Source organism: Coregonus lavaretus (genome assembly GCF_964263955.1).
Source record: "Coregonus lavaretus genome assembly, contig: HAP1_SCAFFOLD_874, whole genome shotgun sequence".
Classification (NCBI taxonomy): Eukaryota; Metazoa; Chordata; class Actinopteri; order Salmoniformes; family Salmonidae; genus Coregonus; species Coregonus lavaretus.
In genome coordinates this window covers 87,180-213,007 of record NW_028157590.1, presented here as the reverse complement: position 1 = coordinate 213,007, position 125,828 = coordinate 87,180, and the positions used below count along the sequence as shown (strand labels likewise).

General features: G+C 44.4%; 5 protein-coding genes, 1 long non-coding RNA gene and 1 pseudogene across 8 annotated transcripts; 4 read left to right on the top strand and 3 right to left on the bottom strand.

Annotated features, from left to right (window-relative positions):
• Positions 1-19,976: 19,976 nt before the first annotated feature.
• Positions 19,977-23,239, bottom strand: LOC311125225. Its single transcript, XR_014612853.1, has 3 exons — positions 23,062-23,239; positions 22,287-22,430; positions 19,977-20,264 (listed from the first exon to the last, which is right to left on the bottom strand). It is a non-coding gene; the product is annotated as an uncharacterized lncRNA (long non-coding RNA).
• Positions 23,240-23,615: 376 nt separating this feature from the next.
• On the top strand, positions 23,616-29,139 carry LOC311125228 (putative RNA-binding protein Luc7-like 1). The gene is made up of 9 exons (XM_084199282.1): positions 23,616-24,186; positions 24,651-24,745; positions 25,484-25,582; positions 25,852-25,962; positions 26,222-26,365; positions 26,701-26,877; positions 27,031-27,224; positions 27,335-27,523; positions 27,853-29,139. Exons 1-9 carry the CDS (start codon positions 24,126-24,128, stop codon positions 28,157-28,159), a joined length of 1,377 nt encoding a protein of 458 aa, XP_084055408.1. The 5' UTR covers positions 23,616-24,125; the 3' UTR covers positions 28,160-29,139.
• A 580-nt stretch (positions 29,140-29,719) lies between these two features.
• On the top strand, positions 29,720-32,359 carry LOC311125233 (centromere protein M-like). The gene is made up of 6 exons (XM_084199285.1): positions 29,720-29,879; positions 30,115-30,194; positions 30,404-30,502; positions 30,618-30,697; positions 30,841-30,932; positions 31,146-32,359. Exons 1-6 carry the CDS (start codon positions 29,823-29,825, stop codon positions 31,293-31,295), a joined length of 558 nt encoding a protein of 185 aa, XP_084055411.1. The 5' UTR covers positions 29,720-29,822; the 3' UTR covers positions 31,296-32,359.
• Positions 32,360-34,908: 2,549 nt separating this feature from the next.
• Positions 34,909-39,355, bottom strand: LOC311125231 (myoglobin-like; annotated as a pseudogene). Its single transcript has 4 exons — positions 39,351-39,355; positions 37,776-37,861; positions 35,611-35,830; positions 34,909-35,382 (listed from the first exon to the last, which is right to left on the bottom strand). The product of its transcript is annotated as a myoglobin-like (transcript).
• Positions 39,356-41,050: 1,695 nt separating this feature from the next.
• Positions 41,051-45,525, bottom strand: LOC311125229 (myoglobin-like). The gene is made up of 4 exons (XM_084199283.1): positions 45,483-45,525; positions 43,908-43,993; positions 41,752-41,971; positions 41,051-41,524 (listed from the first exon to the last, which is right to left on the bottom strand). Exons 2-4 carry the CDS (start codon positions 43,988-43,990, stop codon positions 41,384-41,386), a joined length of 444 nt encoding a protein of 147 aa, XP_084055409.1. The 5' UTR covers positions 43,991-43,993; positions 45,483-45,525; the 3' UTR covers positions 41,051-41,383.
• A 2,211-nt stretch (positions 45,526-47,736) lies between these two features.
• LOC311125230 (serine hydrolase-like protein) lies at positions 47,737-52,147 on the top strand. Its single transcript, XM_084199284.1, has 12 exons — positions 47,737-47,970; positions 48,173-48,316; positions 48,545-48,658; positions 49,151-49,192; positions 49,306-49,325; positions 49,447-49,521; positions 49,625-49,734; positions 49,858-49,937; positions 50,081-50,115; positions 50,226-50,302; positions 50,458-50,545; positions 51,151-52,147. Exons 1-12 carry the CDS (start codon positions 47,913-47,915, stop codon positions 51,289-51,291), a joined length of 984 nt encoding a protein of 327 aa, XP_084055410.1. The 5' UTR covers positions 47,737-47,912; the 3' UTR covers positions 51,292-52,147.
• Positions 52,148-57,610: 5,463 nt separating this feature from the next.
• Positions 57,611-74,689, top strand: LOC311125226 (neuronal-specific septin-3-like). Of its 2 annotated transcripts, XM_084199277.1 has the most exons (11): positions 57,611-57,708; positions 61,525-61,788; positions 62,138-62,266; positions 63,095-63,176; positions 65,152-65,289; positions 66,001-66,118; positions 71,638-71,733; positions 72,142-72,238; positions 72,440-72,491; positions 72,676-72,758; positions 73,163-74,689. In XM_084199277.1, exons 2-11 carry the CDS (start codon positions 61,527-61,529, stop codon positions 73,168-73,170), a joined length of 1,065 nt encoding a protein of 354 aa, XP_084055403.1. In that variant the 5' UTR covers positions 57,611-57,708; positions 61,525-61,526; the 3' UTR covers positions 73,171-74,689. The 2 variants fall into 2 exon arrangements, with proteins under 2 accessions (XP_084055403.1, XP_084055402.1); XM_084199276.1 differs by having other exon boundaries at positions 72,676-74,689.
• The last annotated feature ends 51,139 nt before the right edge of the window (positions 74,690-125,828 follow it).

Genomic DNA, 125,828 nt, shown 5'->3' with positions numbered 1-125,828 from the left:
CCCAGCTCTGTGGAGTGTACGGCTTAAAGTGGTCCTATGGACAGATACTCCAATCTCCGCTGTGGAGCTTTGCAGCTCCTTCAGGGTTATCTTTGGTCTCTTTGTTGCCTCTCTGATTAATGACCTCCTTGCCTGGTCTGTGAGTTTTGGTGGGCGGCCCTCTCTTGGCAGGTTTATTGTGGTGCCATATTATTTCCATTTTTTAATAATGGATTTAATGGTGCTTCGTGGGATGTTCAAAGTTTCAGATATTTTTTTATAACCCAACCCTGATCTGTACTTCTCCACAACTTTGTCCCTGACCTGTTTGGAGAGCTCCTTGGTCTTCATGGTGCCGCTTGCTTGGTGGTGCCCCTTGCTTAGTGGTGTTGCAGACTCTGGGGCCTTTCAGAACAGGTGTATATATACTGATATCATGTGGCACTTAGATTGCACACATGTGGACTTTATTTAACTAATTATGTGACTTCTGAAGGTAATTAGTTGCACCAGATCTTATTTAGGGGCTTCAGAGAAAAGGGGGTGAATACATATGCACGCACCACTTTTCCATTATTTATTGTTTAGAATATTTTGAAACAAGTAATTTTTTTCATTTCACTTCACCAATTTGGACTATTTTGTGTATGTCCATTACATGAAATCCAAATAAAAATCAATTTAAATTACAGGTTGTAATGTAACAAAATAGGAAAAACGCCAAGGGGGATGAATACTTTTGCAAGGCACTGTATATGGAAGTAGTTTAGTGCCCCAACAATTGGTTAAATATGGGTAGAAAATAATAATATATACTTTCCTGATCTTTCTTAAATCTCTCAGATATAGGACATACACTTTAAAACAAATTTATTTTAGATTTGTTTTTCTATCTTTTTTTACACTTATCTATTATTCAATGCATTTCTATGGGCTAATAGCAGTAAGGCCAAATTCAATGTTTGATTAAATCATTTTTTAAATATATATTTTGTTTATACCTAAAGGGGTACTAACATTCAAAATTAAATAGCTAAATGATCCATGGTATGACCATCTTAAAACAAAACAATCCCACCCCCCCAGACTCTTAAGGAAGTTGATGCTTGAAATGTAATTTAGGAGAATGAAATGCTCTATGAAAGCTTTTATACAGTACTTACAATATTGTATTTTGATGATCTGGTTCTATTTTGCCCTTGCGTGTGACTTGTATGAGTCATTCTACTACCAAAGATATGCATATTTAAGAACGTTTAATCACTAAGATACATCCATTAAAATACAGTCTATTTACATTTATAGAAGTCAGTCATGCCAACTTCAAGTTGGTGGGATGCTGAACTTTACTTAGGCGATCATATTTCCATGGTTACTAAATCTCTTCTCACCATGGCAACTGTCGCCTGAGCAACAGAGTGTAGCTATGCAACTAGGACGCTCAGTGGAAAAAGGATTTGGGCAGAAATAACTCCCTGCAACATTTTCTTGCCAAACATGCTATTATTAATATCCTGAGGGTGACATTTCATTTGAAAGATTTTTAGGGGTTAACTTTTCAAAACTACAATTTCTGAGAGTGCAATTAATCATACACAACTTTGGGTATAGCTAATCTGAGCTTGAATTGAGACTATTCCACACAGTGATAAATTGGCCCTGTTACAGGATCCGGAGCAGTGAGCGTTCGCTTCACCTATTTAAACATACAGTACATCTATAAATACACAGCCTTTATAGTCTACAGTCTACGCTGAGCATGCAGCGTGCATGACAAGTGACAGTATATGATCCACTGAGAGACTGTGGGAATAGTCTGTCTTTGTAAATGTGTGTGCATGTGTGCCTGTGTGTGCTACCTGGCCTTCCAGTAAGATCCTGATGACACTGCTGGCCCCCTCTGCTGGCTTCTCTGGACAGTGCTGGCCCCCTCTGCTGGCTTCTCTGGACAGTGCTGGCCCCCTCTGCTGGCTTCTCTGGACAGTGCTGGCCCCCTCTGCTGTCTTCTCTGGACAGTGCTGGCCCCCTCTGCTGTCTTCTCTGGACAGTGCTATCCCCCTCTGCTGGCTTCTCTGGACAGTGCTGTCCCCCTCTGCTGGCTTCTCTGGACAGTGCTGTCCCCCTCTGCTGGCTTCTCTGGACAGTGCTGTCCCCCTCTGCTGGCTTCTCTGGACAGTGCTGTCCCCCTCTGCTGGCTTCTCTGGACTGCTGTCCCCAGTGGACGAGATCACCTGAAATAGGCCTAATAATATAATATACTGTATATCTATGGAAACAGCTTTGTTTTCAGCATAGTACAGCCGATATTCTATTCTATACACACACAAAGGGCCCCTAGACAGGTTACATATGGGAGGCTAGACACTGTAAATACTCCTTTCTGTTTCCTCAGGTAGGTAGTGACATAGATACTCTAATAGCCTACCTGCCCTGGAACATAAAGGACCCACCTGGCATTTTGAGGAGAAATACGTCCAATGGTTTCGACTCATTTCGTACCATGTTTTTTTTTTCAGTACGGTATACAATTTAAACTGGTTTATTTTTCATCTGTTAACCTTGTGTTTGAATATACTTTAATGGCAACTCAAGATTCAACATGTATTTATTGTTCCCCAGTAGATGGCCACTCTGTGGTCCAGTCTATGTCTGTCCTACCATGCAGTGCCTGTTCTAGTAAACAGTGTTTTACAGGTGACCGCTCGTGCTTGTCTGTAACCCTCAGAGCAGCCATCTGTAAAACAGGCTCACCACATGACATCTGTCCAGTGGAGCCAGTTGCATATTTCACTCTCTAAAGCTGATGACATCTGATACACACCTTTGGGGCCAATGGGCCATGTTGGCTCCAATGAGAGTCAATTGATATTTAACATGACAAAAGACAGAGCCACAATGGCAGTTATACCCACGCCAGTTTCACCCAGACCTGGATGAGTTCTGAGAGTATGAAGGATATGACCTGTGCTGGTTACTTTGCAGATACAAATGAACTTGGAGTTAACAGTCAAAAGGTATTTAAAAATTATAGAAATACCTTTAAAGTGTTTTTAATATTATAATCCAAATAAAATAAAATATATTGGTCACATACACATGGTTAGCAGATGTTATTGCGAGTGTAGCAAAATGCTTGTGCTTCTAGTTCTGACAGTGCAGTAATATCTAGCAAGTAATATCTAACAGTTCTACAACAAATATCTAATACACACAAATCTAAGTAAAGGAATGGAATAAGAATATATAAATATATAGATGAGCAAAGTCATTGTCAGAGCGGCATAGGCTAAGATGCAATAGATAGTATAGAATACAGTATATACAGTTGAAGTCGGAAGTTTACATACACTTAGGTTGGAGTCATTAAAACTCGTTTTTCAACCACTCCACAAATTTCTTGTTAACAAACTATAGTTTTGGCAAGTCGGTTAGGACATCTACTTTGTGCATGACACAAGTAATTTGTCCAACAATTGTTTACAGACAGATTATTTCACTTATAATTCACTGTATCACAATTCCAGTGGGTCAGAAGTTTACATACACTAAGTTGACTGTGCCTTTAAACAGCTTGGAAAATTCCAGAAAATGTTGTCATGGCTTTAGGAGCTTCTGATAGGCTAATTGACATAATTTGAGTCAATTGGAGGTGTACCTGTGGATGTATTTCAAAGCCTACCTTCAAACTCAGCGCTTCTTTGCTTTACATCATGGGGAAATCAAAAGCAATCAGCCAAGACCTCAGAAAAAGAATTGTAGACCTCCACAAGTATGGTTCATCCTTGGGAGCAATTTCCAAACGCCTGAAGGTACCACGTTCATCTGTACAAACAATAGTATGCAAGTATAAACACCATGGGACCACGGAGGCATCATACTGCTCAGGAAGGAAACACGTTCTGTCTCCTAGAGATGAACGTACTTTTGTGCGAAAAGTGCAAATCAATCCCAGAACAACAGCAAAGGACCTTGTGAAGATGCTGGAGGAAACAGGTACAAAAGTATCTATATCCACAGCAAAACGAGTCCTATATCGACATAACCTGAAAGGCCGCTCAGCAAGGAAGAAGCCACTGCTCCAAAACCACCATAAAAAAGCCAGACTATGGTTTGCAACTGCACATGGGGACAAAGATCGTACTTTTTGGAGAAATGTCCTCTGGTCTGATGAAACAAAAATATAACTGTTTGGCCATAATGACCACCGTTATGTTTGGAGGAAAAAGGGTGTGGGTTGCAAGCCGAAGAACACCATCCCAACCGTGAAGCACGGGGGTGGCAGCATCATGCTGTGGGGGTGCTTTGCTCCAGTAGGGACTGGTGCACTTCACAAAAGAAATGGCATCATGAGGAAGGAAAATTATGTGGATGTATTGAAGCAACATCTCAAGACATCAGTCAGGAAGTTAAAGCTTGGTTGCAAATGGGTCTTCCAAATGGACAATGACCCCAAGCATACTTCCAAAGTTCTGTGTGAACTGGCCATCACAAAGCCCTGACCTCAATCCTATAGAACATTTGTGGGCAGAACTGAAAAAGCATGTGCAAGCAAGGAGGCCTACAAACCTGACTCAGTTACACCAGCTCTGTCAGGAGGAATGGGCCAAAATTCACCCAACTTATTGTGGGAAGCTTGTGGAAGGCTACCCGAAACGTTTGACCCAAGTTAAACAATTTAAAGGCAATGCTACCAAATACTAATTGAGTGTATGTAAACTTCTGACCCACTGGGAATGTGATGAAAGAAAAAAAAGCTGAAATAAATCATTCTCTCTACTATTATTCTGACATTTTACATTCTTAAAATAAAGTGGTGATCCTAACTGACCTAAGACAGGGAATTTTTACTAGGATTAAATGTCAGGAATTGTGAAAAACTGAGTTTAAATGTATTTGGCTAAGGTGTATGTAAACTTCCGACTTCATCTGTACATATGAGATGGGTAATACAAGATATGTAAACATTATTAAAGTGGCATTATTAAAGTGACTAGTGTTCCATTTATTAAAGTGGCCAGTGATTTTAAAGTCTGTATGTAGGCAGCAGCGCCTCTGTGTTAGTGATGGCTGTTTAACAGTCTGATGGCCTTGAGATAGAAGCTGTTTTTCAGTCTCTCGGTCCCAGCTTTGATGCACCTGTACTGACCTCACCTTCTGGATGATAGCGGGGTGAACAGGCAGTGGCTCGGGTGGTAGTTGTCTTTGATTATCTTTTTGGCCTTCCTGTGACATCGGGTGCTGTAGGTGTCCTGGAGGGCAGGTAGTAAGACCTGCATGACAAAGACAGATTATACTTTTAAGGCTTTGTGTTTCTTTCATTAACAAAATGGCGGTGGGTTACTGTGTTATGGTTACAGTATTGTGTGTCAAACTATTTTTGGACAGAGCTGTAAAGGTATAGCCTACCATCAGCAATGGTTTCTGTTTCACTCAGTCACTGTCTTAGGTAAGTGTTGCTTCACCTCAAGGAACCCAGAGGATGTTGTTTGGCCACAACCAAGAGATGAAGTTACCTACTACCTGAAGCATTTCGTTGAATTCCATTACAGTGTAAAGACCGCTACAGGTCAATGCATGAAATTACTGATATGGCCCATATTCTACTTCAGAATGCAATTCTAAAGATGTAAGATCTTAATTTGATCAGTTAGTAATTTCCACTTTTAAATGTCAGACTTCATTTGCCCTAAGGAAAAATGAATCAACCCCTACAAAATGTTCATTAATTATAATTCACATAATAATTCACATTTCCTGTTGCTGGAGGATTATTTTCCTGCTGTAGCAAACTGGCTCAAATTAAGTTCCTATGTCTGTATAGTGTTGCTCTTGACATACTGCATTACTATGAGCCATCTATACAGTATATGGTTTGATTAGTTATTCCACCTCTAATCAGAATGCACCATCTTTGTGCAGGTGGATTTTGTAATAGTGCATCATTGCACTGGGCCGTACCATCAGAGTAAAATAGGGGTGCTCTCCTGATCTGAGGATCCATCATGCCTCTCTATGCTGACAACTATTACTGCCACCAGTTCCAACCCAACACCTTTGACCCCTTCTGCTGTGGTTCCTGCCTACGCCCGGGACACATGCACGTGAACACTACCTCACAGGTGTGCCAGGTAGGAGGGGCTAGTGTTGAGGGAAATGGACGATGGACGGCTAATGACTGTTAAAGTGTAATTGGGTTTGGAAAACGTCTGGATTATTACCTTTGCTGTACAGTAAGTTGCGGTATACGTTTGAAACACTTCCAAAATCTTTCATTTGATCTTCCCAAGTGGCAGTATGAGGAGTAACCAGTTCTGAAAGAAACAAAGGCACATATTAAACAACATGATGATGCAATGAACACAAATAAAGCCACCAAGTGAGGTAATTATAACATAAGATATACTGTAGGTGAAATGAGGACTGACAAACACACAGGTTGGCGTTTCATTATATTATGATTCTATCATTAATTAATGAAAAGCTCATTTGCATCCCTTGGGGGAAAGATAGTAATCTAATCTGCTCACATAACACATTGCACACAAGCACACACACACAAGCACACACAGAACACACACACAAGCACACGTACACACACAACACACACACAAGCACACACACGCACCCACACCCACAACACCAGCCCACTTAACTGAACTCTAAGGATGGACCTGTACCAGAAATACACTTCTACTAATTTTACTGTCATTTGAATAATCCTTTCATTTCAAAATAACAGAATATACCAGATAGAAATACGTGCCTGCTCACAACACAACATAGAGATCAAAAGTCAAAAGAAAAGAAAGAGGTGACTTTTGTGCGTTGTAGGGAGGGCAAGAACTGAAAGAGGGATCAATATAGGGTTGAGAAGTGGATGGGTGCATTCTGGTAGTGGAAGAGCAACAGACCAATGAAATAATGATGAGCAAGGCCAGGGAGAGGCAAGGTTGTGTTACCGTCGTCCGCGCAGGCCTAATGTATTAGCTCAGGTAGATAAGGTGAAGAGAGGAGAGGAAGATGGGGGAGGCGAGAGAGGGGGAGGAGACAGAGGGGGGGGGGGGGGGGGGGACAGAGGGGGAGGAGAGAAGTTGCTGTTGCCACTTGACGTCTTAACAGCAGATTTGTAAAGGGACGTCCAAGGAAGCTCTGCAAGCAGGTGTAGTAAGAAGTTTGCATTTTGTTTTAGATGTGATGAGTTATACGGAAAGTTTGCTTATTTTCATTTGTGCCACAGGCAGACATTTTGTCTTAAGTTTGTTTACTTTACTTGTTGGTGCTTTCTCACATGTTTGTTGAATTGACATAGAGAGTGATTGCAACTCATTCATTTAATGAATCTTTAAGCATTGTAATGACTGTCTTACCACAGAGATACCTGTAGATAAAGTATCTATCTATAGTGTAAACACTGCAGCATGTTTGAATTTGTTTGATTTGCCTCCAACTGTATTTTCATACGTGTTGCTATGTAACTTTCTGAAAACACAACAGAATTACATACTTTGTGTACCAAGCCTTAAAAGTGACTTTTACACATTTTAGATGGCCTGCTGAATTGACAAAGCCATTGACCAGTTTGACATTCTCTGAATTATTAACGATTGGTCGAAATGTGTCTCGTTCCATGAATCAGGACAACCATCACTTCCTGTCTGAGGTGGCCAGCTACAGTGATGTCACCAGGAGCGTCTGGACCTATCAGGAGAGCCTAACTCACACTCCTAGCCCTGACTGGGAACTCAATATCTGTGACTCTGACACGGTACACAGGTGAGTGTGAGTGTCATTGGCAGGTGACTTTGGTAACATTACATTAAGGTATACTTAATACCCTCTTAAGGATCGGACCCTTTTTTTCAATTTTTGCCTAAAATGACATACCCAAATCTAACTGCCTGTAGCTCAGGACCTGACGCAAGGATATGCATATTCTTCATACCATTTGAAAGGAAACATTTTGACGTTTGTGGAAATGTGAAATTAATGTAGGAGAATATAACACATTAGATCTGGTAAAATATTTGTTTATCATCTTTGAAATGCAAGAGAAAGGCTAAAAAAGTATGAAAAAAAATAATAATGTATGCACTCACTAACTGTAAGTCGCTCTGGATAAGAGTGTCTGCTAAATGACTAAAAATGTAAACGTAAAGGCCACAATATAATGTTGCAGTTTAGGCGCAATTTAGATTTTGGCCACTAGATGGCAGCAGTGTGTGTGTAAAGTTTCAGATTGATCCAGTGAAGCGTTGCAATACTGGACTATTTTGTATCAAGTCTGCCCAAATGTGCCGAATTGGTCAATTGATACATTTTCAAATACATAACTATAGAGTACATACAAAAATGATATGGTAATACATTTTTGTAATACAAAATGTAAGTTTTACACACTCCCAGGAATGTCATAGATGATGGCTCATTAGCTTATACACTAACTTTCACACATCTAGATGGCCGGGCGGGGTGGGTGTGGAGCCAGAGACAGCAAGGCTTCAAACTGTAGAACCCAGTGCCCTACATTTGAATATAAAAATGGATTTTATCAAACAAAACTATGCTACATTTTATCTCTGGGACCTCAGGATGACAAATCTGAGCAAGATAACTAAATGTAAGTACATTATTTACCTTCAGAGGTGAATATATCAAACCAGTTGCCGTGAAGTTTTTTGTTGCTATCAAACAATAGCATGGTATTTTTTCACTGTAATAGCTACTGTAAATTGGACAGTGCAGTTAGATTAACAATAATTTAAGCTTTCTGCCCATATAAGACATGTCTATGTCCTGGAAAGTTTGCTGTTACTTACAACAATCATGCTAATCACATTAGCGCACGTTAGCTCAACCGTCCTGTATACGGGACACCGATCCCGTAGAGGTTAAAGTGATTTATAAAACTTTAATAAACAGTTATAAAACATTATATTTGAAGGAAATTCTACAATCAGGTAGTGATTTCTCATAAACTAGTTCTACAGTACATTGTGCCAAACTCATAGAGTGTGTACCCTTACCAATGTCCCTCATGCCCTTCCTTTATACCTCCACCCAGCAGTCAGGAGGACCAGTGGGACTTCCTACCAGACCCAGGGAGGAGTGGCTCTAGCAACCCAGCAGGGTGCTGTGTGACCGGGCCAGAGATGACCCGGGTGGACCCGTCTCCCCACAGACCACCACACAGCTCCCTGATGGAGGAGAAGAGAGGCCGGGAGAGTTTCAGGCGACCCTCAGGTCTGACCAGGTCACAGTATTACAGACAGACATTTTGTCTGTGACTGCTGCTACAATTTTCATTCAATTCAATTTCAATTCAAAATTTTATTGTCAATTTTCAGTTAAACATTTAAATGTGTCTTTGCTTTCCATTTGAGCTCAATCTACCATGCCATGTCCCAACTCCTCACGCCCAGGATCAAGAGGAGAGAGTGGCTACTTCTCTCCAGACAGGAAAGCCTTATTTGACGGTGGTCCCCAGGCTCAGGTGGAGGGTGTATCCAAACGACCTTACCGGCACTATGAGAGGGGCCATCCGCTCCCCAGCAACCACAGCCCAGAACCCAAAGCCTCCATCCCCTACCGGAACGTGAATCTCGGAATTCCATCCCAAAGGAGAAGCGATGAAACGTTCCAGCAGGAGACCTGGAGGAGCGAGTCTCCGCAGAGGTACACCTATCATTCCAACTTCAGACGTGGTGGCACTGATTCTCAAGACCAGTCTCCTAGCCCTCGCTCCCCATGCCCAAATTGGTATAAACTGGCTGACTCTCGATCTGCGTCCTCCCAACGTAGAAGCTCCCATTCCAAAAGTCACACTCCTTCTCACGCTCCGTCTCACGCTCCATCTCGCTCCTCGTCTCGCCATCAGTCAGGACGGTCCAGTCCCTCTCACAGACGAGGGTCTGTCATGTCTCGCCACCCCTCCCCGTCCCAAAACACGGCCTCCTACAAACACACTGACTCCTCCCCTGTAAGTAATGGTAAAACAGAGCATTACGCCAATGGGAATGACCAAGAGTCAAGAGAGTCAAGGGAGTCAAGAGAGTCAAGAGAGCTAAGAGAGTCAAGAGGGTCAAGGGAGTCAAGGGAGTCAAGAGAGCCAAGAGAGCTAAGAGAGTCAAGAGGGTCAAGAGAGTCAAGAGAGCCAAGAGGGTCAAGGGAGTCAAGAGGGTCAAGACGTCCCTCCCACAGCTCAAACAGTCACAGTTTGGACTCTGAAAAACTCTACAAAAATCTTGACTCCATCTCTCGATGTGACTCTTCAGCCTTGCAGCCAAACTCCTACGAAGGGTCTCGAAGCCCCCGGCCCAGAACAGATAAAAACCCTTCTCCAACCACTCGCAGTCGTGATAGTCGTGAATGCTCTCCCCCTAGAAGTGGCTATGGTACACACAGCCATTCACCCCAAAGAGAAACCAAGCATAGCGACACCAGACCTGACACAACACAGAGCTACTCAAGGAGACCAGAGAGGGTCGCTAGAGAGGAACGGACAGAGATGCACCCCCCTAAAACCAACCCCAGCCCCCCTCAAGGCTCCTGGTGTGGCTCCTCCCACTCCCTACTAAGCTCTGCCCTCTCTTGTAGCTCCTCCCCACCACGACTAGGCATCGACTCCCAGCTGCTTGCCAATTCGTTGAAACCCCACGCTGCGACCGTGGAAACGAATGATAGGCCAATCAGTGATAGGAGCAAGAGTCCTCTAAGGCGGGGCCTGGAGTACCTGTTGACCCGAGAGGAGCCCAAGAGAACCGCCTCAGTGGACTCCCAGGGGATGACCATAGAGGACTACGTCATTCTGGCTGACATCCCCAGACTGGACCTGGGGTCAGAGGGAGAGGGGGGAGAGGTGGTACTGGGCCAGAGGAGGAGGACCCAGAGCCCCAGCCCACGTAGAGACCAGAGGCACAGGACACCCAGGTGAGTGGGGAGACTGGAGAGGAGACAAGAGGGACATTATAGAGAGAGAGAGGGAGGAGGGAGAAAAGAGAGAAGCGAGAGAAGAGAGGACAGGGAGGAAATGAGCAATCATGGTGGTGGCGTTATAATTAGAAGAAGGGCATTTCTGGAAGTTTTGGAGGGCAGAGGAAGTATGATAAATGACTATGCCTATTGTAAGGGCCTACTGCATGTACAGCATATTGTAAGGGCCTACCGCATGTACAGCATATTGTAAGGGCCTACTGCATGTACAGCATATTTTAAGGGCCTACTGCATGTACAGCATATTGTAAGGGCCTACCGCATGTACAGCATATTGTAAGGGCCTACCGCATGTACAGCATATTGTAAGGGTCTACCACATGTACAGCATATTGTAAGGGCCTACCGCATGTACAGCATATTGTAAGGGCCTACCGCATGTACAGCATATTGTAAGGGCCTACCGCATGTACAGCATATTGTAAGGGCCTACCGCATGTACAGCATATTGTAAGGGCCTTCCGCATGTACAGCATATTGTAAGGGCCTACCGCATGTACAGCATATTGTAAGGGCCTACCGCATGTACAGCATATTGTAAGGGCCTACCGCATGTACAGCATATTGTAAGGGCCTACCGCATGTACAGCATATTGTAAGGGCCTACTGCATGTACAGCATATTGTAAGGGCCTACCGCATGTACAGCATATTGTAAGGGCCTACCGCATGTACAGCATATTGTAAGGGCCTACTGCATGTACAGCATATTGTAAGGGCCTACCGCATGTACAGCATATTGTAAGGGCCTACCGCATGTACAGCATATTGTAAGGGCCTACTGCATGTACAGCATATTGTAAGGGCCTACCGCATGTACAGCATATTGTAAGGGCCTACCGCATGTACAGCATATTGTAAGGGCCTACTGCATGTACAGCATATTGTAAGGGCCTACTGCATGTACAGCATATTGGGTCAGGATTTTCTCTCATTGTCTCTATTTCTCAAACTCTTCCTCTCTTTTAGGTATGCAGAGGAATCTGATAGCTACAGTACGAGGGTTGGGTCTGATGAGAGAGGGAGGGGCAGAGAGAGGGGGAGAGACAGGAGGGAGAAAGAGAGGGAGAAATATCGCGACTCAGAGGACGGACGACTGTCCCGAACCCAGTCCACAACTGCGCTTCAGCCACAGGTAATACTCTTGTTACCTTTGAGTACTTTAAAACAGTCACTCATACTGTATCATAAGTACCATCATATAATGATTATTCATATAATCAATTTGTTACAGAATTCAGATAATCAAACTGCAAAGGGCCTCAGATCTTCTAAACCGCGGGAGAGAGTTCTACCTGAAAATACCCAAACACAGTCTGACCAAAAGGGCTGGATGTCAAAACTGGATGAATATGGGGGGGTAACGTTGCAAATGACACACATGGCCATGTGTTATAACAAACTTGCACAATTAGAGGAAAACATCATTCAAAACAATAGCAGTGTTTTGAATATTTTGAAGTGTCACTGGTTTGACTGAGTCTGTTTGGCTTGTGTTTCTAACAGTGGAGGAGATACTGGTTTGTGATGAGGGATGCTGCACTGAGTTTCTACATGGACTCTGAGGCTGAGGAGGTGACGCCATTTCCTATATATGCAATATTAGTTCCCCAATTATATTTATATCCATATAAGTATTTTTTTGTCTGTATCACACCAGTTCCTCCATGTCTGTTGTAGTCAGATGACCTGGATGGAGAGATAGACCTGACGTCCTGTGTGAACGTCCAAGACTTTGACGTGGAGAAGAACTATGGATTCCAGATACATGTATGTACTTCCTGGTTTTTCTCTCATCGAACATGTTGCTACTACTACTACTACTACTACTACTACCACTACTACTACTACTACCACTAGTACTACTGCTACTGCTTCTACTGCAACTACTACTACTACTGCTGCTGTTACTACTATTACTACTGCTACTACTAGTACTACTACTACTACTACTACTACTACTGCTACTACTACTACTGTTGCTACTACTACTACCACTAGTACTACTGCTACTGCTTCTACTGCAACTACTACTACTACTGCTGCTGTTACTACTATTACTACTGCTACTACTAGTACTACTACTACTACTACTACTACTGCTACTACTACTACTGTTGCTACTACTACTACCACTAGTACTACTGCTACTGCTTCTACTGCAACTACTACTACTACTGCTGCTGTTACTACTATTACTACTGCTACTACTAGTACTACTACTACTACTACTACTACTACCACTACTACTACTACTACCACTACTACTACTACTACTGCTACTGCTTCTACTGCAACTACTATTACTACTGCTGCTGTTACTACTATTACTACTGCTACTACTAGTACTACTACTACTACTACTGCTACTACTACTACTGTTGCTACTACTACTACCACTAGTACTACTGCTACTGCTTCTACTGCAACTACTACTACTACTGCTGCTGTTACTACTATTACTACTGCTACTACTAGTACTACTACTACTACTACTACTACTACTACTACTACTACTACTGCTACTACTACTACTGTTGCTACTACTACTACTACCACTATCACTACCACTACCACTACTACTGCTACTACTACTACTACTGTTTCTACAACTACTACTGCTACTACTACTACTACTGTTGCTAATACTACTACTACTACTACCACTAGGACTACCACTCCCACTGCTACTACTACCACTACCACTACCACTACCACTACTACTACTGCTGCTGCTGTTACTACTACTACTGCTACTACTACTACTACTACTACTACTACTACTACTACTACTACTACTACTACTGTTGCTACTACTACTACTACCACTATCACTACCACTACTACTACTACTGCTACTACTACTACTGTTGCTACTACTACTACTACTACTACTACTACTACTACTACTACTACTACTACTACTGTTGCTACTACTACTACTACCACTACTACTACTAGTCTTGGGCTGCAACCCTTGTCCATCCTTAAATAGTGCACTACTTTTGACCAGGGCCCATAAAGTAGTGCAATATATAGCGATTAGGGTGTCATTTTGGATGCAGACTTGGTGTCTGTATGCTTTAGTTCCTTCCTGTTTGTAACCCCTCAGACGTGGCTTTTCTCTGTTCTTTATCTCTTGATCTCAACCAGACAAAGAAGGCAGTGTTCACTCTTTCAGCCTCGACCTCCAGGATCAGGAGGAACTGGGTTAATGTGCTGAGACAGACTATCCAACCCAGACACTCCCCAGACATCACACCGTTAGTATTTCTATTCACTGTGTCTGAAATGGCACTGTGTTGGAAATGGCACTGTGTTGGAAATGGCACACTGTCTGAAATGGCATACCATTAATTATGTCGTAAAGTAATTATGTGCATTTCTGTTGTGATCTTAGGCCACACCAGTCTAAGTGCAGGACTTTGTCTGTGTCTGAAATGGCACCCTATTCCCTATGTACTGCACTACTTTGGATCAAAGCTCCTATTAGCCCTGGTCCAAAGTAATGCACATTACAGGGAGTAGAATAGGGTACCATTTCAGACGCAGACAAAGTCCTGAACTTAGACTGGTGTGGCCTAAGATCACAACAGAAATGCACATAATTACTTTAGGACATAATTCATGGAATTGGAGGCAACAAGAAGACAATTAGACAAATGTAATAATATACAAGAGTAAAAAATGTGACTATGTAGCTATATCTGAAACACTTTTCCCATGGTCCCCATTTTTATATCACAGACGGTCAGACAGTGAAAGAGAAAACGGTCACTCTCGGCCTGTGTCGTCTCGCCAGCCTCCCTCTATGCTCACCTGTGAAGACTCCGACCCTCGAACCACTAACTCCACCTCCAACCCTCGTCAAATGGACTCTGTGGCCCCGGATCTAAATGACACCTCGCCCAATATGTCATCAGACAGTCAGAGAGAGGCAGGGGAGGGCTCGGACAGAGAGCAAGCAAAGCGATTGGAGGAGAGGAACAGATGGTTTGAGGGAGGGATCCCCTTCAGAGAGATGGGCAACAGATGGGACTCTCTGGAGCTGAAGAAAGGCAGCGTACCTGTACCTGACACTCACACCATGGACGCGGACGTCAACAATAAGTGGGTGGAGTTCGAGAGTTTATCATTCAGGGTGATGAGCGCGCTGTCTCTGATTGGTGCACAGACTAATCAGACCAATCAGACGATTCCCAATCAGACGATTCCCAATCAGACGACCAGTGCAACGGCCCTACAGAGGGAGGTAGTGTGAGAATAATTTTCCACTCTAAATCCTAAATGTAAAACAGTTATTTGTTCATTTGAGCGTTTAACATTTAATAATTATAACGTTTAGCATCGTCTTGTAAAGGTATCATAGAAACAGAGAGGATGTTTTCAATATACATAATGAATAATGTAGGGAATCTTTCCTCACCCTCCTCACATCTCTCTCTCTCTCTCTCTTTCTGTCTCACTCTTCCACTTTCTTCTCCCCTCTTTCACACAATTTTCTCTCACTCTCTTCCTCTCTCCGCTCTCCGCTCTCTCTTTCTTTCTATTGCTCCCCTATCTTCCTCCCCTCTCTATCCCACTCTTTATCCCCCTCCTCTCCCCCTCCTCTCCCTCTCTCTCAGGCGCTATCACTCAGGCAGCAGGTGGAGTGTCTGCGTAAGGAGCGTGTGGAGATGGGGATGGAGGTGGACAGTCCGTGTGGCCCTTGGGCCCCCTGTGGCCAGCGTCTGGAGGCCATGGAGGCGACCCACCGCAGGGCCCTGATGGAGCTCCAGGAGAGCCATGTCAGGGAGGTCGGAGAGCTGCAGAGACAGAGAGACAGACTGCTGCAGGAGGAGAGCCAGTCCACGGCACAAGGTGGGAAGGAGAGACCTGTTGGGGATAGTGTTTAATATCATGTTGAGTGTTAAATGAATAATGACACTTTTTCTAGGGACAATGTCACAAAGCAACTTTTCTTGTGGAACAGATTACCTACCCTCCTGTGTCCTGTCTTTCCCCTCTTCACTTCAACGTTTTCTTTTTTCCTTGTCATGTTATGCCACTCCTGTGCTCTGTAGCGGTTGAGGCCCTGAAGGAGGCTCACAAGGAGGAGCTGGAGAGGGAGGTGGAGAAGGCCAGGGGGATGGCTGGAGGGGGTGGCCATATGGATACTACGTACAGAGGACAGACGTGAGATCCATTCTCTTTAGCCAGACATCAAAGTCACCAAAAGTGAAGAGAAAGTTTTCTCTAATGGGATAACTATCCACCCTGTGCTTGTGCATCAGTGTGCTTGTGCATCCATGCATCCGTACGGGCATACCCACATGTTTTCTTGGTTCTCTACAGACCCCAGGCTGATGCCCTCCACAGTGAGTTGGACGTTCTGTCAGAGAGATATTCCCAGAAGTGCCTGGAGCTGAACCGGGCCGAGCAGAGCGGAGGAGACAGAGAAACAGAGCTGAGCCGGAAGGACAGAGAGATGGAACAGCTCCGCAGAGAGAACCAGGTCAGAGTGCAGAGAGAAGAAGGAGAGAGAGAGAGAGAGAGAGAGAGAGAGAGAGAGAGAGAGAGAGAGCAAGCCGAGTCTGTCATGAGAGACTAATTAACAACAAATGAATTATCTAATTCATTCTCTAATTAACAATTTAAGCAATGTACCATACTGTCACACAGTGCAATAGTAATAAGTATTTTTATTTCATCTTCATGATTGTCTCAGGAACTGCAGGCTCGTCTGACTGAGGAGATCAGCTGCATGCGCCACTTCATCACAGGTCAAAGGTCAGGAAACGTCTCCCCTGGCAACTGTGAGCGCAGTCCCTCGGAATTGGAAGTAAGAATAAAGTTTTACATTCTGAGTAGTTGTATTGGAAGCTGAACTGGATACAAGTACATGTTGCATTTGAGTATTTGTTATTTAAATGCCTTCTTCTGTGTATTTGAGTATTTTCAAATATACAGCCCAAAACAAATATTTGTATTTTAGTATTTGAATGGTTATTTGTAAAAACCAAATAGACAACCAAATTGTATTTGAAAATATTTTCAGATACATATTTCAAATACCTGGGTTAAATGCATTATTCATGGGAGTGTATTTGAGTATTTTCAAATACATTCCAATATTCAACTACTTGATTTTTCTAATAAAGATGATCTGAATACTTATTTTGAAATGTATTGGAAAGTAATTGAAATACCTGAAATAGTATTTGAAACCAGGACTGATTGGAAGCAAGGATGAAAAAGAGAAGAGACGCTTACATCTAAGTTGCTCTATTGATTGGTGTGTAGATTAGTGTCGGCCATTGGTGATTGGTCACGTTGTAATGTTGTCCTCCAGATTCTGCCATCTATTGGCCGGACCAGATTAATTCAGAATACTGAAAACATCACCTCAATGACTTGCTGCTGGGGTCCTAAAAAGAACCATGTAGAACACCTAGTCCTGGTCATCAGTGACATCAGTGCACTATTCGTTCATTGACACAATACTGATGAAGGAATTGTGGAATGATATCAATATAGATGAGTATTGTATCACTAAAATGACAAAAAATACTAAACTGATGTATCCGTGTTGCCCTCCAGATGCTGCTACGAGCAAAGGAGATTGAGGCTGAGTACCTACAAAAAGAGATTGGCTGTCTAAGGAATGAACTGCAGTCTCTAACTAAGGTACCGCTGGTATATTCTGTATCCACATGATTAACCCTTACAAAATCCTGATAACACACCACACAGTGGGGAAAAAAAGTATTTAGTCAGCCACCAATTGTGCAAGTTCTCCCACTTAAAAAGATGAGAGAGGCCTGTAATTTTCATCATAGGTACACGTCAACTATGACAGACAAAATGAGAAAAAACATTCCAGAAAATCACATTGTAGGATTTCTAATGAAATTATTTGCAAATTATGGTGGAAAATAAGTATTTGGTCAATAACAAAAGTTTCTCAATACTTTGTTATATACCCTTTGTTGGCAATGACACAGGTCAAACGTTTTCTGTAAGTCTTCACAAGGTTTTCACACACTGTTGCTGGTATTTTGGCCCATTCCTCCATGCAGATCTCCTCTAGAGCAGTGATGTTTTGGGGCTGTCGCTGGGCAACACGGACTTTCAACTCCCTCCAAAGATTTTCTATGGGGTTGAGATCTGGAGACTGGCTAGGCCACTCCAGGACCTTGAAATGCTTCTTACGAAGCCACTCCTTCGTTGCCCGGGCGGTGTGTTTGGGATCATTGTCATGCTGAAAGACTCAGCCACGTTTCATCTTCAATGCCCTTGCTGATGGAAGTAGGTTTTCACTCAAAATCTCACGATACATGGCCCCATTCATTCTTTCCTTTACACGGATCAGTCGTCCTGGTCCCTTAGTAGAAAAACAGCCCCAAAGCACGATGTTTCCACCCACATGCTTCACAGTAGGTATGGTGTTCTTTGGATGCAACTCAGCATTCTTTGTCCTCCAAACACGACGAGTTGAGTTTTTACCAAAAAGTTCTATTTTGGTTTCACCTGACCATATCACATTCTCCCAATCCTCTTCTGGATCATCCAAAAGCACTCTAGCAAACTTCAGACGGGCCTGGACATGTCCTGGCTTAAGCAGGGGGACACGTCTGGCACTGCAGGATTTGAGTCCCTGGCGGCGTAGTGTGTTGCTGATGGTAGGCTTTGTTACTTTGGTCCCAGCTCTCTGCAGGTCATTCACTAGGTCCCCCCGTGTGGTTCTGGGATTTTTGCTCACCGTTCTTGTGATCATTTTGACCCCACGGGGTGAGATCTTGCGTGGAGCCAAGATCGAGGGAGATTTTCAGTGGTCTTGTATGTCTTCCATTTCCTAATAATTGCTCCCACAGTTGATTTCTTCAAACCAAGCTGCTTACCTATTGCAGATTCAGTCTTCCCAGCCTGGTGCAGGTCTACAATTTTGTTTCTGGTGTCCTTTGGCAGCTCTTTGGTCTTGGCCATAGTGGAGTTTGGAGTGTGACTGTTTGAGGTTGTGGACAGGTGTCTTTTATACTGATAACAAGTTCAAACAGGTGCCATTAATACAGGTAACGAGTGGAGGACAGAGGAGCCTCTTAAAGAAGAAGTTACAGGTCTGTGAGAGCCAGAAATCTTGCTTGTTTGTAGGTGACCAAATACTTATTTTCCACCATAATTTGCAAATAAATGCATTAAAAATCCTACAATGTGATTTTCTGGATGTTTCTCTCTCAATTTGTCTGTCATAGTTGACGTGTACCTATGATGAAAATTACAGGCATCTCTCATCTTTTTAAGTGGGAGAACTTGCACAATTGGTGGCTGACTAAATACTTTTTTCCCCCACTGTAAACACAAATATTAATCTTCAGTAAAATCTCCCTCTTATTGTCTTGTCCTAAGGTACTTGCATGTGCCGTTTCTGCTGTTCCACTCCAGACCAACCATTCAAACAACATGTGCTTACATATACTCACACACATAACAGAATATGGATAAGAAACCTCACTCTACTGGTCTCCTCTGTGTTGGTCTATGACCCCCCCCTCTAGGAGAAGCAGAGTTTGTGTGACCGCTACAAGGAGGTGTATGTGGAGCTGATTGGGATGAAAGGTCGCAGTGAGCTGGATATCAGGGACCTCAGGGAGCACCTCCGACTGGCTAACGCAGCACTGCAGGAAGGGGGAAAGGACACCTGAGACTAGCCAACACAGCGCTGCAGGAAGGGGGAAGACACTCCTGAGACTGGCCAACACAGGAAGGGGGAAGAGATAACAGAGTTGGTGGATGGATAGTTGGATACCTGCTGTGAAGAACCAAGAAGCCATACAATAGCACAATGTTGGTTCTTCGTTATGGCTGGCTGTGGTTAGCCTGGAATTCTCCAAACTGATATGCTCAGTGGTGAAATAGAGCACATCAATCTGGATTCCAGGCTAGGCTGTGGTTGGAGTTATAAGACCAAAGAAAGCATGTTTTATAGAATGTCCCTGTCAATCACGAAAATAACACCAAAGAACATACATCAACAGGTGTGTTTTTTTTTTTTACACACGTAGACTTTTTATTGTGTAAATAATAAGACACATGCAAGCAAGAGTGAAGTCTGACTGTGCTGTGACCTCCCAATGATATAAAATAATATGTAGTAATCCATGGCAAGGAGGTGAAAGTGGGACTAAAAGGGAAGAGAGAGAGAGAGAAAAGGCGATGGAGAGGTGCATCATGATATGAGGTCAAAGGCGATCTTTTCCTGTAGGGGGGCATCTCTCTCTCCTTCCTCATATTGGCATGCCATCATTATTGCAAAGCACCCTGGGAAGGAATGGAAATGAAAGCAATGTCAATGGTCATTCATTTTCACAGTTGTTAGTATTTTTCTCTTCATTCTCTTTTAGATAATCATTGTTACTATTTCAACATGTTCCAACATGACTGTTTGGATTAGGTACATACCATTATGTACAGTGAGCGAAAAAAGTATTTGATCCCCTGCTGATTTTGTACGTTTGCCCACTGACAAAGAAATGATCAGTCTATAATTTTAATGGTAGGTTTATTTGAACAGTGAGAGACAGAATAACAACAACAGAAATCAAGAAAAACACATAAAAAATGTTATTAATTGATTTGCATTTTAATGAGTGAAATAAGTATTTGACCCCCTCTCAATCAGAAAGATTTCTGGCTCCCAGGTGTCTTTTATACAGGTAACGAGCCTAGATTAGGAGCACACTCTTAAAGGGAGTGCTCCTAATCTCAACTTGTTACCTGTATAAAATATACCTGTCCACAGAAGCAATCAATCAATCAGATTCCAAACTCTCCACCATGGCCAAGACCAAAGAGCTCTCCAAGAATGTCTTGGACAAGATTGTAGACCTACACAAGGCTGGAATGGGCTACAAGACCATCGCCAAGCAGCTTGGTGAGAAGGTGACAACAGTTGGTGCAATTATTCGCAAAATGGAAGAAACACAAAAGAACTGTCAATCTCCCTCGGCCTGGGGCTCCATGCAAGATCTCACCTCGTGGAGTTGCAATGATCATGAGAACAGTGAGGAATCAGCCCAGAACTACACAGGAGGATCTTGTCAATGATCTCAAGGCAGCTGGGACCATAGTCACCAAGAAAACAATTGGTAACACACTACGCCGTGAAGGACTGAAATCCTGCAGCACCCGCAAGGTCCCCCTGCTCAAGAAAGCACATATACATGCCCATCTGAAGTTTGCCATTGAACATCTGAATGATTCAGAGGAGAACTGGGTGAAAGTGTTGTGGTCAGATGAGACCAAAATCGAGCTCTTTGGCATCAACTCAACTCGCCATGTTTGGAGGAGGAGGAATGCTGCCTATGACCCCAAGAACACCATCCCCACCGTCAAACATGGAGGTGGAAACATTATGCTTTGGGGGTGTTTTTCTGCTAAGGGGACAGGACAACTTCGCCGCATCAAAGGGACGATGGACGGGGCCATGTACCATCAAATCTTGGGTGAGAACCTCCTTCCCTCAGCCAGGGCATTGAAAACGGGTCGTGGATGGGTATTCCAGCATGACAATGACCCAAAACACACAGCCAAAGCAACAAAGGAGTGGCTCAAGAAGCAGCACATTAAGGTCCTGGAGTGGCCTAGCCAGTCTCCAGACCTTAATCCCATAGAAAATCTGTGGAGGGAGCTGAAGGTTCGAGTTGCCAAACGTCAGCCTCGAAACCTTAATGACTTGGAGAAGATCTGCAAAGAGGAGTGGGACAAAATCCCTCCTGAGATGTGTGCAAACCTGGTGGCCAACTACAAGAAACATCTGACCTCTGTGATTGCCAATAAGGGTTTTGCCACCAAGTACTAAGTAATGTTTTGCAGAGGGGTCAAATACTTATTTCCCTCATAAAAATGCAAATAAATTTATAACATTTTTGACATGCGTTTTTCTGGATTTTGTTGTTGTTATTCTGTCTCTCACTGTTCAAATAAACCTACCGTTAAAATTATAGACTGATCATTTCTTTGTCAGTGGGCAAACGTACAAAATCTGCAGGGGATCAAATACTTTTTTCCCTCACTGTAAATAACAATATGTTGCATGCATGCACTCTAAACTGCTGTTAGGGACAAATGTATATGAAAGAGATGCTTTATTGTAGGTTAGCCTGTGTGTGTCACCCTGGGACTAGTAATGATATTAGCCTTTTACACATCAATAGCTGTATCAATACATCTATTTTCGTCACTGACCTAGGTTCAGTCGTCATCCCTGACCTAGGTTCAGTCGTCATCCCTGACCTAGGTTCAGTCGTCATCCCTGACCTAGGTTCAGTCGTCATCACTGACCTTGGTTCAGTCGTCATCGTCATCATCCTCTGGGACGAAGATGTCATGCTCCTCAAGTAGAGCCGCAAAGTTCTTGCTGATCAGAGTTCCCACGTACAGGAAGGGAATCACTACAGCGGTCATGCGGATAAGACCGAAGGATATCTGGGTGATAGGGGGGGAAAGAAAGAAATTCAGAATATCTACAATCTGAAACAGGTTCCTACATTAATTAACATTGCTAATATCATACAGGAAGATGACCACATCAAGCAACATGCACAGTATACAGTTCAAAGCCTCAGATAAGACAACATGGGATTTTTCAGAATGCAGAATTCCTCATCAATTAACTTGATTCACATAATAAATGCAGATGCTCTGGGGCCATACTCATAATTGAATACATTATGGATATGAAATGTTTTATTTCCCACAAACAGGCTAATTCAATTGATATGGACTTTGACCTAAAAATGGACACTCCAATACCCCATGGTATCTGTAGTTGTGTTAATATGTTACACTGGATGAGAAGCCAATGTGTAAGCCAATGCCTTATTACATAAAATGGTTACATGAGCTTTTTAATATAATTTTTCGACGAAAGGTGGCTAAAATAATGACTAATTACTTCCGTATCAAACACACACAAGCTCATTGGCTCCCACAGTTGTCTCTCCAAATTCCTTAAGCTGTGATTGGCAAAGACTGCTGTCAATCTGCTCCAAGAGTCAGGAACCGCCCACATTATGTGTAGGGTTACCAACAGGCTTAGCCACGCATGAAAACTCACTTTATCCGGCTTTGGTTGAACACCGCCATTTGCTGTTGATACCGCATTTCGACATTGGTTCAGTCTCGTTGTGTTAGACGGTTTCAAGACGGTGTTACGGCTTACTACCCCCGTATTCCTCGATACGAGGTTCCGAGAGAGCCACAGGACAGCTGTCGCCATTTTTCCAGTTTGGGGTGGGGTGGGCGGGACGGCATTGTTTATGGGTGGGTTCGGGGCGTAAGTCTATCCGCATTTTATGACAACATCAAAGATCAAACAACATAACATGAATAAATACATGTAATGCACAATGTATGAACAGTCAAATATAGAATAGATAATTCCAGACTTGTTTTATTTATTTACACACTAGCCTATCAGGTTTATGTGCATTCATATGTGTGTACGTTATCTGAAGACAGAGCGATCAAAATGACGTCACAACCGCCATATAAAATCCACAGAAGAAGAAATAGAAGCAAATGACGTTATGTGCCATTCAGCCAACCAGCGCGCGAGGACTGCAGCATTTTGTGCTATTCAGCCAACCAGCACGCGAGGACTGCAGCATTTCCTTCGAGGCAGAGCGCGCTCGGAAAGAGGAGGAAGTCGAAAAATATAGGACACCGAATTAATAAATACGTTAGAATATGAGGAATATGTCAATGAGATTTACAGTCTAACAAGGGACAGTGGTTGGTCTCACAACTACCTAAAAACCTTCGGGTTTACCTCAATAATCCGAATTTGAAATTACACCACCCGCTACTCAGCATAACTGTCCCCTCGCCATACTTCGAGTTGAAAGACGAACGGGGACGAGATAAATTTCGGAATAGGTTTAGCTACCTAATATTTACATTGTAAATTGGTATTACAAACTTGATAACTATAAACGTTAAGGTGGTGGAAGGTCTCAAGAAAAGGTTTTAGCGAGCTAGTTTGTTTCAAATATTCGTCACGAGAACTTGAGATTCTCTGAGAAAAGTTGTTCGACGTCCACGAGCCGTCAGAGGCCTGTGGTCGAGGCTGCATGCAGCAGACACCATCGGCGTGTAGTGTCGGTGACATAAACAACAAACATGTCGGCCCAAGCGCAAATGCGAGCAATGTTGGACCAGTTGATGGGCACAAGTAGAGATGGTGAGTAAACGACAAGCTACATTGTTTCAGAGGAAATGTTTCTAACTAGTTTTTATCATGCTAGCTGACGTTAGCTAGCTAAGCTACCTTAGCCTGGGGACCAATGGCTGAACGCTAACGCCAGCTAGCTACTTGTTGTGTTCACAGTAAAGTAAACACAAGGAACATTCCGTTTCATACCTTGTCACATTGTTGACGTGTGCTAGCTGGGATATTGCTGGCCCACGAGATGCTATCACTGACTGGCTGCAGGTAACGTTGGACAGATAGCTAGATGTACTGTAGCAAGCTAAGCTAGTTTTTGTTTCAGGAATGAATGATCCACATGGGCATCCGCACCCACCGTAATCAGAATTTTGGATAATAAAGGTGTCTGGTATGCACACAGCTATTGTTTCTTGAGATTTACATGACTTTGCTCAGCTCACCAACTCTCTCCCCTTGTCTGATTTATTTTCGTGTAGGGGACTCCATGCGCCAGAGAATCAAATTTACAGATGAGCGGGTCTGCAAGAGTCATTTGCTGGACTCCTGTCCTCACGACATTCTCTCCGGCACTGTGAGTACATGACATATTACTTAGTCCAGGGGATCTCAAACTTTTTTGGGGCGCGACCCTATTTTTATAAATATAAAAATTCCCCGACCCCATCATGTGGAAGAAAGTGACATAATCAACGGCCAATGTAAACTTTTTAAATTGGTGCTTAGACAGTCTATTACAAATCAGTACTTTTGACAGTATTTAAATATGAAGAAAGTATGGTTCGAAGTATTGGGAAGTTCAGAAAATCATCAGGCAATCATTTTGTATGATCTTCTGTGTAGAAAAGAACATCATCATTGATTATCTTTTTCCCCCAGTCTGATTTAGTGCCTGGGCTTGTCCACTCTGTTCTAATGTGTCCTGCCATTGTAGAGGGAAACAGAGGAAGCATACGTGTTCCTGAGAGTCTTATCTTTCAGTGATGGGATCATAATATTTTGTAGCTCAAACGGTTCTAAAGATGGAGCAACATTTGTAGGAAGAAAACAGAAACCGCTCTGTAACCCTGGTTATATGAACCAAGCCCGATTTGTATTTATTTCATTTCGGAGTTCTCTCACTACCCCATTTTCAAATCAGGTGACCCCACATGGGGTCGCGACCCCTAGTTTGGGAAACGCTGTCTGAGTCACAATGGTCTTGTGTAGTAGCGATATAGAACACAATGTAAATTGCTCTCCTGGGTACAGGACTTGTAGGTACATCTTTGAGTGATTGATGTAATTGATGTTTCTTGTTGTTGTCGTACAGAGAATGGACCTGGGAGAGTGTGTGAAGGTCCACGACCTGGCCCTCAGGGCTGACTTCGAGATCGCCTCCAAACAACAGGAGTACTTCTTTGAGCTTGACGTGAGTTACGTTGGAATGTCATGTACCTAGTATACATGTTTAGCACACATACGCGCACACACACATTTTGTTTCCTCTGCATGCAAGCTCCATGTGATCTGTTGATCAATGGATTGTCTCTTTCTTTCTCTCTCTTTCTCTCTTTTTCGCTCCCTCTTTTTCTTTCCTTCTGTTTTATGTCTTGTACACACAAGCTCCATGTGATATCTATTTTTCCTCTCAGATCTGGCGATGTTTAACCCTCTCCTCGTCATCCCCTCTCACCGCAGGCTGCTGAGCACCTTCAGTCGTTCATCGCTGACTGTGACCGCAGGACTGAGCTAGCTAAGAAGAGACTGGCTGAGACGCAGGATGAGATCAGCGCTGAGGTCGCCGCCAAGGTGACCGACCCCTGTTCTTTGTCTTACTTAGATAGTTCCCCACATGGTCATTAGGTGAATTAACACTTTATAGTTGGAATTCGATTCCATGGTATGTGTTGTTTTTCTAGATGAATGTAGCTGACATTTCAAAAAATGACATTTCAACCATGTATAAGAAACTAATTAATAATAATATAAATAATGTGATTGCCTGTCACTTTGTTGCTCTGGTTGTCACCGTGTCATAATTCTAACACTTTCTCTCTGGAATCAACAGGCTGAGCGGGTCCACGAGCTGAACGAGGAGATCGGTAAGCTGCTGGCCCGGGCGGAGCAGCTGGGGGGCGAGGGGAATGTGGAAGAGGCACAGGAGGTCCTGGAGAAGGTGGAGAAGACTCGCGCAATGAAGAAAGAGGCAGAGGTCAGTGGACAGGGGGTCAAGGAGATACCCGACATGTGGTCACAACCAATCATAGCAGCTCTGATTTGTACTGGGATTAAATAAAGATTAACAACTAGTTTTTTGTTGAAATATACAAACCTGTTTCAGCAAAGCCTCTTAGATGTTTTTAACAGACAGGTATATGAGGAATTTCATGTGTGCAACTCAAAATATATCAAAACAGTCAGTCATCAGTCATTTGAAGGTGTGTCCTAATATTAACATTAGTCATCAACACAGCAGCATACTCACTAAGAACTGTGCGGTGTGTCCTAGTTCTAAAATCAGTCTGGTGTACTGTTGCTTTCTCCCAGGACGTATACAGAAACTCGATGCCGGCGTCCAGCTTCCAGCAGCAGAAGCTCCGGGTGTGCGAGGTGTGCTCCGCCTACCTAGGTCTCCATGACAACGACCGCCGCCTGGCCGACCACTTCGGAGGTAAACTGCATCTGGGATTCATTGAGATCCGGGAGAAGCTGGAAAAGCTACGGGTGAGACACACACAACATAACAGTAGTCAGAACCTAGTAGGATATCACTAGTTATGTAGACGTTTACATTGCTTTTCAGGAAGTGTAAACCTGAGCTGTCTGAGTACAGTTGTTGCTATGGATTACATGTTGTTGTTGTTTTTCCTGCTACAGAAAGCAGTTGTGGAGAAGCAAGAAGGAATGCGAATGAGAAGAAGGGAGGAGCGTGAAAAGGAGGAAGAGAGAGCGAAGGAGTGGGAGCTGGAGCGAGAACGAGAGAGGGAAAAGGAGCGAGAGCGTGAAACCGAACGTGTACGGGAGAGGGAGAGAGAAAGAGAAAGAGAGAGGGGAGAGAGAGAACGCCGGAGGTGATCTAAATCTGACTTGTTCCCATCTTCAGTTCAGACATCAAACAAATGCTTTGAAATGCTCATTCTCTTGTATTTTAACAATCCACTTTTATGTCTTTTTTTTACAGGTCAAGATCAAGAAGCGGTGAACGATACCGGGAGGGAGGCAGCTCATCCTCCCATCGCTCGAGACGACACCGCTCCTCTCGCCCCCGGGAGGAGGGAGGAGGAGAGCGGGACAGGGAAAGGGAACGTAAGCATAGACACAAGGACAGGCATCGCTCGAGCTCCCACTCTCACAGGAGCAAGAGGAAGAGGTGAGGCCTGAGCAGACAGACAGGAACACTGACTTGATACTTAGAAAATGGCACATAGCCATTATGTCACACTAAAATCAGGCGGCAACTAGAAGAAAACTGAATGAAACGGGGAGGTACTACTAACCTTTATTTTACCTTTATTTTACCAGGTTACCTGAACAACAACAAACAGTGTTTTCTTTTTCTGTGGCAAAATGTTTTGCTACGCTGTGCCCTAATGAACACGACCCAGCTCTTTCCCAACAGATTGTTTGGGTTGATTTTGTTTGTCTGTCATCAGGTGCTTGATCTTTGTACCAATGCCTGATCTGTTTCCTTCTACCCAGGTCTTCCAGGGACAGATCCTCACACACCCGAGACCGAGAACCCCGCTCCCCGTCTCAGCGCTCTCCGTCTGGCCGTTCACCCTCAGGGCGCTCCCCGTCCCAGGAGAGATGGAGGGAGAGCGGAGGAGAGGGACCACCCCGCTCCCGGGAGCAAGACGACAGGCCCGAGCCCATGACCAGGGAAGACAGGGAGAGGTCCACCTCTCCAGAGATGATGGCCAGGGGGAGAGAAAGAGAGAGATCTCTGTCGCTAGAGAGGGATAGACGTTCCAGCTCAGACGGAGAGAGGGAGTCGGGGGAGATATGATATAGAGGGGGACATCCGAGGTCATGTTAGAGCAGAGGGGGGTTTAGAAAGATGGAGCAACAGCCAGTTCTAATGGGCTCCTTACCCCTTCACCTCAGCCATAACTCTTAGATGTTTGCAGATCTAGAAGATGGAAGCAATATGGTGGAAGTGGAAGCTACACTGCTTATACCTATCCAGACCTTTCAGATCAGCAATCATCGAAGGTTTAGGGCTAGGTGGGAGGGAGTGAATTGGGACTGGCTGGGAGGGTGTGTGTGAGTATGTGTGTTCATTCATGTTGAAGTGGGACATATAAATTGGGAGGGGGGGCGGCGAGGACAAATTGGGACAAGGAAATCAGGATAAGAGGTCAGGATGGGAAGAAGTAGCATGCGAAGATAGTTGGTGGGGCTTTCAATTGGGATGAATGGGAAAGACCTTGAACGAAAGGAAGGAAGTTGGCCTGGGAGCAACACTTTATTTCATGTAATAATTGGGACGGGGGTAGTAGAGGAGAGAGATGGAAGTTCTGCCCATTTAAACCTTATTTTATTTTAGAAATGCTGTTCTGTTTTTTACCATCATTATGATCTACAATGTTGATGCTGTTGTCGTTTTCTGGGTTCCAACAGGGATCCAAAGATCGGTTTCACATGGAGGAGCGTGTATAGCGTGTATAACTTAGATTTATACACAAACATAAAAAATACAGTGACGAACAACCACATCCTTTGAAAGATAAAGAGTACCACTTAAGACTCTTCGCACTGATACGGACATGTAGAATTCAATATGATTGACAACGTACACAAGCATTTTACATACTGTTACTTTACTGGTATTCAGCAGAAACCCATGAACAGACACACACACTTCAGCAGAAACCCATGAGCAGACACACACAGTCCTTTTGCTGTGAGACAAGGTGGATGTTTTGGGGAATCTACCTTGCTGTGCCATCTACTACAAAGTTAATAAAAGTCCTGCTTCCATTGTGACTCATGTTTCCTGTCCATTCTTAATGTTTGAATCCTTAGTTGAAACAACAAAGCGCCTGTGTTTTGGTAAAAAGCTTAGGGATGGGCCTGGAGAAATGTAACCTCTCAAATTAATAGACAGTGCTATGGATGCAAGGACTGACGATCCATGATATAAACAGTTATAGTGTTAACAATTTTTTGAGGTTATACAGTGTTTACATTTTGTTATAAACATTGGAGTATAACACGCTTATACTTGGGTTCTGATGGGGTATGACAGTTGAACTAAGCTCATGAGGCATTTATAAGTTAAATTCAAGAATCAATGGGTATATATTCATTTCTAAGTCCAAAAATTGATGTAGCAACTATGGTTTCTAGCTTTAATGTAGTGTTTATCAAAGACGTCGAAGTTATTGTGCAAAGTGGAGGTAGCAGCAGGATTATATTTATATAGTTACACTTTTTAGACAATAGATGGCAGTCATGCTCCTTTGAAGAAAATGGCAGCAGAAGAAGAATTGAAGACGTCATGAAGTTTAACGGAAGTTTGAAATTACGCGCCACAAAAGTCATGGCTGAAAATTATTTTCTTCAACCATAACATTGGAGATGTCTATGAAGTGTCGCTAGTTAGCGACTGCATTGTTGAACGCTTTTTAACACAATTTTACTTCTCTTTTTTGCATGTTGGATGTAAAATGTCTTTACTCAAACCATTTAGTAAACTTCCTGGACTAAACACAGCCAACATACTGGTAAGTGGTCCTGTAAGTAACGTTAGCCCTAGGTAGCTAGCTAGCAAATTTAACAATTAATTACCAACGATTCTTATCACTAAACCAATTGTGACATTACTGCTATCCAGATTATTGATACATTTACATGCACAGAATTCAATATTTGTATCTATGTTTAGTTAGTTAGCTGATACATCATAATAACACCACTAACTCACCCGTTGTTACTCAATGAATGTGTTTCTTGTTTCAGCTGGTAGAGAATGAAGAGCAATTTCAGCAGAAGTTAGCTGACACTGTTGTGCTTCATGAGAAGAATGTCAACGTCACTGTGTAAGTACTGAATTGAGTTCCCAACTAGCGAGCTAGGTAGGGGTCTTGACTAGATGGTATACAGCTACGGACAGAAGTAACTTTTCGTAGCGGGTTAGGGTTAGCTAAAATGCTCTCCTAACCTGCTACGAAAAGTAACTCGACAGAAGTAGCTGTATACCATCTAGTCACAACCGTCTAACATTGTCATCTTCTTCTTTCTGTACCAGAAGGTTGGCTAGAAGCCTCCCACTACCCATGGAAAACGAGGAGTCTCGGCCGCGGATAGATCTGGTGGTTTTCATCATTCACCTAACCTCAGAGCTCAGGTACATTCACATACAGACAATAGGGACCATCCATAGGGAGATGGACCCCATGACTGATGTGACTTTACTGGCCTCTTCTTCCAGTGGTAATGCTACTGCTTTTCTCTCTCCTCAGCTTCCAGTCAGCAGAGACCTCCCTCAAGTATTTAGACCCAGGTTACTTCCTGGGCAAAGTCTGCTTCCTGGTTACCAATGGTAAGGAAATGGACTCGCCTGTCTATCCTTCTCCGTTATACATCTTTCATCAACACTTATCACATTCTATCATCCTCTCATTATGTTTAAAGAGTGCTATCTTCCTCTGTGTGTCTGTGGTGTGTCTGTGTCTCCTCCTCCAGCTCGTAATGCATCAGTGCCCCCTGAGCGACTGGTCTCTGTGAGGAAGCTGGCTGCATCCCTCCACTGCCCCTTACTGTGTGCAGAGGATCAGGTATAAGTCAATGCATAGACGTGATTGATAGGTAAAACACTATATTAGTTTATATTTAGTCTATTTCATGAAACCTGTGTTATGAATAGACTGACAGGTAATACAAACTCATATTATCTTTTAGAAGTGTGTCATTCTGTTATTTTATGAAGCTTTTGTTGTTTTTTTCCATTCTTATTTATTTCCTCTAATTTCCTTTTTTTCTCCACTCAGACGACAGAGGGGGTGACCACGGCAGCACACCGTTTACTGGCCATTCTCAAGGTAGCGGCCGGTCTTGTCCCCATGGCAACTGGTCTCTACCTGTCCACCTTCACCCGCTGCACTGTGCCCTCTGACATTGATCAGCAGAACTTTGAGTGATCTTTGACCTTTAACCCAGTCCAGAACATCACCACCTGGACCAGCCAAGACTGGTTGACCAGGTACTTACATGGACTGTTACTTGTGCTCAATAGCTATTGCGGTCTCTAAAACAGATAAATGTAAGAGGTTTATATAGAGTGGACTGCGTGTCATATTGTTTTAATTTTGTTTGTACATACAGTATGTTTACCATGCACATAGTACCTTTTTAAATACATATTTTCTTGTTTTGTTCACATTGTAAGCTTTTAGCCATTTACAAATATATCTGCTTTGATCTAATTTGTGAAGAAAGTGTCTGGTATCTTTGTAAATACATTTGAGATTACACACTAACCTTACTTTTTAGAATGTCACTTGTTGCTGTGTCAATATACTGACACTAGGTGGAGTGCCTGCAGCCTGACGAAAGACATTGGTTCAATGCCTCGAAAGTGCTTTCTGGCTGCGCTATAGAAACTTGTGATGAAATTGAACCATGCAATTGATATCCCCTTATCTTTCATTATGTAGTGTTTCTTTGACCTATGTGAGAAATAAACGGCTTAGCTAGTAGATACAATCTTAAAGATGCGTTATAAAGGTTTTGTATAATTTCAGCCAGTAGTTTTGAAAGTAGTGCTCACAAGCCGAAACGGGTCCATGAAAATTGTGCACCATTGTGTATAACGTCAACCATTTCGTATGCAAAATAAATATAACATATTTTGTACAATGTTACACATTTGTAAGTGCTTAAGATCTTGTTAAACCTCTTTAATTGTGAACCAGCTGTTTGAAGACTCGGACCTCCTCACTCCGACCCGTCTCCCTCCTCCCACCTGTTTCCTCTATCCCTAAACTCCAAGTTCACACCCCCTCCATGTTCACAACAGGTATTTTGATAACCCTTGGTTGAAGATCTCCAGTGTGCTATCCCACTGGACAAAGATGTCAGTTCAACATCATTTGATTGAGTTTTCAACTAACATGAATTAAATGTGAAATAAACACATTTGAACCATGTCATTGGATTTAGGTTGAAAGTTGGGTAAAAAAAAATAAACATTCCCAAAATCCCTTTACAGTGAAGACTTTTATTGCAAATCCAATACGTTTTCCACATTGATTCAACGTCATCAAATTTATTTTGTTGTATTGGAAACAACCAGTTGGTGCCTAGTGGGATATACAACCTCCCCTCATCGTTTCCTCCCTTTCGTCTCTTCAGGTGTCTGTCCATCTCGTTGGTGTGTCTTCCTCTTGCTCTTTACCCCAGTTCTCTACTGCTCCTAAGGGTGATTGAGTGTGTATGTTGTGTCGTGACTGCTTCAAGCATCTTGATGACCTGTGTCGACCATTGTTGGCTCTAGAGACTGAGTGACCTGTTGCCAAATATTTTCTGCAATGTAGAACATGACAAAATTAATACTGCATTTCAAAAGGGTTTTGCATTCTGCCATCTCAAATGGCGATGTCTGCACAGTGAAACACACACAGTCTGCCACATGTAGACATACACACACACACTGTCACACTGCTAAATGATTCAGTATGTAATAAGTATCTGGGTGGTGAGGTGACCACTGACAGAGGCTCAGGGGGAGACACTAGGATGCACACGTATCCTCCTCTCTGATCAGGGCTTGGCAAAAGAATAACCTGCACCCCTGGCTGTCGCCATGTGAACCATAATCTGTTATCCATAAAAAGTGTTGATGGATACATTTTGTGGAATGTTCAGAAAAACTATAGGTTGGGATCTGCTTGAGACTTGGTCCTGGTTAGAAAATATTGGGGACAAAAACAGGTTTGGGATCCACTGTGTTAATGCTGATTAAAGAGGTTTCCTGTTTCCTCACTGATAGATACTGCTGTTGGACCCCATGAGAGGTTTCCTGTTTCCTCACTGATAGATACTGCTGTTGGACACCATAAGACCCAACACTGGGAGGACAAGGGAGCCTGGACACCTAGGCTAGTGGTCAGTCATGTGCACTATGTTTGAAAAATAAAATTATATTTGGCACATCAATCAGTTTGTAGGTGGATATTGAATTCACCATAACCTAAAGTGGCTAAGATGGGGGAGCACCTGAGCCCAATGGATGCTTTACTGCGTGATAGTTACAGAATGAGTAGCCTATAAAATGACTCACACGTCTCCCGTGGGTTTTTCCATATTGCTTACTCTTGACTAATGCCCCTGGCCTGGGGTAAACCGGTCCGGTGGTCTGGTCGGTGGAGACCGGCTGTCCTTGGCAACGGGTCAGCAGAAAGAAAGAGATATTGACGGATAAAGAGAGATAAAGACAGGCGGGTCACACCAGATGAGAGGGTGTCACAGTGTCTGTTGTCACGTCTGCAGTGCAGTGACCGACACACAGCCACCCTATTAATAGTCATTCCTTCAGCAGGGCAATTAACCACAGCTTTGGCAATCAGCTCAATACCAGCCAGCCAGCCAGGCTAATGCCAAAACACCACTTTTCATTTGACTGGAGACAATGGAAAAGTTTGAAAGGAAGTTTTCCATTACAATTTTGCTCCCAGGCAAATGTCAATTTTAATTTATACTGTAGATTCAAGCAACATCACAAAGTAAGAAATGTCTGAATCCAGAATTAAGCATAATATGTTTGAATACAACTTTGATTTATTGCACTAGTACGCTTAACTCTTCCGTGTATTGTAGTCATTCAAGATATCCGCATTGAGCTTATTGAAACAATTAATTTCATTCACTAGTGCGGTTTAACCAATCAGGGGCACTCTAGACATGCACTTCCTGTGAGGAATGCACTGGGCAATCTCCATGGCGTCACCATGGCGCCCAAGCTAACGGGCACAGTCTGGTCTGGTCTGAGAGGGGGTGATCTGAACACAGACAGCCCCGCCTGAGATGCTGCTCTGTGGAGAGAGTCACGTCCACACTGACCGATAAGACCGCAGGAATGGGAAAGGGAGAGGACAGAGCCAAAATAAACAGGGTGGTGGGGATTAGTGTGTATGTGCCTGCTGGTGAGTGTGTGTGTATGTGTGTTAAGTGATCATGCTATAGGTAGTAGCACTTAGGTGTGTTGAGAGAGTGCAAGAGAGATCATGCACGTGTTTTAGTCAAAGGGGGAGGGAGGAGAGGAGTGGGTGGGGATAGATCGCTGACTGACCGCTTGCTGACCTGCACTGGAGCACAACAGAAACCGGACAGTCATCCAAGATAGAGGGCAGGAGAGGTGAATAGACCCCCCGCCAATTGTGTGCAAGAGAGAGTGAGGATTTGAGCCAGTCTAGAGGCAATAAACAGGTTTGTCACAGAGCAAGAGCGGATGAGTAACTTCAACCCTTCGTCCTTGCTTCAGTCCTAACCAGACACCACATTAAAGAACTCATATCTAAATCTAATTATTTTAATTTGTTGTCCTTTTTGTCTGTATACCACAATTCAGCTTTTAGCTGTTAATGTGTACAAGATCAAATCAAGCTTACTATATAGAATGGGAATGAGAAGAAACTAATCTCATCTCCCTAATAACTCATATCCACCCCCTCAGAAAATACATCTGTCCATGTCACTGGGTGATGAATGTTTGAAATTAACCAAAGAAAATATATAGAAAAGGCAGAACAGACATTTTAAGCACTTATTTGCAGCTGATAGAACGTTTATTGGTTTAGTGCAATGAGAAACAGTTACCATTCAGTAAGCAAACTACATTGAAATGGCAGATTAAGGCAATATACTGTACAGAGAGAAATGCAGAATTTTCACAAAAGCTTTGCCCCATACACCTCCTGTACTTTCAGCAAGTCACAAGCAAACCAGCACTTAGAATGTACTGTATATAAACTAGTAACCACTCTGCTTCACGTGTAAGCTCCCAGTAAATGTCTCCAGTTGTTGTCCTTTCCGTGTGACCTCTTGTGACCCCTGGCGTGGGGGTCGTAGGTCGTTGAGGTAAACCGTTTAGCCAGCGAAGCCCAGCTCCTTGTAGGTGACGTCGATGTCAGCTATGACCACGCCCATCACCTTCCTCAGCGCTTCCTGCCCTGCCCCGTCCAGCCCTGCATTCTCACCCATCACCTTGCAGATGATCTCGGTGATGAGCTGGTGAGAAGCAAGAGAGATGATAATGTTTAATTTCATACTGAATAAAAGCACTTTATGAAGTATATTTTTCACTCAGCATTTTAGTAAACTAAGAATGACAGTGTCATGGTAAAACTGGAGTGAATGCAACAATTAAATGTATTTACATTTATGAATAGAGGAGAAAAAAACTGCTAGATTCAGATAAAGAGAGAAGGGAGGGAGACTGGAATCATCCACCCTCACCTTGAAGTTGTTGAGGGCGATCTTGTGCTACTTGGCGTGGGTGGTTGCCAGGGGTTTGAGGATGGCAGCGTGGTCACCTTTAGCCTTCAGCAGCTCTCCCAGCTTCTTAAGCACGGTGGCCCCGTGGGCAGCTACCGCCGCGTTCCCGGACAGGTCCCCCGCTGCGATGCCTGCGAACCTAGGGAACAACGTCAGGGTGTCTGGGTGCTCTGTGAACAGACTAGAGGCAAGGAGAGACAGAGAGGGAAAGAGAGAGATTTGTAAGGAGAGTTCTGTGAGCCTCTACAGTACAGAACATTTTAAATCATTCCTGATTGCCAATGTGTAGATATAGCATTAACCTACACTACCGGTCAAAAGTTTTACAACACCTACTCATTCAAGAGTTTTTCTTTATTTTTACTATTTGCTACATTGTAGAATAATAGTGAAGACATCACAACTATGAAATAACACATATGGAAACATGTAGTAACCAAAAAAGTGTTCAACAAATCAAAATGTATTTTATATTTGAGATTCTTCAAATAGCCACCCTTTGCCTTGATGACAGCTTTGCACACTCTTGGCATTCTCTCAACCAGCTTCATGAGGTAGTCACCTGGAATGCATTTCAATGTAACAGGTGTCCCTTCTTAAAAGTTAATTTGTTGTGTTGTGTTGTTAATCAGTTGTGTTGTGACAAGGTAGGGGGGGGGTATACAGAAGATAGCCCTATTTGGTAAAAGACCAAGTCCATATTATGGCAAGAACAGCTCAAATAAGCAAAGAGAAATGACAGTCCATCATTACTTTAAGACACGAAGGTCAGTCAATACGGAACATTTCAAGAACTTTGAAAGTTTCTTCAAGTGCAGTCGCAAAAACCATCAAGCGCTATGATGAAACTGGCTCTCATGAGGACCTCCACAGGAATGGAAGACCCAGAGTTACCTCTGTTACAGCATCAATTGTTCAGAGGAGACTGTGAATCAGGCCTTCATGGTCGAATTACTGCAAAGAAACCACTATTAAGAAGAAGAGACTTGCTTGGGCCAAGATACACGAGCAATGGACATTCGACCGGTGGAAATTTGTCCTTTGGTCTGGAGTACAAATTTGAGATTTTTGGTTCCAACCGCCGTGTCTTTGTGAGACGTGGTGTGGGTGAACAGATGATCTCTGCATGTGTATTTCCCACCGTAAAGCATGGAGGAGGAGGTGTTATGGTGTGGAGGTGCTTTGCTGGTGACACTGTCCGTGATTTATTTCGAATTCAAGGCACACTTAACCAGCATGGCTACCACAGCATTCTGCAGCGATACGCCATCCCATCTGGTTTGGGATTAGTGGGACTATCATTTGTTTTTCAACAGGACAATGACCCAACACACCTCCAGGCTGTGCAAGGGCTATTTTACCAAGAAGGAGAGTGATGGAGTGCTGCATCAGATGACCTGGCCTCCACAATCCCCCGACCTCAACCAAATTGAGATGGTTTGGGATGAGTCGGACCGCAGAGTGAAGGAAAAGCAGCCAACAAGTGCTCAGTATATGTGGGAACTCCTTCAAGACTGTTGGAAAAGCATTCCAGGTGAAGCTGGATGAGAGAATGCCAAGAGTGTGCAAAGCTGTCATCAAGGCAAAGGGTGGCTATTTGAAGAATCTGAAATCTCAAATATATTTTGATTTGTTGAACACTTTTTTGGTTACTACATGATTCCATATGTGTTATTTAAAATAAATAAATAAATAAATATGCCATTTAGCAGACGCTTTTATCCAAAGCGACTTACAGTCATGCGTGCATACATTTTTGTGTATGGGTGGTCCCGGGGATCGAACCCACTACCTTGGCGTTACAAGCGCCGTACTCTAGCAGCTGAGCTACATAGTTGTGATGTCTTCACTATTATTCTACAATGTAGAAAATAGTAAAAAATTAAGAAAAACCCTTCTAAAACCTTTGACCAGTAGTGTATTTCTTAGCATTACATTCAACACAACAGTCTGCAGTCTAGCAGTTTATGGCCAGAACCATTCTCCAGTCCATCTCTTAGCCAACTCAGTGAAGTCTGGCTCCGGTCCATAGCGTTCCCTGCATTTTGCAGTTGTGTCTCAGCAACAGCAAGCAAAACGTAACGCCCTGGACCAGAGCTAAGTACAGTCCAATATTGTCCACTGACCGGCTCAGAACCAGTCCTCCGTGTGTGTTGTAGTCAGCCTCCACTGGCCCCCAGCAATTCAGAACCATGTCAAAGTCAGCCATGATCTGAGGAAGACAGAGAAGGAGACTGAGGAGTTACATGACATACATTTACATTTACATTTACGTCATTTAGCAGACGCTCTTATCCAGAGCGACTTACAAATTGGTGCATTCACCTTATAGCCAGTGGGATAACAGTACAAATCAGGACTGGGGTCTTAAATAACAATTCTATTTTCAAGGATTTTTCAATAAACTGAGGAGTAGAAGCTATTTATTCCCAAAGTTTTTCCTTTTTTTAAATTTGAAATTCTAATTTGCCTTCAATTCGAATTGACCCCAGCCCTGTTACAAATGCTTACAGTAGGAAAGCTAGTATTTTCTGTGCCAAGCAATCAGAGTGGGTTAGTAATAGACAGAACCAATGAAGCAGCCAAGAAGACAGGGAATTATATGGTTTTAATTTACATCATAATACTAATTCAGTAATACATTAATCTAATCTAACATATGGCAAGTCTACTCAGCAAAACGCTATAGAAACGTTCAGCCATAAAGCCTAGTTAGAGAGTCACTAGTAGTGGGGATAGGAATTGCATGCTATAGAAACAACAGGATACATTACATTAGCTTGGTTTGTTTACTGGGTTCGATAATACACGGCATGCAACTCTGATACATTGAACATGCCAATACTGTAATAAAATATTAAATCCAGATGTTTTTATCTATTAAATGTTATCTTTTCAACGGCAACAATGTAGTAACTATGTAGTAACTAATCCCAAGGTCCTTTCCCCATAGCTTTTCATTGACCTTGTCCTCATAGGATTCTATACCCACAGGTCAAAAATGGTCAGTCCACACATAGACATCAGCCATAAAATACAGCCCCATCAGCTCCTCCACACAGTCTTTACGAGCTAATCACCCGTCTACTCTGAACAAGATAGCTTGATATAGAGGCAGCAGACTGATAGATTGACTTGTTCTCTCAGGATGTATATCCATCCCAGCATCAGTGCACCATAAGTCCACCTGTTGTTGCGTTGTCTTTGCATAGCCTCTAGACCAGGGCTATTCAACTCTTACCCTACGAGGTCCGGAGCCTGCTGGTTTTCTGTTCTACCGGATAATGAATTGCACCCACCTGGTGTCCCAGGTCTAAATCAGTCCCTGATTAGAGGGGAACAATGAACAAATGCAGTGGAACTGGCTTCGAGGTCCAGATTGTAGTTTGAGAGCTCTAGACTATGGGCCTTCTGTGAGCATGTATGTGTTGGATTCTCTTCGAAAACACTGACAGTCAAACTGAAGATGACATAATTAGATGTCATACAGTTCAGATTGTTGACTGAAATTCATTTTGGGTTACAACAGCAGCTCACCCAAACTCTCACTCATGATTATAATACTGTAATTTGCTTTTTCAGCCTCAACACTAACCCTAACGCTAGGTCAAAACTTTAAAGATTCTGGTTTTGAAAATGAATAAACAGTTGATCCCAAAAATGTATTTCTAAAGCATGACATAGAAGCATCGATACTGTACCAGTAAAGCAGGTAAATGTCCCGTGTGAATATTTCAAACTCCGAAATACTTTATAGTCAAACCATACCTTTTATACCCCCTCCTCCCTCATCCAAGGCCAATCATCAATCTACTCTCTCTCTTGATGTTTACTCCACCTCTAACTCTCTTCAGCCCACCCTCCCCGTTAGGATGCTTTACTGCGTGATAGTTACAGAATGAGTAGCCTATAAAATGACTCACGTCTCCCGTGGGTTTTTCCATATTGCTTACTCTTGACTAATGCGCCTGGCCTGGGGTCAACCGGTCCGGTGGTCTGGTCGGTGGAGACCGGCTGTCCTTGGCAACGGGTCAGCAGAAAGAAAGAGATATTGACGGATAAAGAGAGATAAAGACAGGCGGGTCACACCAGATGAGAGGGTGTCACAGTGTCTGTTGTCACGTCTGCAGTGCAGTGACCGACACACAGCCACCCAATTAATAGTCATTCCTTCAGCAGGGCAATTAACCACAGCTTTGGCAATCAGCTCAATACCAGCCAGCCAGCCAGGCTAATGCCAAAACACCACTTTTCATTTGACTGGAGACAATGGAAAAGTTTGAAAGGAAGTTTTCCATTACAATTTTGCTCCCAGGCAAATGTCAATTTTAATTTATACTGTAGATTCAAGCAATATCACAAAGTAAGAAATGTCTGAATCCAGAATTAAGCATAATATGTTTGAATACAACTTTGATTTCTTGCACTAGTACGCTTAACTCTTCCGTGTATTGTAGTCATTTAAGATATCCGCATTGAGCTTATTGAAACAATTAATTTCATTCACTAGTGCGGTTTAACCAATCAGGGGCACTCTAGACATGCACTTCCTGTGAGGAATGCACTGGGCAATCTCCATGGCGTCACCATGGCGCCCAAGCTAACGGGCACAGTCTGGTCTGGTCTGAGAGGGGGTGATCTGAACACAGACAGCCCCGCCTGAGATGCTGCTCTGTGGAGAGAGTCACGTCCAAACTGACCGATAAGACCGCAGGAATGGGAAAGGGAGAGGACAGAGCCAAAATAAACAGGGTGGTGGGGATTAGTGTGTATGTGCCTGCTGGTGAGTGTGTGTGTATGTGTGTTAAGTGATCATGCTATAGGTAGTAGCACTTAGGTGTGTTGAGAGAGTGCAAGAGAGATCATGCACGTGTTTTAGTCAAAGGGGGAGGGAGGAGAGGAGTGGGTGGGGATAGATCGCTGACTGACCGCTTGCTGACCTGCACTGGAGCACAACAGAAACCGGACAGTCATCCAAGATAGAGGGCAGGAGAGGTGACTACCAGAATAGACCCCCCGCCAATTGTGTGCAAGAGAGAGTGAGGATTTGAGCCAGTCTAGAGGCAATAAACAGGTTTGTCACAGAGCAAGAGCAGATGAGTAACTTCAACCCTTCGTCCTTGCTTCAGTCCTAACCAGACACCACATTAACGAACTCATATCTAAATCTAATTATTTTAATTTGTTGTCCTTTGTGTCTGTATACCACAATTCAGCTTTTAGCTGTTAATGTGTACAAGATCAAATCAAGCTTACTATATAGAATGGGAATGAGAAGAAACTAATCTCATCTCCCTAATAACTCATATCCACCCCCTCAGAAAATACATCTGTCCATGTCACTGGGTGATGAATGTTTGAAATTAACCAAAGAAAATATATAGAAAAGGCAGAACAGACATTTTAAGCACTTATTTGCAGCTGATAGAACGTTTATTGGTTTAGTGCAATGAGAAACAGTTACCATTCAGTAAGCAAACTACATTGAAATGGCAGATTAAGGCAATATACTGTACAGAGAGAAATGCAGAATTTTCACAAAAGCTTTGCCCCATACACCTCCTGTACTTTCAGCAAGTCACAAGCAAACCAGCACTTAGAATGTACTGTATATAAACTAGTAACCACTCTGCTTCACGTGTAAGCTCCCAGTAAATGTCTCCAGTTGTTGTCCTTTCCGTGTGACCTCTTGTGACCCCTGGCGTGGGGGTCGTAGGTCGTTGAGGTAAACCGTTTAGCCAGCGAAGCCCAGCTCCTTGTAGGTGACGTCGATGTCAGCTATGACCACGCCCATCACCTTCCTCAGCGCTTCCTGCCCTGCCCCGTCCAGCCCTGCCTTCTCACCCATCACCTTGCAGATGATCTCGGTGATGAGCTGGTGAGAAGCAAGAGAGATGATAATGTTTAATTTCATACTGAATAAAAGCACTTTATGAAGTATATTTTTCACTCAGCATTTTAGTAAACTAAGAATGACAGTGTCATGGTAAAACTGGAGTGAATGCAACAATTAAATGTATTTACATTTATGAATAGAGGAGAAAAAACTGCTAGATTCAGATAAAGAGAGAAGGGAGGGAGACTGGAATCATCCACCCTCACCTTGAAGTTGTTGAGGGCGATCTTGTGCTGCTTGGCGTGGGTGGTTGCCAGGGGTTTGAGGATGGCAGCGTGGTCACCTTTAGCCTTCAGCAGCTCTCCCAGCTTCTTAAGCACGGTGGCCCCGTGGGCAGCTACCGCCGCGTTCCCGGACAGGTCCCCCGCTGCGATGCCTGCGAACTTAGGGAACAACGTCAGGGTGTCTGGGTGCTCTGTGAACAGACTAGAGGCAAGGAGAGACAGAGAGGGAAAGAGAGAGATTTGTAAGGAGAGTTCTGTGAGCCTCTACAGTACAGAACATTTTAAATCATTCCTGATTGCCAATGTGTAGATATAGCATTAACCTACACTACCGGTCAAAAGTTTTACAACACCTACTCATTCAAGAGTTTTTCTTTATTTTTACTATTTGCTACATTGTAGAATAATAGTGAAGACATCACAACTATGAAATAACACATATGGAAACATGTAGTAACCAAAAAAGTGTTCAACAAATCAAAATGTATTTTATATTTGAGATTCTTCAAATAGCCACCCTTTGCCTTGATGACAGCTTTGCACACTCTTGGCATTCTCTCAACCAGCTTCATGAGGTAGTCACCTGGAATGCATTTCAATGTAACAGGTTAAAAGTTAATTTGTTGTGTTGTGTTGTTAATCAGTTGTGTTGTGACAAGGTGGGGGGGGGGTATACAGAAGATAGCCCTATTTGGTAAAAGACCAAGTCCATATTATGGCAAGAACAGCTCAAATAAGCAAAGAGAAATGACAGTCCATCATTACTTTAAGACACGAAGGTCAGTCAATACGGAACATTTCAAGAACTTTGAAAGTTTCTTCAAGTGCAGTCGCAAAAACCATCAAGCGCTATGATGAAACTGGCTCTCATGAGGACCTCCACAGGAATGGAAGACCCAGAGTTACCTCTGTTACAGCATCAATTGTTCAGAGGAGACTGTGAATCAGGCCTTCATGGTCGAATTACTGCAAAGAAACCACTATTAAGAAGAAGAGACTTGCTTGGGCCAAGATACACGAGCAATGGACATTCGACCGGTGGAAATTTGTCCTTTGGTCTGGAGTACAAATTTGAGATTTTTGGTTCCAACCGCCGTGTCTTTGTGAGACGTGGTGTGGGTGAACAGATGATCTCTGCATGTGTATTTCCCACCGTAAAGCATGGAGGAGGAGGTGTTATGGTGTGGAGGTGCTTTGCTGGTGACACTGTCCGTGATTTATTTCGAATTCAAGGCACACTTAACCAGCATGGCTACCACAGCATTCTGCAGCGATACGCCATCCCATCTGGTTTGGGATTAGTGGGACTATCATTTGTTTTTCAACAGGACAATGACCCAACACACCTCCAGGCTGTGCAAGGGCTATTTTACCAAGAAGGAGAGTGATGGAGTGCTGCATCAGATGACCTGGCCTCCACAATCCCCCGACCTCAACCAAATTGAGATGGTTTGGGATGAGTCGGACCGCAGAGTGAAGGAAAAGCAGCCAACAAGTGCTCAGTATATGTGGGAACTCCTTCAAGACTGTTGGAAAAGCATTCCAGGTGAAGCTGGATGAGAGAATGCCAAGAGTGTGCAAAGCTGTCATCAAGGCAAAGGGTGGCTATTTGAAGAATCTGAAATCTCAAATATATTTTGATTTGTTGAACACTTTTTTGGTTACTACATGATTCCATATGTGTTATTTAAAATAAATAAATAAATAAATATGCCATTTAGCAGACGCTTTTATCCAAAGCGACTTACAGTCATGCGTGCATACATTTTTGTGTATGGGTGGTCCCGGGGATCGAACCCACTACCTTGGCGTTACAAGCGCCGTACTCTAGCAGCTGAGCTACATAGTTGTGATGTCTTCACTATTATTCTACAATGTAGAAAATAGTAAAAAATTAAGAAAAACCCTTCTAAAACCTTTGACCAGTAGTGTATTTCTTAGCATTACATTCAACAAAACAGTCTACAGTCTAGCAGTTTATGGCCAGAACCATTCTCCAGTCCATCTCTTAGCCAACTCAGTGAAGTCTGGCTCCGGTCCATAGCGTTCCCTGCATTTTGCAGTTGTGTCTCAGCAACAGCAAGCAAAACGTAACGCCCTGGACCAGAGCTAAGTACAGTCCAATATTGTCCACTGACCGGCTCAGAACCAGTCCTCCGTGTGTGTTGTAGTCAGCCTCCACTGGCTCCCAGCAATTCAGAACCATGTCAAAGTCAGCCATGATCTGAGGAAGACAGAGAAGGAGACTGAGGAGTTACATGACATACATTTACATTTACATTTACGTCATTTAGCAGACGCTCTTATCCAGAGCGACTTACAAATTGGTGCATTCACCTTATAGCCAGTGGGATAACAGTACAAATCAGGACTGGGGTCTTAAATAACAATTCTATTTTCAAGGATTTTTCAATAAACTGAGGAGTAGAAGCTATTTATTCCCAAAGTTTTTCCTTTTTTTAAATTTTAAATTCTAATTTGCCTTCAATTCGAATTGACCCCAGCCCTGTTACAAATGCTTACAGTAGGAAAGCTAGTATTTTCTGTGCCAAGCAATCAGAGTGGGTTAGTAATAGACAGAACCAATGAAGCAGCCAAGAAGACAGGGAATTATATGGTTTTAATTTACATCATAATACTAATTCAGTAATACATTAATCTAATCTAACATATGGCAAGTCTACTCAGCAAAACGCTATAGAAACGTTCAGCCATAAAGCCTAGTTAGAGAGTCACTAGTAGTGGGGATAGGAATTGCATGCTATAGAAACAACAGGATACATTACATTAGCTTGGTTTGTTTACTGGGTTCGATAATACACGGCATGCAACACTGATACATTGAACATGCCAATACTGTAATAAAATATTAAATCCAGATGTTTTTATCTATTAAATGTTATCTTTTCAACGGCAACAATGTAGTAACTATGTAGTAACTAATCCCAAGGTCCTTTCCCCATAGCTTTTCATTGACCTTGTCCTCATAGGATTCTATACCCACAGGTCAAAAATGGTCAGTCCACACATAGACATCAGCCATAAAATACAGCCCCATCAGCTCCTCCACACAGTCTTTACGAGCTAATCACCCGTCTACTCTGAACAAGATAGCTTGATATAGAGGCAGCAGACTGATAGATTGACTTGTTCTCTCAGGATGTATATCCATCCCAGCATCAGTGCACCATAAGTCCACCTGTTGTTGCGTTGTCTTTGCATAGCCTCTAGACCAGGGCTATTCAACTCTTACCCTACGAGGTCCGGAGCCTGCTGCTTTTCTGTTCTACCGGATAATGAATTGCACCCACCTGGTGTCCCAGGTCTAACTCAGTCCCTGATTAGAGGGGAACAATGAACAAATGCAGTGGAACTGGCTTCGAGGTCCAGATTGTAGTTTGAGAGCTCTAGACTATGGGCCTTCTGTGTGCATGTATGTGTTGGATTCTCTTCGAAAACACTGACAGTCAAACTGAAGATGACATAATTAGATGTCATACAGTTCAGATTGTTGACTGAAATTCATTTTGGGTTACAACAGCAGCTCACCCAAACTCTCACTCATGATTATAATACTGTAATTTGCTTTTTCAGCCTCAACACTAACCCTAACGCTAGGTCAAAACTTTAAAGATTCTGGTTTTGAAAATGAATAAACAGTTGATCCCAAAAATGTATTTCTAAAGCATGACATAGAAGCATCGATACTGTACCAGTAAAGCAGGCAAATGTCCCGTGTGAATATTTCAAACTCCGAAATACTTTATAGTCAAACCATCCCCAAACCATACCTTTTATACCCCCTCCTCCCTCATCCAAGGCCAATCATCAATCTACTCTCTCTCTTGATGTTTACTCCACCTCTAACTCTCTTCAGCCCACCCTCCCCGTTAGGATACCAAACTATGATACCATACCAGTTAGATTCCTTTCTGTCCCTCACTGCATTGTGCATTCTATTGTCTCATAGTTCTTAAGAAAAGAAGGTGCCAAAATCAAGATTTCCAATGGTCTATCTAATTCTTTCCAAAGTTGGTAAGGTAATGCTGTATTGCTACAGTTCTTCAGAACTCTATACCGTTTACAGGCTTGGCTCAGTATGACCATTTAATAACATGCATGAATCTCTCATTAGTTAATATGTGTAAGAAATGCCATTTGACTCAATCTTATGACCTTTAGTATACGACAATAGCAGTGGTGTGACGACGACAGCATGGCTCTTTTTTTTGACCTACTCATCATTTCGAACAGGGCGAAAGAGCATCATGTCCATTACAAATACATTATTGGCATGGTCAAAGACAAATGCTGCCAAAAGTCAGCAAATGAGAAAAACAGTTGTTACACTGCAATGACAGAAACACCCCTCGGCTCCAACAGAGGTGACAGAGGTGACATGGTCAACTTTTGAACCTAAGGCCAAACAGGACCGTGACTCTCATATATGTCCATGAATAAGCTATACAGTATCACAATCTATCTTCCTTCCTCTCTCTCTCTTTCATTTATCTCACACCTCTGTCTCTTTTTGCCATTATCCCCAGCACACTCTTTCTCCTCTCCTATCTTTCTCTCTCTTCAGTCAACATGTAGCTTTATAAATAACTGCTGGCAGCAGCCAGGACCACCAGACAGTTTTGCCAGAGCATTTAAGCATGGATATGTTTAGGCCCTAGCCATTTTCACTCCTTTACTGGGGTTCAAGTACAGGTCAAGTTTAAACCCTGCCGGTTTGGGATATAACCGATTGATGGTATTCTCTACTTTTGAAACACTCTACTTTTGACACATTTCAAAGGGATACATCGAATAACACATGTTTGCTAATACATTGTGGAAAATGTTTGTCATGATAGTTTTGTCTGCTATATCTAGTGTTGCTCGGTTGTCCAGAGACACCCAAATATAGATTTTGGTAAGGGGAGAAAAACTAATCCATCTCTGGCCTCTTTGATCATAATTAAAGGGATAGTTGCTAGCTGTTCCTGTAGACTTCCAGTTATTGCGCTGACGCTAGTTAGCATTACCTTGCGAAATTACCTCTAACTTCCTTCATACTGGACACAGAGACATAAAAATAGTATGCACCAGTTTATCTGACTCCAGGGAAGTAGATACGGGGCTTCATTGCCAAAGTCTCAAACTATCCCTTTAAGGTAATGGCTATCTTGATTGACAAAAGAGGTCTGTCTGGTGACTGATAGAGCTTCGAGAAAATATTATATTTTCTAGAGCAGCCAATATCGCAGACCTCTGTGTTATGTTTTCAGCCTCTGGAATAATTCCTTCCATGTATATAAACAATGCCTCACATATTATGCATACACTGACATTGACATTAATTGTAAAATCAAGACCACTTGAAGTTGCATATCTGGTTGCTCTGAGAGCAGTGTGCAGCGCTCTCAAACTATTGTAGGCGTTGGGTTTTACCATATCGACTCTCTGCCCCCTGGTGAATTTTTGCAGACACAACAGCATCCACTTTGTCTGTTTAATATGCCTTGTAGTCCATCTCTAGAATGTTTAGAAGGCTGGAATTTCCTCACAAGTTTTGAAAATGATTTTTGTTTTTCATGCCAATAGGCTAAACGTCATGAAATGTTTGGAACAGACAAATTCTGCAACAAACTCCAGGCCAATGCCTTGAGCTATACTCAGATGAAAAAAAAATATTAATTATATTGGGGAAAATGACACGTTGGTCGTAGTCTTGACCTTTTGTTTGGTTTATTGCTAGAATGATATCATTCTGGATGCTTTGTGACCGCACCTTGTCTTCTTGTGAACGCCTTGTGTTCTCCCGCCCCGTTCTCCTCACAAAATATGTGATTGGACAATGGCTCACATAGGATTGGCGCGTGCTCTTGTCAGTCATTTAACCGGCCACTAGATGTCCAATATTATTCACTAAAAGTGGAGACGCGTTCACGTTTCATTCGTCAAAATAACATGTGTCACTTCACCCGGAAGTAATGGAGAAGCGTTTCAAAGGTTACATTAGCGTGAATAGAGTTGTTGTTATTTCGTAACTAACGTTTTATTAATGCATTTATGATATATTTAATATATCGACGTTGTGGACGTATAGTGCTTATGTTTAGCTAACAACCCGACTTTGCAGTTGGTCTTTCAGAATAATGCAAACTTTGAAAGGGGTCAGACACTTGATGACATCAGCTACCATGAAACAAACAGGTAAGAATGAATCCTTTCTTGATCATCAGAACTTATGGGAGCTCTCTTGACATTAACTTAGTGAACTCATTAGTGTGTTGTGTGTGTGTGTTCTTGTTTGTTTGTTTGTTGAGCTTCTTATAACACTTCCTCATGCACTATTACTGATTGTTGTGCCATGTTATATGCTTAGTAATGTGTCTTAACAGTAATTGCCCTTCAGTGTCAGAGTTCAATATGCCAGTACCGTGGGGAGAGATGAGGGGCAAGGTCTGGGGTCCTGACCGTGGTCGTCCAATACTCTGCCTGCACGGCTGGGCAGACAACTGTGGCACTTTCAACACTCTCATTCCACTGCTGCCCAAAGGTACGTAGGCTGTCTGACTGCTAGATCAGCACAGATAATTATACAATAGATACATGAGAGCTTGTCATTGGAAATGGAAGGACATTCAGTTGCATAGTTGTTCAGTACGGAGTGAGTCAGGCTCTTACATACCCTCTCTCTCTCTCTCTCTCTCTCTCTCTCTCTCTCTCTCTCTCTCTCACACACTCTCTCTCACACTCACACTCACACTCACACACACACACTCAGAGTGGAAGTATGTAGCTGTGGATATGGCAGGCCATGGCCTCTCCTCCCATAGACCTCCTGGAGTCTTCTACAGCTTTCCTGCTTATGTGGCCGACATACGGCGAGTCATTGGAGGTAATAATAATAATTGAAATTAATTTAGTGGATGCATATATTTGTCCTATTTCACACATGCACAAGTGTGTATTAATACAAATGTGTGAATTGGAAATGTGTTTTTTGCAAATCCCACTCTCTCTGAGACACCCTCGGAGAATGGGGTCACGGCCAGGGTCTGCCTGGAAGCGACCCTGGAGCGATTAGGGTTAAGTGCCTTGCTCAAGGGCACATCAACAGATTTTTCACCTTGTAGGCTCGAACTACCGGCCTTTCGGTTACTGGCCCAATGTTCAAACCGCTACCTGCTGGTTAGAGTGTATTCAGACCAATGTGACCTTTGCCCCAGTAAGAGCTGAAAAGCAATGATTGAAAGTAAAGTGAAGTTAGACACAGCTATATGAGGTTTCTTCATTCTTTCTGTCCTAGGTAGGTGTGATTAGGTATAAAAGTATGAAGCCAAATTTAGCAGATTATCTATCGATTTAATCCATTGAAATGTGTTTGCAGCTCTCCAATGGAAGAGATTTTCTATTATCGGACACAGTATGGGTGAGTGACTGTTCATGTTCATGTTAATCTCTCTTCCACTCGTTGTGTTCAGATCAGACATTGTTGTTTTCCTGTTTGTACAGACATCTGATCATGTGCTCTCCATTTTACAGGTGGCAATGTAGCTGGAATTGTAAGCATAAAAAAAACAAAAAACACGTCAATGGTGTTTCATATCTCTGTGTGTCTTCGCAATTGACAATATCCAGAGACAGTATCTGTGTATGTAACCATGTCCTGTTGTCTTTGTCCAGTTCAGTGCTCTGTATCCAGAGATGGTGGAGTCAGTGGTTCTCCTGGACTCCTATGGATTCATACCCACAGACTCGGTACTGAAACACCAACCACTCTTTGATCATTTTCTCCTTGGAACTGTTCAGAACATCCACATTTATAATGTCTCTCTCTCTAACATTGGGTCTCTTACCCTAGAAAGAATTGCATACGGTGATAAGACAGGGATTTGAAGAAATGCTCCAGTTTGAGAAGAAGAAAGATGAGATGAAAGAGAAGGTTTACACCTATGAGAACGCATTGATGAGGTAAGACCACACTTCCTTGTTTTACAATGACACTTCTGTTATGTTGGGCTGTCTGGCCATAATCTCTCTGCTATGATAATCCTAGTCAATGCGTCACTCTTTTGATGTGTTAATCACTTCCAGACTTTTGGCAGCAAACCCCTCTCTCTCGAAGCAGTCTGCACACATTCTTCTAGAACGAGGACTCGCTCAGGTTGAAGGAGGTAAAATTATCATTTTTTTCACTCTCTCTCTCTTATTGTCTTTTTTTCTAATTTCACTTTGTTTCTCTCTTTCTTGTCATCTTTCGTACTCATATCATTGTAATATAATAGTAATACTAACACTTTCTATTTTGCTTTCATAGGGGTTGTGTTCACCCGAGACTTTCGAATCAATCTGGTAAGACTCATCTTTTTGTGTTAATAGTCCTCATAAAAAAGACACACTAGTTGATTTGTATCTTTTCTGTTTATAGGAAGGCTAATGTGTTTTGTTTCTGTTTGTTTCAGAAAAACGTTGTGCGTGTCAGCCTGGAGCAGAGTCTAGAGTTGCAGTCCAGGATACAGGCCAGAGTTCTAGTAGTACTGTAAGACACACTCCCATCATTACACTATTTCACAATTATTACCTGATTATTACACAGTTTCTGTTGTATGTTACACTTTACCATACTATACCGTCAATCACTATTCTTTACTGTTAATATGTTTTACTTAAAGATCTGTCTAATTCTCCTGATAGGGCGGAGGAGGGGTTTGAGAAGATGTTTTCTGAACCAGAACAGAAGACATTTACCTCGACGCTACTTCAAGGGTATAAAGACCAAAGCGTGAGTATACTTACTTATACAGCTGCATTTACAAAGAAACAATGGTCTACTCACATTTAAATCGTGGACACTAATGTCACTTTTATGGTTGCTACTGAAACATTGAAGCAGAATATTGGTCCTTATGTTGTTACTACAATCATATTGTTCTCTGCTCCTTGCAGCTACAGTACTGTATAGATGAGAACTAAGCAGAGACAGTGGTAAAAGCTCAGCATCACAGAGAGGCAGTAAGAATAGTTTTAGCTGCAAACACTGACCTACATACTGGCACTCAGATTGGTCAAATGCAGGGTTTTTGGGAAGGAATAGTTTATATTTATTTGTTTTCTTTCTCTCTCTCGCTCTCTCTCTCCCCTCCCCCTCTCTCTCTCCCCATCCCTCTCTGTCTCTCTCTGTCTCTCTCCCTCCCACTCTCTCACGCCTCTCTCTGTCTTGCTCTCTCTCTGTCTCTCTGTCTCTCTGTCTGTCTCTCTCTCTCTCTCTCTCTCTCTCTCTCTCTCTCTCTCTGTCTCTGTCTCTGTCTCTGTCTCTGTCTCTGTCTCTGTCTCTGTCTGTCTCTCTCTCTCTCTCTCTCTCTCTCTCTCTCTCTCTCTGTCTCTCAGGGCATGGTGGTTAACGTACCTGGTGATCATCATGTCCACCTGAACACCCCTGAGACTGTGGCCCAAATCGTCACTGACTTCCTCCAGGAAGAAGCTCCTTCACACAGCACTGCAGAGGATACACAGGCAGCCAAGTTATAACCCTCCGCCCCTCCCCCCACTGTGTTAGTTATTATTTAGAACTCTCAAATACATGCAGTGGGCCTGTAGCCTTCCTGGTGCCATTCATCCATTCATAATATGAGCAATATTAAAGGTAGACTCAGCGATTTGATGGAGATGCAGAAAGTAAACAGCATAGTGGGTACATTTCCGCAACAACTCCTTGTGAACCTGTGAAGTGAACTGTGTGTGACTGTGTGAGAGCGAAATCTTGTATCCCGCTCATCTCAATATCTGCGGTGCTGCTCGTGGCAACGTCATTCCGCTGAGTCTACCTATAATATGAGACTGGATTAGTTTACAAACCTGTAGACACACAATAAATTGCTACTTGTGCAAATAGACAACTGTTGCATAAACAGATTGAAAGACTTTGAAACCCTACTATTTATTATATTGCGCTGTATCTAAAACACATCAATACTTTTAAACTGTAGTCTAGCTAGAATACTTTATGTTTACCTGTTGCTGTATGTCATGTCTTTTTAGATTTGGGCTGTTTAGAACTGGGATGTTTTCTCCCAACTGATGACCTGGTGATGCCTTACAGTCCCTTGCTACTGGTCAGAACCAATTGAAATGCATTCATATTTTTATAAATGACACATTTTATAAAACCTAATTGTATAGGGTTTGTGTTCACACCAATCAGATGCAGACCTACATGTCCACTTCCTGGATGTGGCCCAATAAGAAGTGAATTAGAGGTTGATCTATCAAGCTTATCTTTCCTTCATATGGTCCTAGAGCTGAATAACAATCATTCAACTAATTGGACAAAAGGCTGCTTCCTTGTACAGTTTGACAATAAATAGGTCATCCTTCCTGCTCTTCAGTCTTATTTTAGTCATTGTCTCAGATAAAAAAAATGGTCTCAGACATCAAGAGAAAAAAACATAAGCATATTGCTTCCGCCTGAGTGACTGATATGAAGGAGAACATTGCCCTCGTCCTCTGTGATCGTTTGTGCGTTAAATTAAGTGGAATCGATTTCACGCAGAGGGGAGGCGGAGGATGGAAGAGGCGATCGGAGACATCTGAAGGGCCCTGGCCCAAAAAAGCACCATAATAACCGTTATATAACCCCCCCCCCCCCCCCCCCCACTCACGCCTCCACCCATCACTAGGGTTGTTGTCATAGCAACACCCCCCTCCTCCCCTCCCTTTGAATGTGACGTCAGAACCCAGAGCAGTATGATGAACCCGCATGCAGCTTTGCTCTCTGTCATCTGTACAGAGAGATCACCTGGGATTTGACTGTACCATGCAGCTGACGGCGGTGCTGCATTAGATCAATACATCATCTGATTAGTGACTCCACTGCTCCTCCATTTTACATAACCACCATATTCAGAGGAAGGCAGGCACAGCAGAGACTACAGGTATGTGCCGAAACCTGCTAGCTACTGTGGGATGCTATTTTTTGTCATGATCATGTGCAGTTACTCTAGCAGCTAATGTGTGCAATCTGTTACAGTGGACATCATCTATTGGTACAGTAAAGGAATGCCAGTAGATGGCAAAGCATGTTCGAGTATTTGGATGGCAATAGCCTGCCACGACTAATAGACCTCAACACAGATAGAGCTGCACCATGTGTAGAATAAGTAGATTGTGTTAGGTATTTCATCATCAGCTCACAATTTAATGTCTCCCTTCTTACTCATGTACCGCTCCCTAACAGTACCATGTCCTGGATGTTCCTGGACTGGTTCGTCCCTGTCTACCTGCTGGTGTCGGTCCTGGTGCTGGCCGGCTTCGGAGCCTGTCTCTACTTCCTCGAGCCAGGGCTTCAGGACGCACACAAGTGGAGCAACAAGACTGTGAAGCACCATCCGCTGGTGGTCAGCTTGAACAGCAAAGACGAAGATAGCAATGCCCTCATATGATATTACCAAACATACACTAAAGGAAGGACAGAGCCTGGCCATATGGAGTGGGACTGGGACTGGAGGCCTGCAGGATGGTAGACAGAGACAGACACCTCCTGAGAAGTTGGAGACATGAGAGACCTGACTGGGCAGAAACAGCATTGAGATGGGAAACAAAAATGAGGTCATTTGAACAAATTGATAGTTCCTGTTATCATGTTCATATTTGTGCCATTTCATGATTGAGCCAATTTTTGCATATATTTTATAACCAGACAATCACTACATTTATCATAATGTTTATATATCTTAGTGCATTTTAAGCTGATTAATAAAGTGCAATAAATTACTAAATGTTGAAACCACAAAATCAGTGTTCTGAAAATGCCAATATGGCAGCTGCTATCAAGATGTCTCTTGTTTGGAAGTATTTGTAAAGGTGAAACTGTAAATTGCTTTCAGTAATGATATCAGTTATGTGCCAAATAGATTGATGATTAGGTTGTTCAAGATGCCAAAATAATCCATTCAGAGGTCGATCCTAAGAAAACATTTTTATTTTATTCTCATTACACTGTCCGTTTTTACTGAAGGATGCTGAAGAATGTGTACGTATGTGTACGTATCATTGTGTATGTATCATTGTGCACTGTTGACCATATTACCATCATTATGTATTCATAAGAAATAACCAAATAAATGGTTTTATCACCACTTGATTACCCAGTGTTATGCACTGATTCTCAGCTCTGAAAAAAGAAAAACAGTAGTTTATGCACAGACACATTTATGTTTCCCATAGACAACCCAAATGAGGAGGGAGGGAGTGGGTGGGTGAAACAGTGCAGCTTTAGATGAGAGGAATGGGAAGAATGTCCCTTTGGTACCCACGACTTCTAGCTGTTCTCCCTGACACACTCTCTCTCTCTCTCTCTCTCTCTCTCTCTCTCTCTCTCTCTCTCTCTCTCTCTCTCTCTCTCTCTCTCTCTCTCTCTATCTCTCTCCATCTCTATCTCTATCTCTATCTCTCTCGCTCTCTCTCTCTCTCTCTCTCTCTCTCTCTCTCTCTCTCTCTCTCTCTCTCTCTCTCTCTCTCTCTCTCTCTCTCTCTCTCTCACTCTCTCTCTTTCACTCTCTCTCTTTCACTGTCTTTCCCTGTCTCTCTCTCTCTCTCTCTCTCTCTCTCTCTCTCTCTCTCTCTCTCTTTCACTGTCTCTCCCTCTCTCTCTCTCTCTCTCTCTCTCTCTCTCTCTCTCTCTCTCTCTCTCTCTCTCTCTCTCTCTCTCTGTCTCTCCCTGCCTCTTACTCGCTCTGTCTTTCACTCCATGTGAACAACACAGATAGAGCCTATCACATACACTCAGGTCAGTGCTTGTTTAATTGTATACTCTCATCTTTATATTCATTTTTAGTTGATCAGGCTTGGAGTCTTCTGTAATGCAACGTAATGCAGATGACTATTTGAGTAGGCATACGTCACTAAGTTTTTTGCTATGCTTTTTACATGCAAGTTATGTTTCTTACAGACTTAAATATAAATAAATATGTAAACATTTAAGAAAAAAACACCTAAATTAACCTAAAATGTTATTGTCTCCCATTAACCTTCTTGCACTCCCTACTCATCAAACCTGCCAGGCTTTACAGATATTCATAATTTCTCTTTGCAGTGGGTTTTGCTAACCAACTTGCACCCTTGCTGCCTCAGCTACCCATGTCCTACAAACAACCCCAGAAACACCTACTAGTCCCATCGCCCCTTCCTCTCCGGCTCTCTCCTGTTGTCACGAAGAAACCCATCCAGATCTCCTCCTTTGACGGCCAGGGCCTCCATCTTCCCACAGAGAGGACCCTTGGCGACAGAACCACAACACTTCCTATTCTAAAGCTCAAACCAAGTGTCTCTCCGACACTTCCTGCTCCGAAGGTCAGGCTAGGCCCCTCCACGACCCCTCCTACTCCAAAGCCTATTTGGAAAGTTCCTATTCCAAATCCTAGCATCTCTCCAAAAGTTCCTATTCCAAATCATAGTGTTTCTCCACCACTTATCATTACAAAGCCAAACCTCTCTCCAAACCTTTTCATCCCAAAGATCCGGCTTGGCCCATCTCCAACGCTGTTCTGTCAGACAATGCCATTGGAGAGTCAAGGCACAAAACAGACCTCCCCTGTAGTCAAAGGAAGACGGACCCGGTCAATTCCTATCTCTAGAACTAAATGTCAGGCTGAGCATCGTAACCAGTGTTCCCCTGAACCAGCGACCCATGACATACTTGACCAAGAGGTTCTGATGGACTTTGTAACACGTTCTGGGTTGATGAAACCTGTACCAACGTCTTATTCTAGAGGTGTAGGCACACCGCCTGATACGTACACCCATTCCTCTCCTCAATCTCAGCATTCAGGGGTCTACAGGACAAAAGGCATGAAGTCTCAGGACCCGCACTTGTTGCAGGCCAGGCTAGGACTAAGGAAAACAGGAATGATAACAAAATCCAGCCCTGGGTTTCTTCTAGGTAAGGATAAAATTTCCAAGCCAAAAGTTGCTGACACAATATCTGAATCTGAACAAAGACCAAATGACCTGGTGACCCCATCAGGTACTGCTCTGTCAGGAGGCATGGCAGCCAGACAAAATGTTGTCTCAAGGAGGAAAGTCCCAACTATTATTGAGAATGATACTCAATCAATTCATTTTCAGTTTAACTCAACGTGGGGTGGACAGGGTTCCCAATGTAGCCTTGCTTCACCAAAAACATTCAAAAACATTGGACATCTTCAGAAGGGATTTCAGTCTCAGGCTGCCAGCGTATATGCTGGTCGACTATCTTTCAGTCAAAAGGAATACTGTGAAAGTGCTTCTCCTCCCATGCCTCCCAAGACACCATCTTGGAAAGAACACCTTCTAAGTCGATCAACATCTGCAGCAGTTACAGAACTCAAAAGAAGCAGCTATGACATCAACCCTTGGGCAAAGAAGGGAGCAACATTCATAAAGGACTTTACCACCAAAGAGTCTCATCTGGAAGAGTCTACAAAGACAATCTCAGATGCTGCATCTCAACCTTTAGTACAAGCCAGCCCTAGTAGAAAATACAACAACCTCCAAAGACCCAAATTCTGGACTAGACTTCAGTGTCGAAGTCTACCGACCGATACACAAACCATTGAGAGGAAACGGAATCAATCTATTCAGTCAAATAGCAGCATTTTGATGGGTAGATGTCTTTTAGAAGTCAATCAGAAACAGGAAGCCCTTCAGTCTGGGGTGAAAAGGTCAAACAGCGACAACACCCAGACATGTCTGATGGTACCGCTGACACAGGGGGCCTCCCTCACACCCTCTACCCTGCCAGAGCCCCCTGAGAGGTCAACTATTAAACATGGACAGGGCTTGGATTTGGACCATTGCCAAAATATCAATAGTGGTCCAGTTACAGAATCCACCAAACCCAATCCAGATGAATGTGTGCTGCACAGTGGAACCGTTCCCAAAATGTTCAGCCAATCACAGAAACCTAATTTACATCCTGGCCAATCGGCTTCACGAATGGTGAAGAGCAACGACAGCAATCACAAAGGAGTCAAAGGACTTAGGCCAGTTCATCTAGAACCCACCCGCACATGTCCACCTCCACCACCTGACCATGAGAGGCCCACCAAAAACCCACCAGAATATTCCTCAGAAGAATGGACTGTGCACTGGCTCCTGTCTATGGAGCGCAACCAGCAGCACAAAACATCACAGGTTGGCCCAGATTCAACAGAGGTCGCTGAACAACCATCCCAACCCCAGAGCCAGGGCATAGACTGCTACAGACCAGGAGAGATGGATATCTCACCATCACATGAATTGGATCACCCTCTTTCAAGCATGACATCTGTTGATGAAGAGGCAGAGCAATTACATGATGACATCACCATGCCTCCTCAAGTGTATTTGTCAATGGGTGAGTAATGAGAAAAAGTTTTCAATGAAGTCCATGCACTTGATAGTGTAAACAAATATTTGGTGCCTGTATCTCCTGACATATCAATATCGGATTTGTTGGTTATAACTTCTCTTTATTCAGACTTAACATATTACTCTGAAAGTCAGGGAGAGAGAGAGAGAGAGAGAGAGAGAGAGAGAGAGAGAGAGAGAGAGAGAGAGAGAGAGAGAGAGAGAGAGAGAGAGAGAGAGAGAGAGAGAGAGAGAGAGAGAGAGAGAGAGAGAGAGAGAGAGAGAGAGAGAGAGAGAGAGAGAGAGAGAGAGAGAGAGAGAGAGAGAGAGAGAGAGAGAGAGAGAGAGAGAGCACTGGAGGGAATTTGAGACATGGCTCCTTATCAGAAGAGTAACAGACATGCAAAAAAATTGTGATAAAACCAAGTTTGGGGGAACTGTGGGGTTAAGAGAGTGACACATGACACAACGCAAAAAGTCTGCACACCATGTAGACTAGAGAGAACAAACAAAACTCATACAACATGAACACAAAAGACAGCAGTGCGAGAACATAGGAGCAAACAACAAAACGCCATATATGTGAGTATGGTACTATTTGACCATTGGATGCAAATGCTTCTCCTTTCAATGTTGTGGTGTGCTGTGGCTGATTCAATGCATTTTGAAATATGGAATGTTGTAGTTAGGCCCAGTTACATGTAACCTGATTACCAAAAAAACAGTAACGTTACCAGCAAAAATATTGTAATCAGATTACAGATGCTTTTGAAAAACTAGATGATTACTTCTTGGATTACTTTTAAATTCAGAAAGGATGTTTGCGGGGGAAAAAACCATTATGACACTTTTCTGTTTTCTAAATGACATTCAATTCAGCATTGAAAAAGGCGCAAGTTTAGGTTTGTTTCACCTGAGAGAGTCTGACCACAAGTCAGAGACCAATATGATGACACACCAAATGCATTTGATTGATCCTTTTAGCTTCTTCTAATGCCTCTTAAGGGGAATAGGCTAATTCAAAAGTAACTGAAAGTAATCAGATTACGTTATTGAGTTTGGGTAATCCAAAAGTTATGTTACTGATTACAATTTTGGGCAGGTAACTAGTTACTGTAATTCATTACATTTAGAAAGTAATCTACCCAACCCTGGTTATGCCTACAGTGAATTATACAATACCAATGACATTGTGTTTCGGTTGTTGCATTATTTGTTGGTGTCCTCTTGACTCTCAGTTAACATTTACACAGTGAACTATGCTTTGTAGTTTACGCACAATCACTTGATATTTTTTTAATCATTCATGTATACAGTCTTGCCATTAAGCATTTAATGAGAATTTTCTCTCATTGCTTTAAATGACCAAAATGCAATTGAAAGAAATGATGAAACATGAGACATGACTAACCTCGATAAATAGGCGACATGGATCAATATATTTTTCATTATGATTTTTTATAGATTGTTATCCATTACAGTTTCGTCCAATCAAATACTCTGATTGATTGTGCAAAAATGACCAAAGATACTCAGGTGATGCCAAAAAGGTTCCCTAGAGGTAAACTTCTGTTTGAGCATGCGTTCTGCATCATCTCTCTCCTCTTGTCGCCTTGGTAACGAAAAGGAGGGCTCTCGACTAAAGAGAGAGAGAGAGGTGGAGAGCGACCGAGGTAAGCGACGGAGGGAAAGAGGCGCTCAGACAAATCACATTTTCCTACATCGCTTATCTGCCTCCCTGTGTTGGACATCCGTCGTTTGTTCTTGAGCATTGTGTTGAAAGACTAGTCGAAATTCCACCGGCTGTCGCGGCACAAAACTATTTGGCAATTGAATCTATAAACAGGAATCGGTAAGTCGCGTAGCTATCAACATCTCAGCAGACGGATGCGGATAGCTAGCATAGCTAACGTTAGCTAGCTAAATTAGTATAATTTATCCAGCATGGATGGAGCCGGGACAATTGGGTTGGTTAAACAGGTTTTGGGATGTAGATAATCAGCTGCTATCGTGTGGCTTGTGAGGTTAAACATTGACCGGGGTTATTGTTCAGGATATGTTTGATCAAGCTAGCGAAATGTGGATTGATCTGGCTAGCCCTCAGTCAGACGGTAGAAATGACGTTAAAACGTAAAATATCCTCCCTCAGCTTGCGGAGCACAGGGGGTAATATGGCCCTAACTGTCGCCATCTGAAATCACACAAAGATATAATGTGGATGTGTGTGGATGCTCTCACATCATCATTGTAGTCTATCTTTGATGGGATGACAGACCACACATTCAGCAGAGAATTTAGATTTAAATTGAGATATGATTATTGACAAAAAATAGATGTTATATCAGGTGAAATGACTTAGTAGAGAGGCCAAATATCTATTTTTGCATTATTTTGTGCAGATCTAGCTATCATTTGTGATACCACTCCAGATTTTGAGCAGGCTTTGCATAATCTATCAGAAGCCTATTTGATGTTGTGTATTCCTGTTTGATGTGTAGACTATGTGTGTGTGTGTCTGTGTCTGTGTTGTGTGTGTGTGTGTGTGTGCAAGACAGAGACAGCAAGCGACAGAGTATGATTAATCATTGATGCTCTAAATTCAGCTGATGGCCTCTGCTTTTCTGACCTGTGATCTATGTCAAGCTTATGGATGATCTTGTACTCATACACAAAAGCAGCTAAATTTGTATGCCCTGGAGTGACCTAAACTCAAATTATACACACATTGTGCATACATAGCCATATGTCTGTTATCATCACCATCTGTTGTGCAGTAGTGCACTATTTACTGTGGTAAACCAGTCTACTATAGGTATCATTCTCTTTACAGTGCCTTCAGAAATGAGCTATACCCCTTGATTTATTCCACATGTTGTTGTGTTACAGCCTGAATTCAAAATGGATTAAATATTTGAACAAAATCTCACTAATTTACACACAATACCCCATACTGACAAAGTGAAAACATGTTTTTCAAAATTTTTGCAAATGTATTGAAAATGAAATAAATACATATCTCATTTACATAAGTATTCACACCCCTGTGTGAGTGTTAGAATCACCTTTGGCAGTGATTACATCTGTGAGTCTTTCTGGGTAAATCTAAGTGCTTTGCACACCTGGATTTCACAATATTTGCACATTATTCGTAAAAAAACATTATTATAGCTCTGTCAAGTTGGTTGTTGATCATTGCTAGACAGCCATTTTCATGTCTTGCCATAGATTTTCAAGCCAATTTAAGTCAAAACTAACTAGGCCACTCAGGAACATTCAATGTCGTCTTGGTAAGCAACTCCAGTGTATATTTGTGTTTTAGGTTATTGTCCTGCTGGAAGGTGAATTTGTCTCCCAGTGTCTGTTGGAAAGCAGACTGAACCAGGTTTTCCTCTAGGATTTTGCCTGTGCTTAGCTCTATTCTGTTTCTTCTATCCTAAAAAACTCCCTAGTCCTTGTAGATGACAAGCATACTGATAACATGATGCAGCCACCACCATGTTTGAAAATATGAAGAGTTGTACTCAGTGATGTGTTGTGTTGGATTTGCCCCAAACATAACAATTTGTATTCAGGAGATAAAGTTCATTTCTTTGCCACATTTTTAGCAGTTTTACTTTAGTGCCTTATTGCAGGATGCACGTTTTGGAATATTTGTATTCTGTACAGGCTTCCTTCTTTTCACTCTAATTTAGGTTAGTATTGTGGAGTAATTGTTGATCCATCCTCAGTTTTCTCCTATCACAGCCATTAAACTCTGTCACCATTGGCCTCATGGTGAAATCCCTGAGCGGTTTCCTTCCTGTCTGGCAACTGAGTTAGAAAGGATGCCTGTATCTTTGTAGTGACTGGGTGCATTAATGCACCATCCAAAGTGTAATTAATAACTTAATCATGCTCAAAGGGATATTCAATGTCTGTCCTTTGCGAGGCATTGGAAAACCTCCCTGGTCTTTATGGTTGAATCTGTGTTTGAAATTCACTGCTTGACTGAGGCACCTTACAGATAATTGTATGTGTAATGTAGGGTACAGAGATTAGTTGGTAATTTCATTCAAATTAATGTTAAACACTATTATTATACACAGAGTGAGTCCATGCAACTTATTGTGTGACTTGTTAAGCACATTTGTACTCCTGAACTTATTTAGGCTTGCCATAACAAGAGGGTTGATTAATTATTGACTCAAGACAATTCAGCTTTTCATTTTTAATACATTTGTAAAAATGTCTAAAAACATAATTCCACTTTGACATTATGGGGTATTGTGTGTAGGCCAGTGACACAAAATCTCAATTGAATCAATTTTAAATTCAGGCTGTAACACAACAATATGTGGAAAAAGTCAAAGGGTGGGAATAATTTCTGAAGGCCTAATAAAAGCATATTTTACCCTCCAGACATGTCAGAGTCCATTGTTCCCCCTGAAGTGAGACCCAAACCTGCTGTCCCTGCCAAGCCCCCTCATGTGTCAGCACCATCCCCCACAGCACCCCATGGACCATCAGGGCTAGGAGGCGGGGTCGGGGTTGATCGAGTTCCAGGGTCGGGTCACTCGGGCGGTGGATCCACGTTGCTGGGATACATTGGGATTGACACCATCATCGAGCAGATGAGGAAGAAGACCATGAAGGCTGGTTTCGACTTCAATATTATGATAGTGGGTAAGTAAGGAAGGACAACATCTTCTGTCTGTGTCTGTTATGATTGATGTATTTAGTGTCTTTCTGAAGAGTACGTGAACCCATGGTGTGCTAGCAAACACAGAGACATGAAACATGAAATGAAGTCGTGCCTCTCCCTTGTTCTGTCTCTCTTCCTCAACAACATCATGCCTCAAACCATTCTCTCTCTCTCTCTCTCTCTCTCTCTCTCTCTCTCTCTCTCTCTCTCTCTCTCTCTCTCTCTCTCTCTCTCTCTCTCTCTCTCTCTCTCTCTCTCTCTCTCTCTCTCTCTCTCTCTCTCTCGCTCTCTCTCTCTCTCTCTCTCTCTCTCTCTCTCTCTCTCTCTCAGGTCACAGCGGGCTGGGGAAGTCAACACTGGTGAACACGCTGTTCAAGTCCCAGGTCAGCAGGTGGAGCTCAGGATGGGGCGGCGAGCATAAGATCCCCAAGACAGTGGAGATCAAGGCTGTGTCCCACGGTGAGAGAGACATTTCCTCTAAGCTCTATGTGTATGTGTGAGCAAGAGAGAGAGAGGGATAGAGTGTGTGTGTGTATGTGTATGTGTGTGTGAGCAAGAGAGAGAGGGATAGAGTGTGTGTGTGTGTGTGTGAGCAAGAGAGATAGGGATAGAGTGTGTGTGTGCGTGCGTGAGAGTGTGTGTCTGTGAATAGGTGTTTATCTTCTACTGTTGAGGTTTGATTAGAGCTGTCATTTGCTTGGTCCGGTTGTTTGGTTAGCTTTCAGAGGCCAATTCATGTTATAATGGTGGCATTTATAACCATACACTAACATATAGTGTCCTAGCCTAAGTTGTGTTGACTGCAGGGGCTGCAGTTTTGCACTGCCATTCGTAGCGCCACGGGCATAGAAAGACCTGACAGAATATGCCCTGAGGTGTCTTAGACTGGCACAGCTGGCACGTGAAGCCCACCTGGCATCCCAGACAGACACAGAGGCAGAGAAGAGCTTCTGTCTTTTTCTGTCTGGCTAAAAACACTGTACTGCTAGCTTTATTTCTGCATCGGTGCACATTTGTCATTCTCACTGACAATCAAAGCAAAATCCCCTTCTATGAGTCAGGGAAAAACGTACATATCCTTTATTGACTGCTTTCTTGCATGTTTTACTTTTTGTCACCTGATTTTGGCAAACGTACTTACAGTATGAATGTTGCAATTGAATGTTGCAATTGAATGTTGTAATTGAATGTTGCAATTGAATGTTGCAATTGAATGTTGCAATTGAATGTTGCAATTGAATGTTGTAATTGAATGTTGCAATTGAATGTTGTAATTGAATGTTGCAGTGATCGAGGAGGGTGGAGTGAAGATGAAGTTGACAGTAATCGACACACCAGGTTTTGGTGATCAGATCAACAATGAAAACTGGTGAGTATGTAGGAAAAATTGTCAGAGCCTGTATCATTATTGGGCGCTTACACAGTCTATTTTTAGTTTGGGGTTAGTTGCAATTAGTTAAGCACAAACCATGTATATGATTCAGATAGAAATAGAACTGCCACACTAGAACATATTTTTACATACAGTACATTCTCCTTATCGACATTTACATTTTAGTCATTTAGCTGACGCTCTTATCCAGAGCGACTTACAGTAGTGAGTGCACACATTATTTAATTTCTTCCCCTACTAGTCCCCCGTGGGAATCGAACCCACAACCCTGGCGTTGCAACCGCCATGCTCTACCAACTGAGCTACACGAGACTAAACAGCACCAAAACAATTACTTTTTACGTTAATTTGACAAAAGCTGTATCCCTTCTAGCCACTAACAGCTGTGTTGCTTTCTGGCCGCTGCTGCTACCAGGACTCAGGGGTAAAGGGAACATAGTAAATGTAAATCTGGGACACTCCAATTAATATGATATGTTACATTTTGTATGGGATGTATGAATTTGTGGACGTCGATCATCCATTTAGTATGATATGTTACGAATAACAATTAGTATGATATGTTACGAATTGCAATTCGTACATTGTTGGAAATTTGCTAAACGTATATGTTACAAATTCCAATTTGCTTTCGCTAACGTTAGCTAGGTGGCTAGGTTAGGGCAGAGAAAGAGGCCAAGCGAGAGGAATAACTCGGGCCAAAATCTGTCTTCTTTTTGTTTTTTTCACTCACCAAGCGAGGAGTTGTATGTATGGAGGTCAAAGAGTGTCGAATTTGGTCAACAAAAAATGTAATGGTTTATTTGCTCGAACATAAGTTATGTAATGCTTAGGTTGTTATGCGTCTATTGATATATGTAGGACACGTGACATCCCTGTCTTGGGTCAGTTAGGATCACCACTTTATTTTAAGAATGTGAAATGTCAGAATAATAGTAGAGAGCATGATTTATTTCAGCTTTTATTTCTTTCATCACATTCCCAGTGGGTCAGAAGTTTACATACCCTCAATTAGTATTTGGTAGCATTGCCTTTAAATTGTTTAACCTGGGTCAAATGTTTTGGGTAGCCTTCCACAAGCTTCCCACACTAAGTTGGGTGAATTTTGGCCCATTCCTCCTGGCAGAGCTGGTGTAACTGAGTCAGGTTTGTAGGCCTCCTTGCTCACACACGCTTTTTCAGTTCTGCCCACAAATGTTCTATAGGATTGAGGTCAGGGCTTTGTGATGGCCACTCCAATGCCTTGACTTTGTTGTCCTAAAGCCATTTTGCCACAACTTTGGAAGTATGCTTGGGGTCATTGTCCATTTGGAAGACCCATTTGCGACCAAGCTTTAACTTCCTGACTGATGTCTTGAGATGTTGCTTCAATATATCCACATCATTTTCCTTCCTCATGATGCCATCTATTTTGTGAAATGCACCAGTCCCTCCTGCAGCAAAGCACCCCCACAGCATGATGCTGCCACCACCGTGCTTCACGGTTGGGATGGTGTTCTTTGGCTTGCAAGTGTCCCCCTTTTTCCTCCAAACATAACGATGGTCATTATGGCCAAACAGTTCTATTTTTGTTTCATCAGACCAAAGGACATTTCTCCAAAAAGTACGATCTTTGTCCCCATGTGCAGTTGCAAACCGTAGTCTGGCTTTTTTATGGCGGTTTTGGAGCAGTGGCTTCTTCCTTGCTGAGCGGCCTTTCAGATTATGTCGAAATAGGACTTGTTTTACTGTGGATATAGATACTTTTGTACCTGTTTCCTCCAGCATATTCACAAGGTCCTTTGCTGTTGTTCTGGGATTGATTTGCACTTTTCGCACCTTATCCTGACCGTACCCAACTACCCACCACTGCTATAACGGTATAATCTTATACCATCCCTGCTCAACTCAATGTATTGTGTGTATGTATACTGTATATTCCTAACACCCACCTTGTTCCATCCATCTGCAGCTGGGATCCTATCTCCAAGTACATCAACGAGCAGTATGAGAAGTTCCTCAAGGAAGAGGTCAATATTGCTCGAAAGAAGCGCATCCCCGACACCAGAGTTCACTGCTGCCTCTACTTTATCTCCCCAACTGGACACTCGTGAGTTAAAAATACATCATGTGATTCGGAAAGAGAAATGTCCTAATTTAGAACATAATGTATGCATGAGTTATATCCACTACTTAGTATCTCTCCTTGACATCTGATTGGAGTTCACGTGCTTATGCATTGGGGGTTTACACACACACACACACACACACACACACACACACACACACACACACACACACACACACACACACACACACACACACACACAGACTCTCAGTTCTCTATCTCAGTTCTAATGAGTTTACATCCAACTGCACTGACATTTAAATTCAGATCTAAACACATCCTTGAGCTACATCACAACACAACCAGGCAACATGGTTCTCTGCAATAGATGAAGCCAACTCATCTGAACTGTTAAATTGCTCTTTACGTACACTGTTACAGTCTTCTGTGTGCCATGTTATTTTTCTTGCGTTGATCATTGTGACTAACGGGATGTTTTCTGTTAATGGGATGTTTTCTGTGCTGTTACCTACCCCCAAGGACCTCAAACAGGGACAAAACTGTTGTTCAATGAGCCTGAAGACTGTGTTTACTAGGGCCTTGGGTTGAAATTGGGAAGCTTTTGAAAAAATGTGTTCACTGCATGTAATCCTGGTTGTAGAATCACGAATGCATGCCAGCCCTGCTGTAGGATTGCTAATTGTTCCTATCCCAGCTGACAAAGTAATGTCTCTCTCTCTCTCTCTCTCTCAGTCTTCGAAAGCTGGACATTGAGTTTATGAAGCACTTAAGTCGCGTGGTGAACATCATCCCCGTCATCGCCAAGTCTGACACCATGACCCTTGACGAGAAGAATGAGTTCAAACACAGGGTGAGGAAAGAGAGACCTTGACCCTTGACCTTGATTAACCCTAATACATGGCTGTTGACTTATATGGCGTCAAAGGAGACAACAGCCATGTATCAGGGAGAGACCTCTATGAATGATACTGTTTATGTGTAACTATAGTCTAGACCAGGGGTCTTCAACCAGGGACCCCCGCCCAGGCAAACCAGTAACCCAGGGACCCCAATCATATGTTAGCAAAAAAAGTTTTATCATCAGGTGAATGATAATGGGAAGAAGTAATCAACATTTTAAAATGAATAGATTTGGTAGATAGTTTTTAATTATTTTGACATCCCCACATTATAATTAGAAGAGTTTAAAACATGGGTCTCCAACAGTTCGATCGTGAGCTACCATTAGCTCGCAGCCCACCTATGAGTAGCTCGCCAAACAATTGTGAAAGTATATGCAATTTTCACATGTTCCACCACAAACTGTCATAAACAAATCTCACAAGTATCAGACACCGCAAGCTCCCAGCTACTATCTAACCAACATGGACATTATCCCACCCCTGGTTAGCCACTATTGGCTTAAAAAGCCAAACCTAACACAATATCTGCCAATTAATTTCCAGCAATATTGCCCCTGTCTGTCTGTGTGGTGCGCGCGTTCGTTTGTCACTCTGTGTTGCCAGTTGATGTGATAACTGTCTTGTGGGTTGACAGAAACACCTTTCCCAAAACCTTCTCAATTAAATCTTAACTGCAAAGTAGGCTTACCTGGCAGAAGTATATCATGAGTAAGTATATCATTTGTATCTATTATTTGTTATTTGCAAATTTTGCCATGTAATGAGCAGCAACAGTACAGAACCATTGCTAGACCGGCACATTGGAAGGCACAGTCCTCGATGGCCAGATGCGCAATTAAAGGTCCAGATGCGCAATTAAAGGGCCAGATGCGCAATTAAAGGGCCAGATGCCCAATTAAAGGGCCAGATGAGCAATTAAAGGGGAATTACATTCAAAAACCTGTTAGTTTTCTTCCAGACCTAAAAAATACTGTCTTCTGATGGAATTTAAGCATTGACATGGACTCAGAACATCCAATTTCGTTGTTTGTCTATGAACAATTGTAATATAAAACTGAGAACATATAATTTGGGAAAATATAAAACAAAATGTGTGGGAAAAAAGTTAATATTTCATAGGGCCCCCCTTAATTGTTTATTAACCATTATTTTACCAGGTATATTGACAGAAAACATAGTGCACTACTTTCTCATTTACACTAAGGACCAAGGTAAGAGTTGCAGGGGAGAAGAGAACAATGTGCCTATTTGAAAGCTACAAAAAAATGAGTAGCTCGCGACGTTTCATTTTTTTCAAGTAGCTCTCATGCTAGAAAAGGTTGTAGACCCCTGGTGTAAAATCTAACATAGCCTATTAGCTAAAAATGTAACTCCAAACACATTTTTGCTAGTAGTAGCTGTTTAGCTAGTTAAACAAAGGTTAGCCATGTGTTGGCAAAAATGGATGTCCATGTCAAGAAAGCTTACCAACAGCCATCGGCACTTGGTGCGACTGATACTTGTGGGTGCTTTTTCAAAGCCTATGTCAGATACTCCAGTGAGTGTAATTAGCTCCAATGAGTGTAATTTGCTCAATATTAGGAGTTGAGAAATAATGTTGACAAAGAAGATATTTACCTATTTTCTACTGTAGGTTTGTAATACAAAATTGTCGCTAACGATATTCAAAAAAACGTTGGAATAAAACATATTTTCCCCCTTTTTTATATACTGTATATATACATACTACCAGTCAAAAGTTTGGACACACCTACTCATTCAAGGGTTTTTCTTTATTTTTTACTATTTTCTACATTGTAGAATAATAGTGAAGACATCAAAACTGTGAAATAACATATGGAATCATGTAGTAACCAAACAAGTGTTAAACAAATCTAAATATATGTTATATTTGAGATTCTTCAAATAGCCACCCCTTGCCTTGATGACAACTTTGCACACTCTTGGCATTCTCTCAACCAGCTTCATGAGGTAGTCACCTGGAATGGATTTCAATTAACAGGTGTGCCTTCTTAAAAGTTAATTTGTGGAATCTATTTCCTCCTCTGCTGTTACCAGCCTCAGAAATTGCAGCCCAAATAAATGCTTCACAGAGTTCAAGTAACAGACACATCTCAACATCAACTGTTCAGAGGAGACTGTGTGAATCAGGCCTTCATGGTCGAATTGCTGCAAAGAAACCACTACTAAAGGACACCAATAAGAAGAAGAGACCTGCTTGGGCCAAGAAACACAAGCAATGTACATTAGACAGGTGGAAATTTGTCCTTTGGTCTGGAGTCCAAATTGGAGATTTTTGGTTCCAACCGCCGTGTCTTTGTGAGACGTGGTGTGGGTGAACGGATGATCTCCACATGTGTAGTTCCCACCGTAAAGCATGGAGGAGGAGGTGTGATGGTGTGGAGGTGCTTTGTTTATTTCATAGTTTTGATGTCTTCACTATTATTCCACAATGTAAAAAATAGTAAAAATAAAGACAAAAAACTGGTACTGTATATATATATATATATATATACACACACTACCGTTCAAAAGTTTGAGGTCACTTAGAAATGTCCTTGTTTTCGAAAGAAAAGCAGCTTCATTAAATAGTACCCGCAAAACACCAGTCTCAACGTCAACAGTGAAGAGGCGACTCCGGGATGCTGACCTTCTAGGCAGAGTTGCAAAGAAAAAGCCATATCTCAGACTGCCCATCTTAATCTTTTCTTTTTATTGGCCAGTCTGAGATATGGCTTTTTCTTTGCAACTCTGCCTAGAAGGTCAGCATCCCGGAGTCGCCTCTTCACTGTTGACGTTGAGACTGGTGTTTTGCGGGTACTATTTAATGAAGCTGCCAGTTGAGGTCCTGTGAGGCGTCTGTTTCTCAAACTAGACACTCTAATGTATTTGTCCTCTTGCTCAGTTGTGCACCGAGGCCTCCCACTCCTCTTTCTATTCTGGTTAGAGCCAGTTTGCGCTGTTCTGTGAAGGGAGTAGTACACAGCGTGGTTTCTTGCCAATTTCTCGCATGGAATAGCCTTCATTTCTCAGAACAAGAATAGACTGACGAGTTTCAGAAGAAAGTTATTTGTTTCTGGCCATTTTGAGCCTGTAATCGAACCCACAATTGCTGATGGTCCAGATACTCAACTAGTCTCAAGAAGGCCAGTTTTATTGCTTCTTTAATCAGTACAACCGTTTTCAGCTGTGCTAACATAATTGCAAAAGGGTTTTCTAATGATCAATTAGCCTTTTAAAATGATAAACTTGGATTAGCAAACACAACATGCCATTGGAACACAGGACTGATGGTTGCTGATTATGGGCCTCTGTACGCATATGTAGATATTCCATAAAAAAATCACCAGTTTCCAGCTACAATAGCCATTTACAACATTAACAATATCTACACTGTATTTCTGATCAATTAGATGTTATTTTAATGGACAACAAAATTGCTTTTCTTTCAGGAACAAGGACATTTCTAAGTGACCCAAAACTTTTGAATGGTAATGTATATACAGTGCCAGTCAAAAGTTTGGACACACCTACTCATTCAAGGGTTTTTCTTTATTTTTACTATTTTCTACATTGTAGAATAATAGTGAAGACATCAAAACTATGAAATAAAACAGATGGAATCATGTAGTAACCAGAAAAGTGTTAAACAAATCAAAATATATTTTATATTTGAGATTCTTCAAATAGCCACCCTTTGCCTTTAGGACAGCTTTGCACACTCTTGGCATTCTCTCAACCAGCTTCACCTGGAATGGTTTTCCAACAGTCTTGAAGGAGTTCCCACATATGGTGAGCACTTGATTGCTGCTTTTCCTTCACTCTGCCGTCCGACTCATCCCAAACCATCTCAATTTGGTTGAGGTCGGGGGATTGTGGAGGCCAGGTCATCTGATGCAGCACTCCATCACTCTCCTTCTTGGTAAAATAGCCCTTACACAGCCTGGAGGTGTGTTGGGTCACTGTCCTGTTGAAAAACAAATGATAGTCCCACTAAGCCAAAACCAGATGGGATGGCGTATCGCTGCAGAATGCTGTGGTAGCCATGCTGGTTAAGTGTGCCTTGATTTCTAAATAAATCACCAATAAATCACAAAAAATCTCAAATTTGGACTCCAGACCAAAGGACACATTTCCATCAGTCTAATGTCCATTGCTCGTGTTTCTTGGCCCAAGCAGGTCTTCTTATTGGTGTCCTTTAGTAGTGGTTTCTTTGCAGCAATTCGACCATGAAGGCCTGATTCACACAGTCCCCTCTGAACAGTTGATGTTGAGATGTGTCTGTGACCTGAACTCTCTGAAGCATTTATTTGGGCTGCAATTTCTGAGGCTGGTAACTCTAATGAACTTATCCTCTGCAGCAGAGGTACCTCTGGGTCTTCCATTCCTGTGGCGGTCCTCATGAGAGTCAGTTTCATCATAGCACTTGATGGTTTTTGCGACTGCACTTGAAGAAACTTTCACATTTCTTGAAATGTTCCGTATTGACTGATCTTCATGTCTTAAAGTAATGATGGACTGTTATTTGAAATGCATTCCAGGTGACTACCTCATGAAGCTGGTTGAGAGAATGCCAAGCGTGTGCAAAGCTGTCATCAAGGCAAAGGGTGGATACTTTGAAGAATCTCAAATATGAAATATATTTTGATTTGTTTAACACTTTTCTGGTTACTACATGATTCCATATGTGTTATTTCATAGTTTTCATGTCTTCACTATTATTGTACAATGTAAAAAAATGTAAAAATAAAGAAAAACCCTTGAATGAGTAGGTGTCCAAACTTTTGACTGGTACTGTATATATAAATGTTTTATAAGTTGGAGAACACATTGGGAGGGATCTTAGACCATTCCTCCATGTAGAATCCTCCCAAATCCTTGAGATCTTTTGTATGCGCTTATGGACTGCCCTCTTCAATTCAAACCACAGGTTTTGAAAGGGTTTCAAGTCCGGAGACTGAGGTGGGCATTGCGAAATGTTGATTTTGTGGCCGATTAACAATTTCTTTGTGGATTTTGATGTTTTTGGCTAAAATGTCCTGGTACTGGGTAAAGTTAATGATGCTGTTGACCTTAACAAGGGCCCCAGGACCAGTGGAAGCAAAATAGCCCCATAACATCAAAGATCCACCATCATATTTTACAGTAGGTATGGGGTTCTTTTCTGCTATGCATTCTCATTTCGACGCCAAACCCACCACTGTTGTGCGTGGCCAAAGAGCTCTATTTTCATGTCATCTGACCAAAGCACCGGTTCCAATTCAAGTACCAATGCCGGTGAGTAAACTCCAGGCGTTTAGATTTGTTGGATGACATGAAAATAGAGCTCTTTGTAGCTCTTTTGTATTTATCCCTGGTCTAGATAGAAGTCATGGTAGAAATTATTATGGAAAACCAAGTCATGAGAGAAGACATTATTCTAGTGCACATTATGTTATGTAACCTCTGCCTCCTCTTCGTCCCTTAGGTGAGGAAGGAGCTGGAGACGTATGGGATTGAGTACTACCCGCAGAATGAGTTTGATGATGATATGGAGGATAAGAATGAAAATGATAAGATTAGGGTAAGGGCCTCCGTTCCAGTTTTTGAAATCCACGACCTTACATCACACTGTAAAGGACAGTCACTTCAGTTGATTATGTCTCCCTAATACTCTTCCTCTCAAGTGGAATAAAGTGAACATGAGATAAATATGTACCGCACCCTCTTTTCCTCCCATGCCTCAATGTTATGACCATGCAATATAGCTATCGCCCAAAATTATTCGGCAATTCAAATATTTAAATTAATTTCAAATGAATATCAGATTATTTATCTCATTCTATCTTTCTGGTTCTTTGTCAATTTAGCTATCTTTCTGACACCCCTCCTTTGAAGAATAATAACTGCTGACTGTCTATTGCACGGGCCTGATAAATCTCCTATGTTTTCCTCGTCCGATTGAACCCTGTTTAAACGAGTCTGTTCACAGGAGGCCATGCCCTTTGCGGTGGTGGGCAGCGACAAGGAGTACCAAGTGAACGGCAAACGGGTTCTGGGGAGGAAGACAGCCTGGGGTGTGGTAGAAGGTAGGTTTATTTATAACATCAATATAATTCATTAGGTCCTATATTAATGCTAAGTGTATTATGTTGACCTTTCTCCTCAGTGAGTCAGAGGGAATGGATTTATGGAGGTTATACTGTAATTGGGCCCAGGCTCGGATATGTGAAGCAAATGTGATTTAGATTTTTTATGACAAATGGGTTCTTTCTTGTATTTTGTTGCAGTTGAAAACCCCAATCACTGCGAATTTGCACTGCTACGAGATTTCCTCATCAGGTAAAGCAATCAATCGTACATTGATCTATATTTTACTAATGCTTTATACCAGCAACATACTTAACTATTCTTACAATACACTTACAGATGAGTTTCTAATGGCATTGAAGTTGACCTTAGTGACCAAATCCACCTGTATGTAGCTACCAGCTAATGCCTGCCCTCTCTCCACTCTCCCTCCCAGGTCTCACCTCCAGGACCTGAAGGAAGTCACCCACAACATCCACTATGAAACCTACCGCGCCAGGAGACTCAACGACAACGGAGGTCTGCATCCCATCTCCTCCAACAACACTCAAGAGAGCAACCTTTAAATTTAGGACTCGGGATTAAGGAAAGAGAGAGATAAACAGAGAGATAAAAAGATATTGATAGACAAATCTATGTTGTGATATGAGCATCACTGCATGCTTTGGAGAACATTATAGATGTGGAATTCATTGTCACTCAAAATATCATGTTAGGAGAGCGTTCATTCCAAAACACGTCCTACGTCTCCCTTTCCTCCGCCCATCATCCTAAACCACCCACACTCACATCCGAGTGACACCTTTGATCCAGCAATCCAAAACAAGGGCAACCCAAGTGTTTCCCCTATATGCATTTAGCAGCGGCGCAATAATCGTCGCTGCCACTGCAAAACATTTTTTGTTATTTTTGTTATAATGTAGATGTGTAGATGTATGCTCCAGGAAGAACCCATCCGCCGCCCCCTGCAGGAAGACCCAAAGATGACCCCATCCACCCCTTCCACCCCCCCCGCTAACTCTGCCACCGTTGCTAAAACAAATCTTAGGGGAAACACTACAACTCAAAGCATTTTGGGATTGAAGGGAATGAATGAAATGAAGTACTTCAAATTCGAGGTAATTCCCTTTATTCATAAAAAATGGATTTTATTTTTCCGCTCGCCTTGTGCTCCACTCATCCTTGCCCTGTAAGTATACAGTATGTTATGTAGCTGCCACTATAATAATTGATTTTGTGCTTAAATCCTTTATGACGGGGCTGGTACATAAGTACCTCAGAACTTCCACCGAAGCATTGTGACGTAAATATAAATTGACAAACAAAGAGCTTTTTTATTTACAATATAGCTATTTTGTCACTTTATCTTTAAATTGCACAAAAATATAGAAATCACAGTCTGAAATGTTCTTTACCATACATAACTTTTGTGTGCTTTTCTGAAAGCGCTGATGTCAAAGTGATGTGCCAATTATATTTTATACCGGCCTTCCTTCTCTCTGCCACATGAGGGCAGTGCTTCCCTGCGCATTCTCACCCTGTGACAGGAAAGGCCTGGGTATGGTTTACTCATAGACTTAGATAAACATCTCTTTTGAGTCCTCTATCTATCTCTATGGTTTACTTCACTTCCTCCTATTCACTCCCTCCACTTCATCTGGTGACCCATGCCCAGTGCATGTTTACAAGAAGTCCTCCATTACTAGAGTGATCATTCCAAATATAACCGATCAGTTATGACATGGTAATGTTTACCAAGGTTTCTTACGGAAATCACCCTTCGATAGTGTTCTATTATGCACTATTTACGATAGAGCACAGGTATTCCAGAAGTAGCCTAAAAACAATTCAGTTTCACTATATTTATCGAACAATTCACTTTTGATCTAAACTGTATCTTAAAAGGGGTTTCCCTGCAAAAGTTTTATACAATCATACAGCGTGTGTGTGTTTGTATGTGTGTGTGAGTGAGAAGTGACTCAGTTTGGTGTCGTAACGTTTGGAAATGTGTAGTTGTATATCTTTAGTGTGGTTTTAGTGAAGACGTTTTTCAAGGAACAATTTAAATAATACAAAAAAACACTTGTTTCTATACAGTGTTTTTATGTGTGCATGTCAGGTCCTTTTGTCCTTCTGTCATTTTCATTTAAGGATATCCCCAGCTCACAATACATTAACCATTTTTGAACGTGGTGTGTACATCAATCAACCACTAATAACAATACATCACTAAAACTCCCGTAACTCAAATCATTCCACATCTCTTAAAAACAGCAGTGAAACTTTCGGCTGTGACTTTCCTCTTATCGTTTGATTTAAAACCCACTTTTCTTAAAAGTTGTTGATACACTGAGATGTAATTTCAGTATTGCATTCGTTATTTATATATTCATGTATTATTTATAGTAATTTATTCTTTATTTAATAAAAATACTTTTGCCATCTCTTGACTGGTGTATTGACTCATTTTCTTCTTATATTTATTCTTTATTAGCTCTGTATTGCCTCTACTTGACTATAGTTCACAGTTGGAAATACAGTATCTTTGTATTTATTTACAGGGAGGGAAGGGTGCTCCCTACTGGCCCTCCTGCTTCAATACAATTTCAATGTATGAATCACAAATGGTTACATTTTCCCCTCTCAGGAACTATGGAGACAATTAAGCCTGTAAATTAATCAGTGGTGTACAGTACTTAAGTAAAATACTTTAAAGTAGTACTTAAGCCGTTTTTTGGGGTAACAGTACTTTACTATTTATATTTTTTAGAAGTTTTACTTTACTCAGAGAACGACAGGGTGTTGTCCAGGGTCACGCCAAGGTTCTTTGCACTCTGGGAGAAGGACACAATGGAGTTGTCAACCGTGATGGCGAGATCATGGAGCGGGCAGTCCTTCCCCGGGAGGAAGAGCAGCTCCGTCTTGCCGAGATTCAGCTTGAGGTGGTGATCCGACATCCACACTGATATGTCTGCCAGACATGCAGAGATGCGATTCGCCAACTGGTTATCAGAAGGGGGAAAGGAGAAAATTAATTGTGTCGTCTGCGTAGCAATGATAGGAGAGACCATGTGAGGATATGACAGAGCCAAGTGACTTGGTGTATAGAGAGAATAGGAGAGGGCCTAGAACTGAGCCCTGGGGGACACCAGTGGTGAGAGCACGTGGTGCGGAGACAGATTCTCGCCACGCCACCTGGTAGGAGCGACCTGTCAGGTAGGATGCAATCCAAGAGTGAGCAGCGCCGGAGATGCCCAACTCGGAGAGGGTGGAGAGGAGGATCTGATGGTTCACAGTATCAAAGGCAGCAGATAGGTCTAGAAGGATAAGAGCAGAGGATAGAGAGTTAGCTTTAGCAGTGCAGAGAGCCTCCGTGACACAGAGAAGAGCAGTCTCAGTTGAATGACCAGTCTTGAAACCTGACTGGTTTGGATCAAGAAGGTCATTCAGAGAGAGATAGCAGGAGAGTTGGCTAGAGACGGCACGCTCAAGAGTTTTGGAGAGAAAAGAAAGAAGGGATACTGGTCTGTAGTTGTTGACATCGGAGGGATCGAGTGTAGGTTTTTTGAGGAGGGGTGCAACTCTCGCTCTCTTGAAGACGGAAGGGACATGGCCAGCGGTCAAGGATGAGTTGATGAGCGAGGTGAGGTAAGGGAGAAGGTCTACGGAAATGGTCTGGAGAAGAGAGAAGGGGATAGGGTCAAGCGGGCAGGTTGTTGGGCGGCCGGCCGTCACAAGACGCAAGATTTCATATGGAGAGGGAGGGGAGAAAGAAGTCAAAGCATAGCACCTTTGGCAGTGATTACAGCCTCAAGTCTTCTTGGGTAAGACGCTACAAGCTTGGCACACCTGTATTTGGGGAGTTTCTCCCATTCTTCTCTGCAGATCCTCTCAAGGTCTTTCAGGTTGGATGGGGAGCGTTGATGCACAGCTATTTTCAGGTCTCTCCAGAGATGTTTGATTGTGTTCCAGTCCGGGCTCTGGATGGGCCACTCAAGGACATTCAGAGACTTGTCCCAAAGCTACTCCTGCGTTGTCTTGGCTGTGTGCTTAGGGTCGTTGTCCTGTTGGAAGGTGAACCTTCGCCCAGTCTGAGGTCCTGAGCGCTCTGGAGCAGGTTTTCATCAAGGATCTCTGTACTTGGCTCCGTTCATCTTTCCCTCGATCCTGACTAGTCTCCCAGTCCCTGCCGCTGAAAAACATCCCCACAGCATGATGCTGCCACCACCATGCTTCACCGTAGGGATGGTGCCAGGTTTCCTCCAGACGTGACGCTTGGCATTCAGGCCAAAGAGTTCAATCTTGGTTTCATCAGACCAGAGAATTGTCTGAGAGTCCTTTAGGTGCCTTTTGGCAAACTCCAAGTGGGCTGTCATGTGCCTTTTACTGAGGAGTGGCTTCCATCTGGCCACTATACCATAAAGGCCTGATTGGTGGAGTGCTGCAGAGATGGTTGTCCTTCTGGAAGGTTCTCCCATCTCCACAGAGGAACTCTGGAGCTCTGTCAGAGTGACCATCGGGTTCTTGGTCACCTCCCTGGCCAAGGCCCTTCTCCCCCGATTGCTCAGTTTGGCCGGGCAGCCAGTTCTAGAAAGAGCCTTGGGGATTCCAAACTTCTTCCATTTAAGAATGATGTAGGCCACTGTGTTCTTGGGGACCTTTAATGCTGCAGACATTTTTTGGTACCCTTCCCCAGCTCTGTGCCTCGACACAATCCTGTCTCAGATCTCTACGGACAATTCCTTCGACCTCATGGCTTGGTTTTTGCTCTGACATGCACTGTCAACTGTGGGACCTTATATAGACAGGTGTGTGCCTTTCTAAATAATGTCCAATCAATTGAATTTACCACAGGTGGACTCCAATCAAGTTTTAGAAACATCTAATTGGAAACAGGATTCACCTGAGCTCAATTTTGAGTCTCATAGCAAACAGTCTGAATACATGTAAATAAGGTATTCATGTTTCTTATTTTTAATACATTTCCAAAAATATCTAAAAACCTGTTTTCGCATTGTCATTATGGGGTATTGTGTGTAGATTGATGAGGAAAATATTTTATTTAATTCATATTAGAATAAGGCTGTAATGTAACAAAATGTGGAAAAAGTCAAAAGGTCTGAATACTTTCCGAATGCACTGTACATTTTCCCTGACACCGAAAAGTACTCGTTACATTTTGAATGCTTAGCAGAACAGGAACATGGTCCAATTCACACACTTATCAAGAGAACATCCTTGGTCATCCCTACTGGCTCTAATCTGGCGAACTCACTAAATGCAAATGCTTCGTTTGTAAATTATGTCTGAGTGTTGGAGTGTGGCCCTGGCTTTCCGTAAATTTTTAAAACAAGAAAATGTTGCAGACTGGTTTGCTTAATATAGGGAATTTGAAATGATTTATACGTTTACATTTACTTTTGATACTTAAGTATATTTAAAACCAAATACTTTTAGACTTTTACTCAAGTAGTATTTTACTAGGTGACTTTAACTATTACTTGAGTCATTTTCTATTAAGGTTTCTTTACTTTTACTCAAGTATGACCATTGGGTGCTTTTTCCACAACTGAAATTAATGGCCCTGTCCAGAAACAACGGGCACGTTCGGGCAGATACATTTTGTCTAGTTAGTGACCATCAGACCGGCTTTCAAAGTGTGTTGCATTATGCAGATAAATATTGTCCGACTTGTGCCTACATGTCGACTGCATGAACTTGACAAAAAACATGTATTTGTATTTCTATTTATTAAGTATCCCCATTTGCTGCTGCCAAAGCAGTAGCTACTCTTCCTGGGGTCCAGCAAAATTAAGGCAGTTATACAACTTTAAAAACATCACAATACATTCACAACATATTTCACAACACAAGTGTGTCCTCAGGCCACTACTCTACTACCACATATCTTCAACACAAAATCCATGTGTATGTGTGTGTATAGTGTGTATGTTATCATGTGTGTGTAAGCATGTGTCTGTGCCTGTGTTTGTGTCTCTTCACAGTCCCTGCTGTTCCATAAGGTGTATTTTTATCTGTTTTTTAAATCAAATTTTACTGCTTGCATGAGTTACTTGATGTGGAATAGAGTTCCATGTAGTCATGGCTCTATGTAGTACTGTGCTCCTTCCATAGTCTGTTCTGGACTTGGGGACTGTGAAGAGACCTCTGGTAGCATGTCTTGTGGGGTATGCATTGGTGTCTGAGCTGTGTACCAGTAGTTCAAACAGACAGCTCGGTGCATTCAACATGTCAATACATGTCAATACCTCTCACAAATACATGAAGTCAATCTCTCCTCCACTTTGAGCCAGGAGAGATTGACATACATATTATTAATGTTAGCTCTCTGTGTACATCCAAGGGCCAGCCGTGCTGCCCTGTTTTGAGCCAATTGCAATTTTCCTAAGTCCCTCTTTGTGGCACCTGACCACATGACTGAACAATAATCCAGGTGCGACAAAACTAGGGCCTGTAGGACCTGCCTTGTTGATAGTGCTGTTAAGAAAGCAGAGCTGCACTTTATTATGGACAGACTTCTCCCCATCTTAGCTACTGTTGTATCAATATGTTTTGACCATGACCGTTTACAATCCAGGGTTACTCCAAGCAGTTTAGTCACCTCAACTTGCTCAATTTCCACATTATTAATTACAAGATTTAGTTGAGGTTTAGGGTTTAGTGAATGATTTGTCCCAAATACAATGCTTTTAGTTTTTGAAATATTTAGGACTAACTTATTCCTTGCCACCCATTCTGAAACTAACTGCAGCTCTTTGTTAAGTGTTGCAGTCATTTCAGTCGCTGTGGTAGCTGACGTGTATAGTGTTGAGTTATCCGCATACATAGACACACTGGCTTTACTCAAAGCATGTCGTTAGTAAAGATTGAAAAAGGTAAGGGGCCTAGACAGCTGCCCTGGGGAATTCCTGATTCTACCTGGATTATGTTGGAGAGGCTTCCATTAAAGAACACCCTCTGTGCTCTGTTAGACAGATAACTTGTTATCCACAATATAGCAGGGGGTGTAAAGCCATAACACATACATTTTTCCAGCAGCAGACTATGATCAATAATGTCAAAAGCTGCACTGAAGTCTAACAAAACAGTCCCCACAATATTTTTATCATCAATTTCTCTCAGCCAATCATCAGTCATTTGTGTAACTGCTGTGCTTGTTGAATGTCCTTCCCTATAAGCGTGCTGAAAGTCTGTTGTCAATTTGTTTACTGTAAAATAGCATTGTATCTAGTCAAACACAATTTTTTCCAAATGTTTACTAAGGGTTGGTAACAGGCTCACCTCTTCCACACTCATTTTACGGAATTCAAAAGTACAATGTGTCATGACTCTCCCTGGGTGAGGATCAAAGGCCTCATATTACATTTACATTTACATTTTAGTCATTTAGCAGACGCTCTTATCCAGAGCGACTTGGCAGACAATGGCAGACAATGGCAGCCAAGACAATGGCAGACAACATCCAAACCCTCTTAACCACGGGAGGGGGAATATGGAAAATTAATGTCTATTTTGTGATGTCATTAAAAATGTATAAATGTGTTATAACGAAAACATTGTGACTTGAAGAGCTTTTACACTGTGTATGCCAGGTTTACATCCTTTACCTTGTGTAGAAAATATCAAGGAGGAAGACAATGTTTCTGTGAAGATAGGAATGTGATTTTAGCTTTCTTACAAAATCATAGTGATAATAATACTTTTGCCTCGTAACTAGCCACGCCCGAGGGAGCTCAGAGAGCCTGTCAGTATGACGGAAACGCCCCTCTTTACCAGAGTTCCAAAAAGACTGAGATAAGAATTATCAGATCAGACTAGACGGACCTCAAGCTGCAGCTGTTGTCCATATTGGTCCCGACCCTGAAAATCAACACGAGGTGAAGACGACAAAGTTGCCTCCACTAACAATCAATGTTACGGCTGAGTAGCTGTTCTAAGTACTGTATCTAAGAAGGTGAATTTAAGTGGGACCATCCTGTTACTCTCTTCAAACCATCGTCTACTACACTGCTCTCATCACCCCACAGGGGATCATCGACACGGCTGATTAGCCGTCCTCAGAAGACCACTTCCAGAACGAGTGAAAGTAAAGAGACGACTAAGAAAAAGGACATTGTGACCTCTTGTGGACAATCTGAGCCTTACATCTGAACCTTACATCTAAAAGGCCATCTGAAAAGAGAAGGCCCAATCGACCCTTCCCACGAAGGCCTGGGTCCAACAGAGACGACGAAGACACACACGTAAATACATGCATTACTTCTTACCAAACGGGCGGCAGTTCTTGGCAAATTATTAGGATTACTATGAGTATAGGTCCATGTGTATCCAAGTGTTTTCTCTCACTCTCTCTCTCTCTTTAAATCGTCATCTTTTGTGACAAGTGTCATATTTTGTTAGTCCACTAGGGGCCCGTTTTCATTGTATTAAGTTTCTAATCCCTACCTATACCGTGTATGTGTTTGTATCTTGTGTTATCATTTTTAATTAGTTAGTAAATACATTTTACATTTTAGTCATTTAGCAGACGCTCTTATCCAGAAGGACTTACAGTTAGTGAGCGCATACATTTTTTCATACTGGCCCCCCGTGGGAAACGAACCCACAACCCTGGCGTTGCAAGCGCCATGCTCTACCAACTGAGCTACACGGGGCAATAAATAAATAATTAAATCATTTTGTGTGGTATGGAATGATCAGTAAGACCCGGGATTGTGCAGACTTAAAGAGCCTACGACTTTCAGAATGAGACTGATATGAGGTAAATGATTAATAAATTACTGTTAAATGATAGGAGATATCAAGATATCTTTAGAGATAATTCGGGAAACGGTAACTCGTTAAACTTTTCCCGTGGTGCCCCAAATTCCTAATGAGTTAATTGTTACATGATTAATTTAATCTAGTGGCACTTAAACATAGTAGATAATTATTCTATAAATAATAGTCATCACAATAATGAAAGGCACGTCACGACAAATGCTTGTCTTTCATAATTTGGTCTGATATACAGTGATGGAAAAAAGTATTTGATCCCCTGCTGATTTTGTACGTTTGCCCACTGACAAATAAATTATCAGTCTATAATTTTAATGGTAGGTTTATTTGAACAGTGAGAGACAGAATAACAACAAAAAAATCCAGAAAAACGCATGTCAAAATTTTTATAAATTGATTTGCATTTTAATGAGGGAAATAAGTATTTGACCCCTTTGCAAAACATGACTTAGTACTTGGTGGCAAAACCCTTGTTGGCAATCACAAAGGTCAGACATTTCTTGTAGTTGGCCACCAGGTTTGCACACATCTCAGGAGGGATTTTGTCCCACTCCTCTTTGCAGATCTTCTCCAAGTCATTAAGGTTTCGAGGCTGACGTTTGGCAACTCGAACCTTCAGCTCCCTCCACAGATTTTCTATGGGATTAAGGTCTGGAGACTGGCTAGGCCACTCCAGGACCTTAATGTGTTTCTTCTTGAGCCACTCCTTTGTTGCCTTGACCGTGTGTTTTGGGTCATTGTCATGCTGGAATACCCATCCACGACCCATTTTCAATGCCCTGGCTGAGGGAAGGAGGTTCTCACCCATGATTTGACGGTACATGGCCTCGTCCATCGTCCCTTTGATGCGGTGAAGTTGTCCTGTCCCCTTAGCAGAAAAACACCCCAAAAGCATAATGTTTCCACCTCCATGTTTGACGGTGGGGATGGTGTTCTTGGGGTCATAGGCAGCATTCCTTTTCCTCCAAACATGGCGAGTTGAGTTGATGCCAAAGAGCTCAATTTTGGTCTCAAATGACCACAACACTTTCACCCAGTTCTCCTCTGAATCATTCAGATGTTCATTGGCAAACTTCAGACGGGCATGTATATGTGCTTTCTTGAGCAGGGGGACATTTATTTTTTTACATTTTTTATTCATTTAGCAGACGCTCTTATCCAGAGCGACTTACAGGAGCAATTAGGGTTAAGTGCCTTGCTCAACGGCACATCGACAGATTTTTCACCTAATCGGCTCAGGGATTTGAACCAGCGACCTTTCGGTTATTGGCACAACGCTCTTAACCACTTAGCTACCTGCGGGCGCTGCAGGATTTCAGTCCTTCACGGCGTAGTGTGTTACCAATTGTTTTCTTGGTGACTATGGTCCCAGCTGCCTTGAGATCATTGACAAGATACTCCTGTGTAGTTCTGGGCTGATTCCTCACCGTTCTCATGATCATTGCAACTCCACGAGGTGAGATCTTGCATGGAGCCCCAGGCCGAGGGAGATTGACAGTTATTTTGTGTTTCTTCCATTTGCGAATAATCGCACCAACTGTTGTCACCTTCTCACCAAGCTGCTTGGCGATGGTCTTGTAGCCCATTCCAGCCTTGTGTAGGTCTACAATATTGTCCCTGACATCCTTGGAGAGCTCTTTGGTCTTGGCCATGGTGGAGAGTTAGGAATCTGATTGATTGATTGCTTCTGTGGACAGGTGTGTTTTATACAGGTAACAAGCTGAGATTAGGAGCACTCCCTTTAAGAGTGTGCTCCTAATCTCAGCTCGTTACCTGTATAAAAGACACCTGGGAGCCAGAAATCTTTCTGATTGAGAGGGGGTCAAATACTTATTTCCCTCATTAAAATGTAAATCAATTTATAACATTTTTGACATACATGTTTCTGGATTTTATTTATTTATTCTGTCTCTCACTGTTCAAATAAACCTACCATTAAAATGATAGACTGATCATTTCTTTGTCAGTGGGCAAACGTACAAAATCAGCAGGGGATCAAATACTTTTTTCCCTCACTGTACTTCGATGTGTAGTGTCAGCGTTTGTTGTTGGCATGTCATGCCTAAATTTACTAATCTTGCCAATGAAAAAGTCATTAAAGTAGTTGGCAATATCAGTGGATTTTGTGATGAATTAGCCATCTGATTCAATGAATGATGGAGCTGAGTTTGCCTTTTTGCCCAAAATTTCATTTAAGGTGCTCCAAAGCTTTTTTACTATCATTCTTTGTCATTTATCTTTGTTTCATAGTGTAGTTTCTTTTTCTTTTTATTCAGTTTAGTCACATGATTTCTCAATTTGCAATACGTTTGCCAATCGGTTGTGCAGCCAGACTTATTTGCAATTCCTCTTGCCTCATCCTTCTCAACCATACACATTTTCAATTCCTCATCAAGCCACAGGGATTTAACAGTCTTTACAGTCATTTTCTTAATGGGTGCATGCTTATTAGTAACTGGGATAAGCAATTTCATAAATGTGTCAAGTGCAGCATCTGGTTGCTCCTCATTACACACCACGGACAACAAATATTCTTTACATCAACAACATAGGAATCACTACAAAACCACTTATACACTATATTAGGCCCAGCCTTTGGAACTTTGGTTTTCCTAGATATGGCTACTATATTGTGAACGCTACTATATTGTGATCACAACATCCGATGGATTTGGATACTGCTTTAAAGTAAATTCCTGCAGCATTAGTAAAGATGTGATCAATACATGTTGATGATTTAATTCCTGTGCTGTTTAACTACCCTGGTAGGTTGACTGATAACCTGAACCAGGTTGCAGGCACTAGTTACAGTTTGAAACTTTCTCTTGAATGGGCAGCCTGATGAAAGCCAGTCAATATTTAAATCACCCAGAAAATAAACCTCTCTGTTGATATCACATACATTATCCAGCATTTCACACGCTATCCAGATACTGACTGTTAGCACTGTAATGCAGACACAGGGAGTCAGGAAGCAGTTGCAGTTGCAGTTAGTGAGTTTAATGATAATGACCATGGAACGATACAAAACAAGAGAAGCGTCTGACATGGAAACACAAACAATACTACCTGATGACTGACAAAACAGAGTGCTAGATAAATGGTAAGTAGTGAAGGTAGTAATGAAGTCCAGGTGTGAGTGATGATGGGGCGCAGGTGTGCGTAATGATGGTTGCTAGGTGTGCGTAAAGATGGGTTGTCAGGACCGGTGGTTAGTAGACCGGTGACATTGAGCACCGGAGCGGGAGAGCGGGAGTAGACATAACAGTACCCCCCCCCCCCCCCCCCCCCTTCTTACAGGGAAGGCGGAGCGGAAGGTTCTTGGTGGAGAGCCAGATGTGATCACCAGGATGGAACACGGGAGCTTCACTGCGGTGGCGATCCGCCTGCTCTTTCTGACGGCAGACGGCGTGCTGGAGTCTCACGTGTCCATCATTCCATACCTCTTCTGCACGCCTGAACCACTCGTCCACCACAGGAGCTTTGGTCTGGCTTGAAGTCCACGGAGCCAGGACTGGCTGATAACCCAGAACACACTGGAAGGGAGTCAGCCTGGTGGAAGAGTGTCGCAATTAATTCTGGGTGTATTCAGCCCAGGGAAGGAATCGGGCCCATTCCCCCTGATATCCTCCGGAAGGCCATAGTGCCGGAAGACCTGCTGGAACAATGCCTCAGTGACCTGGATAGCTGTAGGGAGACCAGAGAGAGGGATGAAAATGGCATGATTTAGAGAATCTGTCCACTATCACAAAAATGGTGGTAAAACCATCAGAAGAGGGGAGATCAGTGACAAAATCAATGGACAGATGAGACCAGGGATGCTGAGGCACGGGAAGGGGAAGGAGTTTCCCTACTGGAGCGTTCCGGGGGGATTTGGATTGGGCACATACGGAACAGGAGTTGACATAACGAGTGACGTCCTGCGCCAAGGTGGGCCACCAGTACTTTCCAGAGATGGACTGAATGATGCGGGTGATACCTGGATGTCCAGCGATGACAGCTGTATGCACCCAGGTCAACAACCGATCCCTTATCCCCGTGGGAACGTAGGTGCGCTCCAGGGCCTGGTAAATGTCCACATCTATGTCCCAGAGCATGGGGGCTACAACTCGAGAGGGCGGAATTATGGGTGCACTCAAGACAGGAACCTCTCCTGAATTGTAGAGACGGGACAGGGAGTCGGCTTTGATATTTTTTGACCCTGGTCGATATGTCAGCGTGAAATCAAATCTGGTGAAGAAAAGGGCCCTCCTTGCTTGGCGCGGGTTAGGTCGCCAAGTACTCTAGGTTCCGATTGTCGGTGAGGATGAGAAATGGGTCCTGGGCGCCCTCCAGCCAGTGTCTCCACTCCTCTAATGCCAACTTCACCGCCAGGAGCTCCCGATCGCCAACATCATAGTTCCTATCTGCAGGAGACATAACTTTTTAGAGTAATATGCACATGGATACAATTTCTGTGGATTACCTTGATGTTGGGACAGGGCAGCCCCCACACCTACTTCTGAAGCGTCCACCTCCACCAAGAACGGCAGCGTAGGATCTGGATGTTTGAGCAACGGGGCAGTGGTGAAAAGTCCCTTCAGTAAGTGGAAGGCTTCGTCAGCTGCAGGATTCCACCCCAACTTCCGGGGACCACCCTTGAGGAGAGAAGTGAGAGGAGAGGCGATCGAGCTAAAGTTCTTAATGAATTGTAGGCACTCCGCAGGTCCAACTTGGTAAAAAAACGGGCCCGATTGTGGCCGGCACCAACGGGAGAGGGTAGTGGTACTTCGTGGTGATGGAATTCAGATTTCTATAATCGATGCACGGGCGCAACCCTCCGTCCTTCTTGGCCACAAAGAAGAAAACTGCCGACGCAGGGGAGGTGGACGTGCAAATGAAACCCTGCTGGAGCGCCTCCTGGATGTACTCCTCCATAGCCTTGGTTTCAGCCACCGACAGAGGGTAGATGCGGCCGCGCAGAGCCTGCAAGCAGGTCGATGGCACAGTCCCAGGGGTGATGAGGAGCGAGACAGGTGGTGCGGGTCTTGGAAAAAACCTCCAGAAGATCCTGGTATACCTCCGGGATGTTGGACTGAAGGGCAACCACAGGACTCTCAACCGACGTGGAACCGCAGGGAAAGGAAAAGCAGGTCTTCCGGGATTCGGGTGCCCAGTCGGTGATTTTCATCCTCGGCCATGAGATGGTGGGATTATGACGTTGAAGCCATGGAAGGATGATCTTGTGTACGGGTGCATTGATGATGAGGAAGGGAAGGCTTTATTGATGTATGGATTCCACGGTGAGGGTGAGTGGTGCTGTGATGTGTGTGATTGTCCCGGATCCTAGTGGTTGACTATCCAGTGCTTGAACCGGACAAGGAGAGGAGAGCGGGTATGAGGGGATGTTAAGGAAGGAGGCGAGGGCCTGGTCAATAAAATTCCCTGCGGCACTGGAGAAACAAAACATGAATGACAGCCAGCCAGTGAAATCGATACTAGGAAAGGTTTGGCGAAAGTGATGATGGAATACTCACACCTAACCCAGGAGACGGATGGTCACGTGGCTGTCCCTCTGCTCTCGTGGATCCCTGGTTAGAACGTACCGGACACTGTTGAAGCTGGTGCCCCTCCTGTCCGCAATAAGGACACAGCCCCAACTGTCTACAACGGCGTCACTCAGCTGCATAGAGGTGTGTGGCCCCCACCTCCATGGGTTCAGGCTCTGACTCAGAACGATCAATGGAGGAGGGAGAGAGGCGATGGGGGTACCGACGCTCCCAAAGCAGGTTATTCAGACGGATGGCCATCGCGATGAGGGCGTCCAAGGATAGGTTGTCGTCTCGGCACGCCAACTCCGTCTGGACCTCTTTGTGCAATCCTCTTCTGAATAGGGTGTGGAGCGCCGGCTCATTTCATCCGCTGGATTCTGCCACTGTCCGAAAGGTGAACAGAGCCATGAACCCCTCATAGGAACCCAGCTCCTTCTCTCCTCTCTCACAGACGGCCGTGGCCCACTCCAACGCCCGTCCAGTCAGCAGAGAAATAACCGTGGCAACCTTGGACCTCTCGGTGGTGGGGGCTCCCATTTGATGAGCGAAATAGAGGGAGCACTGGAGTAGGAAGCAACATCATATTTGTCCGGGAGGGACAATCGGGCATCGCTGACCAGGACAGACCGCTGAATGGGCTGGGGTACTGGCTCGCTGGGTCGACTTGTGGTAGAGAATCCTCCACTGTTTGGAGATGACTCCCCGTGAGTAATGTCGACTCGTTGAAGAACAACCTCATCGATAGCCGTTCCCAAATGAGCCAGCTGGTCGTGGTGTTGACGAAGTAGGTGTCCCTGTTCACTGACCATCTGGGAGATGTCTTGATTAACTGCTGCTTCCATTTGTTGAGGTAGTATTCTGTAATGCAGATGCAGGGAGTCAGGAAGCAGGTGCAGTTAGTGAGTTTAATGATAACGAACATGGAACGATACAAAACAAGAGAAGCGTCTGACATGGAAACACAAACAATACTACCTGATGACTGTCAAAACAGAGTGCTAGATAAATGTTAAGTAATGAAGGTAGTAATGAAGTCCAGGTGTGACTGATGATGGGGCGCAGGTGTGTGAAATTATGGTTGCCAGGTTTGCGTAAAGATGGGTTGCCAGGACCGGTGGTTAGTAGACCGGTGACGTCAAGCGGGAGAGCGGGAGTAGAGTAACAAGCACTTGGTGGTCTATAGCAGCATCCCACCAGAATGGGCTTTAGGTGAGGCAGATGAACCTGTAGCCATATTACTTCAACAGTGTTTAACATGAGATCCTCTCTAAGCTTTACAGGAATGTGGTTCTGAATATAAAACGGCAACACCTCCACCTTTGGCATTTCTGTCTTTTCTGTAGCTCTTATAACCATGTATTGCTACCACTGTATCATTAAAGGTATTATCTAAGTGAGTTTCAGAGATTGTCAGAATATGAATGTCATCTGTTACTAGCAAATTATTGATTTAATGAACCTTGTTTCTTAAGCTACATATGTTAACGTGGGCCATTTTTTGCACTTTTCTGGGATGCTTGATTGTTTTCATTGCTTTACTGGGGAGCCTAGCAGAGGTAGACATGCTTATGGGCTTGGGTCATTGATAAGTCATTCTCTCAACGCAGCCTTATAATGCTGTAAAAATGATCCAGGAACCCAAATTATTTGGGTGGATCCCATCCACCTTATAAAACAAGCTTTGTTTCCAGAAGGTACCATGTTAAATGTTTCACCCACAGAGCTGCAGTAGTCTCGTAGCCTGTTATGGAGGGCTAAAAGTCTGCTGAACCATTCAATGCCACGATTTAGGGAGGGCAGAGGGACAGATATTATGGGGACCCAATCAGATCTTTAAAATCCATCTTCAGCTGTTCTGAGCTGTCCTTCATAATGTCATTGAATCCCACATGAACTGTGATAAACTCAATTTCCTGATGCTGGTTTAAAATGTTTGGGTGCAGCTTATTGATGTCCTGTACTCGTGCTCCTGGATAGCATAAAGATTTTGCTCCAGGGTCTGAGACATTTCTCACCATTGAACTGGCCAATACAACGGCCGGAGAAGGGAATGGAGAAATCCACCCATTCCTACCCCTCACACAATTTGTTGAACCTTTCACGGGCCCACGAGAAGCAGTATAGTGTACGGCCACTGCTCCCGGCGATAGGTCCAGACCTCCCACAGCAGGCAGTGCCCTGTCAGATCCAGAGAGAGGGAAAGGAGCCGAACTCGACGACGAAGCCGCTGCTGGAGTCAGCGTAGTTGGAGTCAGCACCGTCGTTGCAGACACAGGCAATCCCAACGAAGAAGGTGCAGGTAGATCAGGCACCAGTGCAGTGAAGCTATTCCTTATGTCAATCTGCTACGAACCTGTCGCAGTCACTCCCGTCCGCTGCCTTCGGTTTCCACGACTTGTGACATGGAACCAGCGCTGATTGGAACATTCTTCTTGCTGTTCTCCGTCTACTTCACTACAGGATGGAGGAGGAGAAGCAGATGGAGACGACTTCCTTGGCAGGCAAGTTCCAGTTAGCACAGGCCATTCGGATAGGGACAGATGACAAGGGGGGAAAACATCCATCAGCCCCAAGCGGCGTCCAGCCATAGGAGTTGAGAAAGTTCCAACTTGCATTTTCCCCATAAGTTTGCGCAGAATTTAGATTTGTTTGCTAAGCATAGCCACCTCATTCCTGTAATCCTCCGCTAGCAAACAATTGCCGTATTGGAACTCCAGATTGTCAATATTGTCCAGGACAAGAGCGTAATAAACACGGCTTTACAGCGCTGGAAACATTTGTTAGCTATTCTAGGCGAAGCAGGCTCCATTGCAACCTAGCTAACGAATTGCACATCAAATTAGCAAATTTCATAAGCTCTTGAATCTCCAAAAATTCCCCCTCCCCCACCCTCCCGCTCCAAGAGTGCACTTGTCTGACTTGCATGCAGTGGCTGCGGGTGCTGGGCAGGGAGACTTGAATACTGGTAGGAGGCTACTTTTGAGTTGGATCTGTCTCCCACTGTTAGGGACAAAGAATGGGGCAATTTGACTGCTTGTTAGTAAGAGGCAGATGTCAGCAGCAGAACAAACTCAAATCAAGTAAAAACTAGTTTGTTTCGACAGTATAGCTAACTAGTGCGCTAGCTAGCATATTTACACCATCATTCGCTCTAATCAGCTGATAGCCACTCTTCCTGATGTAAATCATCTCTTGTCTTCTATAGGCATAGGAGTCACTGGCTTGCTTACAATGTGTGATGAGTGAGTGTGTTGTTGCAGAAAATAAATAGGCCTTTATGACATTTTGGATACAGAGGCAGTTGGTATGTTATGAATTTCGAGTTATGAATTATGAAAGGTGATTTCATTTTTTCCCGCCCTTTTCTATTTTGAGCACCTGCCCCCCCTAAGGTCTGTGCACGGTCCTGCATGTGATCAAAGATCATGCAGTTTTTTATGAAGTTGCCTTTAAGTCGCTGCTGTTGCTTTTCTCCAACTGCAGAATGCAGCCATCATCTGCATTGTGGGAGACATTATTTGTCAACCAATCATTAGGGTGTTTTTGCTTGGCCCACGCGAATATGACATGAAACAGGAACCAACTTCACCACGATTCTAAAGCTACATGTCACGGATTTAGCCAAGGCTGCTCCTCCTCCTTGCTCGGGCAGGCTTCGGCGTTCGTCGTCCCCGGAGTACTAGCTGCCACCGATCTAGGTTTCAGCAATCATATAAATAAATAATTAGTCATTTAGCAGACGCTCTTATCCAGAGCGACTTACAGGAGCAATTAGGGTTAAGTGCTTTGGTCAAGGGCACATCCACAGATTTTTCACTTAGTCGGCTCGGGGATTAGAACCAGCGACCTTTCGGTTACTGGCACAACGCTCTTAACCACTAAGCTACCTGCCGCCCAGATTGGTCTGCTTTGTGTACACCTGTTTCCCATTAGTGTTGATGGTTTCCCTTTATAACCCCTGTCCGTCATTCGTTTGTTGTGTGTGATTGTTCTCCGTTTGTTTTCGGCAGGACGGTGGATTGTGATTATTGTTCCTCCCTGTTTTGGAGGATTTGTTGTTTTGTACTTTTCATTACGTTTATTAGTAAAGTACATCTGCCAGTCTCTCGGTGTCCTGCGCTTGACTTCGTTCACCACATACACGTTTATCCTGACAGAATTACACACCTCACATGGAGTCAGCAGGAGCGGCGGTGCCAGCTGGATCAGTGGAGGAACGCGTTGAACAACAGGCTCTCGGCACCGCCATGGAATGGGTGGTGAGCACTATGGAGCGATGGGAAAGAGGGGGTCTGCCTACACCTCCTCCTACGATACCACCACCATCGGCATTACCCATCGCTTCTCCTCCGGGATCCAGTGGGATTCGGCTCTCGCTCCCGAGGGCTTATGATGGCACAGCTGCCGGGTGTCAGGGTTTCCTGCTCCAGGTTGAACTCTACCTGGCAACCATCCACCCGGTGCCCTCGGGATACGAGAGCGTGTCCGCCCTCATCTCCTGTCTGTCCGGCAAGGCGCTGGAGTGGGCCAACGCCGAGTGGGGGGGAATAGACGCCGCTAATGTCAACTATGCGGAGTTCACCCGCCGCTTCAGGGCAGTTTTCGATCATCCACCAGAGGGTAAGGCGGCGGGTGAGCGTCTATTCCACCTCAGGCAGGGGAGAAGGAGCGCACAGGAGTTCGCGCTGGACTTCCGGACACTGGCTGCCAACGCGGGATGGAATGAGAGGGCCCTCATCGACCACTACCGATGTAGCCTGAGGGAGGACGTGCGTCGGGAATTGGCCTGCAGGGAAACCAACCTCAGCTTCGACCAACTGGTGGACATGTCTATTCGCCTGGATACCCTGTTGGCTACCCGCGGACGTCCGGATTCAGGGCCGTCCATTCCATCCACCAGCACATCCGAGCCGACCCCTATGGAGCTCGGAGGTGCTGGTGCTAGGGAGACCAGGAGAGTGGTCAGGAGGGAGGCCGTCCCCTGCACCAACTGTGGCCGCAGAGGACACACTGCTGGTCGGTGCTGGGGAGGGTCTCCTGGGATTCGAGGCGGTAGGCAGCGCACTGATGAGTCATTCCAGGTGAGTAGGCACCCAACTCACCCAGAGCTCTCTGGTGCGCATATGTGTATTACTGTTATGTTTCCCAAAGTCTCTCCGCATTCCCAGCATAAGGCGCTAGTAGATTCAGGCGCAGCTGGGAATTTTATAGATCGCCAGTTCACCTATAAGGTAGGGATTCCTATTGTACCCGTTGATGTGCCCTTCCCCATCCATGCCCTAGATAGCCGTCCTTTGGGGTCAGGATTGATTAGGGAAGTCACAGCACCTCTCAAGATGAAAACGCAGGAGGGCCATGAGGAGTTAATTGGTCTGTATTTGATGGATTCTCCTGCGTTTCCCGTGGTGTTGGGACTCCCCTGGTTAATGTCACATGACCCCAACATTTCATGGCAGCAGAGGGCTCTCAAGGGATGGTCTGATCAGTGTTTCGGGCGGTTTGTAGGTGTTTCCGTAGGGGCAATGACGGTGGAAAGTCCGAACCAAGTTCCCCCTATGCACATTCCACCTGAATATGCCGATTTGGCGCTCGCCTTCAGTAAAAAGAAGGCGACTCAATTACCACCTCATCGACAGGGGAATTGTGCGATAGACCTCCAAGTAGGCGCTGCGCTTCCTCGTAGTCATGTGTATCCTCTGTCTCAGGAGGAGACGGCGGCTATGGAGACATATGTCACCGAATCTCTGGGACAGGGATACATACGGCCATCCACTTCCCCTTTGTCATCAAGTTTCTTTTTTGTGAAGAAGAAGGATGGGGGTTTACGCCCGTGTATTGATTACCGTGGTCTCAATCAGATCACAATCAAGTACAGCTATCCTCTCCCTCTGATTGCTAGTATGATGGAGTCATTACACGGGGCGCGATTCTTCACAAAATTGGACCTCAGGAGCGCGTACAACCTGGTGCGTATTAGGGAGGGAGATGAGTGGAAGACAGCATTTAGTACAACCTCGGGTCACTATGAGTACCTTGTCATGCCATACGGTTTAATGAATGCTCCTTCAGTATTCCAATCGTTTGTGGACGAGATTTTCTGGGACTTGCATGGACAGGGTGTAGTGGTGTATATTGATGACATTCTAATATACTCCGCTACACGCGCCGAGCATGTGTCCCTGGTACGTCGAGTGCTTGGTAGACTGTTGGAGCATGACCTGTATGTGAAGGCAGAGAAGTGTCTGTTCTTCCAGGAGTCCATCTCCTTCCTGGGGCATCGGTTGTCCGCGTCAGGGGTGGAGATGGAGATTGACTGCGTTTCAGCCATGCGTAATTGGCAGACTCCCACCACGGTGAAGGAAGTGCAGCGGTTTTTGGGTTTTGCCAATTACTACCGGAGGTTTATCCGGGGCTTTGGACAGGTAGCAGCTCCCATCACCTCCCTGCTAAAGGGGGTCCGGCGCGTCTGCAGTGGTCGGCTGAGGCGGACAGGGCGTTTAGACATCTGAAGGACCTGTTTACCTCGGCTCCGGTGCTGGCACATCCGGATCCCTCTTTGGCGTTCCAAGTTGAGGTGGATGCGTCCGAGGCTGGGATTGGTGCTGTACTATCTCAGCGCTCGGGTACGCCACCAAAACTCCGCCCCTGTGCCTTCTTCTCTAAGAAGCTCAGTCCGGCGGAGCGTAATTATGACATGGGGGACAGGGAGCTGTTGGCTGTAGTCCAAGCCCTGAAGGTGTGGAGACATTGGCTTGAGGGGGCTAACCACCCTTTTCTCATTTTGACTGACCATCGTAACCTGGAGTACATCCGGGCTGCGAGGAGGCTAAACCCTCGCCAGGCAAGGTGGGCCATGTTCTTTACCAGATTTGTATTTAAACTCACCTATAGACCAGGGTCACAGAACACTAAGGCGGACGCCCTGTCCCGACTGTATGACACAGAGGAGAGGTCCATTGAGCCCACTCCCATACTTCCGGAGTCTTGTCTGGTGGCACCGGTGGTGTGGGAGGTTGATGCGGACATCGAGAGGGCGTTACGTACCGATCCTACTCCTCCACAATGTCCAGAGGATCGGAAGTACGTGCCGCTCGAGGTTCGTGATCGATTGATCTATTGGGCTCACACGTCACCCTCCTCTGGTCATCCTGGTATTGGTCGGACGGTGCTCTGCCTTAGTGGGAAGTACTGGTGGCCCACTTTAGCTAAGGACGTGCGGGTTTATGTTTCCTCCTGCTCGGTGTGCGCCCAGTGTAAGGCGCCTAGACACCTGCCCAGAGGGAAATTACAACCCCTACCCGTTCCACAATGGCCGTGGTCTCACCTATCGGTGGATTTTGTCACGGACCTTCCCCCCTCCCAGGGGAACACTACGATCTTGGTCGTTGTGGATCGGTTTTCAAAGGCCTGCCGTCTCATTCCTATGCCAGGTCTCCCTACAGCCCTACAAACTGCTGACGCCCTGTTTACACACGTCTTCCGGCACTACGGGGTGCCTGAGGATATAGTGTCTGATCGGGGTCCCCAGTTCACCTCTAGAGTCTGGAAGGCGTTTATGGAACGTCTGGGGGTCTCGATTAGCCTTACCTCAGGTTTTCACCCCGAGAGTGATGGGCAGGTGGAAAGAGTTAACCAGGATGTGGGTAGGTTTCTGAGGTCCTATTGCCAGGACCGGCAGGGGGAGTGGTCGGTATATATCCCCTGGGCGGAGATAGCTCAAAACTCACTCCGTCACTCCTCCACTAACCTTACGCCTTTTCAGTGTGTGCTGGGTTATCAGCCGGTTCTGGCACCTTGGCATCAGAGCCAGATCGAAGCCCCTGCGGTGGACGAGTGGTTTCGGCGCTCGGAGGAGACATGGAACGCTGCGCATGTCCATCTGCAACGGGCCATCAGGCGGCAGAAGGCGAGCGCCGATCGCCACCGTAGTGAGGCTCCGGTGTATGCCCCGGGAGATTGGGTCTGGCTCTCGACCCGAAACCTGCCCCTTCGCCTGCCCTGCCTGAAGCTGGGTCGGCGGTTTGTGGGGCCATTTAAAGTCCTGAGGAGATTGAACGAGGTATGCTATAGATTACAACTGCCAATTAATTACCGCATTAACCCCTCGTTCCATGTGTCTCTCCTCAGGCCGGTGGTAGCTGGTCCACTCTAGGAGAGTGAGGTACGAGAGGTTCCTCCGCCCCCATTGGACATCGAGGGGGCTCCGGCGTACTCAGTCCGTTCCATCTTGGATTCGAGGCGTCGGATGGGGGGCCTGCAGTATCTCGTGGAGTGGGAGGGGTACGGTCCGGAGGAACGGTGCTGGGTCCCTAGGAGGGACATCCTAGACCCCTCCATGCTGAGGGATTTCCACCGGAGTCATCCGACTCGCCCTGCTCCACGTCCTCCTGGCCGTCCCCGAGGCCGGGGTCGGCGTACGGCTGGAGACGCGTCAAGGGGGGGGGGGGTACTGTCACGGATTTAGCCGAGGCTGCTGCTCCTCCTTGCTCGGGCAGGCTTCGGCGTTCGTCGTCCCCGGAGTACTAGCTGCCACCGATCTAGGTTTCAGCAATCATCTAGATTGGTCTGCTTTGTGTACACCTGTTTCCCATTAGTGTTGATGGTTTCCCTTTATAACCCCTGTCTGTCATTCGTTTGTTGTGTGTGATTGTTCTCCGTTTGTTTTCGGCAGGACGGTGTATTGCGATTATTGTTCCTCCCTGTTTTGGAGGTTTTGTTGTTTTGTACTTTTCATTACGTTTATTAGTAAAGTACATCTGCCAGTCTCTCGGTGTCCTGTGCTTGACTTCGTTCACTGCATACACGTTTATCCTGACACTACACTATGGGGGATACAAATTAAAGTGATATTTGAGACCTATCACCAATTAATTGTACACGTTATGTTTTCAGTTTGTGAGTGTGTGATATGGGGGTATAGAAATGTTTATTTCGACATTTATAAAGAAAAACGTATATAAACAATGGCAGCTATGTTGACACTGCCATGTTGATTGGAGCCTTGCTGTTGGAAAACAACTACAGCGTCCGACTTTAAGCTGTCGCAGATGCACCTCCCGTGACTTTCATCTGTTGGCGACTTTCGTCTACGGTCGGCTTTGTTAGTCTTACTGCTCAAACACACCTATTGCTTACACCTCCAATCCTTTCAGATCACTCACAAGGGTAGCGCTTTAGAATTCAGCCTAAGGCAATCAGAGAACACTCCTGTCACTCCTTACCCTAACTAGTCTGTCTAATGATCACACCTGCTTCCTACCAGCTAGTTAGACTGTGGCGCCTCCATGGCTGTAAGTAACAGTATAAAAGCACCAGTCATTTACACAGCATCAAGCATTGTGGTCAGATAGCTTTGGTTGTGTGGTAAGCCTTCAAGGTGGAGCAGTTTACAGTAAGGTCGTGTTTACACAGGCAGCCCAGTTCTGATATTTTTTCACTAATTGGTCTTTAGACCAATCAGATCAGCTCTGAAAAGATCTGATGTGAAAATATCTGATGTGATTGTTCAAAAGACCAATTAGTAAAAAAATATCAGAATTAGGCTGCCTGTCTAAACGCAGCCTACTCTAACATAGACGCAGGAAAACAGTAGTGTGAGATTAATGATAACGAACATGGAATGAATACAAAACAAGAGAAGTGTCTAACAAAGAAACATAAACAATACTACCTGATGACTGACAGAACAGAGTACTAGATAAATGGTAAGTAATCAAAGTAGTAATTAAGAAACATGAAAAGATGGTGAGATCTGTTACTTAGTGGGGAGCTCTACATGTCACCTCATTGACTCTCCGGAGGACCTTGAACGGCCCCACAAACCGGCGACTCAGCTTCTTACAGGGCAGGCAGAGTGTGAGGTTCCTGGTGGAGAGCCAGACGCGATCATCAGGATGGAACACGGGAGCTTCACTGCGGTGGCGATCCGCCTGCTCCTTCTGGCGGCGGACGGCACGCTGGAGCCTGATGTGGGCATCGTTCCAGACCTTTTTTGCATGCCTGAAACATTTGTCCACCGCAGGAGCTTCGGTCTGGCTCAGGGTCCACGGAGCCAGGGCTGGCTGATAACCCAGAACACACTGGAAGGGAGTCAGCATGGTGGAGGAGTGATGTAGTGAGGAGTTCTGGGTGTACTCCGCCCAGGGAAGGAATTGGGCTCACTCCCCCTGCCGGTCCTGGCAGTGACTCCTCAGGAACCTCCCCAGCTCCTGGTTTATCCTCTCCACCTGCCCGTTAGACTGAAGCCGGTACCCGGAAGTGAGGCTGACCGTGACCCCAGCTTCTCCATGAAGGCTCTCCACACCAGTGACGTGAATTGGGGGCCACGGTCAGTGACGATGTCCTCCGGAAGGCCATAGTATCGGAAGACCTGCTAGAACAGTGCCTCAGTGACCTGGGGGGCGGTAGGGAGACCAGAGATAGGGAGAAATCGGCAGAATTTAGAAAATCTGTCCACAACAACCATAATAGTGGTGAAACCATCAGATGGAGGGAGATCCCTGATGAAATCTATGAACAGATGGGACCAAGGCTGCTGAAGCACGGGAAGGGGGCGGAGTTTCCCAGATGGACATGCCGGGGAGATTTTGTATGGGCACAGATGGAGCATGAATTAACATAACGGCGACGTCCTGTGCCAAGGTGGGCCACCAGTACTTAGTGGAGATAGATAGATGTCTAGTGCGGGTGATACCTGGGTGTCCAGCGGTGAGGATTGTGTGCGCCCAGGTCAACAGCCAATCCCTCACCTCTGTGGGGGAAGTAGATGCGCTCAGGAGGACAGGTAGCAGGAGCGGGTTCCCTCTCCAGAGCCTGGCGGATGTCCATTCTACGTCCCAAAACACGGGGCTGACGATATGGACATTCAACCGACATGGAACCACAAGGTAATGGAAAGCAGGTCTTCCGACATCCCGGTGCCCAGGCGGTGATTTCCATCCTCGACCAGGAGATGGTGGGGTTGGAGACGCGGAGCCACAGTAGGCCGAGGATGACATTGTGTACGGGGGCAGTGATGATGAGGAAGGGAAGGCTTTCTTGGTGCATGGGTCCCATGATGAGGGTGAGTGGTGCTGTGATGTGCGTGATGGTGCCAGATCCCAATGGTTGTTTATCCAGGGCTCGGACTGGAAAAGGAGAGGAGAGCGGGTACGTGGTGAGGTTCAGGGAGGAGACGAGGGACTGGTAGATAAGATTCCCCGCAGCGCCTGAGTCCACTAGAGCTGTCGAGACAACACCCGAGGGACAGCCAGCCAGTGAAATAGAAACCAGGAAGGGTTTGGTGGAAAACGATGATGAAGGAATACTCACGCTTACCCTGGGAGACGGATGATCACGGGGCCGTCCCTCTGCCCTAGTGGACTTTGGGTTGGGATGCACCGGACACCGCTGGAGCCGGTGCTCCTCCTGCCTGCAATAGGGAAACTGTCGCTCTGCCACTGAGAGGTGTGTGACCCCTATCTCCATGGGTTCAGGCTCTGCCCCAGGACGGCAAAGGAGGAGGGCGAGGGGCGAGGGGTGCGCCCTGACACTCCCAAAGAAGGTTGTCCAGACGGATGGCCATCGCGATGATGGACAGATCAATCCCACCAGACTGTTCGGACTAGCCAAATCAGAGATACAGGCCAAGTTCGAGTCTAAGATAAAGGAGTCTGAGGCACTGGGCTTCCTGTTGGCAACGAAGAGGCACACCTAGCGCCAGCAGGCTCGGGGAGCTGGCAGACGACCAACGTCTCCTCGGGAGTCCTGCGTCATGTCACACAGGCACGTTTACCCACTGCAGAAGTGTAGCAAAGGAGCCCCCCACACTCAGGCTCATGCAGCGGAGTGCACTGCCCAGATGTTGTTGCACCTGCTAGCTCTAGGCTTCAGGATAAATCGTGCAAAAAGCTCTTACCAACTGTAAAATCTTAAAGTCTGGGTGGGAGGTAACACAATGGGTATGTCTGCAAGAACACAAGGAGAGGGTAGCCTTTCGACATTTATTGAAACAGGTTTGTTGTTCTTTTGTAGGCTTCAAATTATGAGAAATGTCACAGCTGATGAATGATTTTGTGTTAATAAACGCATCTCTGCGGTTACATGTTGGTTTGGTTGAAAAAGGGCTAATGACTGCATGTGGGGCATTTAAAGGGGTAGCCTTTAAATTGACTTGATTGTTCTTAACGAGCTTTGATGGAGGCGTGTGGCACCCAATGAGGGGAGGGCTCCCCTTCAGGTAGGAGGGTAGTGAGAGGAGTTTTGTACAGCCACCCCTCAAATGTGCATGCCAGTACCAGTCAAAAGTTTGGACACACCTACTCATTCCAGGGTTTTTCTTTATTTTTACTATTTTCTACATTTGTAGAATAATAGTGAAGACATCAAAACTATGAAATAACACATATGGAATCATATTGTAACCAAAAAAGTGTTAAACAAATATTTGAGATTCTTCAAAGTAGCCACCCTTTGCCTTGATGACAACTTTGCACACTCTTGGCATTCTCTCAACCAGCTTCATGAGGTAGTCACCTGGAATGCATTTCAATTAACAGGTGTGCCTTGTTAAAAGTTAATTTGTGGAATTTATTTCCTTCTTAATGCATTTGAGCCAATTAGTTGTGTTGTGACAAGGTAGGGTTGGTATACAGAAGATAGCTCTATTTGGTAAAAGACCAAGTCCATATTATGGCAAGAACAGCTCAAATAAGCAAAGAGAAACAACAGTCCATCATTACTTTAAGACATGAATGTCAGTCAATCCTGAGAATTTGAAGAACTTTTAAAGTTTCTTCAAGTGCAGTCGCAAAACCCATCAAGCGCTATGATGAAACTGGCTCTCATGAGGACCGCCACAGGAAAGGCAGACCCAGAGTTACCTCTGCTGCAGAGGATAAGTTAATTAGAGTTACCAGCCTCAGATATCGGCAAATAACTGCACCTCAGATTGCAGCCCAAATAAATGCTTCACAGAGTTCAAGTAACAGACACATCTCAACATCAATTATTCAGAGGAGACCGTGTGAATCAGGCCTTCGTGGTCGAATTGCTGCAAAGAAACCACTACTAAAGGACACCAATAAGAAGAAAATACTTGCTTGGGCCAAGAAACACGAGCAATGGACATTAGACCGGTGGAAATCTGTCCTTTGGTCTGATGAGTCCAAATTTGATATTTTTGGTTCCAACCGCCGTGTCTTTGTGAGACGCAGAGTAGGTGAACGGATTATCTCCGCATGTGTGGTTCCCACCGTGAAGCATGGAGGAGGAGGTGTGATGGTGCTTTGCTGGTGACACTGTCTGTGATTTCTTTAGAATTCAAGGCACACTTAACCAGCATGGCTACCACAGCATTCTGCAGCGTTACACCATCCCATCTGGTTTGCACTTAGTGGGACTATCATTTGTTTTTCAACAGGACAATGACACAAAACACACCTCCAGGCTGTGTAAGGGCTATTTGACCAAGAAGGAGAGTGATGGAGTGCTGCATCAGAAGACCTGGCCTCCACAATCACCCGACTTCAACCCAATTGAGATGGTTTGGGATGAGTTGGACCACAGAGTGAAGGAAAAGCAGCCAACAAGTGCTCAGCATATGTGGGAACTCCTTCAAGACTGTTGGAAAAGCATTCCTCATGAAGCTGGTTGAGAGAATGCCAAGAGTGTGCAAAGCTGTCATCAAGGCAAAAGCTGGCTACTTTGAAGAATCTCAAATATATTTTGATTTGTTTAACACTTTTTTGGTTACCTCATGATTCCATGTGTTATTTCATAGTTTTGATGTCTTCACTATTATTATACAATGTAGAAAATAGTAAAAATAAAGAAAAACCCTTGAATGAGTAGGTGTGTCCAAACTTTTGACTGGTACTGTACATTTAAAAACATTAACTTGTAGTGTGCGTGTGTGTGCGTGTGTGTGCATCTATGGACAGGGAGCTGTCGGGAGAGGTTGTGTTTTTCTCTAGCTGGAGGTAAGCAGGAGGTAAGCTTCTCATATGGCGTTGAGTAAAGCTTAACCATGTATTAGATCGTAGGTAGGTAGTTAGTTGTAGTTAGGTTTTGTATTTATTATAGGTTAGTATTGTTGTTATTGTAGGTTTCCGTAGGTAATTGTAGGTTAGTATCGAAGCACGAGGCTAGCTAGCTAGCGGGTAGCTACTGGTAACGATTAGCAACGGTGGAGAGCTGTTTCCAATGTTAATGTGCTGCTACCCAACGTTTAATTTTTGCTGCGTTATGCGTTATGAAAGGAACTAGACACGGACATGAATTATCTGTTTAGTGTGCTAACACACTCTTGGCAGTTTGTTGTAACCAAGTATTGGTGCTAAATTGTGTGTTAATGGATGCTAGCTTGCTAGTTAGCTACGGCGTCATAGCTAGGTATCGTGGGTTGTTGTGGGTAGTTACTGTAGGTTGGCAGTGTCTTCGGCCGTGCCGGCTGTAGCACGAAGCGAGCTAACTAGCCGTTTTTCGAACAGAGTCAGAGTCAACACAGTAGCCATTGTGTGCCGGGTGTAGCACGAAGCTAGCTAGCTAGCCGTTCTTCAAACAAAGTCAACACAGTGGCCATTGCTAGCTACCCAACACGACCAGCTAACTGTACTGTAGTAGCTAACTACAATATACTTGTCCTAGCTAGCCAACGTTGAATCATTGCTGCGTCATGAAAGGAACTTGACACAGACACGAATGATCTGTTTAGTGTGTTTTTCATACTATTGGTGTGTCTTGGCAGTGTCTTCGGCCGTGCCGGCTGTAGCACGAAGCGAGCTAACTAGCCGTTTTTTCGAACAGTCAGAGTCAACACAGTAGCCATTGTGTGCCGGGTGTAGCACGAAGCTAGCTAGCTAGCCGTTCTTCAAACAAAGTCAACACAGTGGCCATTGCTAGCTACCCAACACGTCCAGCTAACTGTACTGTAGTAGCTAAATACAATATACTTGTCCTAGCTAGCCAACGTTTAATCATTGCTGCGTCATGAAAGGAACTTGACACAGACACGAATGATCTGTTTAGTGTGTTATCACACTATTGGTGGTTTGTTGTGACCAAGTGTTGGTGCTAAACTGTGTGTTACTGGATGCTAGCATGCTAGTTAGCTAGTTAACACACTATTGGTGGTTTGTTGTGACCAAGTGTTGGTGCTAAACTGTGTGTTAAACTGTGTGTTATTGGATGCTAGCATGCTAGTTAGCTATGGTGTCATAGTTAGCTAGCTGAATAAAGTGGGTTGAGTCTATTCCTTTAAACATTGAACCGCTGTGGTTCACAACAATTCTGATTTCTAAAGGTGGAAGTTGGGAGAGTTTTTGTTCGGGTGGTTCAGTGAAACAATTTTAGTTTCTGAGGTAGAAGTTTTTGGTGAGGGAGGCCCTGCTCTCTCCTCTCCCAGATGCTTAGCTCATTTCATTCCGATCTCCTCTGCATTTTTGTAGCCATTTGCTACAGCCTGTCAACTATGCCTCTGCCTATCCCTGTTCTCTCCTCTCTGCACAGGCTACACAAACGCACCACACCGCGCGGCTGCTGCCTCTCTAACCTGGTGGTCCCTGCACGCACCCCTCACCTGGAGTTCCAGGTCGCAGGCAGCCTCTGGAACTGCCGTTCTGCTGCCAACAAAGCTGACTTCATCCCAGCCTATGCCAACCTCCAGTCCCTCGACTTCCTGGCGCTGACGGAAACATGGATCACCACTGAAAACACTGCTACTCCTACTGCTCTCTCCTCGTCTGACCATGTGTTCTCGCATACCCCGAGAGCATCTGGTCAGAGGGGTGGTGGTACAGGAATCCTCATCTCTCCCAAGTGGACATTCTAAATTTTTCCCCTAACCCATCTGTCTATCTCCTCATTTGAATTCCATGCTGTCACAGTCACTAGCCCATTTAAGCTTAATATCCTTGTCATCTATCGCCCTCCAGGTTCCCTTGGAGAGTTCATCAATGAGCTTGACGCCTTGATAAGTTCCTTTCCTGAGGATGGCTCACCCCTCACAGTTTTGGGGGATTTCAACCTCCCTATGTCCACATTTGACTCATTTCTCTCTGCCTCCTTCTTTCCACTCCTCTCCTCTTTTGACCTCACCCTCTCACCGTCCCCCCCTACTCACAAGGCAGGCAATACGCTTGACCTCATCTTCACTAGATGCTGCTCCTCTACTAATCTCACTGCAACTCCCCTCCATGTCTCCGACCACTACTTTGTTTCCTTTTCTCTCTCGCTCTCCTCCCACACTACTCACTCTGCCCCTACACAGATGGTAATGCGCCGCCGCAACCTTCGCTCTCTCTCTCCCACTACTCTCTCCTCTTCCATCCTATCATCTCTTCCCTCTGCTCAATCCTTCTCCCTCCAATCTCCTGATTCTGCCTCCTCAACCCTCCTCTCCTCCCTTTCTGCATCCTTTGACTCTCTGTGTCCCCTATCCTCCCGGCCGGCTCGGTCCTCCCCTCCAGCTCCGTGGCTTGATGACTCACTGCGAGCTCACAGAACAGAGCTCCGGGCAGCGGAGCGGAAATGGAAGAAAACTAAACTCCCTGCCGACCTGGCATCTTTTCACTCCCTCCTCTCTACATTTTCTTCATCTGTTTCTGCTGCTAAGGCCACCTTCTACCACTCTAAATTCCAAGCATCTGCCTCTAACCCTAGGAAGCTCTTTGCCACATTTTCCTCCCTCCTGAATCCTCCCCCCCCCCCCCCCCCCCCCTCCTCCTCTCTCTCTGTGGATGACTTCGTCAACCACTTTGAAAAGAAGGTTGACGACATCCGATCCTCGTTTGTTAAGTCTAATGACACTGCTGGTCCTGCTCACACTGCCCTACCCTATGCTTTGACTTCTTTCTCCCCTCTCTCTCCAGATAAAATCCTGCGACTTGTGACTGCAGGCCGCCCAACAACCTGCCCGCTTGACCCCATCCCCTCCTCCCTTCTCCAGACCATCTCTGGTGACCTTCTCCCCTACCTCACCTCGCTGATCAACTCATCCTTGACCGCTGGCCATGTCCCTTCCGTCTTCAAGAGAGCGAGAGTTGCTCCCCTTCTCAAAAAACCAACACTCGACCCCACTGATGTCAACAACTACAGACCAGTATCCCTTCTTTCTTTTCTTTCCAAAACTATTGAGCGTGCCGTCTTTAGCCAACTCTCTTGCTATCTCTCTCAGAATGACCTTCTTGATCCAAACCAATCAGGTTTCAGGACTGGTCATTCAACTGAGACTGCTCTTCTCTGTGTCACGGAGACTCTCCGCACTGCTAAAGCTAACTCTCTCTCCTCTGCTCTTGTCCTTCTAGACCTGTCTGCTGCCTTTGATACTGTGAACCATCAGATCCTCCTCTCCACCCTCTCCGAGCTGGGCATCTCCGGCGCGGCTCACTCCTGGATTGCGTCCTACCTGACCGGTCGCTCCTACCAAGTGGCGTGGCGAGAAGCTGTCTCCGCACCACGTGCTCTCACCACTGGTGTCCCCCAAGGCTCAGTTCTAGGCCCTCTCCTTTTCTCCCTATACACCAAGTCACTTGGCTCTGTCATATCCTCACATGGTCTCTCCTATCATTGCTACGCTGACGATACACAACTAATCTTCTCCTTTCCCCCTTCTGATAACCAGGTGGCGAATCGCATCTCTGCATGTCTGGCAGACATATCAGTATGGATGACGGATCACCACCTCAAGCTGAACCCTGGCAAGACGGAGCTGCTCTTCCTCCCGGGGAAGGACTGCCCGTTCCATGATCTCGCCATCACGGTTGACAACTCCGCTGTGTCCTCCTCCCAGAGTGCGAAGAGCCTAGGCGTGACCCTGGACAACACCCTGTCGTTCTCCGCCAACATCAAGGCGGTGACCCGCTCCTGCAGGTTCATGCTCTACAACATTCGGAGAGTACGACCCTGCCTTACACAGGAAGCGGCACAGGTCCTAATCCAGGCACTTGTCATCTCCCGTCTGGACTACTGCAACTCGCTGTTGGCTGGCCTCCCTGCCTGTGCCATTAAACCCCTACAACTCATCCAGAATGCCGCAGCCCGTCTGGTGTTCAACCTTCCCAAGTTCTCTCACGTCACCCCCCTCCTCCGCACACTCCACTGGCTTCCAGTTGAAGCTCGCATCCGCTACAAGACCATGGTGCTTGCCTATGGAGCAGTGAGGGGAACGGCACCTCTGTACCTTCAGGCTCTGATCAGTCCCTACACCCAAACGAGGGCATTGCGCTCATCCACCTCTGGCCTGCTGGCTCCCCTTCCTCTGCGGAAGCATAGTTCCCGCTCAGCCCAGTCAAAACTGTTCGCTGCTCTGGCACCCCAATGGTGGAACAAGCTCCCTCACGACGCCAGGACAGCGGAGTCACTCACCACCTTCCGGAGACATTTGAAACCCCACCTCTTTAAGGAATACCTGGGATAGGATAAAGGAATCCTTCTACCCCCCCCCCCCCCCCCCAATTGTAAAGTGGTTATCCCACTGGCTATAGGGTGAACGCACCAATTTGTGAGTCGCTCTGGCTAAGAGCGTCTGCTAAATGACGTTAATGTGCCCTTGAGCAAGGCACTTAACCCTAATTGCTCCTGTAAGTCGCTCTGGATAAGAGCGTCTGCTAAATGACTAAAATGTAATGTAAATGTCTATCAGTTACAACAAGTAAGTTACATGGGGGAGAGGCGTTGTGCTGTGATGTGTTGCTTTATTTGTTTTTTTGAAACCAGGTTTGCTGTTCACTTGCGCTTTATGAGATGGGAGTTCCATGCATTCATGGCTCTGTATAATACTGTACGTTTCCTTCAATTTGTTCTGGACCTGGGGACTGTGAAAAGACCCCTGGTGGCATGTCTGGTGGGAAAGTGTGTGTCTGTGCTGTGTAAGTTATCTATGCAAACAATTAGGAATTTAACACATTCATGTTTCTTATAAAAACAATGTGATACTGTCAGTCTTTCCTCAAGTCTTATTTATATTAGCCATCTGATTACAATGACGAGCAAGATGTGCCACTCTGTTCTGGGCCAGCTGCAGCTTAACTAGGTCTTTGCAGCACTTGACCATATGACTGGACAATAAAGATAAGATAAAACTAGAGCCTGCAGGACCTGCTTTGTGGAGTGTGGTGCCCAAAAAGCAGAGCATTTCTTTATTAGGGACAAACCTCTCCCCATCTTTACAACAATTGAATCTATATGTTTTGTCCATGACAGTTTACAATCTAAGGTAACACAAAGTAATTTAGTCTCCTCAACTTGTTCAACAGCCACACCATTCATTACCAGATTCAGCTGAGGTCTAGAATTTAGGGAATGATTTGTACAAAATACAATGCTCTTAGTTTTAGAGATGTTCAGGACCAGTTTATTACTGGCCACCCATTCCAAAACTGACTGCAACTATTTAAGGGTTTCAGTGACTTAATTAGCTGTGGTTACAGATGAGTATATGGTTTAATCATCAGCGTACATGGACACACATGCTTTGTTTAATGCCAGCGGCAGGTCATTGGTAAAAATAGAAAAGAGTAGAGGGCCTAGAGAGCTGCCCTGCAGTACACCACACTTTACATGTTTTACATTAGTAAAGCTTCCTTGAAAGAAAGCCCTTTGGGTTATATTAGATAGCTCTGAATCCACCATATGGCAGAGGTTGAAAAGCCATAAGACATACGTTGTCTCAACATAATATCAAAGGCTGCACTGAAATCTTAACAGTACAGCTCCACAAAATCTTTGTATTATCAAGTTCTTTCAACCAATCATCAGTCATCTGTGTCAGTGCAGTACATGTTGAGTGCCCTTCTCTATAAGCATGCTGAAAGTCTGTTGTTAATTTGTTTACAGAGAAATAGCATCGTATTTGGTCAACACCATTTTTTTCAACAGTTTGCTAATAGCTGGCAGCAAGCTGATAGGTCTGCTGTTAGAACCAGTAAAGGCCGCTTTACCACTCTTGGGTAGTGGAATGACATTGGCTTCCCTCCAGGCCTGAGGACAAACACTTTCCTCTAGGCTCAGATTAAAGATATGACAGGTAGGAGTGGCTATATAGTCAGCTACCATCCTCAGTTGCTTTCCATCTAAGTTGTCAATGCCAGGAGTTCTGTCATTATTGATCGATTACAATTTTTCCACCTCTCCCACACAAATTTTACACAATTCAAACTTAAAACGCTTTTCTTTCATTTTATAAATAATTGGCACCATCAAATGGTTTTGTGATTAATAAGTCATCTGACTCGATGAAAGATGGAGTTTAATTTGTCTTTCTGCCCATAATTTCATTTAAAGTACTCCAAAGTTTTTGCCCGTCATTTATATCATTGATCTTGGCTTCATAACCGTTTCATCGTATTTTTTGTTGAGTTTAGTCACATAATTTTTCAATTTGCAGTAAGTCAGTGTCAGTAGGTGCTGTAGGTGGGTGTGGTGTGGGAATCAGGCGCAGGACGCAGAAGATAAGTCCAAAAGACTTTAGTAATGCACACACAAAACACGAGCCAACAGCCCGGAGGCGAGAAAATGCGCACACAGGCGTAAACAAAAGGGCGCACTAAACATGTGCGAAAAATACACTCCTACACAAAGGAGGCAAGCTACAATAGCGCACTGTAAATCGTAGCGCACCAACACGACAGCGAAAACAATCACACACAACACCTGACAAACACAACGAGAACTTATAGGACACTAATGACGCTAAACGACAACAGGTGTACATAATCCAGACAAAACCAAACGAACATAGAAACATACAACGGTGGCAGCTAGTATTCCGGAGACGATGAACGCCGAAGCCTGCCCGAGCAAGGAAGAGAGGCAGCCTCGGCCGAAACTGTGACAGTCAGCCAGTCCGATGTGCAGCTAGACTTATTAGCTACTCCTTTTGCCCCATCTCTTTCAACCATACAGTTTTTCAATTCCTCATCAATCCATGGAGCCTTAACAGTTCTAACAGTCAATTTCTTAACAGGTGCATGTTTATCAATAATTGGAAGAAGTAGTTTCATAAATTCAAGTGCAGCGTCTGGATGCTCCTTATTAATCACATCAGACTAACAAATACTGTATGTTTAACATCATCCACATAAGAGTAACAGCAAAATATTGTGTATAATCACTTATACACTATTTTAGGCCCAGCTTTTGGAACTTTGGCTTTCCTGTATATAGCCACTATATTGTGATCAATGCATCCAATGGGTACAGATACAACTTTAGAACAAAGTTCTAACATATTAGTAAAAATGTAATCCATATGTGTGGATGATCTTGTTCCTGTAGTGTTTGTAAACATCCTGGTAGGTTGATTAATAACCTGAATCAGATTACAGGCACAGGTTACAGTGAGAAGCTTCCTCTTGAGCGGACAGCTTGATGAAAACCAGTCAATATTAAAGTCCTCAAGAAAGTAGACCACTCTGTTTACATCACATACACTATCATGAATTTTACACACATTATTTAGATTCTGACTGTTAGCACTTGGTGGCCTATGCAACACACCAAAATAATAGGTTTTAGATGAGTTAGGTGAACCTGCAACCACAACACTTCAATAACACTTTACATAAGATCTCCTCTAAGAATTAGAGGGATATGGCTTGGAATATATATATATATATATATATACACACAGTTGAAGTCGGAAGTTTACATACACCTTAACCAAATACATTTAAACTCAGTTTTTCACAATTCCTGACATTTAATCCCAGTAAAAATTCTCTGTTTTAGGTCAGTTAGGATCACCACTTTATTTTAAGAATGTGAAACGTCAGAATAACATAGTAGAGATAATGATTTATTTCAGCTTTTATATCTTTCATCACATTCCCATGGGTCAGAAGTTTACATACACTCAATTAGTATTTGGTAGCATTGCCTTTAAATTGTTTAACTTGGGTGAAACGTTTCGGGTAGCCTTCAACAAACTTCCCACAATAAGTTGGGTGAATTGTGGCCCATTCCTCCTGACAGAGCTGGTGTAACTGAGTCAGGTTTGTAGGCCTCCTTGCTCGCACACGCTTTTTCAATTCTGCCCACAAATGTTCTATAGGATTGAGGTCAGGGCTTTGTGATGGCCACTCCAATACCTTGACTTTGTTGTCCTTAAGCCATTTTGCCACAATTTTTGAAGTATGCTTGGGGTCATTGTCCATTTGGAAGACCCATTTGCGACCAAGCTTTAACTTCCTGACTGTTGTCTTGAGATGTTGCTTCAAAATATCCACATAATTTTCCTTCCTCATGATGCCATCTATTTTGTGAAGTGCACCAGTCCCTCCTGCAGCAAAGCACCCCAACAGCATGATGCTGCCAACCCCGTGCTTCACGGTTGGGATGGTGTTCTTCGGCTTGCAAGCTGCCCCCTTTTTCCTCCAAACATAACGATGGTCATTATGGGCAAACAGTTCTATTTTTGTTTCATCAGACCAGAGGACATTTCTCCCAAAAGTATGATCTTTGTCCCCATGTGCAGTTGCAAACCATAGTCTGGCTTTTTTATGGCGGTTTTGGAGCAGTGGCTTCAGGTTATGTCGATATAGGACTAGTTTTACTGTGGATATAGATAATTTTGTACCTGTTTCCTCTAGCATCTTCACAAGGTCCTTTGCTGTTGTTCTGGGATTGATTTGCACTTTTCGCACAAAAGTACGTTCATCTCTAGGAGACAGAACGTGTCTCCTTCCTGAGCGGTATAACGGCTGCGTGGTCCCATGGTGTTTATACTTGCGTACTATTGTTTGTACAGATGAATGTGGTGCCTGCAGGCGTTTGGAAATTGCTCCCAAGGATGAACCAGACTTGTGGAGGTCTACAATATCTTTTCTGAGATCTTGGCTGATATTTTTTTTTTCTCCCCATGATGACAAGCAAAGAGGCACTGAGTTTGAAGGTAGGCCTTGAAATACATCCACAGGTACACCTCCAGTTGACTCAAATTATGTCAATTAGCCTATCAGAAGCTTCTAAAGCCATGACATCATTTTCTGGAATTTTCAAAGCTGTTTAAAGGCACAGTCAATTTAGTGTATGTAAACTTCTGACCCACTGGAATTGTGATACAGTGAATTATAAGTGAAATAATCTGTCTGTAAACAGTTGTTGTAAAAATTACTTGTGTCCTAACCGACTTGCCAAAACTATAGTTTGTTAACAAGAAATTTGTGGAGTGGTTGAAAAACAAGTTTTAATGACTCCAACCTAAGTGTATGTAAACTTCCGACTTCAACTGTATATACAGTACCAGTTTGGACACACCTACTCATTCAAGGGGTTTTCTTTATTTTTACTGATTTCTACATTATAGAATAATAGTAAAGACATCAAAACTATGAAATAACACATATGGAATCATGTAGTAACCAAAGAAGTGTTAAACTAATCCAAATATATTTTATATATGAGATTCTTCAAAGTAGCCACCCTTTGCCTTGATGACAGCTTTGCACACTCTTGGCATTCTCTCAACCAGCTTCAAGAGGTATGCTTTTCAACAGTCTTGAAGGAGTTCCCACATATGCTGAGCACTTATTGGCTGCTTTTGTATTTGTATTTATTATGGATCCCCGTTAGCTGCTGCCAGCAGCTACTCTTCCTGGGGTCCAGCTAAATTAAGGCAGTTATACATTTTAAAAAAACATTACAATACATTCGTAACAGATTTCACAGCACACTAGGTGTGTGCCCTCAGGCCCCTACTCCAATACCACATATCTACAACACAAAATCCATGCGTACATGTGTGTATAGAGCGTATGTTGTCATGTGTGTGTATGCATGTCTCTGTGCCTATGTTTGTGTTGCTTTTCCTTCACTCTGTGGTCCAACTCATCCCAAACCATCTCAATTGGGTTGAGGTCGGATGATTGTGGAGGCCAGGTCATCTGATGCAGCACTCCATCACTCTCCTTCTTGGTAAAATAGCCCTTACACAGCCTGGAGGTGTGTTTTGGGTCATTGTCCTGTTGAAGTAGCCACCTTTTGCCTTGATGACAGCTTTGCACACTCTTGGCATTCTCTCAACCAGCTTTACCTGGAGCGTGCTCTGGGGTAGTGGTGCAATAACCACTGGAAGGGGAGCGCTCTGGGGTAGTGGAGCACTGACCACAGGAAGGGGAGTGCTCTGGGGTAGTGGTGCACTGACCACTGGAAGGGTGGCGCCTTGGTGCACTGGCCACTGAAGGAGTAGCGCTCTGGGGGTTTGAGCCACTAACCACTGGGGGGGGGAACTCTGGAGGGGTGGCACTTCGGGTTTGTGACAAGGGGTCTGGTATCCATCCAATCAGTGCTGGGGATGGGGGTATTTGGCTGTTCAGGGTAGGCATAGGGAGCCTGGTAAGTCTGAGCTGGTTGTTGGACTTGGGCCTAGTAAGGATGAGTTCGTTGCTGAGCTGCAGCCATTGGGCTTGGCGGTAAGTAAGGTTGGGCTATTAGCTGAGCTGGGGCCTGTTAAAGCTGGACTGGTAACTGAGCTGGGGCCTGGTAAGGCTGGACTGGTTGCTGAGGCTGCTGATATGTTTGGTATGGTTGTTGTGGCTGACCTGGTATGGCTGGACTAGGGGCTGGTAGGGCTGAGCAGGGGGCTGGAGCCTGGTATGGCTGGACTAGGGGCTGATAGGGCTGAGCAGGGGCCTGGGCTGGAGCCTGGTATGGCTGGGGTGGTAGGGCTGGGCTGGAGACTGGTAGGGCTGGGGTGGTAGTGCCCAATGGAGGTCAGAGGCCGACTGGGTTCTAGAATACCCTTGAAGTCGTGGGTCTGTTGAGTATATGTAGGCTTTTCCTGTACTGCAGCCCCTGGGTCGGATCAGGTGGTAAGGTAGCGGATGATGGGTGGAGCCTGTAGACCGCTGGGCTGGGATCCATCGGACTGAGAAATTGTGGTATCTAATCCGTACGATTGGTTTAATCTACCCCCACTCGGGGTGCGAACTGGTCTCTGGGGGTTATTTGATCATCTGGGGAGGGCGGAATGGCCTGGGTTAGGTTGAGGCCAGGATGCCCTGGGTTGAGGCCAGGATGCCCTGGGATGAGGCCAGGATGCCCTGGGTTGAGGCCAGGATGCCCTGGGTTGAGGCTTGAATGGCCTGGGATGAGGCCTGGATGGCCCGGGATGAGGCCTGGATGGCCCGGGATGAGGCCTGAATGGCCCGGGATGAGGCCTGGATGGCCTGGGATGAGGCCTGGATGGCCTGGGTTGATGCCAGGGTGGCCGCTTGGTAGGCCGCTTTGGCCACTTGGGAAGCCGGTTGGCCGAAGTGTGGCAACCAATGAGGGGAGGGCTCCCTTCCAGGTAGGAGGGGAGTGGGAGGGGTTTTGTACACTGACCCAGCAGTAAATCTATTTGGATTGTTTCTGAACTCTAGCCTGTCGAGCAGCCCTCACCGTGGAGAGAGCTACCGCTTTTCACCAATGCCGCTCAGTGTTTCACCCGGCAACATCAGTCACATACTGGATGTGTCTGAGGTGTTTTGGGTTAATGGCCTCCATGATTGTGATACCTATCGGCACTTTAATGCTGCAGAGACCCATCCCTCTTGACACGGCGCTAGCCCTCAAGCACTTTTGTCGCTTCCTACAGGGCCAACATGTCCTGGTCAGGTCGGACAATACGTCTATGGTGGCATATATCAACCGTCTCTCAGAGCAACACTGTTGCGGGGGAACCACCTACCTGGTTCATCCCAAAGGCATCGTGGAGGTGTTGAGATGTTCCTGCTCCTCGCACCAAGCCAGTGGTGCGCGTCGCCAGCCCGGCCCGGCCTGTTCCTGCTCCTCGCACCAGACCAGTGGTGCGTTTGTCCAGTCCGGCACGGCCCGTGCCCGTTCCACCGGTGCCTGATCCGGCACCGGTCAGCTGTGCCACTCCGGAGCCAGAGCAGTCCGCTCCACCGGGGTCTAGTCCAGCTCCGGTCAGCGGCTCCACTCCGGAGCCAGAGGCCGTGATAGGGCGGATCTGCTGGTTAGGAGAGGAGGCCGCCAGATTACGGGGGCTATTGGTTCAGAGGGAGCAGAAGGAAGGTGTAGAGGCACGGCGAGAGGAGCTGGTTAGGCAGCAGAAGGAGCGGGGGTTAATCAAGGAACCCAGTCCTGCTCCTCGCACCAAGCAAGTGGTGTGTGTTGCCAGTCCGGTCCGGCCCGTTCCTGCTCCCCGCACCAAGCCAGTAGTGCGCGTCCCCAGCCCGGCCTTTTCCTGCTCCTCGCACCAAGCCAGTGGTGCGCGTCGCCAGCCCGGCCCGGCCTGTTCCTGCTCCTCGTACCAAGCCAGTGGTGCGCGTCGCCAGCCCGGCCCGGCCTGTTCCTGCTCCTCGCACCAAGCCAGTGGTGCGCGTCGCCAGCCCGGCCCGGCCTGTTCCTGCTCCTCGCACCAGACCAGTGGTGCGTTTGTCCAGTCCGGCACGGCCCGTGCCCGTTCCACCGGTGCCTGATCCGGCACCGGTCAGCTGTGCCACTCCGGAGCCAGAGCAGTCCGCTCCACCGGGGTCAAGTCCAGCTCCGGTCAGCGGCTCCACTCCGGAGCCAGAGCAGTCCGCTCCACCGGTGCCAAGTCCAGCTCCGGTCAGCGGCTCCAGTCCAGACCATTACGTCAGCCCCTCTCCAGGTTCGGGGTGTCCCACACCAGGGTCCAGATAGGGCCTGGCGTATCGTGGGAGGAAGGAGAGGGGAAGTAGCACGCCGAGGTCCAGACCAGACCAGGGGCGCAACAGGGAGGCGGAGAGTGAGAGGTCGTCACGCCCCGAGCCGGATCCGCCTCCAAGGCGGAATGCCCACCCGGCCCCTACCCTGTTATGTTTATGTTGTGCGGTCGGAGTCCGCACCTTTGGGGGGGGGGGGGGGGGGGGGGGTACTGTCACGCCCTGACTCAGGGGACTCTTATATGTTGAGTCAGGGTGTGTATATTCTTTGTTATATATATTCTATGTTGTAGGTCTATTATGTGTAGATCTATGTTGGCCGGTGTGGTTCCCAATCAGAGGCAGCTGTAGCTCGTTGTCTCTGATTGGGGACCATACTTAGGCAGCCTTTTGGCACTAGTGGGTTGTGGGATCTTGTTCCGTGTAAGGTATGTTGTTTGTCTCTACCTTGGACTTCACGTTTCGTTTAGTTTGTTGTTTTGTCGTTGTGTTTATTCATTATAATAAACATGTATGCATATCACGCTGCGCCTTGGTCCGACCCGTCATTGAACGAACGTGACAATAGCAGGGGATGTAAAGCCATAACACATACGTTTTTCCAGCAATGGAGTATGATTGATAACGTCAAAAGGCGCACTGAAGTAGTAGTGGCGGCTATTGCCAAGGCATACAGTTGTAGGGGGTTGCAGTTCCCCTGGGTGTCCTGGTGCATTCCACTAGAGGAATTGCTACGTCATGGGCACTGTTCAGGGGCATCTCTCTGAAATTTGTGGACTTCCCCTCACACCTTTGTTAGGTTCTATCGTCTGGATGTCACTGCGCCTTCTCTGGCGCACAAAGTCCCCAACGCTGGAGCTGAGTAGATGGATCAGGTACATTACCATGTACCACAACAGGCTTCTCAGGAAATGGCAATCAGGGCATTTTGCAAGTGTCCCATAGTGAGATGTCGAACCGAGTCGACTGAAGGGTAACTTTAGGTTACAGTATGTAACCCCAGTTCTCTGAAGGAGATGAGGGAGACATCTCACCAGATTGCTCCTCTTCACAACTCTAGAATTAGGAAACCAGAGCATTGTGGGGTGTTATATAGACATGCGGGGTGTACATCCACAAAGCCTGTTAGGTGTGAACGAATTGGCCTGTTAGGTGTGATTCTCCTCCAGAGAACCGGGGTTATATACCGTAACCCAAAGTTTACGGCCCCAGCCAGTTCAGCCCAAGCCAGTGGTCCAGCAGCAGCCCGGTATGAACTCAAGCAAGCTAATATAATTAATGCTGTTACCCAGAGCAAAGGGGTCATGTGGAACATGGGCTCTGAAAAGGGAAGCAGTTTTTGGCCCCGCAGTTTCAGCAAGCAGCCGACTTACCAGCAGCCGAGCTCCCCGCAGCCCAAGCAGCCGACCGACAAGCAGCCAACCTACCAGCAGCCAAAGCAGCCAAGCAAGTCGTGCAGCCGACCTACCAGCAGCTGATGTTCCTGCAGCCCAGATGAGATTCCAGCAGCTGTCATAAAGGCAAAGGGTGGCTATTTGAAGAATCTCAAACCTAAAATATATTTTGATTTGTTTAACACTTTTTTGGTTACTACATTGTTCCATATGTGTTCTTTCATAGTTTTGATGTCTTCACTATTATTCTACAATGTAGAAAATAGTAAAAATAAAGAAAAACCCTTGAATTACTAGCTGTGTCCAAACTTTTGACTGGTACTGTAAGTATTCAGACCCTTTACTCAGTACTTTGTTGAAGCGCCTTTGGCAGCGATTACAGCCTCAAGTCTTCTTGGGTATGACTCTTTGCACACCTGTATTTGACGAGTTTCTCCCATTCTTCTCTGCAGATCCTCTCAAGCTCTGTCAACTTGGATGGGGAGCGTTGCTGCACAGCTATTTTCAGGTCTATCCAGAGATGTTCGATTGGGTTCAAGTCCGGGCTCTGGCTGGGCCACTCAAGGACATTCAGAAACTTGTCCCGAAGCCACTCGTGTTGTCTTGGCTGTGTGCTTAGGGTCGTTGTCCTGTTGGAAAGTGAACCTTCGCCCCAGTCTGAGGTCCTGAGCGCTCTGGAACAGGTTTTCATCCCCACAGCATGATGCTGCCACCACCATGCTTCACAGCAGGGATGGTGCCAGGTTTCCTCCAGACGTGATGCTTGGCATTCAGGCCAAAGAGCGCAATCTTGGTTTCACATCAGACCAGAGAATCTTGTTTCTCATGGTCTGAGAGTCCTTTAGATCCCTTTTGGCAAACCAAGCGGGCTGTCATGTGCCTTTTACTGAGGAGTGGCTACCATCTGGCCACTCTACCATAAAGGCCTGATTGGTGGAGTGCTGCAGAGATGGTTGTCCTTCTGGAAGGTTCTCCCATCTCCACAGAGGAACTCTGGAGCTCTGTCAGAGTGACCATCGGGTTCTTGGTCACCTCCCTGACCAAGGCCTTTCTCCCCCAATTGCTCAGTTTTGCTAGGAGGCCAGCTCTAGGAAGTCTTGGTGGTTCCAAACTTCTTCCATTTAAGAATGATAGAGGCCATTGTGTTCTTGGGGACGTTCAATGCTGCAGAAAAGTTTTGGTACCCTTCCCCAGATCTGTGCCTCGACACAATCCTGTCTCGGAGCTCTACGGACAATTTCTTCAACGTCATGGCTTGGTTTTTGCTCTGACATGCACTGTCAACTGTGGGACGTTATATAGACAGGTGTGTGCCTTTCCGAATCATGTTCAATCAATTAAATTTACCACAGGTGGACTCCAATCAAGTTGTAGAAACAGTTCAAGGATGATCAATGGAAACAGATGCACCTGAGCTCAATTTCGAGTCTAATTGCAAAGGGTCAGTATACTTATGTAAATAAGGTATTTCTGTTTTTTATTTTTAATAAATTAGCAAACATTTCGAAAAACCTGTTCACTTTGTCATTATGGGGTATGGGTGCAACTCAATATTAGGAAGGTGTTCCTAATGTTTGGTATCACAGGAGGTTGGGGGCACCTTAATTGGGGAGAACGGGCTCGTGGTAATGGCTGGAGCGGAATTGGTGGAATGTTATTGAATACATCAAACACATGGTTTCCAGGTGTTTGATGCCATTCCATTTGCTCCGTTCCAGCCATTATTATGAGCCGTTCTCCCCTCAGCAGCCTCCACTGTAATTTGCTATACTCCAGTTTTTTGGGGTTGAATGCCTGGAATAGCAAGTAGCGGCAAAGGAACACAATTGATATTATCCAGGTCAAACTCAAACCCTATAATCTTTATGAATAGTGTTGAATACTTCTCTGGTCACACTTTATGCTCACAAACTAAATGAGTCAAAACCAGCTATTGCACCTTATTCTACCCTATGATGAAACATGACCTTCTCAAAAAAGGGAAGATCAAATCAGGGATTGGAACCTAAATTATTTTTTACAATCATTCCATTCTGATCAGAACCCCTATTTATTTTCTTCTGTTCCAGTGTTCTGACCAGCATAATACAGTTCTGAAGCAGTTCTAACCCCCAAAAAGTAACTGTTCGTATAGTCAAAGGAAGCGAGAGGTTCAACTCGCTGGAAAATCTGTCTCCCTCCAGCTGGTGACGTTTTTTTCATTGTTTCGCCCAGCAAGCGAGGTCAATAAAAGTGTCTAATTTGGTCAACAAAAATTAGCTAAGTGAGGTTTATTTGATCTAATATATGTTTCATAATGCTTAAGTTGTTACGAGTGTACTGATATAACTAGGACACATGACATCCCGGCAACTTTGAGAAAAAAACACTTTATATCGAAGTTGTCTCGAGATGGCTATGCATATTCATGGCATGAGGCTAGTAGCATAGCATCACTCTCCATTGAATACAGGTGGTTGATGTCAACAACCCTCATCGAATATTCAAAAAAAGTATTACAAAAAGGAGATCATGTATCCACCAATCCAAAGAAAGGATAGGCGGGAGCTAGACAGCCCGCCGTGCCCCTTTGTGGACAATGACTCCCATTGTTAGGGCAGAGAGACATGCATCTTGTCAGTATATCCATCATCTTTGGTATGGTTTCTTTTTGTTCATTTGTACCGCTTGAAATCAACAGTTTTTACATTTAGCTCATTAAGGCTGCAATAACACAGGCAACCCAATTCTGATATTTTGACCAATCAGATCAGCTCTGAAAAAGAGCTGATGTGAAGAGATCTGATGTGATTGGTCAAAATACCAATTAGTAGAAAAAATATCAGAATTGGGCTGCCTGTGTAAACGCAGCCTAATTTACGCCACCAATTAGTATAGATCGAGCAGCTTGCTATGGAACGGGTAAGCTAGTTGTTTACATTTTTGATGGACAGATAAGTGCAGGCCATAGAAACAACTGAAATTTCACAGGTGGGGATAGAGCGAGAGGGGTGGACATGGAGGAGGCTTCGCTTGAAGTGCTGAGCATCATTATCTTTTTGGTGTTATTTTTCGGTTTTCTGTTCTGTTCCCTGAACCAGTTCCTGTATCAAATTTTTATACATCTTTGTATTCTACTTTCTCTCCATTTTGGTTTTTCTTTTGGTTTTCAGGTACTCATTGTTATCCATCCACAGATTGGTCCGTCACTGAATCAACTGTAAACCCATATGACTGTAAATTATTAGAGGATGAGTTCCAACACTTACCTGCATGTTCAAACGTGGGTGGGTGCCTTCTGCTTTGCTATATACAGTGAGGGAAAAAAGTATTTGATCGCCTGCTGATTTTGTACGTTTGCCCACTGACAAAGAAATGATCAGTCTATAATTTTAATGGTAGGTTTATTTGAACAGTGAGAGACAGAATAACAACAAAACAATCCAGAAAAACGCATGGTAAAAATGTTATAAATTGATTTGCATTTTAATGAGGGAAATAAGTATTTTACCCCCTCTCAATCAGAAAGATTTCTGGCTCCCAGGTGTCTTTTATACAGGTAACGAGCTGAGATTAGGAGCACACTCTTAAAGGGAGTGCTCCTAATCTCAGTTTGTTACCAGTATAAAATACACATGTCCACAGAAGCAATCAATCAATCAGATTCCAAACTCTCCACCATGGCCAAGACCAAAGAGCTCTCCAAGGATGTCAGGGACAAGATTGTAGAGCAGCTTGGTGAGAAGGTGACAACAGTTGGTGCGATAATTCGCAAATGGAAAAAACACAAAAGAACTGTCAATCTCCCTCGGCCTGGGGCTCCATGCAAGATCTCACCTCGTGGAGTTGCAATGATCATGAGAACGGTGAGGAATCAGCCCAGAACTACACGGGAGGATCTTGTCAATGATCTCAAGGCTGCTGGGACCATAGTCACCAAGAAAACAATTGGCAACACACTACGCCGTGAAGGACTGAAATCCTGCAGCGCCCGCAAGGTCCCCCTGCTCAAGAAAGCACATATACAGGGCCGTCTGAAGTTTGCCAATGAACATCTGAATGATTCAGAGGAGAACTGGGTGAAAGTGTTGTGGTCAGATGAGACCAAAATCGAGCTTTTTGGCATCAACTCAACTCGCCGTGTTTGGAGGAGGAGGAATGCTGCCTATGACCCCAAGAACACCATCCCCACCGTCAAACATGGAGGTGGAAACATTATGCTTTGGGGGTGTTTTTCTGCAAAGGGGACAGGACAACTTCACCGCATCAAAGGGACGATGGACGAGGCCATGTACCGTCAAATCTTGGGTGAGAACCTCCTTCCCTCAGCCACGGCATTGAAAATGGGTCGTGGATGGGTATTCCAGCATGACAATGACCCAAAACACACAGCCAAGGCAACAAAGGAGTGGCTCAAGAAGAAGCACATTAAGGTCCTGGAGTGGCCTAGCCAGTCTCCAGACCTTAATCCCATAGAAAATCTGTGGAGGGAGCTGAAGGTTCGAGTTGCCAAACGTCAGCCTCGAAACCTTAATGACTTGGAGAAGATCTGCAAAGAGGAGTGGGACAAAAATCCCTCCTGAGATGTGTGCAAACCTGGTGGCCAACTACAAGAAACGTCTGACCTCTGTGATTGCCAACAAGGGTTTTGCCACCAAGTACTAAGTCATGTTTTGCAGAAGGGTCAAATACTTATTTCCCTCATTCAAATGCAAATCAATTTATAACATTTTTGACATGCGTTTTTCTGGATTTTGTTGATGTTATTCTGTCTCTTACTGTTCAAATACACCTACCATTAAAATTATAGACTGATCATTTCTTTGTCAGTGGGCAAACGTACAAAATCAGCAGGGGATCAAATACTTTTTTCCCTCACTGTACAGTGCATTCGGAAAGTACTCAGACCCCTTGACTTTTTCCACATTTTGTTACGTTACAGCCTTATTCTAAAATTGATTCAATTTTTATTTTTTCTTCTCATCAATCTACATACAATACCCCATAATGAGAAAGCAAAAACTGGTTTTTAGAAATGTTGACAGCGCTCCAGAGTTCCTCTGTGGAGATGGGAGAACCTTCCAGAAGGACAACCATCTCTGCAGCACTGCGCCAATTAGGCCTTTATGGTAGAGTGGCCAGATGGAAGCCACTCCTCAGTAAAAGGCACGACAGCCCGCTTGGAGTTTGCCAAAAGGCACCCAAAGGACTCTCAGACCATGAGAAACAAGATTCTCTGGTCTGATGAAACCAAGATTGAACTCTTTGGCCTGAATGCCAAGCGTCACGTCTGGAGGAAACCTGGCACCATCCCTACGGTGAAGCATGGTGGTAGCAGCATCATGCTGTGGGGATGTTTTTCAGCGGCAGGGACTGGGAGACTAGTCAGGATCGAGGCAAAGATGAACGGAGCAAAGTACAGAGAGATCCTTGATGAAAACCTGCTCCAGAGCGCTCAGAATGGGTTGAAGGTTCACCTTCCAACAGGACAATGATCCTAAGCACACATTTACATTTACATTTACATTTACATTTTAGTCATTTAGCAGACGCTCTTATCCAGAGCGACTTACAGGAGCAATTAGGGTTAAGTGCCTTGCTCAAGGGCACATTTACGTCATTTAGCAGACGCTCTTAACCAGAGCGACTCACAAATTGGTGCATTCACCCTATAGCCAGTGGGATAACCACTTTACAATTTTTGGGGGGGGGGGGGGGTTAGAAGGATTACTTTATCCTATCCCAGGTATTCCTTAAAGAGGTGGGGTTTCAAATGTCTCCGGAAGGTGGTGAGTGACTCCGCTGTCCTGGCGTCGTGAGGGAGCTTGTTCCACCATTGGGGTGCCAGAGCAGCGAACAGCTTTGACTGGGCTGAGCGGGAACTATGCTTCCGCAGAGGAAGGGGAGCCAGCAGGCCAGAGGTGGATGAACGCAATGCCCTCGTTTGGGTGTAGGGACTGATCAGAGCCCGAAGGTACAGAGGTGCCGTTCCCCTCACTGCTCCATAGGCAAGCACCATGGTCTTGTAACGGATGCGAGCTTCAACTGGAAGCCAGTGGAGTGTGCGGAGGAGGGGGGTGACGTGAGAGAACTTGGGAAGGTTGAACACCAGACGGGCTGCAGCGTTCTGGATGAGTTGTAGGGGTTTAATGGCACAGGCAGGGAGGCCAGCCAACAGCGAGTTGCAGTAATCCAGACGGGAGATGACAAGTGCCTGGATTAGGACCTGTGCCGCTTCCTGTGTAAGGCAGGGTCGTACTCTCCGAATGTTGTAGAGCATGAACCTGCAGGAGCGGGTCACCGCCTTGATGTTAGCGGAGAACGACAGGGTGTTGTCCAGGGTCACGCCAAGGCTCTTCGCACTCTTGGAGGAGGACACAACGGAGTTGTCAACCGTGATGGCGAGATCATGGAACGGGCAGTCCTTCCCCGGGAGGAAGAGCAGCTCCGTCTTGCCAGGGTTCAGCTTGAGGTGGTGATCTGTCATCCATACTGATATGTCTGCCAGACATGCAGAGATGCGATTCGCACAGCCAAGACAACGCAGGAGTGGCTTCGGGACAAGTCTCTGAATGTCCTTGAGTGGCCCAGCCAGAGCCCGAACTTAAACCCGATCGAACATCTCTGGAGAGACCTAAAAATAGCTATGCAGCGACGCTCTCCATCCAACCTGACAGACCTTGAGAGGATCTGCAGAGAAGAATGGGAGAAACTCCCCAAATACAGGTGTGCCAAGCTTGTAGCGTCATACCCAGTGAAGACTTGAGGCTGTAATCGCCGCCAAAGGTGCTTCAACAAAGTACTGAGTAAAGGGTCTGAATACTTATGTAAATGTGATATCAGTCTTTTATTTTTAATACATTTGCAAAAAATCTAAAAACCTGTTTTTGCTTAGTCATTATGGGGTATTGTGTGTAGATTGAGATGTTTCAATTAATTTTTTTATCCATTTTAGAATAAGGCTGTAACGTAACAAAATGTGGAAAAAGTCAAGGGGTCTTTCCGAATGCACTGTAGATACAATTTGTCTTGTTTTAAAGGTTTTTTTATGCTCTCCAGAACCGCTAGAAATGTCAGTTGTGTAGTGCAACGGGAACAGGCCTATATTTTCAAATGTTCTGATGATACACCAACCCTGGTCTGTTTTGTATTCAGCCAAAAGTATTCAGAGATGGCATAAAATAGATTTTATTTTATTTCCTTGCACTACCAACACATCAACTCATTCCTCTATTTTGTGACCATATTACATGCAACACTACAATGATGAGAGTTCAATACCCTATGAAAGTCCCTTCTACTTCCTGGTTCAAGTCCCGTACTGTTTTTGAATGGGCTTTAAGCTTATATCATCAAATTCATGTAAATGGAGTAATTTAAGATATATGTAAAATGATATTCGTATTCGTGGATGAACTTACCTTTACCCAATGCCTTTTATTAAGGTTTTCGATTACGAACCAACAAATGCAATTGAAAACCATGAAAGGCATCAGGTGAAAGTACACTGCTCAAAAAAATAAAAGGGAACACTAAAATAACACATCCTAGATCTGAATGAATGAAATAATCTTATTAAATACTTTTTTCTTTACATAGTTGAATGTGCTGACAACAAAACCACACAAAATTTATCAATGGAAATCAAATTTATCAACCCATGGAGGTCTGGATTTGGAGTCACCCTCAAAATTAAAGTGGAAAACCACACTACAGGCTGATCCAACTTTGATGTAATGTCCTTATAACAAGTCAAAAGGCTCAGTAGTGTGTGTGGCCTCCGCGTGCCTGTATGACCTCCCTACAACGCCTGGGCATGCTCCTGATGAGGTGGCGGATGGTCTCCTGAGGGATCTTCTCCCAGACCTGGACTAAAGCATCCGCCAACTCCTGGACAGTCTGTGATGCAACGTGGCGTTGGTGGATGGAGCGAGACATGATGTCCCAGATGTGCTCAATTAGATTCAGGTCTGGGGAACGGGCGGGCCAGTCCATAGTTCCTCTTGCAGGAACTGCTGACACACTCCAGCCACATGAGGTCTAGCATTGTCTTGCATTATGAGGAACCCAGGGCCAACCGCACCAGCATATGGTCTCACAAGGGGTCTGAGGATCTCATCTCGGTACCTAATGGCAGTCAGGCTACCTCTGGCGAGCACATGGAGGGCTGTGCGGCCCCCCAAAGAAATGCCACCCCACACCATGACTGACCCACCGCCAAACCGGTCATGCTGGAGGATGTTGCAGGCAGCAGAACGTTCTCCACGGCGTCTCCAGACTCTGTCACGTCTGTCACATGTGCTCAGTGTGAACCTGCTTTCATCTGTGAAAAGCACAGGGCGCCAGTGGCGAATTTGCCAATCTTGGTGTTCTCTGGCAAATGCCAAACGTCCTGCACGGTGTTGGGCTGTAAGCACAACCCCCACCTGTGGACGTCGGGCCCTCATACCACCCTCATGGAGTCTGTTTCTGACCGTTTGAGCAAACACATGCACATTTGTGGCCTGCTGGAGGTAATTTTGCAGGGCTCTGGCAGTGCTCCTCCTGCTCCTCCTTGCACAAAGGCGGAGGTAGCAGTCCTGCTGCTGGGTTGTTGCCCTCCTACGGCCTCCTCCACGTCTCCTGATGTACTGGCCTGTCTCCTGGTAGCGCCTCCATGCTCTGGACACTACGCTGACAGACACAGCAAACCTTCTTGCCACAGCTCGCATTGATGTGTCATCCTGGATGAGCTGCACTACCTGAGCCACTTGTGTGGGTTGTAGACTCTGTCTCATGCTACCACTAGAGTGAAAGCACCGCCAGCATTCAAAAGTGACCAAAACATCAGCCAGGAAGCATAGGAACTGAGAAGTGGTCTGTGGTCACCACCTGCAAAACCAGTCCTTTATTGGGGGTGTCTTGCTAATTGATTTAATTTATTCTGCGTGTGCACCAAACATTTTAATGGGCCAATCATAGAATTACACATAGAATCCCCATTAATTCAATAGGATCTCTGTGGGCCTAGTTGTAAAGATTTGTCATTTAACTTTTAAAATGTATTACATTTTATTGTGGCATAAACACAACCAGTCATGATGTTTTCCTCTGATTGTCAAACAATCACTTCAAATGGCTCCTTTGCTAGGCTACCAGCACACATTATTCCAGCCTCCAAACAGTAGTGAATGGTAAGAGACATCTTTTCCACAAATCACCAAAAAGTGTAATGACATTTGGCCAGAACTTTTTGCCATCTCACATTTTGGAGCCTAGGCTATACCACCCGTTTTCAAGTCCATTCGCTAATTTTCTATGCCTCTGACATGCGGTAATGATAAATAATGGTGTAATAGTGTACCGTTCTCTTGACATTTTGTTTTAATTATTGTGATAGGCTCATGTTTTACCGATACAGCCCCCACAATTTATTTTGCCAGGACGCATTTACATTTATGTACATATATCTCAAATGACCACGTTTTAATGAATTTGATGATATAAGCTTGAAGCCCATTAAAAACAGTATGGGACTTGAACCAGGAAGTAGGCGGGACTTTCATATCATATAGACGTCACAAATTATGCCCGCGCATTGATGGGGCCGGAAGCCGTGCTTTGTTATGATTCTGAATGGTCAGATGCTGTAGCTAGCAACAATGACAAGAAGCTGCCATGCGAGGAATCGTAGGTGGCTCATTTCAGCTAGTTTTATCTTGTTCTTGATACCATGTCTTGTTTTGCGGTGTTTTGACTGATTTCATGGCAATGCTAATATGGCAGAAAAAAAAAAAGGCTAACTAACAACTGTAATTATGTATTTGAGAAACAAGTGCTCATTTTGCAAATGTATTTTGTTTTCAACAAACATTTGGAGAAGAAATATAGTTTATATGTTGTCAACAACCTAAGCCAACCCCGTCTGTTTTGCCCCATAGTTGCGCGCGTGTCAGTTTTGTTGTTAAACAACCAACCGGTCTATAGAGGTTGGCAACTTTCTCCATTCACCTCACACCCTTTACTTCTGAGGCTATTAAACAACTGTCTGGACGTTTGTTTTCCTGCAGGGTGTTGATACGATGGGTGTTTTTGCAGTAAGGCTAACAAAGCCGACTGTCGGCAAGAGACAAGTCGGGGGAGGTGCATCTGCAACAGCTGAAAGTCGGATGCTGTAGTGGTTTTCCAACAGCAAGGCTCAGATCCATATGGCAGTGTCAACAGAGCTGCTATTGTTTATACAAGTTTTTCTTTTTAAATGTCGAAATGAACTTTTCTATACCCCCATATAAGACACGCAAACTGAAAACAGAACATACGTTGCTGCTACTGTTTATTATCTGTCCTGTTGACTAGTCACTTTATTCTGTGGTCCTCTGTAGCTCAGCTGGTAGAGCACGGCGCTTGTAACGCCAAGGTAGTGGGTTCGATCCCCGGGACCACCCATACACAAAAATGTATGCACGCATGACTGTAAGTCGCTTTGGATAAAAGCGTCTGCTAAATGGCATATTATTATATTCCTAGTTATATGTACATATCTACCTCAATTACCTCGTTCTCTGCACATCGACTCGGTACTGGTAGTCCGTGTAAATAGCCAAGTTATCGTTACTCATTGTGTATTTATTATTACTTTTCTATTATTTATCAATTTTCTTTCAATCTGCATTGTTGGGAAGGGCCCGTGAGTAAGCATTTCAGTGTTAGTCTACACCTGCTGTTTACGAAGCATGTGACGAATAAAAATGTATTTGATTTAACCTGTTTACAAATAATTGGTTAAAGAGATCTCAAATATCACTTAGATTTGTATCTAGGGCGGCAGGTAGCTTAGTGGGTAAGAGCGTTGTGCCAGTAACCGAAAGGTTGCTGGTTCTAATCCCCGAGCTGACTAGGTGAAAAATCTGTCGATGTGCCCTTAAGCAAGGCACTTAACCCTATTTGCTGATGTAAGTTGCTCTGGATAAGAGCGTCTGCTAAATGACTAAAATGTAAATGTATCTCCTGTAGCTTTAGAATCGTGTCAAAGTTGGTTCCTGTTTCAGTCACCTCTTTGGTCATGTTTGCGTGGGTCAACCAAAAACACCCTAATGATTGGTTGATAAATAGTGCCTCAATGCAGGTGATGGCTGCATGGTGCAGTTGGTGAGCAGCAACATGAAGGCGACTTCATCAAAGGCTGTGTTAGAGAGGATCAAAACCGTAATATATCATGGGTAAATTCTGACTGACAAATAATAATGAGTAGTTATTTATTAAGCAAGGTTCTTTGTAGATCAGGCAGTCGGCTGCAATGTT

What these genes read in the sequence shown, in the direction of transcription:
- LOC311125228 (XM_084199282.1), top strand. Translation starts at nt 24,126, where the DNA reads ATGTCGGCCCAAGCGCAAATGCGAGCAATGTTGGACCAGTTGATGGGC. An exon ending in GATGGGCACAAGTAGAGATG is followed by an intron (nt 24,187 to 24,650) that starts GTGAGTAAACGA and finishes ATTTTCGTGTAG; the next exon opens with GGGACTCCATGCGCCAGAGA. An exon ending in GGAGAGAGAGAACGCCGGAG is followed by an intron (nt 27,225 to 27,334) that starts GTGATCTAAATC and finishes TTTTTTTTACAG; the next exon opens with GTCAAGATCAAGAAGCGGTG.
- LOC311125233 (XM_084199285.1), top strand. Translation starts at nt 29,823, where the DNA reads ATGTCTTTACTCAAACCATTTAGTAAACTTCCTGGACTAAACACAGCC. An exon ending in AAGAATGTCAACGTCACTGT is followed by an intron (nt 30,195 to 30,403) that starts GTAAGTACTGAA and finishes TTTCTGTACCAG; the next exon opens with AAGGTTGGCTAGAAGCCTCC. An exon ending in CACCTAACCTCAGAGCTCAG is followed by an intron (nt 30,503 to 30,617) that starts GTACATTCACAT and finishes CTCTCTCCTCAG; the next exon opens with CTTCCAGTCAGCAGAGACCT.
- LOC311125229 (XM_084199283.1), bottom strand. Translation starts at nt 43,990, where the DNA reads ATGGCTGACTTTGACATGGTTCTGAATTGCTGGGAGCCAGTGGAGGCT. An exon ending in GGAGGACTGGTTCTGAGCCG is followed by an intron (nt 41,972 to 43,907) that starts GTCAGTGGACAA and finishes CCTTGCCTCTAG; the next exon opens with TCTGTTCACAGAGCACCCAG. An exon ending in TCGCCCTCAACAACTTCAAG is followed by an intron (nt 41,525 to 41,751) that starts GTGAGGGTGGAT and finishes GCTTCTCACCAG; the next exon opens with CTCATCACCGAGATCATCTG.
- LOC311125230 (XM_084199284.1), top strand. Translation starts at nt 47,913, where the DNA reads ATGCAAACTTTGAAAGGGGTCAGACACTTGATGACATCAGCTACCATG. An exon ending in GTGGCAATGTAGCTGGAATT is followed by an intron (nt 49,326 to 49,446) that starts GTAAGCATAAAA and finishes GTCTTTGTCCAG; the next exon opens with TTCAGTGCTCTGTATCCAGA. An exon ending in TATGAGAACGCATTGATGAG is followed by an intron (nt 49,735 to 49,857) that starts GTAAGACCACAC and finishes AATCACTTCCAG; the next exon opens with ACTTTTGGCAGCAAACCCCT.
- LOC311125226 (XM_084199276.1), top strand. Translation starts at nt 61,527, where the DNA reads ATGTCAGAGTCCATTGTTCCCCCTGAAGTGAGACCCAAACCTGCTGTC. An exon ending in ATCTCCCCAACTGGACACTC is followed by an intron (nt 65,290 to 66,000) that starts GTGAGTTAAAAA and finishes TCTCTCTCTCAG; the next exon opens with TCTTCGAAAGCTGGACATTG. An exon ending in AGAATGAGTTCAAACACAGG is followed by an intron (nt 66,119 to 71,637) that starts GTGAGGAAAGAG and finishes TTCGTCCCTTAG; the next exon opens with GTGAGGAAGGAGCTGGAGAC.